The sequence below is a fragment of the Pantherophis guttatus genome, chromosome 1, assembly GCF_059756535.1.
Source record: "Pantherophis guttatus breed Tessera chromosome 1, ASM5975653v1, whole genome shotgun sequence".
Taxonomy (NCBI): domain Eukaryota; kingdom Metazoa; phylum Chordata; class Lepidosauria; order Squamata; family Colubridae; genus Pantherophis; species Pantherophis guttatus.
Window position 1 is genome coordinate 309,114,219 of NC_142063.1, and position 138,371 is coordinate 309,252,589.

General features: G+C 38.6%; 1 protein-coding gene across 1 annotated transcript; it reads left to right on the forward strand.

The window, feature by feature from the left end:
• Nucleotides 1-785: 785 nt before the first annotated feature.
• On the forward strand, nucleotides 786-75,831 carry MSH2 (mutS homolog 2). The gene is made up of 16 exons (XM_034427445.3): nucleotides 786-1,112; nucleotides 2,801-2,955; nucleotides 5,337-5,615; nucleotides 10,563-10,709; nucleotides 11,615-11,764; nucleotides 13,563-13,696; nucleotides 38,447-38,643; nucleotides 43,949-44,058; nucleotides 52,379-52,502; nucleotides 55,345-55,495; nucleotides 57,569-57,666; nucleotides 62,927-63,172; nucleotides 65,526-65,730; nucleotides 66,557-66,804; nucleotides 69,079-69,251; nucleotides 74,811-75,831. Exons 1-16 carry the CDS (start codon nucleotides 881-883, stop codon nucleotides 74,979-74,981), a joined length of 2,820 nt encoding a protein of 939 aa, XP_034283336.1. The 5' UTR covers nucleotides 786-880; the 3' UTR covers nucleotides 74,982-75,831.
• Nucleotides 75,832-138,371: the final 62,540 nt, after the last annotated feature.

The following is a 138,371-nucleotide window of genomic DNA, read 5'->3' on the forward strand; positions in this document are numbered from 1 at the left end:
ACTTAATGCAAAGGTGAAGCAACACAAGGTGGCTTATTTTTTAATAGCCAAAACAAACCATGAGTTATATGTGTTCTTAGTCACTGAATTACATTGGACTTTGTCCCAAATCTATCTAGTTATTTTGAAGGCTATTATTGTCTGTAAAGGTAATTCACTGAAGCTGCTCTGAAACAGTTCTGTCTGAGTAAGCACGCTGATTAGGGTGGGGGGAAAGTAGCAGGAAATGGCGCGTATTTTAAATACGTTACAACCTGCGAGGTCTTATTTTGAAATGTCTTGATGATAAACGTCTGCCAAGCAAATACGCATTTACTTGACTCCCAAAACGCTTGAAAGACGTTTTAGCTATTCTTTGATTTTTACCACCTCCGTCCACGTCCTCGGATCAGAATTCCTAGAATTCACAGCCTGCATTAGAAAGGCTGCTGAAAAAAGTGCTGGCAGAATTTATTTATTTAATTTGTCAAGCATATATAAGATTATAGATTAAAAAAAGTATAAACATAATTTGAATACATGAAAAGTATACGAGTAAAAAGGGACATTGCATGCGAATATTTAAAATACAGCCCTGTGCATATTTAGTAGAACGCTCTAATAATGCACTTAAAGTTTCTTCACGAAATGGGGAGAGGGAGCATATTTTTCAACGAAAAAGGTGTAAAAAAGAGAGTACATCATCTCCGCTCACTTCCCGATAGCGACGCATCTTCGAACTGTAGCACAGACGGTGTCCCAAAAGGCCTATTTTGCCCAGAACGCGTTGCGATGAGGGCGGGACTATTACGGTGGCCGAAATAGGCCTCGCTCTTCCGGATTGGTGGCGGGAGAATAGTTATTATTTGCTAGCGGCATCGAAGTGGCGGGTGATTTCAGCATGGCGGCCTCCATAGACGCTTGTGTTTCTGCTCCACGGGAGGGATGCTGGCCCGAAGGCTCGGGTGCCGAAAGCGGCTTTATTCGCGCCGTCTTAGCGTTGCCTGACAAACCGAATACTACTGTGAGGTTCTTTGAGCGCGGCGACTACTACACGGTGCATGGCGAAGATGCAAAGCTGGCGGCGGCGGAGGTCTTCAAAACACAAGCGATCATTCGGATCCTGGGCTCAGGTTGAACTGAGGGGCTTTCGCGACTTCTCCTTGGCGGGCTTATAGTAGCAGGGTTGGGTTGCTCAGTTGCAACTGCGCTCCCGGAGTTCGCTATTTATTTCACCTTAGAGCTGCAGTAGACGCCATGCTTTGTGCTCCTGCCGGCGAACCGCTCGGTCTCTTGACAATTGCAGGTAGCGCTGGAAAAGCCTTCTGGAAAGTCGTTGTAGTCCGTGTAGGCTGACCTTCCCAATTACAATGCCCATCTGCCTCGTCCAGCAAGCCGGAGGAATTTCTAGTTCCACGGGTCTGGATGAATATCAGACTGACGAAAGTTAAACTGAAAAGACCCCTCAAATCCACTTGCTGGAAAGGAAGAGTAAGCAGGTGCCTTGTGTTCCAGAGTGGGTGGATCCACTCTGGAAGTGATCTGGTGATCCAGCACTGATTTTAAGCTTGCTGACTTCGGGTTTTCCAGAAGAAGATTTTGCCTGCCTTGTTTATGGTTGATGATAATGATCATATAGTGATCTAGAATCTAAACTTTACTTTTCATATATAGTATAACCTCCCTATATTTTTCCATTATTGCTCCATCTTTTTCTTTTTCAGATTATCAATTAAAGATTGAAGTATAAAGTAACTACACAGAGTAATATTTAGACTAGGCTAGGCTAGAAGCAGATTGTTTATAAGTCCTTGCTTCCTTCAATCATAGGGGTTTGAAATTCTGAAAGCTGCTACTCAGATTTTAGTATTTATAAAAATATATCAGTTGCCCACACAATGGATGCAATGTAAACATAGAATAAAATAAAGCTGTATGAAAAGGAACAAAACCAAATTTCTGTATCAACCCATTCAACTATCTCAAATCAAATTTATCTCACCTTTGTTTTGCATAACTTAGCATGGCAAGTCAATGGCTTCCTCTTGATTTTCCCACCACAGCCCTCCTAGACTTAGAGTGTGGGAAACTTTCCCACAAAGTCAACCAGCTGGCATCTGTGCCTAAGGGAGGACTTGAACATCTGGTCTCATGGTTTCTAATACAGCACTTTAAGCAGTCAATTGGTACTAAGAAATGATACAAATTTTAACTGTAATAGCATCCAGATATAACCAGCCTTTTTACAGTCAATGTTCTGATCTGTGTCTGACTAAGTACCTTACTTCTGTATCAGAAGAAAGTTTTGTTGACTTTTGCACATCAAACTTTTATCAAAGAAAGGAGAGTAAAACAGAATGCATGTGTTCTTTCTGGATATTTGGCATACCTTCAGATAAGTGCTTTGGGAAGACTTCAAATACTACTAGAACTGCAAAATAAATATCGAACTGCCTGTAAAACATGTTAAAAATAATATAGGAACAGTTAACTTGATTAGTCTTGTATTAACTGAATAGGGAATCAAAGCATTATAATAATTGGAGAGGAGAAACTTATTCAGGTTTATCCCTAATTAAATAGTTAATTATTGTTAATGAGCATGCAACACTTCTACAAATGACCTCATCTTGTCTAACTGAGCTGTAATCTGACATCCTGTAGTTTAAGTATGTTTAGCAGAGGTTATTTGTGTTTTTACCGTACTTCCCAATCAGAAACAATAGCATTTACCGGTAATAATTCTTATTTTAACCAAATTGTAACTTTTTAATTGTAGTGTGTCAATGATATTTCTTCATTTTTTTCCCTTACTTTTTAGGAACTCAGAAACTCGAGAGTGTTGCACTCAGCAGGATGAATTTTGAATATTTTGCGCGAAATCTTCTTCTGATTCGTCAGTACAGGGCTGAGGTATACAAGAACAAGGCAGGAAATAAATCTACCAAAGAGACTGAGTGGTATTTGGCCTATAAGGTATGAGATCATTGTGTTCAGAAATGTATATTGCTTTGATTATAGATCTGTGAGTACTTTTCATTTCATTGGCAATTAAATTCAAAACTTGTGCAATTGCAGATGTTTTTGTTAGGGCAGCCCATCTAATATTACATTCTATAGATCTGGTGAAATAAAACTCTTATGGATTATATCTAGAGATTGCCAGGTTGTGAAAAATTGCACAAAGGGAGTGTTCAGTTTTTTAATTGCTAGAGGTACATTTTTACATGTTAGCAATGTTATTTCAGAATATTATTCCAAATAAGAATAATAAATTATTCCAAATAAAACAAGATTTATTCATGCATTCTATTTAACATATGGCAAAGAAGTCAGGTTTCAAAATTTTGATTGCTTAGCTCTTTTTGTTGGATAGAAAATTGTTTGTATTTGTCAGTCATGAGACTCCCCCTTCAGCAATTTTAACAGGTTCAGCCCAAATACAGATTTATGAGAAATCAAGCTTGGAATTGCAAGATTCATGATTTAAATCACTAGTAAAAAGGCTTGATTTAAATCAACTCAATTTAAATCATAATTTTTAAAGAACAACCGTCATTTGTCCCGCAGTGGCTCCTCCTCTGACCTGCTGTTGACTCACCGACAGTCTCATTCACTTTAATGAGATGGCTGGTGATGCGGCAGTGACACAACAAGGTGAGGGACGTGGCAGGCAGCAGGTGAGTGGATGCCCACTACAGGCACTGCCACGATGGATCTGAAATGACAGGTGCTCTTTAATATTATATTTATAAGCTGCTTAGAAGGTTTCACTTTCATTTTTACTGCTTGCCCTTCCTCCTCACACTTAAAGCCTGGTGGTACAGATATATTTCTCTTCAAACAATCATAGTTTGTAGTGTACATACCGTATATACTCGAGTATAAGACGACCTGAATATAAGCTGAGGCACCTAATTTTACCACAAAAAAACGGGAAAACTTATTGACTTGAGTATAAGCCTAGGGTGGGAAATGCAGCAGCTACTGGTAAATTTCAAAATAAAAATAGATACCAATAAAATTACATTAATTGAGGCATCCGTAGGTTAAATATTTTTGAACATTTATTTCAAAGAAAAACAGTAAACTAGCTCTGTAAGTGCATAGTGTAAACTACACTATAACTAAATTACACAAGAGAATGTAGTATATATACCAAAAATAATTCAATAACAATTTAATCTGATACATTGGGTTAAGTGATGTAGGGCTTGATCTAATTTCAGGCAAGTTCAAGCCTGAAATACCTGCATTCTTTCTCCCTCCCTCTCTCTCTCTCTCTCTCTCTCTCTCTCTCTCCCTCCCTCCCTCCCTCTCTCTCTCTCTCTCTTCCTTTTTCTTTTTTTTCTCTTTCTTTCTTTGTCTCTTCTCTCTCTTTCTTTCTTTCTCCCTCCCGTTCTCCTTTCTTCCTTTCTGTGAAGAACCCCAGAAGGTCTTTGGTAGGAGGAAGAAAAGCCAGACGTTTTGAAATGTTTTGTAGCTTACCCTGAGCAAGGATAGTTAGTGCAAGCAGTTACAATAAGCTCTCAACTCAAGCTCAGTACACGTAGGGATCCCCAAACAGTGAGGATGAAGTGTGAGTAAAAGGGTTTACCCTTCCCTCCCTCCCCATCCTCTCTGTTTCTTTCTCCCTCCCTTTCTCCTTCTCATCTGGCATTCTTAGAGCTCTACTATTGATTAGCTTAGCCTGAGCAAGGATAGCTAGCAGCCAGCCTATTACAATAAGCTCTCAACTCAAGCTCAGTGCACCTGGGGATCTCGCTAAACATTTGGCCCATTTTGGCCTTAGCAAGCCTCCCTGCAGCCCCTGAAAGCCAAAACGGGTTGCAGGAAAAAAGGCATTTTTTTCCTCACTCGAGTATAAGCCAAGGGGGCTTTTTTCAGCATAAAAAATGTGCTGAAAAACTCGGCTTATACTCAAGTATATATGGTAGATTTGCAAAACAATGGGATAAAGAAATATTCCTGAACTTTGTTTTATGATTTATCTCCTGGTTACTGTGATATTGTGTGAATGCATCAGTGCAGTGCATGTTATCTCAGCTTGCAGAACTTGGATTCATTGAATGTTTATCAAAAATGTAAATATTGCAGAATATACAGCCTCATGCTATATAAGCTCCATTTAATGCTGAATAAACTAAATTATTAATGCATCTTAAATAGAAAACTATCTTTGGATAGATTTTTACTCCAAAAGCATTTTATTAAAATAAATTTGATAAAAATAAAAAAAAATCTGATTTTTTTGATTTTTTTTAAAAAATGATTTTTATCCACCCTGATCTTTTGATAGTTTTATTGCTGTATTTGTATGGAAATTAATATTCCTGTGTTATTCTTTCCTTAAATAGGGCTCTCCAGGTAACCTTGTTCAATTTGAGGATGTTCTTTTTAGTAACCATGATATGTCCTCTTCAGCTGGTGTTGTAGCCATTAAGCTGTCCTCAATTGATGGACAGAAAGTTGTTGGCGTAGGATATGTGGATTCACTGGCAAGAAAACTAGAAGTATCTGAATTTGCAGATAATGATCAGTTTTCCAACCTTGAAGCACTGTTGATACAAATGGGGCCAAAGGAATGTTTGCTGCCAGTTGGGGAGACTGCTGGAGATATGGTGAAACTGAGGCAGGTAAGCCATGGAAATTCTGAAACCACACACATTGTTTACATGAACTTAAATCTGAAAAACCCTCTAGGAAATGAACTTAAAATGGACATAAAATGGAGCAGCTCATTCAGTTGTGGAGTTCTTGGTGCTCCCTTAATAAACATTAATAATTATTTTGTGTAGGTTTGCATCTGCACACTCTAATTAGGTTAACTAATGGGTACATTAAAGCTTCAATTGGTGACTATAATCACTTATAATGTTAAGCTATGGCTTAGTTACCTATGCTTTATGGAATAAAGTGCACCTTTCAGAGTTTGCACAACATGTGAAGTCAAAATGAATCTGTAGCATAGCAGTGTATAACCAAGCCATTGGCTACTCTTCTGCTTATTGGGCATGCTATTTACTGGGGGAAAAACACTCTTCAGGGGCTGTTTAGAATTAACCACTTTGAAGGCCTTCCAAACAGACAGGAGTATTTCAGCACCAGGAGTCAAAAATGCAAAATGAATCCTAGTCACAAAACCCCAAAAGACAACATAAGCACATTTATAGATATCAAAGAAGAATTGAAAATCCCTTCACTGTGTTAAATATTGTGTTGGGGTGTGTGTGCACTGAGGGAGCTCAACCAATCTCATTGTACATATGTTGTGCACTGACAATAAAGATTTGAAATTTGAAGGCATCTGGTTCAATGAAGATATAAAAGCTGAACAACAGAATCAAGGCATTGGTTGTCTGTAATAACAGTTAACTGAAAAGGCAAATATTTAAATTAATATTGACTCTTAAGGGTATCTCCAAATTGTACAATTTGGAAGAAAAATCCTCTAGGAAAAATATTTGGCCCCAAGCATGATAGCTTGAACAAGTAGGTCTTATTTAGCAATTGCCCTGTTTAGCAGCTGTTCAAATTTATGACCTGTCGTTCCACTTAACGACTATTGCAGCATCCCCACAATACATGTGATTGAGATTCAGGCCCTTTACAACTGGTGTGCATTTACAACTATTGCAGTGTCCCGTGGTCAAATGTTTGCCATGTATGCGTATCACAGCCAGCTTCTAGCCAGCAGAGTTTGAGGGTTGTTTGCTCTCCAAAGACTGGTCACAACACAGTGCAGTAAACTTGTACACAATGCTTTATTACAGTACATACTTTCCTCAACAACAGGCTATTGCTCTGGGTGAACTCCGCCCAGAGTTTTCAGGGCGATGTTGCCACATAACTTCGTTTTTAATGCTCGCTCAGTCCTTTATGCTCTGTCTCTTAAGACACCATTCAGACAAAAGTCTCAAAGTCCTTAAAGAAGTATATAACCTTTGCCTTTTCCAAACATTCTTAAACTAGTTGTGGTGTTTCAGTGTGGTTGCTCTTTTTTCAACTTGCTGCTGAGTTCCAGACGAAGTTTCAAGCTCCAGGCAGGACTCTCACTAGGATATGCTACTTATTGTGGTCCTGGCAGTTGAGTCATAGTCTCCTTGTTTGTTTGTAATAGCTATCAATCTTAGATATCATTTTTGCTTTTGCTTATTACCTTTCCTGCTACATTGCTTCCTTCTCCACTCTGTCATAGCATTTGTTTTTGTAAGCTTAAAAGACTGGATGAGGTGATGCTGCCTCTGGATGTCAGCATGTTCTTGAAAATATCAGGGTCAAGTTAACCAGGCAACAGGACTACCAGCTTGAATGCCTATGAATACAGTTCTAAGGAATGAATGAAAGCCTGAGGGAAGGAGTGGTGGAAAGTTTGTTTGCGTGACTACAGGTTCTTTTGAGAAGAGCAGATAGCAGCTCTTGCCTTCACACACTGACAGAATCAGTGGAGAAACCAGCACTGCCTTGTTTAATGACCACAGGTGTTTCTCTTAATGACTGTGGCAGAAATGACATAAATCCACTGCAGCCATGTGATTTTTTGATTAGTGATGGAATTGCCTATCCCAACTGTGGTATAGGTTAGTCCTCAATTTAGGACCATAATTGGGTCTGAAATCTTTGGTCATTGAATGAAATGGTTGTTGAGACATCCTATGACCGCTTCATTGAACAACTGCAATCCCAGGTCTCCCAGTTGCAGTCATAAAATGATTGCATATGTAATTAAGGAGAGCATGGGGGTTCCTCAGGTCGGGGAAGCTCTGAGCAGATTACAGGGCCCACTGGTATGCAGAAATCTGCCATGGACCAGGAGGCCTGGCTAGCCAAGAGATCACATGAACTTTAAAAACCTGCTGTGGCCCTCAAGCCCTCAGGCTGTTCCTCAGCCCACCAGGCAAGAGAGCCGTTGAACAGATGCCGGGCACACTGGCTACAGAAACCTGCTCAAAGGCTGGGAGGCTCAGGCCTGTTCCCCTCTCCCTCCCACACCCAGGAGGCCTCAGCTGGTTACAGGGCCCAGCAGCACATGGCAATTGTTCCACTTGCGTTTGTATTTGCAGCAACTGACAGCCATGCCCAGCCCATGCAAGGCATGGGCTGCCTACAGAGGCTGGCTTGTACCATTCTACAAGTGGTATCATATTCACAATCTCTAGGAAGGCTTCCAGACTAGAAAGGCTAGAAAACTAACATGATTGCTAGAAGGAATCAAGGAAGGCTAGGAAGAGCCTTCTGGTCATTCTAGCTATCTTTCAGAAGGCTCCATCTTCAAATCGTGTCATTTGGAAAAGGAGCCTTCCATGAGAATGGTGCCTGTTTGCAGAATGGTGCGAGGAGGTCTCTGTAGGAGGGCTGTGTCTCACATAGGCTGGGTGACAGACAGATCCATCTGTTAGCAGCTGCAAAAAAGAAAAAAAGGTAAGTGGAGCAATTTATTTATTGTATTTATTTATGTATTGGTTCAATTTATATGCCACCCTTTTCCGGAGACTCAGGACGGCTTACAATGTGTTAAGCAGTAGCCTTCATACTTTTGTATATACCTGCTTAGTAGGGCTTTTGCCCCCCCCTCCCCCCCCCCCCAAAAAAAAAGCGGTGTTCTTTTTTATACAAAGTCAGCTCCTCATTTTACCTACCTGGAAAGGATGGAAGGCTGAGTCAACCTTGAGCCTGGTGAGATTTGAACTTGCAGTAATTGCAGGCAGCTGGTGTTACTTAACAGTGCTTTAGTCTGCTGCGCCACCAAGGCTCTTTATTTATGCATACTGCTGGGCCCTGTAATTGGTTGAGGCCTCCCAGGTGTGCTGGGGAGCAGGCCTGGTCCTCCAGAGCCACAGTAGTTTTCCCTTACTGGTGGGCCAGGTGGGTAGTTGAGATGGGGAGAGAGAGAGGTGGCTGGAGGCAGCTGCAGTGCTGCTGTATTCAGTTGTAATGGTGGGCAGACTGCTAACTGCCTGAATTTCCATAATTACAGGTTTGCTCAGTACCATTTGAATTTTGAACAGTTGCTCCATGAACACTTAACTAAGTGAGGACTACCTATAGTTAAGCGAGGATTCTTTGTATGTGGTGCATTGCCATGGCTTTTTATTGGTGCAAAAATGATGTAATGCTTCAATGCCACTCATTAAATTTATTGAGTGATCAAAGAGCTCTAGTCCTTACCAATGCTGTTTGCATCTCTCTTTTGTACCTTAGAAGTTCTTTCCTTTTGTGGGTCAGTTAGGTATGAAAGTAACTCATAGCGTACTTTGATAATGGGCTTCTATTGTGATTTACTATTTTCTGCCTTCTGTGCATCAGGCTTTCCAGTCTGATGCTCTTCTGATAAATATAGTACAAAGTGTCAGACACATAATTTATTAATGGAGACATCATCAATTCACTGAAATAATATCAAGCTACTCTTTCTGCATGTAGCATCGCCTCACAATTAAATTTAGATCTGCAGTTATACTGCTGACAATATTTCAATGTACAATCTTATTCAGCTTGAAATAATGTGTAGATGGGCAAGTATGTAGCTTCTCATTAGGTCATTAGGCAAGTTTGATCTGAACCAAGCTTCGAGTGTATTATATTGAAATAATAATATGTCTGAATAAATGTGACCTGTTCCTTTTTTATCCCTTCAGTGTTAAAAGTTACATCTGATTAGTAGTTGGTAGTTTCATTAGGTAACAGCATGATTATATATGACAGTGTTTGATTATGCATCATCAAATTGGTGTTGACTCTTAGCCATAATCTAGATTTTGTCCGGGACACTCTGAATAAGTGACAGTGAAAATCCTTAAAATAAAAGTAATAAAACTTCATTTAAGAAAATACTGAATTTTATAGTAGAGATGGAGAAGGAGCTGGATCAATCGTATCAACAGCATAGAGTCTGGTAGCACCTTTAGGACAAGCAATTTTATGGGGGCATTCTTTTTATAAGCAGCAACTTACCTAGATTTGCTATCATAGGACTTTAAATGAGTTTAAAAGGACTTTAAAGAGTTAAAAGGAGAAGATGGAGGAAAAAAGAGTGGGAAGTTAATGAGTTTCTGTGAGAGCAGAAACTGAGAAAAGAGGTTGTTACATTATCAGTTGTAAATGAGACATTTCATTCTTTCAAGTCAATCCATCACCAGTCATACAGATCTCAGCAATGGTGATACAAGTGAAATTTTGTCAATACAATAGAATTAAAGTACATTAGAAAAGTCTAATCTATTACAGAAATCTTGAATAAGGACAATGACTTCTTAAGTCACTACATTTGCTAACTGATAAGATAATTCCTCTACCTTCCTCTTTGAGAGCTTTTTTCACTCTGCTTTTATAAATCCAATTTCTTCTCACCTTATTTTCCCCCCTTCTCTCCCTTATAAGTCTACTTTTAAGATTTTATAATACTGAATCCATTCTTTGTTTCTGATGAAGTGAGCTCCTGCTCACAAAAGCCTGTGCCTCAATAAAGTTGACAAGTTTGTAAGGTGCTATCGTATTCTGTGCTTATTTTGTTGAATACAGTTAAGAGTGTTTTAAACCTATAGCCTGAAGTAAAATTATTCCTAATTATTTTATTTGTAAAGGTGGTTCAAAGGGGAGGAATCCTGATCACGGATAGGAAAAAGACTGAATTTTCAACAAAAGATGCTGTTCAAGATCTCAACCGTTTGCTACAATCAGGAAAGAAGGACCGTGTGTCTAGTGCAGCATTACCGGAAATGGATAAGCAGGTAAGTGAGTTGGGTATGGACATGTGCCATAAATCAAAGAAGTGTGTGTCAGTTTTAAACAGATAACAGTGTCTGTTTGTGTGTCCCTCCCTCCTTCCCTCCCTCCCTCCCTCCCTTGGCTCTGCGGGTCCTGTTTTTGGCCGCCTCAGCCTCCAGAAGGCAGGTGGGGGCCAGTGGATAGGTGGGGCGATGTGGGCGGGGCAGCCTTGTGGTCCCGCCCAGGCCAGGTTAATGGCTTCGGTGGGCCGTATTCCTTCAGGCAAGTTCCTAATGTTTGCTACAGTTTTAAAATTATGCATATCTCTAATATTTATTGCTATAAGCTTTATTAGAAGTTTCTAAATAGAGGTAGTAATGGCAAAGCAGCCACACAGTTTCATATAGAATGATATTCATGTGGTTTTTTAACATCAACCTTCCCCAATTAGATAGTCTTCAGTTGTGCTGGTGCATGACTCCCAACATTTTGAGCTAGTAGAAACTGTCCATAATGTCTGGCAATGATGGGGACTATACCACAGCAAATTAGGGATTATGGAAAGCTGCCCTAGAAAAAATTCATCTATGTTTTGTAGGTAAAATACAAAAGCACTTCTTGTTGAATGCCATGGAAGCGTCTTCCCTCTTTATAGAAAGTTTTTCTCTCTTCATAGAATAATATTTAATAATGGTTGTATGATATTTGTCTGATCCTCCTTCTGTTATTTCTCCAAACTTTTTCAAAAACCTCTAGTGAAACATTTGCAAACTACTTATGCCTTTGAGCAATAATTTAATTTTGAAAAACTGCTGTTCAAGAACAAACGATATTATCCACATTGCTTCCAATTTAGTCCCACCATTGCCCCAGTGACCAATTGTCAGGCTCAGTACATATGTGATTCTGCTAAACTTTTATTCCCCAGGTTGCCATCTCTTCTCTGTCTGTAGTGATTAAATACTTAGAGCTGTTAAACGACGAGTCTAACTTTGGACAATTTGAACTTACCACATTTGACCTTAATCAGTATATGACCCTGGATCATGCTGCTGTTAGAGCCCTTAACCTTTTTCAGGTAAGATGTATAACTTGCCCTTATATTTGATTTCTATCACTACATTGAGTAATTTATGAAATCTTAACTAATTCTCCAAGGCTTAAGGGGACCAGCAAGGTAGGATATGGGGGGGGGGGAAGGAAGATAGGCGGAGTGGGGTGGGGGCTGCTGCAGTGTCCCTGAGGTTGATTGTAAGGGTTGGTGAATTACCAAGTTCCTGAATAGCTTTTTGAGGGTCGTAACTTCAAATGGTCACTAAGTGACCGTTCATAAGTTGAGAACTATCTGAACTTACCTTCAGTTAAGCAGAGGCTAATGATAGAAGTCAATCATGAAATTATAAGATATGTTTTAGAGCAGGGGTGTCAAGCTTTATTTCATTGAGGGCTGCATCAGAGTTGTGTTTGACCTCGGGCCTGGGATGGGCATGGCCAGGTTGGGCATGGCCAAGTTGACGTCACTCATCAAGGCTCCATTTTCGGCCATGACTGCCTCCTGCAGCCCTCTGCCAGTGAAAAAAGAGCTCGGGGAAGCTATGTATAGCCTGCCTGGGCTATATTTGCAGCTGCGACGGCCTCCCCAGGCTCTGTTTTCACTGGCAGAGGGCTGCAGGAGACTGTTGCGGCTGAAAGCGGAGCCTGGGAGAGCTGCACATGACTCTCTCATGCTTTGTTTTCGCTGGCGGAGGCACCGCGCCAGATCTAAGCACCCCATGGGCCGGATGCCTGGGAAGCCTAATGTTTATTTCAAAGCTTTAAGTGATTTTGTTCATTTAAAAAATTGATTATTTTTTGACTTCCATTAAGGTGGCTTCTGATTTCTCTTTTAAAATAGTATATTTGTTCAAATAAGCATGGAAAGGAAAGTTTTACCCTTTGTCTTTTTCTCTCCTGGAATGCTATATTTAATCTTTGTTCTGTTTATCTATTCTTGCTATGCCTTAAATGGGTAGGCTACAATTTATGAAATTGTTGACAAATGTAATTTGTCTACTGTACTTAAAAGAAAAAACATTGAAATACAAAATATATGACATTATCTTCTGTTGCCATTCTTCCTATTATTTTCTGAAGGGCTTAAACAAGCTCAGCAAATTTTGTTCTGAGCTTAGAAAAAGCCAATTTAGAATAGTGTATTAGACATTTTTGTTTGTTGTTTTGTCTTGAAATAAGTTCAAACATTTGAGGTTTTCAGGCATACGAAAAAATAGAATCCTAGAACTATTTTCTTATTTTCTCCTTTTTTATGAAATGGCCAGAAAAGCACTTGTTTTTAATTCTTCTTAATCTGAATAATAAACCACTTAAAACAGCAGAGAAAAAATTCAGTTAAGGCAGAACTCTGGGGCATGGATTGCTTTGTTCTAAGATCAGAATGTGAGTTTGAAACATTTTGTAGACAGCAATGTCAGGGTTTATAAAGGAATTTTCTTTTTATTAATCAATGAACAATTCCTAGAATGAACCATTGTGCCTTGATCTTCTTAAACTGAAGAAAACGATGGAAGAAAAAGAAGGAGGAGGAGGCAAAATGACACCCAGTGTTATGGTTAGAGATTTGAGTTAAAACTGCAGACTGTCTATAGAAATTGCAAAGAGAATTAATTGGTAACCAGCATGTGTTAAGGAATCAGATTTCACATGTATCATCTTGGAACAAAGAAGCAATGCTTTGATCACCATTTCTGAAAACACAAAAGACTAGCAATAACTCAGCTTCCTCTCTTCCTTTAGTTTGAAGTAAAGACTTCTTTGTTTTTTATGACACAAAAGTGCCTTCTTTCACAACATACATCCTTATCTCTTTTTTTCCTCAGGATTCTTCAGAATTTACCCAAGGAACACATTCACTGGCTGGATTGTTAAATAAATGCAGAACACCTCAAGGACAAAGGCTAGTCAACCAGTGGATCAAACAACCATTGATGGATAAGAACAAAATAGAAGAAAGGTAGTAAATAAATAATGCATTCCTTCTCAGTGCTCAATTGCTTGTGCTGGCTAGAAATTCTGGGAAGTGTAGTATTAAAATATCAATGGGAACCAGGTTGGGGAAAGCTGTTCTGGAAAGTGCATTGCCTTATTGGCACCATTTTGGAGTTATAACCTTTAGCATTTAACATTTGTGCTTCAAGTCACAGTTATAAAATATATATTGTATAGTACTTGGAGGAGACATATACTTAAATTCTGCAGCATTTGCATTCTGAATAATTTGGTGATCAGGCTGGGGTGTTAATGAGGGCGTTTGTCAGGGTTCAAACACCAAGAAAGACTTGGGAGAGTTACTAAAAAGCAGTTTCCTTCATTGTTCCTCATCTGTAGACAGAAGTCTTGCCAAATTAAAGCAACTATTTGTATCATTATTTTATTTATTTTATTTTTATTTTATTTTATTAAATTTCTATACCGCCCTTCTCCCGAAGGACTCAGGGCGGTGTACAGCCAGAAATAAAACCATGACAATAGAAAAATTAAAAACAAGTTAAAACAATTAAATCAATTGGCCGAAAATTCTAATAAAACAACCCATTAAAATAGTAAAAATATTATTATTATTTAAGCCAGCCCTGCTTGTTGGAATAGTAATGTTTTTAGGGCACGGCGAAAGGTACGCAGGTCGGTAATCCTACGAATCTCCGGGGGTAGCTCATTCCAGAGGGTAGGGGCCCCCACAGAGAATGCTCTCCCCCTGGGGGTCGTCAGCCAGCATTGTCTAGCTGACGGCATCCGGAGTCATTTATAGATACACCCTGGGAATAGCTGGGGAGGAGCCTTCTTAACTCTTTTCCTCTTGACCAAACTTTCTATGTTTCATTGTCTCTTTGCCCTCCTGGGAATTCATATTATATCCCACTACATCTTTTTGTGGAGAAGTGGCTTTTACTTAGTGGTCCAGCAAAACAAAGTTTTACTTTCTCTTTCCCTTTGCTTGGAAGCAGATTAGTTGACAAAGACAAGATGTATGTTAACAGAACAGAGTAGATGGCATTTACTTGGGGTCTTAGTTTTCTCTACATTGGCTGGTTGTCGGGTCATAAGTTATGATAGAAATAATTTGGAACAAGGCAGGGGTGAAATCTACTTACCTTCCTTACTGGTTCGGAAGTGCTTGTGCCCATGCATGCGTCACATGCACGCGCAGACTCTGCGCATGCGCAAAACTTGCGCATGCGTAGAGGGTAAAAAATATTACTTCCTGGTTAAAATCAGGAAGTAATGACACCTGGGCGGGTGGGCGGAGCCTCGTGCCACCATCACTACCGGATCTCTGGACCACCTGCCACAATCGCTACTGGATCACCTGATCCAGTCTGAACCGGGAGCATTTCACCCCTGGAACAAAGCCTTTCACTGATTGTTGAAGTAAATGTTCAAAGTACTTCTTGATTATGAAAAAAGGAACTAGTTCAAGGTACTCTCACTCTTGGAAATCTTGAAATGACACAAGACTAGGCAATGTCTGAGAGTTCAACTTTTAAAACTTTAATATCTCTATTTAATTTTGGTGTTCTACAGCAATCGTCTGATATCTTGAATAAAACACTACAATGTTCTGTCTTTTGTGATGATGAAAATATTTCTAGTATTAAATCCATGTTTTAAGACTAAGAATCTCATTATTTAAGCATTGCATTATTATGTAGACCAAATTTATTTTGTGTTTAGTTTAGCTCTAACCCATTGCCTTTTACAGTAAATTGGGGTCATTGAGTTTTAAAAGCAATTAATAGTCTGGATTCAAACGCCCATATAGTTAGCTGGTTGTACTATTATAAAGTATATATTATACCGTTACTTTTCTAGGAACTCAGTTCTTTGATACAATTAAAAAAATGAAATGACTGGCTTCTTAATAAGAAATGGAACAAATACATTGAGGATAATAATTAGGAAAACAGGAATAACAAGAATTAAATTGAGTTACCTGTATATGTCCATGTCCATGTGTGATATGTATGTGTATTTGATTTACAAACCCAGTCTTAAAATTGACTATCTGAATTAATTTAAAGGTATGTCATTATTTATGGGAACGACAATCAGTTTGATAATAGCAATCAATGCCTTTGCTGTATAGGAAAAACCAAAATAGTCTTATGTACTGAGATATATTGTGTGATTCTAGCTTGGGAGAAGGGACAAGAAAAATTCGTGACCCTATTCTGAACGTATCATTCCTGAAATTATGCCTGATTGATCTAGCTGCTGATACGGACCTGCTTTTATTATTGCTTTGATAGCATTTTATTATGTTTTGTGCTCATTTGTTAATCTTGTATTGCATTTTTAATGAAGTGTGTTGCTTGGAGGTGCCAGGCCAGGTCTGTGAAAGAGAATAATTTAGTTAAGCAAGTATGAAAGAATTGATGTTATGCAGTTTTCTTGCTCCTAGCTAATTTCATTAAAAATGTAGCTCAGCCTATAATTTTTTGAGCAAGTATGTGGGGATCCATATGGTAGTGCTGTTTTGCTTCATAGTAGGAAATTTAATCTTACTTTCCAGTTTCAAAAAGGCTGTTAAGTTTTATTGAAACTAAAATATTATTTAAAAATAACAGCAGATAAACAATATTCTGGGTACCATAAACAAATGAAAAGGTCACGTCATCTGTCTTTGCCTTTTATTTATTTATAAAATTTATTGGCTGCCCATCTTACCGCAGGGTAGCTCTGAGTGACTTAAAATCTTTCACTCACTCACTCATTCACTCACACACACATTAAAACCAACCATTAACCATTTGCATATTTCTTGGTTTCTGTAATTTTCCTATCCCTCTTTGATTGTTATCTTCCGTTTATTTGAATATTCATCTATAATTCCTTGTCTTTTCTTGGGGCTCTGGAATTCAAGATTTAGCTAGACACATTTCCCTCTTGTTTTTTTTTTTTTTCCTTCTGTCAGTTTCATTTTATCAGTAAATATGTGATTTTTGCTTTTTGCATTTTAGGATATTTTTTTGCTTTGTGATTGATATCAAGCCATATTTTTGCAAGAGTTCATTATTTGAGTCAGAGTTAGCACAAAGTCCCGTTTTTGATTTGTGAATAGAGCTTTCCCATTTATGTTTAAAGAAAATATAGTCAGATTTTGCTGTTGTCCATTTATTAATGTCCATGTATAGAATTTATTTTGTATTGGTGAAAGCAAGTCTATGCTGTAAAGCTTTATTTTCTTAGAATTCTACCAGTCTATTTTCCACTTTAAAAGTAAAAAACTGAATGCTTGGAAATGAATAATTGCAGCTATTATATGGGAATAACTTGGAGTAATATTTTATACATATTTTAATAGATATAAGCAGACATGATATTTAAGGAAAAGTCCAGTCATTCTGATTTTTAATATAGCAAGTTCAGCCTATTCTTTATGTTTAACTGTACAATATCTATGGAGATTTTCAATCATCTGGGTCATGGTTGTCCCAAAGATACTTTTTTTCCCTTCAAAAGGCAACTAGATTACAGTACTTCTTAATATGGTAAGAAAGGCATTTGTTTCCTTTTTCTCGTAAAAACATATTGCAAAACTGATGGAAGGAAGATGGAAAGTTATAGTATTATCCTGCTAAAAACTAACAAGTTCTTATTCTAAAGATATTTTCCTTTGAAACATAACAATATGGCTTAAAGTCCTACATAGATAGCATGTGGGCGTAAAAGAAGACCTTATGTGGGAAGTTTATAAATATCTTTTAAACCCTATGAAAAAATATATTGCATCAAGATTTGTTAAAAGCATATATTTGCTTGTGTTTAAAGAGGTTGCTTTACTCCAGAATCTGATAAGAAAAAGTTTGTAAAGTTTAGAATTGATTGGTCCAGGACAGGGGCAGGTTTCAAAACCCGTCGCCACCGGTTTGCACTGGTCTAGGAACTTAATTCCATCTGTGTACATTTTAGGTAGCTGTCATAACTTAATGCTGCTTCCTTTAAAAACTACAATCTTTCCCAACATCACGGTTTTTTTCCAATGACTCCTCTCTTCTCCTTTGGTGGCCAGAGTTTTGAATCAGTAATTCTGTGTGATGCTCTATGGAAACTAAAGTTGGACTTTAAACAAGCAGGATAGCAAAAGTGTTGACGCCCTTGTTATATGTATTAAGAAAGGGCAGAATAAAAATCTAATAATAATCTAATAATTATTAAGTAATAAGAAATTTTTAAATAAATAGCAATAATAATTTAATAATAATTTAATTCCATAGCAGATAACATTTGGAAGGGGCTCAAACAGATATTTCCTAATTTACTAACTAATTAGTAGTAGTAGGTAATATGTAATATGATATGCAAGATTTTGTTATTATAGTAAATCTGAATAAAGCAACTTCTTGTGGAGTTGATTTCTTCATCTGTTTCTATGTAGTAGGACTTTGTGGTCATACTTTTAAGAAATTTGCTAGTTTTCAGATGCCAGGCTAAAGCTTGAGAATTCAAGAGGGCTTTTATTCTCACATTATATCTAGGAAAATAGATTGCTGTTGACTGAAATTTTAGGTAAACATTGTTAATTTGGCCTGCTTGATGTGTTTTTGTTTCATTTAGTACATTTCATCAGCTGCTATGGGAATGGTTGTTAAATATATAAATGAATAAATAAATATCACTCTAGTCTTTCTAGAGTACACCACTTCTGAATAGTGAGACGGCTCCTTTGTCAAGTGTACTGTGCAGACTAGAAAACTAAGTGCTTATTCTAGTTAATTGAAAAAGCTTCCCCTGATATATTTTGTAAAACTGCTCCTGCTTCTCATTTTTATCACAGTGTGAATGCTAAAAAACAGTTCATTAGGTGATTGAATTATGGTGCCCATATCTCAAGTTTGATTACTGTAATTCAGTAAAGTAAGATTATGGACAACAAGTAACATTTTGATACTTCTTGCAGCAACAAGAATTTTTTATATAAAACGGACGTTGCTTACCTGAACGTCCCTTCTCGACGCGCAGCTGGAGAATATGTAATTTCTAGCAAGTATTAAACTGCCAATGCCAGCCCATTAAATATGCTTCTTGAAATGAATGTAAAATTGAATGATTCTGCCTAAGGTATCTTTTAATAGATAAACAACAGGCCAGTTGTGTGATTTCTCTGTTTGTGTTTACCTAAACAGCAGAACAATTTAAAAACTTAGAAATAGAGGTTAGGGACCATACCAAATTAGAGCAACACACAATCAGCTTTTCTATAGCATGTGGCACACCTTTGCCTTTAAGTAGTAACTGCCCACTAAAATGGAGCACTTTCCTTCAGTATTGCTTACACTGTCAGGCATCAGCATCTGGCAAATGTTATCCTTGGCCTTGAGTGGTATGTGGGAAGTTTCTCTCCAGAAGGAAGGTGGGACCTGAATGAAATATTTCATTTCCTATTCATCTAGTGATGTGGAGTATAATTATTACATTTAACTCCCCCACTCATACAGTGTTTCCCCGAAAATAAGGCCCATTCCGAAAATAAATCCTGATTTTTTTTGGGGTGGACCTAATATAAGCCCTACCCCAAAAATAAACTGGGGTGATGGGTGTGGCCAGCACAAGAGGCAGCGAGCGCATGGGGGCCAATGGTGTCTGGTAGGTGCCGCAGCCCGCCTGCCCCTTGGTGCAGCACAGATAAGTCAGAGCGCGGAGTCCGAGTGCGGAGGCAGAGAAGGAGGGGAAACAGGTGATCCAGATGTGCTATGTTGCTGCCTGGCTTATGGGAGGCTCACACAGCGGCACCAGCAGCAAGTGAAGGCAGAGGCATGGAGGGGGGGAGGCACGTGATCTGCGTGGTGCCTGGCTCATAGGAGGCTCACACAGCGGCATCAACAGCAAGCGGAGGCAGAGGCATGGGGGGAGGAAGGTGATCCTGATGTCCCACGTAAGCGCCTGCCCTGGCATGGCCGAGGACAAGCTGAGAGACGGTGGGACGGAGTGGGAGGCACGTTGGTATCATCTGCCTCCCCCTGTGCCTCTGGCTTCACCGCACACTTTTCACCCAGTGGGAGACAGCTTTGTCTGTTTGCAAATGGGGCTTTGAAATGGAGTTAATCATTCTGTTTCAAAGCGCCCCATTTGCAAGCAGACGAAGCTTCCAGTCTCTGTCATTTCTTCGTCCAGGCGAAAAGTATGTCTGCCCTAGGAAGCCCTGTAAGCTCTTGTGGCCGCAGGCAAGCAAATGGTTGGAGGGGATAGGCGTGAGGCAGCAAAATAAGACATCCCTGAAAATAAGACCTAATGGGTTTTTTGGTCTCCCCCCCCCTCAATATAAGACCTGGTTTTATTTTCAGGGAAACATGGTACTTTAATAGTTTTTTTAATCATATTGAAAGTTATAATTTGGCAGAATTCCCCTCATGTACTCAAGAAGTAAATCACCACTTACTTTTATGGCCTTGTTGGTCAGGTGTAATTTATGACTTAGGGTTGACATGATAACAGTATTCCAGTATTTGAGAGGCTGCCACAAAGGTGTGGCGGTCAAATTATTCTCCAAAGCACTAGAATGGTTGGGAACCAATCAAAGAGAAAAGGAACCTAGAATTAAGGAGAAACTTCCTAACAGTGAGGACAGTTAACTAGTGAAACAACTTGCCTTCAGAAATCTTGGGTGCTCCGTCGCTGTAGGTTGTTAAGAAGAGACTAGATAGTCGCTTATCTGAAATGGTATAGGTTCTCCTGCTTGAACAGGGGGCTAGAGTAGAAGACCTCCAAAGTCCCTTCCAGCTCTGTTATTCTATTCTATTCTATTCCATTCCATTCCATTCCATTCCATTCCATTCCATTCCATTCCATTCCATTCCATTCCATTCCATTCCATCCCATCCCATCCCATCCCATCCCATCCCATCCCATCCCATCCCATCCCATCCTATCCCATCTCACAAGTCTCTGGCAAACTCAGGGACAAGATATAGTATCGCTACAACTTCAGGTGAAGTGTTGAAGCCATTCTATGTTTTCTGAACTGTAGTGTTAAATAGAGACTAAGCACTTGCTCATAAAAAAGGGACAGTCAGATGATGAATTTAAAGTAGCCATATAGAGCTCAGCCCAATATAAAATTGCATAGTGCTACTTCTGAAGGTTGCCATAACTTCTAGTACATTCTGGTACAATTATAAAGTGCAGATACACAACCTTTTTCAGGCTGAAGTTGCACTAGGTCTTTTAATGGCTTGCCTAGCGCCACATATAAAAAAGCAGGGGAGACGGACAGGACATTAAAGGTAATAAAATATATGTGACCTAGAGTAAATATGATTAATTCCCTATATTTAATATTTGCTTTCTTACACTCTATTTATTTATTTACATGATATAGGGATGACCTGATTCTAAACGACTAGACACTTATACTTTAAAAGCAAGAAACAATAAAAACAGGTGATACGTACACAAAAGGGAAAAAAGGCATACAAACAAGTTCAAAATCTGACAGGAACTCAACAGCTTTTTTACCCCAAGACCTGGGAGAAAAACCAATTTTCTGATATTTTCCTGAATATCATCAAGATGGGAGCCATATGGATCTGGGGGAATGCTGTTCCAGAGGGGAGAGGCCATGCCAAAAATGGGATGCTTCCAAAGTCCCACTGTGTAATTTTATTTGATTAAAGAGACTTGGAGTACACCCACTCTGCTGGATTTTATCACAAGGGCAATTTTATAACAGTAAAATACCATTCAATTTCATAAAAAGAACTTCGCTGCAATTACTACTCCATAGTAATTTTATTAATTTTTAAATGAATTGCATATTCCTAATTGTTTCTAATTAGATAACAATTATATTTCTTATTATGCAATTAGATATTATAACATAGTGGCAGTCTTTGGAAGAGCTCAAAGAACTGTACTAAGAGCTTTAATGATACAACAAATTATGTACCTTCTTAAAGGGAAACGTGAGAGCTGAAATTGGGCTGCTGTAATTATCAGAATCTTCAGGTGTGTAAAGAACTAAATGACAATCAAAGGCCTTAATATTAAAACAATAGGCAACTGATAGATCACGGGTGCCAAACTCGCCGTGTCACATTGTTGTCATGTGATGTATCATGATGTTTTTTCCCTTCACAGAGCTGGGGTGGGCATGGCCTGAACATGACACATCTGGCCTGTGGGCTGCCAGTTTGATACCCCTGTTATATATTCCAGGTCATGGAAGTTTCTTTCTTACCCAAATTTGAAGATATTTACGGGGCTTGATACAATTCCCTTATTATAGCAGTTGTAACTCAGGGGTGAAATACTCCTGGTTCAGACCGGATCATCCAATCCGGTAGCGATTGTGGCGGGTGGTTCGGAGAACCGGTAGCAAAAATCCCTGTTCCCCCCCCCCGCCCAGCTGAGCCACGCGATCATCAGAGACTGTTTTTTTTACTTTTAAAAGCATTTTTTCTACAACCTCTTCGGCCGAAAAAATGCTTTTAAAAGTTAAAAAAAAAAAAAAGCCTCTGATGCTCGCGCGGCTCAGCTGGGATCGTTAGAGGCTTTTCAAAGCATTTTTTTCTGCAACCCCTTTGGCCGAAGATGTTGTAGGAAAAAAAATGGCTTTAAAAGCCTCTGGCGATCCCAGCTGACTTGCCTGATCATCAGAAGCTTCTAAAAGCATTTTTTTCTGCAACCTCTTAAGGTTGTAGAAAAAATGCTTTTAAAAGTAAAAAAAAAAAGTTGGCCACACCCACCCAGTCACATTATCCCACCCCCCCACCAAGCCACACCCACAGAACCGGTAGTAACATTTTAGATTTCACCCCTGTTGTAACTATTATTTTGCACTGGAACTAACAGGAAAGGATAGCTAAAGCCCTTTTTTTATGAATTTGATGGCATTTTACCTTTTTGCAACTGCTTAGATCTGCTTATAGGTTATGAGATCATTTGTTTTTATAATTACAGTGCTAACAAGCCACTGCAGGCAAATTGGCAAGACAGTTTTCTGACTAGTTGCAGATGTTAGAGCACTACAAAGTAGATTATATTTTAGGGCATATAGACATATTTAGATTTCTGAGGATGTGTTAAGACTCTCCTGGCTGCTGAAAGGGATGATTATTCAAAAACTATAGACCAGTGATGGCTAACTTTTTCCAGCCCGAGTGCCAAGAACGCATGCGCGCACCCCCAAAATGCAATGTGCGCATGGCCCCCTGCGCATGTTCCCTGCCTGTTGTGGCCCGTCAGCGGCCTGTGCAGCTAGTAGCTGATTCCGACAGGAAGGAGACTGGTGTGGTGATGTGCCAGCAACCTGTGCAGCTGGCACTTGAGTTAGATAATGAGGAGGCTGGAGAAGATGTGGTGCAAGAGGCGGGGATTCAGCCAGGGCCTTCAGAAGCTCCCATAAGTGAAGAGGAAGAAGAGGAGGAGCCTCTTCTTAATGCATGAGCGCGCAGAGCTGCCAAAAGGCAGGAGTGGCTCCTCAGGAGGAGGTCTCCTTGAGAGTAAGGCTTGGGGCTAATTGGCCACTCCCCTAGCCTATTTAAGGAAGGACGACGACTGCGGCAATTTGCAGGAAACAACTTCGTTCATATTCCTTTGCGTCTTGATTCCAGAAACGTCTGATCGGCTGTTGCTCCTTTCTTGTCAGTTTTCCTGCAAATTGCTTCTGGGCATTCTTCCAACCACAGTAAGATGGTTATCTGAAATACTGTGCTTCAGAATTGAGTTATTATTCTTTGGATTCTTGTCGGTTGTTAATGAAGTTAAATTAACAGCCCTTGTTCAGAAAAGATTTAAACTGTACTTCTGTTCGAACAACTACTAAGAAAACTCATTAGTAGTCCTTAATTAGTAAACTAAGGTTTGTACGGACTTTGTGTGTGCTGCGTTCTTTGGGGTCCGTAGCTGGGGCAGAACACTTTGGGGTCCGTAGCTGGGGCATGCGCCTTCCCCCCTGCATGCTCACGCGGCCTGTATGCGCCTGTGCATGTGCAGCAAAGATCTGAAGACCAGCTGGCTGGTGGGAGGTGCACGTGCATGCGCAGCAGAGCTGAACTGGGGCGATGGCTCACGTGCCCACAGAGCGCTGCATGCCACCTCTGGCACGCGTGCCATAGATTCGCTATCACGGCTATAGACCTACCATATATCTAAGTTGCAAAAAACAGACCGTCAGTAAATGGCAGCAAAGAATCAGAGTTTTCTGCATCTTTTTGCTCATGCCTAGTAGTTGTCTGAACGTTGCAGCCCGAATATGTTAGGCCTAACAAAATGCTTCCTTATTAAAGCAGCAGAAGAAAAGTTATGAAATGGTAGCTAGTCAGGAAAACATTAATAAAGCATTACTCATTAATAAAGTCCATGGTTTGTATTCAAAAGGCACTATTTTTAAAGCCTGGCATCTTCAGGTAAAAGTCCCAAGTGTAACTCTGCCTTGCTGTTGCCATCCACAGAACATTGGTAATATTGAGCTCAGCAGTGCAGCAGTCTGATTTGATGCTAGGCAGCCTTTGTATGGCATTGAGCTTTCAGTTCAAGTGAGTTTAGTCCTGTCTAGTTATATCAGCAGCTATTGAATAGTGCAGTGGCTTTACATTGAAGAAGTGAATCAGCTGGAGCACTGATTCCTTTATCTTTTTTTCCCCTATTGCTTGCTCTTTTCCTCTTGCATCTCTATTTTCAGATAAAATGTAGGTCAAAATAATAGAATCTTGAATAGTTGTGCATTTGTTTTGAACAGTGTATGTAATTATTCTGAAAATAATATTTGAATTATGTTGAGTTGCTCAAATTATAAGTAATGTGAAACTCTAAATAGGATAATTTGACAACAAAAATCCCTGCATTGTACTAAGAACATTGTTGATGTAAATGGAATGTACTGATATTCTTTCTTAACAGAATGAATCCATATTTTGAATTTGGATTTTGTCTTGATGTTGGAAATGTCTTAAATTGTGGTTGCTTCAGAGAAAAAAACTAATTGCAGCTTTTCAGTTTTTAATAATTCTGGTGCGCAGATCTCAGATTTTGAAAGAACAGTTGTAAGAAATCAAAGCTCTGTTTCCTAGCAGATCCAGGAAGTTCTAGGGCAGGTTTTGATTGTTCTGATTAATTGAGCTATATATGTACATTCTTATAATCAGCTTTTTAATAAGGCCTGCTGGTTAGGAAATGTTCGTACTGCTCCTGTTACAAAAGTAATACAGATGAATGTTTCAGTTAATTGGAGAAATGTGTTAAAAATGAATACTGAACCAATATATTTTCTTCGTTGTAATAGGAAAGTGAATATGATATTCCCCGTGGCTATTGCTTCAATGTTTAATAATTTGCAGTATTGAATTTGCATCTTAATTTGGACTAAAAAAATGGCATTCAGAAATCTATGGGACAATTTTCTACTTTCCTCAGTCACTGCTGCTAAGAAAGTTTACAGAAAGACTTCAGCATATCATTGCTGAATGACTTGCAATCAGAACTCTGATTAGTTCCTTCCTTATGGATTCTATGGAATCTCATCATTACAAAATATGGTGGCATCAGAAATTGAGGAATCTGAACCATAGATTGATTTGGACAAATTATGGAGATGTTCAAATCGAGTCATAATTATCATCATTGATTCACTTTATAAATCCACCTAATAATGGTTGTAGAATACAAAAATTATAAAACAAAAAAACAAAATACAGTAACAGGGTAATGTTGGGGAAATGCCACAGAAAAGAAAAATCCCAGGGACCATTCAGGCAGAATAACAATGCTTTTCTGAAGGATGGAAGATTCTAACCCATTGGACTCTCTCTCTCTGTGAATTTTTATCTAGATGGCAGGGTGATAACAGAGAAGGCAACCAGCCTTTGGTTCCCAGCCAGATAGTATTGATTGCCGTAACCCCAAGAATGCCCACATTTTCAGAGTTATAGTATGGACAAAGACAATTACTTCCAGGCTGCCCATCATCTTGGTTCTTAACTTTTAATCTTTTTATTCTAATTTTTGGGGTTTTTTTTAGCACTTTAAGACTTTTTATTATATTGTAAGCCACCTAGAGTCACTGTATTAGTGAGATGGGCAGTATGGTAATTTAGTAAATAAATAAGAGTAAATAAGAAATTAGAGAACAGTCCGGCAAATAACAGACCTCTGGCCACGAAAAGCTTTATATACAACGAAATTGGTTTTAACCTCACTGGTGCAATCCATGACAAAAAATACAAACAACATAAATAGTATAAAGAACAATCTCTATGCAAGTAATTAGGAGGAAAAAAGAAAAAGAAAGAAAAAGAAAAACTAGTCATATGTTTCTGCGTGTGTGTGGAGTGATTGTGGTTGTGTTTAAGAGTCTGACAGCCCAAGGATACCTTGTATCTTGAGTTGAAAAATTAAAGCCAACTGGTAACCAGTGCAACTTGGGGAATTCTAGTAGTACATAGGCATTTTGAGGTGTTTCCATATTTTCTTACACAGCTGCATTCTGAACCAGCCATAGTATCTGAATTATATTCAAGGGCAACTCAATGTAAAGGGCATTCAGTAGTCCATTCAAGAGACCCTGAGAGTCTGTCAATCCAGGAAAAAATGCAACTGTTGCATATGAGGGATCTGTAAAATCTTTCCTGACCACATCTACTACTTGCTTTCAACTTGTTTTGTCTGAGGAAGTATAACTCCATCAAGAACCAAGGATGGAAACTACCCATTCACAACCAATCCATGACTCCAAGGCTACTTGGTCTTATTATGGTTGAGCCTGTTAATCCCCATGCAGACCTCAACAGACTTCAGAAACTGGTACAACCCTTTAGCAACTTCAATTGGCAAGGGTTGAGATATACAAGTAGATATTATTATCATACTGCTGATATTTGACCCATGCTGTCATGTGTTTTCCTCCAGAGGTCTCATACAGATATTAAATAGAATAAGGAAAAGTGTCAAGCTCTGAGAAACCCTGTTGAGCAAGCTCCTAGAATTCAATTCTCTTCCCCATCAACATTGCCTGGAACTATCTTGAAAAAAAGGAGACAAAACAGCAGCCTCCATTCTTAAACCATAAAGGGTCTAGAATGATTAATGGTACTGAAAGCCACTGTGAACTCAAGAAAGATCAAAAGAGTTGCCACAAGTGCAATCAATGCTGTCTCAAAACTATTTGAAATCTAATTAAAAAGGATCCAGATAATTCATTTCTCCTAAAACTCCGTGGAATTGCATCCTAAACACTAAAAAGAAGAACTTGGAGACCAGATTAAAATTATTGGGTCCAGCAATTGTTCCTTGAGGAAGGGATGCATCATCTACAGGTTGCTAAACTAACAGTTCTGAGAACTTTGCATACTTCTAGAGATTTATAATCTCAATGCATAGAGGTAGTGAACTAATCTGACAGATTCTTCTGTAGCTTCTGAGTTTTAATATGCTTCTCAAATATTTGCATTCTTGGGTTTAAAATCAGTAATTGATTAAGAGTTCCAGGAAAAGTACCAATGTATGAAAGGCGTTTTCTAAAAGGAAATATTTTTATTTACTTAACAAATTTATATAGCCACCCAACTCACGCATAGATGACTCTGAGAGGCTTTCAATATTTTAAAAAGTTAAAGAAATCCACCATATAATAAAAACATTAAAAACCTTTATCCCACCCACATAGTATCAGGTAGAAACTATATATAGTCAAGACAAGAACATGTTTCATTCAGTTTTTCATTTTCTAAAAAATTAATATAATTTCTAAAGAGGAAGAATGGATATTTCAGTAGATCATCTTGCTAATAAAGATGAATAAAATCCTTAGGTATTGGAGGGAGGGTAGATACCTCATGAGCCCTCTTTTTGTGGCTCTTTTTAGCGCAATTTCCTGACATTTTGAAATGGTAAGTAAACAAATGCTGTATTTAGATTTAAATTTAATGTTGTGAATCCCATTGTGAATCCCACAGCCTTGGAAAACAGCTCAGAAATACAGTACAGTACATTGAAAAAGGACAGGTGGGGAGATGTTGCTCATGGTAGAAAAACAGGAAGAAAATGGACAGTTACAATTGTGTGACCTTTAGCAGTTCAGTGTCTTTACATAACTTACCACACGATATTTGTATATACGTTTCCATAGAAGTCTTGAATATATTTTGGTTTATTGTTTATGACGTTCTATATAGTTTTAAGGGACGCGGTGGCTCAGTGGCTAAGACACTGAGCTTGTCGATCGAAAGGTCGGCAGTTCAGCGGTTTGAATCCCTAGTGCCGCGTAACAGGGTGAGCTCCCATTACTTGTCCCAGCTTCTGCCAACCTAGCAGTTCGAAAGCACGTAAAAAATGCAAGTAGAAAAATAGGGACTACCTTTGGTGGGAAGGTAACAGCGTTCTGTGTGCCTTTGGTGTTTAGTCATGCCGGCCACATGACCATGGAGACATCTTCAGACAGTGCTGGCTCTTCGGCTTTGAAACGGAGATGAGCACTGCCCCCTAGAGTCGGGAACGACTAGTACATATGTGCAAGGGGGAACCTTTACCTTTACCTTTACCTTTATATAGTTATAAACAGTAACACTGAGGCTGAGCAAGAGATTATTGGGATCAGATTCTCTCCCCCCCCCACCCCCAGTGTTTCATAATTAACCATGTGGCAGTCAGTAATGGATATCCAGGCAACTAATTAAAAATTCTGGGTTTGAGAGTTGGAGTTATAAAAGTTCAGATGTTAATGAGCTGTCTTTGAATGGAGAAATTAGCTTGTAATAATACAAGTTCAATGACAGAGGAGTTTTTAGATTTAGCAAGGATAATTTTTGGATGAGGTTGCAACTAGGTCAACTGAGCATTGCATGGAGGAGAGGGGGATTTTCTTATAGGGTTGTATGAATCTGTTTGATTTTACAGCAGTTTCCTAGAGGATACTTAAGACTATTCGCACGTGTACAGTATGCATGTTTGTATCTACCTAGGTGCTTATGGAATCTATGTAAATATGTATACAAGTGTGCATAGCACATAAAGCAAGAGAGCACTAAAGTACTAAAGAATCTGTGCAAAATAAATGTTGCTAAATATAAAACACTAAGATGTAATGTATATTCCATCCCCCCTTTTTCTTTTTTTTTTGTTTGATGTGAAGAAGTTTCATAGAACATGGAAATATTCTTTTCAAAGTATTAGTGTAGTGTTTAAATAGGGCAGTACAGTATTTAAGAGAATGAGGTGTCCTTGTAAAATCAAGAGTCTCAATTTGCTGTATTATAGGAGGCAGATGCTAGATCCCATTACTAATGCCACCAGTTGCTTTATGGAAGGATAAGGCAAGAAATAGAGATAAATATATCATTTTATATTTTTATTATTTTTATTTTTGTTGTTTGTTGTTAGTTGCGAAGTTGTGTCCAACCCATCGCAACCCCATGGACAACGTTCCTCCAGGCCTTCCTGCCCTCTACCATCCTCTGGAGTCCATTTAAACTCAAGCCTACTGCTTTAGTGATTCCATCCAGCCACCTCGTTCTCTGTCGTCCCCTTCTTTTGCCCTCAATCTTTCCCAGCATTAGGCTCTTCTCCAGTGATTCCTTCCTTCTCATTAGGTGGCCAAAGTATTTGAGTTTCATCTTCAAGATCTGGCCTTCTAAAGAGCAGTCAGGGTTGATCTGTTATTTTTATTATTATTTATTAAATTAATAAATGTGTCTGGGAATTAAGTAAAGGTGTGTGGAAAAACTCTGTAGTAGAGATAATCCTCCAGTTACGACAGTTCACTTAGTGATTGTTTGAAGTTATGCAATAACCCCCCAAGAATTTATGACACAATCCCAAAATTACAAATGTTGCAGCACAAGGCAATCGTTAACGAACGATCGCAGAGGCACTAAAACATTCACCCTGCCATTCCCCCCTTGTCAGGTCTCTACAATTGCTTCCCCGTTCCCATCCTGCCACACTGGACTCAAAGATCTGTCTCTTCTTTGCTGTGGTTTCTTTGAGAGCAGGATGATTTTGCTTCAAAAATCCAATTGGCTTGCAAAGTTTTGCGTGGAGACTGAAAGCTGGGGGGCGTAATTTCGCACAAAACATTTGCAAGCTGACGGTATGCTTTGAGAGAGCGAAATCACGCTGCCTCAAAGTGTCCCATCAACTTACAAACATTTTTCGTGGCGACTAGAAGCTTGTGGGGACTGTGATATTGCGCAGCAGAGAAGCTGGAGGGGAGACTGCTTGCTAGATCTTTGCAAGGTAAGTGAGCCTGCGTGGCAGGATGAGGGGGAAGCAATTCCCCATGAGATACCTGAGTTATCTCAGTGAGTCAGGGGAAGCCTTGTGTGGTCTTAACCTGGTGGCCTATTCCATCACTAGGCTCCTCATAGCCTTCCCCACCCTGAGATACCCATGTACACTTAACAACTTACGCATTTGATTAGTGAATATGTGGGCAAAAGCAAGGGGTTTTCACCTTCATTTTATGTGATTCACTCCAACAAATCCTCGAGTTACGAATGTAATTGGCAGGCTCCATTACATTCGTACAGTAACTCGAGGATTACCTGTACTACACTTTGGGTTCAGTACAATTTTTCCAATGATGATTTACATCTGCATCAAACATTGTAACAAAGTTGTTAATTGTCTCTGCTTTTCATTGAATTTAAAAACCAAAAATCCTTACTGAGATACTGTTTTGATTCTATAAATATCATAGAATGCTGAAATAATTGTAATGCTTATTTTTAGGACTCCTGAGAAGAGATTTCTGAAATAATGCCTGTCAAATGTTTTAACCCCTGGAATATAGCTTATAAATATCGATAATTTTCAAAACAAACTCCTTATATATCAAGTTCTTGTTTTCCTTAAGTTCCAGTCACCTCCTTGTTTCCTTTTATATCTTGTTAGATTTCTCTCTAAAAGTAAAGAATCCATAGTTGCTAAGATCTGACTGTTGCCTAACAACTATTGGGCAAATCTTAGAATAAGATGGTTTTTTGAGGCAACCAAAATAATCTTTTTCTTTTTTTAGCAATTAGTGCTGCATTTAGTTGTGATTCATGAATGCCTCTTGGATCTTGTCCATCATTCTTAGGAATATTGATGTATAGTTTTATTTTCTTGTCTCACTTTTCTCCTCCTTATTCTTTGTGATGTTCCTGTAGTTAATACAGCTTTGTGATTAAATATTATCAGATTGTTAACTTTCATTTGCTGACAAGAAGAGGGAATCTTCTTTTCATTTCTAAGTTTTCAGGAAGTGTAGAGAGGAAAGAGCGATAGTAAACAAGCCAGAAAAAAGCAAGGATACTTTTTGAGGTCAGATTTGTTTGGCCTCACAGTTGTAGATCTTCCATGTTTCAAAAGCCTAGACTGAATCTATGGCAAAGACAATTATAGCACTTTCTATGCTCCATTGGCTCTAAACAAACCAAACTTAATAATTTGTACTGCATACTGCAAACATTTATCAGTCTGCCAGTCTTAAAAACTGCTTTACACGCAAGCACATTTTATCAAGACAATTGCACTGAACTGAAGCAATAAAAGCACAGAGGGCTGAGAGGCACCATCAAAGCATACATTAATTTGCTTTCCTTATTAAAAACAAAACAAATGTTGAACCTAACAAAGTAAGGTATAGACATAATTCTTTTTATTGGAGGAGAAGCAATAAAAGGCAAACACGTTCTACTTCTCTGCCAGAGCAGGAAGAAATAAAATTTTAATGTTTGCAGCAATGAAAGACAAATTTTCTAAAGGAAGCTGCAGAAAATACTGTTCTGTTTTAGACAAAATGTAATCCACTATGTGTAAGATTTGCTTGTCATCCAGCAGTGGAAAGACTTTGCTTTGTGGTGCTCTTTTAAGATATTTTTTAAAAAATGTAAGTTGCTTCATGAAGATAAAAATGGGAAGGAAAGAGAATTACAATGGATTTCTAGAATTCATCCTCTCTCATTCAACTTATTTGTGTTTTTTTCATATTTTCCTTAAAGTTAAAAACCTTTTTTGGTTTCTTGTTAATGGTTTCTCTTTGATTTCATAATAGGTTCTCAAATTATTACATGTCATTTTGAATTGCTTTGCAATTTGGGTTGTTTACAAATCCTGTAAATAAATAAAGAAGAATAGCATGTTTTACCTCCAGCATCTCTGCAGGCAGCTGATCTGAAAACCAGAAACATTCTCAACCTCCTTTGCAATCTCCCTCCCTATCTTTCTCTTACTGTCATTTCTCACTTTGGCTATGTTCCTTTCAAAGAGCCACTTACAAAATGGCAAAAAAGCAGCAATAAAAATGATGATTGCAGTAAGTATTAATGAAGAAGAATGGGATGGAAATACAAATCAAGGTAAAAGGACAATAAAAAAGTCAGCTTCAGAAGAGATGTGGTTTTTCTCTAGACTTACAACTTCTCAGTTTATTCTTTCTTCCTCAATTTTCTCATTGCAAATTCAGACCTGAATTCACGCATTACAAAGAAGGTTATAATTTACTTGCAATAGATAGGAGTGAACCCTTTCTCCGTGAAGACATGTGAGGTCTAATTGAAAAAGCATCCATGCATTCATTCCCTGGTTTGAACTTTCCTGTTTGCATTTCTGCGTGCATATGTAGGAAGACTTCCATGGCACAGATATCCTTGCTGAACACATGAATGCTTTTTACAAAAGAGATGTAATCCACATGGCCTTGACTAGTGAGGTGTTTTAATTCCTTTCTAGAATGTCTGAATATAACTTTATTGGAGGCTGAGATTTATATATTTCTGTTGTTTAGACAGAGTGGGGTGAGTTCTTATGTCCTACATAAAGCTTTGTGAACGCTATTCGGAATGGTTATTGAATGCTTCACTTTGCTTATTCTTTTATGCAGATCTGTTGCCACTTGTTGAACCCCACTTCTACCAAAATGCCTGTGCCCAGCAGGTATTAGCCCCCCCCCACCATTTGAATTGCTTCTTAAATATAGGTAGTCTTTGTTAAATGACTATTCATTCAGCAACTGTTTAAAGTTACGAACAAGCTGAATGATGATACTTAAGACTGAAGCTTGAGCAGTGGTGGTGCAGTGGTTAGAATCCAGTACTGCAGGCTACTTCTGCTGACTGACTGCTGCCAGCAGTTCGGCAGTTCGATTCTCACCGGCTCAAGGTTGACCCAGTCTTTTATCCTTCCAAGGTCGGTAAAATGAAGACCCAGATTGTTGTTGGGGGTAATATGCTGACTCTGTAAACCTCTTAGAGCGGGCTATAAATCACAGTGAAGTCTAATGCTCTTGCTATTGAAGTTCCAGCCATCCTAGCACTCCTAGTCCCGTGATAGCGATCTGAGCCCTTGGCAACTGTCTTGCATTATGATATTTATAATACGCAGTTACATGATCACCATTTGCAACCTTCCCTGCCAGATTCCAACAAGCAAAATCAATGGGGAAGCTGAGAGGGAAGGTCTCAAAATCATTCCAGTAAGTTGTTTGCACCCTTCCTGCTCAGCAGCAAACAACACACACACACACACACACACACACACACCATGTGCAGCTACCGACATATTAACTCTGCCTGGCAGCACTACTAACATGTCCATGCCATGCCTCACAGGTCACTTGTGCATCTCCCACCACCACAACAACCACACCCAGCTGCAGTGCTTTTCATGACCCCTCTGTACATCCCTCCCTACTCAGCAAAAGCTATCCCACTGTGTTCACATCACACCTTACCTGCCTGTTAGTCTGTTTGCAATCCACCAGGGACTTGCTTAATGACCCATCATCCTTGCTTAATGACAGCAGGGACTGCTGATATCGTGATCACTAGCGATGTGATCACATGATTAACACTTTACAACTGCATTATTTAGTAATGAAAATTCCTGTCCCAATTACCATAGTTAACCAAAGACTACCTATAAAGCTTGCTCCTGGGGAGGAAAGCTATGGCAAATCTAGACAGCATACTAAAAAGCAGAGACATCACCCTGCCAACAAAAGTGCGTATAGTCAAGGCTATGGTTTTCCCAGTTGCAATGCATGGCTGTGAAAGTTGGACCATAAGAAAGGCTGAGCGCCAAAAAATTGAGGCCTTTGAACTATGGTGCTGGAGAAGACTCCTGTGAGTCCCTTGGACTACAAGGTGATCAAACCGGTCAGTCCTAGAGGAGATCCACCCTGACTGCTCTTTAGAAGGCCAGATCCTGAAGATGAAGCTTAAATACTTTGGCCACCTAATGAGAAGGAAGGACTCACTGGAGAAGAGCCTAATGCTGGGAAAGATTGAGGGCAAAAGAAGAGGGGGACGACAGAGAACGAGGTGGCTGGATGGAGTCACTGAAGCAGTAGGTGTGAGCTTAAATGGACTCCAGAGGATGGTAGAGGACAGGAAGGACTGGAGGAACGTTGTCCATGGGGTCGTGATGGGTCGGACACGACTTCGCAATTAACAACAACAACCTATAAAGTCATAAACTGGATTTTTCTAGTGATTAATACAGTTCCTATTAATTCTTTATTCTCTGAATGCCTGAGTCTTCCTCCCAAACAAGAAATATTTGACTTGCCTTAAGCCTTACTAGTTATTGTTGACCCATATTGATGAGCAAATGTTCTGTCTTTTTAATGACCTGAATGAATCAGGAATACATAGTAACATGTTGTTCCACTGTGGAGAGTTTGGTGGGCATTAACACTCCACCCCCCCACCCCCCATTTTTTGGCTAGAAATAGAATACTACTCGTGAAGATTGTAGTCATTGCTGTTGAATATATGTTAATCATATGTCGTTTGTCCCATTATATACTTCCATTTTGCAAATAGAAAACTATAGTGTATATGTTCAAATTAAAAATGAAAGCAGCAGCATCACTGTAATGTAGTATTGAATCATTGCATTAGATTAGTTAGATAAATATTGCTAATGCATTGCCCACAAAAAATGTTGCTTTAGAAGTTAATTCAGTGCTTTGCACATGAAAAGTTTTGGCTTCAATCCTTGACATTTTGAGTAATAAATTTTGAAATTTATGGTCAGTAAAAATAAGCAATCCTGGCTAAAAGTCCTAATATCTGTGTAAAATAGTTTGATATGTTTATAAATTTACACTCTCCAGTCTAAAATTTGTTTGAGATGTTCCTATTTTTGAATTATTTTTTATAGTCCAAAGAATAATTCTAAGTACCGTATTTTTCGGATTATAAGACGCACCGGACTGTAAGGCGCACCTACCTTTTTTGGTGAGAAAAACAAGAAAAAGAAATCTGCCTCTGGCTCTGCCTCCCAGCAATTTTGCCTTGTTGCAGCAAACAGCAAACAGCCTGCTTTACTTTCATTATTGTTTTCAGCATAGCTTGATTAGCACAAGGAAAAAAAAATCTGCTCCAGCAATTTACTTCCTTGCAGCAAGCAGCTTCTTGCCCTGCCTTCAGGTGCTTTGGAGAATAGGTTGACCCCCTCTTCTTTGTGGCAGCCCCTCAGATAACTGCTATCATGTCACCCCTAGTCCTTCTTTTCATTAAAATAGACATATTCAATTCCTGCAACAGTTCTTCGTATGTTTCAGTTTCCATTCCCCTAATAAACTTTGTTGCTCTTCTCTGCACACTTTTAGCGTCTCAACATCTTTTTTTTAAATAACGTGACCAAAATAGTATTCCAAGTGTGGTCTTACCAAGGCATTATAAAGTGACACCAACACTGCATGCGATCTTGATTCTATACCTCTTTTAATGCAGTCTAGAACTATGTAGGCTATTTTGGCCAGTACAGTTTTTGAACTAAGATACCTCAAATGGTCTAATTTACAGAATGTGTCCAAAATTTGGGGAGATTGTGACTGTTTCAGTGCTACTGACTGCTGCTGCAGTCACATGCCTTTCATTTTCAAAGTTCTGTGACAGTTTCCCAGCCAGTCTTGCAATCACTCACTTCCCCTACCCACCCAGTAGCAGCCACTTACCTGACTACTGGGAAGGGAAGGGAAAGGGAGGGAGGGAGATTTCCAGTGCTCCCTGCCAAATTACCACAACAAAACTCAATGGGGGAGTTGGCAGGATGTCAGAAGTTGCTCCTGCTCCACTGCTTTTTTGCCCATTCATTTTGTTTCTCTGTTTAGGTAAGGAAATGTATCTGAAAAACTGGTCCAAAGGGGCACAGGTTGTCTAATAACAGCTAAAAATAACCATAAATAATATACATGTCTGAAACTCTCAGCATATACAGAAGAACCTGTTATAGTTTAGAAGCAATTATAAAATGAGCACTTTCCTTGGGTACTTGTAACAACTCTTTATGTGGTCCTTTCTAGGGTGGAACTTTTAGGTTGCCTGAACATGGAATCAACAAAAAAACATTTTATTATAGCAAGGGGTCAGGATGATTTATAGCTATATGATCATCCATTAGGATGGTGGACCTAAAGGCCTGTCCTTTAATGATTAATGTATGTGGATGACTGACCATATTATATTTTTACACATTTCTGCCAAGGTAATCCTGCTTACAGGTCTAGTGTGGTGGCAGTTCCACTGAGCAAGTGAGCTATGATACCCTGAGGTAATTGTTGCTAGCCAAATAGGTCATATTTGGCAACCAGAACAGCATTGCTTTGAAAAAAATGACACTAACTTCATCACTCTTTTTTCCCAAACAGGCGCTTTACAATTAACATCATTTGTTGCAGAATTAGAATTATGTTTCTTAGAAGCTGAGATTTCTATTTAGCTTTGAATTATTTTTGCGTTTTTAATTATGGATTTAACATTTAAATTCTAGTCTGGCTCATTTTAGCACTTGTTTTTGGTGGTAAAATGCAGTAATTAAAGACAAATATTCTTTGAACCTCATTAAACATACTGAAAATGATAATTGAAGATTATAATTTCTTTATAATTAGAGAATTATTGAGAATTATTATATGTAAATTGAGAAATTTTATAATCGCAGGTTACTGAGGATTGGGCAGCATATACATTTAGTAAAGTCATTTGATTATTGTTACTGGACTATGATTTTGGGAATTCTGTAGCTGAATCTTTGGTAGCCAGAAAATTTTGGATACAAATACATGTACTAATTCAGAAGATTTTAAACACTAATGTACAATGAAACCAGAGGATTTATTTTTTGGGAATGATGGATAAACAGCTGGAAAAAAGTCATGGAATTTTGCTTTAATATATAACTGTAGCAAGATTTGTTATATGCTTCGAAGTGGAAAGATTTGATACTGTCCACAATGGAGGAATGACGAAGATGATGGAATTTCCTGAGATGGCTAAATTGACTTCTTTGGTTAGAGAAAAGACAACATCTATATTTGGTGCTTACTGGAAACCCCGTATATACTTTTTGTAGGAAATAAAAAAAATGAACTTTTGATTTATAGTTTTGATGATAAAACATTAGATAATAGAAAAAGAGCCTATTTTGTAACTATAGAGTAAGATAATTTTCTAATCATACTTCTATTTGCTGCAAAGGAAATTGGAAGCCTCTTTCTCTTTTTATCTTTTTACACTTTTATCTTTTTCTTCTTTTCCCTTTTCTTCTCTTTCTTTCTTGTATTAATTTTTGTTAGTTTTTATCTTTTTTAAAAAACTCATAATAAAATTTATACAAAAAAAGTATTTCTGATGGTGAAATGATTTATGGTTATGGTCATTGACATCTTAGAACAGTTATCCCCAGCCTAGCACTCTGATTAATTTTAAGCTCCCATTTTAAAAGTTAGATTTAGGTTTAGATTTAGATTTATTAGATTTCTATACCACCTTTCTCCCGAAGGACTCAGGGCGGTGTACAGCCATATTAAAACATATAAATTTACAAAATTTAAAAACAATTTAAAACTGAATATATAAAAATTTGGCCCACAAAATTAAAAAACTAACATACACCCCTTATAAAATTTATATTAGGCCAGCCCGGCTTGTTGGAACAAAAGGGTCTTCAGGGCGCAGCGAAAGGTACGCAGGTCGGGGATAAGACAAACCTCTAGGGGCAGTTCATTCCAGAGACTGGTGCCCCCACAGAGAAGGCTCTTCCCCTGGGTGTCACCAGTCGGCATTGTTTGGCCGACGGCACCCTGAGGAGCCCCTCTCTGTGGGAGCGTATTGGCCGGTGGGAGGCTGTCGGTGTCAGAAGGCGGTCTCGTATATACCCTGGTCCTAAGCCATGGAGCGCTTTAAAGGTTGTAAGCAACACCTTGAATTGTACCCAGAAGACCATCGGGAGCCAGTGCAGCTCGTACAGAAGAGGTGTTACATGGGTGCGCCAAGTCGCACCCATAATCACCCGTGCAGACACATTCTGGACCAGTTGGAGCCTCCGAGTGCTCTTCAATGGGAGCCCCATGTAGAGAGTGTTACAGTAGTCCAGACGTGACGTGACGAGGGCATGAGTGACTGTGTGCAGGGCATCCTGGTCCAGAAAGGGATGCAACTGGCGTATCAGGCAAACCTGATAAAAAGCTCCCCTGGCCACGGCTGTCATATGATCTTCCAAAGACAGCCGTGCATCCAGGAGAACACCCAAGTTGCGAGCCCTCTCTGAGGGGGCCAAGATCTCGCCCCCAATAGTCAGCGATAGAGCCAGCTGACTATACCGGGACGCCGGGAACCACAGCAACTCGGTCTTGGAAGGGTTGAGTCTAAGCCTGTTCCTCCCCATCCAGATCTTTGATTAACTTTCAAAGTTAATTTGAAAATGTGTCACGGTTTTCAAAATCATGACAGTCCCATATGCTAAACTTTTTTTCCTGTCTATTTTAAACTTATTTTATACTTAGGTTAGATATGGTGGAGGCCTTCATGGAAGATGGAGAACTAAGACAAATTCTTCAAGAAGATCTCCTCCGCCGCTTCCCAGACTTCAATCGGATAGGAAAAAAATTTCAGAAGAAAGCTACTCTACAGGACTGTTACAAAATGTATCAGGCAATTAATCAGCTACCTAATGTGATACAGGCACTGGAAAAAAATAATGGTAATTTTTTTTCCTATTTTCTAAATATGTTTAGAAATTTTCTAATTTTTTAAAAAAATTAGATGTTTTACTTCTAAAAATGTTAGAAATGTTTAGAAATAGAAATTTAGATATTTAGAAAATAGATATTTTCTAAATATTGTGCTTGTAGTTCATAAACTCTATTCAGCTGCCAAGACGATTTTTACAGCATCCAGGAGAACTGTTTTACTGCCAGTGTTACTGGCAGTAAGTTTTACATGTGTAAAAAGCTAAGCATTCTGGTTTGGAATGCCTTGTCATCTGACATTTGTATTCCTTTGTTCATTTTTCATATAAGAAGAAAACAATTAGTGTAGGCAATATGGGGGAAAACCCCCAATTCTGATTATTAAATTGACTTGAAATCAGTATTTTGGTATTAGGAATATAGCCTCAATCTCTTAAGTACAGAACAACCAAAGAACTTAATCAATAAAAATTTAAAAACATAATCAATGGAAAGAGAAAATAGCAATTAAAATATGCTAATTGATACAGTGAAACAGTGCAGCAATTAGAAATTTCTAAACTGGGCAATAATCAAAAAAGTTATAGCTAGGGTATTTTTTATTCAGAGCACAAGTCAAGATTGCTCACTTCACTTCTGAAGTAAGAAATGCTTGGATATAACCAAGTTGTTTACAACAAAGCAGGATTAGATACACTTTTGTGTCAGTCATGACTCTTATTACATGAACTTATTTACATATGTACATGAAGTTACCTGTATGTCCAGTGAACGTATAATTTACAGCTTTCTCAGAGTTGCATTAAGTATGTCTTTTTCCAAATTATTAAAGAGTTTTTCTTTAAAAGAGTCAGTCAAGTTTTCCATGTGCTGAATAAAAAAACCATTCAGTTTGTGTGATAATCCTACTATGTGGCTCGGCATGCTATTCCGAATTGTAGTAAGAGAAAAAGAAGAAGACGGAGAAATGTAATTTGCTAAATAAAAAAAGAATTTTAGAATAGTAACAAAGCAGGTTTGGGATGCTAATCTTTAGAAATATTTGTAACTCAGGATTGATCAAGTGTAAACAAGGAAAGATGAATAGAAATAGGAGGGGAAAAAGAGTAAGATATAAATTGGTATGTTGGCTTTAGAATAAGTTGAAGCCAAAATATAACATTCCTTGGTTGATCATAACAAGCATTAGTTACCTTTTGTTCAAAATGTAGTCCTAACACTGTTTGTCTAGAAACCTCTATATAGCACGTTGTCCATAAAGAACTAGCAATATGGCTGAGAAATCTTGAAGGGGTTGATATAGATAGACTCCTGTTCATAGAGAAATAGCCAATGAAGCCCTGACTGATTAAAGTATATACGGGGAGCAGATCTAATTTAGTTGTGAAAGTAGAAACATTTGTTTGTGACTAAGAGAGTATGAGACTAAAAACATCCCAAATTTCCAGCTTGTCCATCAAATAAATGAATAAGCCATAGTGTCAACAGCTATTAAGAAGTGTCACAGTCACCTGCAAATTAACACACACACACACTGTCAGAAGTACTAGTACTTAGTGAGCCATGATGGTGCAGTGGTTAGAGTGCAGTATTGCAGGCTACTTCTGCTGACTGCCAGCTGACTGCAATTTGGTAGTTCACATCTCACCAGTCTCAAGGTTGACTCAGCCTTCCATCCTTCTGAGGTGGGTAAAATGAGGACCCAAATTGTTGGGGACAATATGCTGACTCTAAACCGCATATAAGACGTGGTATATAAGTGCTATTGTGTTGTAGAGTTAGACATAAGAAAGCAAAGTGGTTTTTGGCTAAAGGTAACTGACATTCTGGCTCTGGAAAAATCTTTCCCAAATTTAACACTAGGTGCGTAGTGTTCAACTCATAGAACTCCCCAGCCATCATGGCCATTACTGAGAACTCGGAGTTGAAGTCTGTACACGTAGACATGGTCCAAATATTTATAGTAATAAGCTTCCATGGTGAATATTCTATTATACAAGGGAACTCTGAGAAATTTTGAAATTGATTGTTGTGGGATATTGAAAAGAAAACAGATTATTCAAACTTGATACGTTTCAAACAAATCTTAATAACATTCAATGTCTATAGGATGTGTCAAAAATATATTAACTTTCTCCAGGAATGAATCAGAATCTGATGGAAATTCCTGGCTATTAAGTTGAATGAAAACAAATTGCTTTTTAAAAAGACTATGTACAAGAGCTATTGCTTTATTGTATGAATAGTCCAAGTGCACTACAGTCCCTAATCTTTTGGACATTTCTCTAGCAGCTTGAATTGAGTGATCAGGCTGTTCCTTTTCAGTACAATAAATGTCAATTTGTATCTGACATCAAATGGCAAATATAAAGATCTGACTGTTCATTAAGTTAACAAAAGGTAAACCTTCTAACTTCTGCAAAAATAACCCATCTGATTTAAATATGCCAGTACTGTAGCTGAGAAAATTAAATGGCATTTTAGTAAAGATCTTTAAGTTGGCAGCATGAAAAATGCCAGATTTGTTATCTATTAAAACCTTTATAACATGCTTGCTGCCTGACTGCTACTATACATTTGAAGTTTTTTTAAAAAAAAATAATAATACCACAACGAAGCAAACTCCGCGTTCGGAATCGTAAAACCAGAAATGTATTAGCTTCTAAAATAGGGTCTGGAACAGAAATTTATACTGTGAAAGTAAGTTGAAGGTGTCAGCCAATCAGTCATACTTTCTTCAAGGGGCTCTGTTATATTTATCTTGTTGCTCAGAATTTGTCAAAATTTTGTAGCTACTGAATATACTTTGTATATTACTTATTTACGGATTGATTTTAAAAGTCTCTCTCCTCTGGATTTTATTCTCTTAATTTTTCTTCGTTCCTCTGCAAATCTTAGAGTAGTATTGACTTCTAGCCTGTTGTTGCCTCCATCATTTATGTGCTTAATTTTAGGGGGTTATATTAGTAATTGGCAAAATGTGTTTAATCCAGGCAAACAGTACAGATAGTCTTCTACTTACAACAGTTCATTTAGTGACTATTCAAAATTACAATAGCACTGAAAAAAGTGATTTATGACTGTTTTTCACAATTACAACCGTTGCAGCATTCCTAAGGTCATGTGATCAAAATTCAGATGATTGGCAACTGATTCATATTTATGACGGTTGCAGTGTCCCAGGATCAAGTGATCACCTTTTTACAAGCAAAGTCAATGGGGAAGCCAGTTTCGCTTAACAATGGTGTCACTAATTTAACAACTGCAGTGATTCACTTAAGGTCATAACATGGGCCAAAATTCACTTAACAAACATTTCACTTAGCAACAAAAATTTTGGGCTGAATTGTGATCATAAGTGTATTTATTTTACAGCATTAGAGAAATTACTAAGGTTGAACAGAAATAGAAATTGCTTTATAAAATTGATCAACCCTACCAGATAGATCAGACCAGAGAATCGGAGAAGCATTTGCTTCAGCTGTGTTTCCCAGGACTTAAAGAATGTTTCAGCCCCTTTACCTAGATAATGGTTATTGCATATTTCTGCAAAAGGTTACCTCCCTTTCTTATGCAACTTGTGTTGTTTGTATTGAGAGTCATATGGAAGGACCCCAAAATCTTGCCTGTACATACCTATTAGAAAGTCTGACTTGGTGCAGGTAACATAGGCAAGCTTCTTTAGGAGCTAACCTTGAAGACAGGAGAATGCCAGGGAGAGTATGTACTCCATCATGTACTTGGCAGGGTAGATAAAAATTGATGATTTTTTAATTAAAAAATCAGATTTTTTTAATTGGATTTTTAAAAAATCAAATTTATTTTAATAAAATGCTTTTGGAGTAAAAATCTATCTAATTATAGCTTTCTATTTAAGATACATTCATAATTTAGTTTATTCAGCATGAAATGAAGCTTAGTTATATAGCATGAGGCTGTATATTCTTCAATATTGGGACTGTCGGTGAGTCAACAGCAAGTCAGAGGAGGAGCTACAGGACAGAGATGACAGTTGCTCTTTAAAAAATATGATTTAAATTGAGTTGATTTAAATCAAGCCTTTTTTTCTAATGGTTTAAATCATGATTTAAATTGACTTGATTTAAATCAAATCCACCCTGGTTCCTGGTATCCAAATAAATGGTACAAAAGAGCCTTTTGCACTTCTTTGGAGCAGAAGGATTCCTGCCTCCCCATCTTATAGCTATATGGATAATAATGTTGCACACACATGTTCAGGAAACCACTAGGAGTCAAACTGAACTCACTTGGGCTCACCATTCGATATTTTTCTGACATTGGAAGATTGATAGATTGGCTTCTTAAATGCAACCATTGGTCTTGCAGGGAGTACTATAAACCTAGGAAATATTACTATACTAACTCTCTTTCTGTGGTCTCGGTTACTGCTGTGATAAATAATAGCAAAGGAGAGTTTCCCTCTAAGGGCAGAGAAAGAAAAATTCTTTCTGACCCAGCTTCTCACCTGAATAGGAGTTATCCCTTCTCTGTTGTTCCCTGCGAGGCAGAACAATATTTTGCAGTAAGTCAGGATTTATACCTATTCCATTAATGGCAAGCAAGTAATTTGCAGTATTGTGCTACATTGTGGGAACAAATGATGAACAAATTTAGGTTTTGTTCAGAATTGCGAAGTAGACTCCTTAAGCAATAATAATTTAAAAAATAATTTGCACTTTTCTACCCTTTCTATTCAGGATACAATGAAAGCAGTCCAAAATATTTACATGATACATATATATATGGCATTTCATGTTGAGTAGGGTTACATTCCAAATGACTGGATTAAAGAGTCTGACTGTTCTCATGTTAGAAATAGTTTGATTTGATTCAGGATTCCTTATGAAAGGAGAAAAATGCTAAGCTGATCAAGACTCTGGGAATCCACGAAAGTGTTAAAATTCTCTCTACTACCGACCATATAGTTAAATGTATAATTCTTTAAATTACTAAATTTTTTCCCTTTCAGATTATTGTTGATTCTTGAAGATTGCCTGGGTTTTCTCTGTAGTTCTTCTGGCAAGACTCAAAAGTAGTTTGCCCTTGTCTTCTTCCCTGGGCTGAGAGAGAGAGTTGGCTCAAAGTTACTCAACTGCCTTCAAGCCTGAGACAAGACTAAAACTCATGGTCCCCTAGTTCTAGCCTGACCACTGCACCAAACTGGTTCTCAAATTACTATTTAATAAGTTGCTATACAGCTGCTAACCTATTTAAACATAACTGATAAATTCAAGTAGGATTGTCAGTCAATTTATTTATTGGCGATTCTTTTCTATGTGTTTTATCTTTTGACAGGAAACTGCAATATGCTACTAGATGCGATATTCACGAAACCTCTTAAAGAGCTAAATTGTGATTTCTCCAATTTCCAAAAGATGATCGATGAAACTTTGGACATGAATACGGTAATCTATGAAAGTAGAATGATTTATAGTCCTATCATATATATTCTATGCCAGGATGCTTTGGTTATTTGCATTAATAGTAAGAATATTGAATAAAAACAATAATAAGATTTTCAGTAGTAGATTTCCCTATCCATGGGTACATGCATACTACATCCTCATTTTTGCCGTTATCTTTCAAGTAAGCAATGTTATGCTTACCCTCTCCATCATTAGGGATAATGATGACTGCTCTCACATTCATTTTTTTCAACCATCACTACTTACATTTCCTCAAGCTACTCCATACTCCAGTGGTACTTAGTGATATAGTTGTTTTCCATCATTTCCAGGAAGCTTTTATATTAGCAATAGTGATAGTACTTAGACTTATACAATAGCAATAAGACTTATACACCTCTCCATAGTGCTTTACAGCATTCTTTGAGCAATAAGAGACATCTACAAATGTCAGCATATTGCCCCCAACAATCCGAGTCCTCATTTTACTGATCTCGGAAGGATGGAAGGCTGAGTCAACTTTGAGCTGGTCAGGATCAAATTCCTGGCAGTGGACAGAGTTAGTCTGCAACGCTGCATTCTAACCACTACGTCACAACGTCTTCCCTTTCTTTTAATATCCACTTTGTATTTATCTAGTTGGGAAGATAACCCAACTGGATAATACCAGTTGGGTTATCTTTTGTAATATCTTTTCATAATTGCTTTCTCTTCCTGAAGTAAGCTTTATTTTCACACTTCTTCAATGTCTGTATTTCCCAATATACACTCTTGACTGGCCAAAATGGCATATTTCATATTCAGAACCTCTTATCACTTTGTATCCTTCACTAATATTATCTATCTTTCTTCCTAACCATTCAATTTAAATCAGTTCAGTTCTTTTTTTTTAATCCATGTGTATGCATGAATAGATTTATGCATAAACCATTTATTTGAAACAACTTTTTCTAATGAAATACTCACAAAGGAATTGTTATTCACATTCATTTTTGTGACTAAATGGTCCAGTAGTATTTTTCATAGTCTCTTATTTCTACTCATCTATTAATATCATATAGTAAAGCTTTTCCCCCCTGGATTGCATGTTACAGTCTTGCATATTTTATTTTTATCACCTGGTGGGCCCATAAATTAATGTCTGCTGCCCATCATGGCTTTGATCAACCACAGTTTCACATAATGCTTTGTAATATAATAAAATTACTAGGCTTAGTCATACCAATGTTACATGCAGCATTGCCTTTTAATAATAAGGTCAGTACTCTCAGTATTGGCACATTTTGGTCAATATGCTACAAGAACATTTTTTCCCCAAACATGATCACACACTTCTCTGGAAGTTAGGATTTATCATTTAGAAATTACGGTACAACTGAGTATTGTATCAGTATCAATAAAAAGGTAGTGATAGACATTCAGAAAAATGGATCAAATTGGTAACTCAAGACCTATGTATACCAAATATATTGCAATTCCTGTGTTCAGATTAATAGTAGTTACATGTTATGGAAAGAGTTTATGTATTTGTGAGTGTGTATGTGTTAGCAATGAACATTTTTGCAGAACTCTTTGAATAAGCAATCCTTTTTTTCTGGGAAGATCCACTCAAAAAAATGATAAAGACAAAATCAGAGAAAAATTGAGTGTTCTTTGTCTCCACTCTCATCAAATGCTTACATTAGCTTTCTCCAACTTCATGCCTCAAGTATTGGATTTCAACTCCTATCCATAATACAATGAAACGATATCTTATTTCAGAAATATAAAGGCTGATATACAATAGAGGATTGAAAATTTCAAAAATGATCTAAAGGATACTTGTTGCCCTTTTAAAAAATGATTCATTAAGATTTTGCTGTGTAATGCCAGTAAAATTATAAATAAATTATTATAAATTAGAACTCAACTCTTGAATTACTTAGTACTCTCTGTACTTGCTCTTGCAGTTAATGTTTCCTTTTGTCCTTCTATTCCTTCCAGCTAAGCTGTTTTTTCTTTAAAACCAAACAACAAAATTGCGATTTGTAAAATGAAACTCCTACACACAGTGATGTGAAATGGTTGAGCAGGGCATACATCTAAATAAATAAATAGAGCATTCTGTGCCAGGCTTTGTTAGTATTTTTACATTCATGAACAGTTCAAATTTGGTTACTGGGATAGTAAACTTTCTGGAGTATAAAAAGCTAGACTCTTGTGATTGGAGATTTTATGGCCTTCAGTTTGACATGAAAACCTTTATGAATTGTTTAATTCTCCTCTTTGCACAGTGCATGGTGAAGTTACAAGTCATCATAGCAAACAAATTATTAACCTTTGCTGAAGAAACTGTTTGTGTATAGATAGAAGTTTTAGAACCCACCAACATATTACCTTGTGAAAGGTACATTATATAGAGCCCTCCCCTCTTTTTGATCCTTTCAAGACATTCCCTCCACCTGCCCTCTTTTAAATTCCTGGCAACTGCCTGGATTAGTTCCAGTAGTTTTCTTGACAAGGTTTTTCAGAAGTGGTTTGCCATTGCCTCCTTGTTCTGTCCCCAACCCCACGCACACACACCAACAGACGTTCAGGAGTTAAAGACCAAACCAGCCGGCAAAATCCTTTTCCTTATGATAACGGAACTTGGCAACAACCTAGTGCTTGCCTGCCAAAAGTTTATTATTTACAAAGAGGAGAGATAACTTCTCCCCACTTCTAATACATCAAAGGAAAGCAGTTCAATAATTACGGAATTAAATCAAGTCCAGAGATACTTCCAGCAAAGTCTTAAAGCAAAAGTCCGGCAATGCAGAATGGCGTGGAAGCTTTCAGCTTTGTTCGTCACAAGGTTTGACTGGCCACCACGCTCCCTTTTATATCCTGTGAGGTGTGGTCCAGTGACTCAGCCTAATCTTGGGCATGCCCTTTCTTCTGTTGCGCGCGCTTATCTCTGCGACGCTGGCGTGGGTCCAGCCAAGACTTATTACCCTCATCACTGTCCATCTGTGGCTGCGTGGACGTGCTTGGCCCCGGCCCTATCTCTTGCTCTTCGGCGGACACCGAAGGCATTGCCAGAGAGGAGGGTCCTGGAGAGGGAGGCCTTGCCAACTCCTCTCCTTCACTCTCAGAGTCCTCTCCTGCCGATGACACAGGCTTAGGTAACGGAGCCACAACACTCCTTTCTAGTGCTGAGACAGCTACTGGCCCAAGCTGACTTAAAGGCAGGACTAGAAGTCAATTTCTAGCTTGTTGCCTTAACCACTACACCAAACTAGCTCTCCTATAGAATCATTGTTTTGAATTATATTTTATATTATTTTAATTTTAAATTCAAGAAAAAAAATCAATATAATGATTAATTAAAGTAGTCAGTTAAAAACTGTGATAAACCATAGCCCTATTAGCCATTCAATCAGCTTTGACTGGAGTTCTCTGAAAATGGTGCACTGAGCGGCAGGGCAGTTTTTTCCTTCTGCAGACAAACAGCTGATTTTGCTGCCAAAGAGCCAGCTTTAGTGGTGCTCTCGCCAGATTTGAACAGGAGCAACTAGGAATGACCCAAGATGATCCTCGGATATTCTGGACCTACCGGGGAAGAAGAATCTCGATGGTTGCAATTTTCAGTAAGAGCGACTGGACAGTTGGATCTTCATCTTTTCCTTTCAGCTGTTTGTTCTTTTGAAGTGCACTTCAGTTTTTAACTGCAGTTCTTGAAGTTCTCTTTTCATTTTGACTTTTATCTTTAACTGTTAATTGATTGATTGAATGCTGACTTATTCTAAACCTTTGCAGGACTTTAATTTGAATTCTTTGTGGATTTTTAATGCTTCATTTCTAACATGAGAACAGTTGCGAATCACTTACATTTTTGCTGTATGGAAGTTGATGGAAATCTCTTGAGTAGTGAAAGTGAAAGGTTTAATTTACATTTATGTCAGATTTTCACTACAAAGATTTTGTATGCTATTAATTTTTAAAAGCTCTGGTCTTATTTTCTTTAACTTCTGATGTTTCCCTTTTTCTCTATTCATTTTTTATTATGGAAAATATCTCAATTCTTTCTGTGATTATTCTGTTATGGTACATCTATTTCTCCTGTCCAAACTCTTTGTTTGGTTGTGAAATCTCAACTACAGGAGAGTTTTGTACTGTATTCAGTACAAAATTCACCTTCTTTCAACTTTCAATAAATAAAATGGTTCAGCTTTCCATATAATAAAATACATATTGTCAATCAGTAGATCCATAGTTATAAGTGGAGCATTTTAGTTTTTCAGTATTTTGGGTATAGCTATAGTTCAGACCCTGTATTTAGATATCTTGCAACACACTGATCAGGCTATCTTGTAAACTGCTAAATGCAAGCAGGTTTTTAAACTTTTCACTTGACTTGGCTCATCTTCCGTGCTTCTCTCAAGGCAATGCTGATGTTTAGAATGAATCATCTCTGCGGTCTCACTACTCTACATAGAATAAAATAGAATTCTTTATTGGCCAAATGTGATTGGACACACAAAGAATTTGTCTCTGGTGCATAAGCTCTCAGCGTACAAACAAGCAAAAAGTGATAAATCATGATCATAATCATAAAATACAATCATCATAAATCATAAGATACAACACTCAGTGATAGTCATAGGATACTAAATAATCAACATAAATCATAATAGGGTACTGATAAAAACAATCAACATAAATCATGAGATACAAACAACAAAGTTATAGTCATAAGAAGCTAAGGAAATAAGAAAAATGAAAAGATGAGAAGGATAATACAGCCCCCCTACTAGGTGGTTTGACATTCCAGGGCATAAGACAGTGTTGTGGGAATTAATTGTTTAACAGAGTGATAGCATTGGGGGGGGGGACACACGACACAACTGTATTTGTGTCTGGTTGTTTTGGCGTGCAGTGTCCTATAATATCCTGAGGGAAGGAGTTGAAACAGTTTATATCCAGGATATGAGGGGTCTGTAGATACTTTCACAGCCTCTTTCTGGCTTCTGCAGTATGTACAGGTCCTCCATGGAAGGTAGGCTGGTTGCAATTATTTTTTCTGCAGTCCTAACTGTTGAAGTCTGTGTCTGTCCTGTTTGGTTGCTGTGCTAAACCCGACAGTTATAGAAGTTCAAATGACAAATACAATAATTCTCCAGTTCTGATACACCTGTGCATCTGTAGTCTCTTCCTCCTCCTTGCTAAACTGAACCCTGCTGGGTAAATATGACATCACTCTGGCAAGATGATCAGACAGGCAACTGCACCCTTTCCTACATATTCAGAGTAGAAGAAAGAGCACTGTACCAGGTTTGTTTTGTATTGACTCTATGTGACTAATAGAAAGGCAAGATGAGTTCTCATGTTGACATTTTCCAAGGATTACCCAGTTGCGTTGGAGCCTTAAGAATCCTTGTAAGCTATGTATGTTAGCAATAGCCATTCTTTACTATTGCTCTTCAGCAGCTAGGATCGGTGATAGTGTTGTACCTTTGCAGTTAATAGCCACAAAAAGATCTGTAACTTTGTTCTCTCTTTCTTTTAGAGTCATCTGTATTAGTAATCATTAGTGCATTTTATTGATTTATGTAATCATATTTATATGTTTACCCATCTTAAGAAAAGTGACTTGAGGCAGTATACAGTCCAGTCATAAAAACAGTTTTAAAATAATTCAAGTACAGAACATGCTATTATTTTTTTATTAAAAGGCTAGGAGAGAACATCAGATATTTCAAACTCTGGAACTATTTTGTAACAGTGAATTCCATAAATCAAAGTCGAACAATCCATGGTCATACTTCTTGTCTCTTCTTCTTGTTCTTCTTGTTCTTCTTCTCCTTCTTCTCCTTCTCCTTCTCCTTCTCCTTCTCCTTCTCCTTCTCCTTCTCCTTCTCCTTCTCCTTCTTCTTCTTCTTCTTCTTCTTCTTCTTCTTCTTCTTCTTCTTGACAATTCTTCTTTTCCTCCATAAGATTTTCTTACAGAGTTTAAGTCTTAGTCATTTTTCTTTCCATCAAAATTATGCTTTTTAAGACTTGAGTGTTGCTTCTTTAACTGCTGTGTTTTTCTCTGTGATGCATCACATCACTTTTCCCATGAGAGAGGCATGGTGGATTTGAAGCCTGTCTGGCTGATCCACCCACTTCTGTTGTCAAGGGAAGAAATTTGCATTACAGGTAGTTCTAAACTCAAGGACCTTTTGTTTCACAACCGTTTGAAGTTACCACAGTGCTGGAAAAAATGACTTACGACCGGTAGTTGCACTTAATGACCGTTGCAGGGCAACTGGGATGCATTTATGATGGTTGCAATGTCCCAGGTCAAGTGCAAACTTCTGACAAGCAAAGTCAGTGGGGAAGCCAGATTCATTTAACAACTAACTTAACAACTGTGTTACTAACTTAACAACTCTGGCAAGAAAGATCATAAAATGGGGCAAAACTCTCTTTAACTGTCTTGCATAGCAATGGAAATTTTGTGTCAATTGTGGTCGTAAATCGAGGACTACCTGTAATATTGGGCTTCTTGAGCTTTGGCTAATTGACACAGCTGTTTTAAGCTTTTCATCATATAATAGATCTCTGGTTGTGCTTACAAGGGGTTAGTGGATACTAAAAATTAAACTGGGAGGAAGGAGATATATGATAAATCCTGCTTCTTCGTATAGGAATAAGAACGTATTGTTCTAAAGGGGCAAATTAAATAAGATTTCTCTCACTACAGGAAGAAAAAAAATGACATTGTTAGGAGACCCATAAATCATGATATTTATAGCTTTTCCTCCTTTTTTTCGGCCCCAGCAAGAAACCCATTCACTACTTATTTGGTATGCTAGAATATAGTCTTCGCTCTAATCAGCTCCCTTGCCAATTTTCCAGACATGGACTACAAATAGCCACTTCTAGGTCAGTTACCCTCAAAATGTCAGTCCCACACATCCACTCCTCCCTCACCCTCCTTTCTTCTTTACTTCTTCCCTTCGTCTTGTGTACAAATTATCGTCCTGCTTTAGTTATAATCTGATAAGGTCATTCAGTTGAAAAATAAACAGTGCATGCTTTTCCTTCTGTAATATATCATATTCCTATCTCTGCTTTGTCTGATATTCCATGCTTAAAGACAATGTATTTTTAACAAGAGAACCAGTTTAATGTAGTGTTTAAGGGCCTGGGTTGGAAAATGGGAGCTCATGAGTTCTAGCACTGCTTTAAACACAAAACGAGCTGTGTGACCTTGAGCTACTCATTGTCTCTCAGCCCTAGGAAGAAGGCAGTGGCAAACCTCTTCAGAAACTCTGGTCCAAAAAACTTCAAAAACTTGTCCAGGTTGTATCAAGAGTCAACACTGATTCAAAGGCAAAAAAATATATAAATAAAATCTTGAACTATTAGCTAGTAGAAATATAAGGAAAAGATTATTTTGCGTTCAAATTCTACTTAGAGAGATTTCTGACTTGTTGAATGAAATAGTCCTTTTATATTTTAGCCCTTTGATAGCTATTTTTTTCCATGTTCTTCAGATTAATATAGACTGTCTTTATTGTCTAGCTCTTGCCTTAACTTTCAGTTTTAATAATCACTAGGAAGAGCTGGGCACAATTCCTAAATTACCTCTGATTTTCTCCACACTAATAACCTGAGGATTTTCATTAATACTATATTAGTATTAGTATTAGTAGAGCAAATTTGCTCTTGATGTTAAGGCACGAGGCTAGAAAGCAAGTTCAAGTTCCACTTTAGCCATGAAAGCCAGTTAGATGACCTTGGACAAGTCACTCTCTCTTAGTCCAACTCATCTCATAGGGTTGTTGTGAGGAAAATAGGAGGAGAAAGATTGTGGGATATGTTCACCACCTTGACTTTTTTTGTGAAAATAATAAAGGACAGATAGACAGACAGACAGATAATCAATCAGGTCTGGCCCCTAAACAGTACTACCAGCTGTATCCTCAGCATTTGATATTTTTGAGCATTATGCCAGCCATTGAGCCCTGCCCTGGATTCCTTCTTCAGATTCCTCACAGTTGCTATGTTGACATAAAAGAAGAAATGGCCACTTGTCACTGATCAGAGTGGTCCTCCTGCGCCATAGCAGGGCTGCCCATGAAATCCTTATAGGATTTCTTTAAAAACCAAACCAACCAAACAAGATTCCAGCACATGTTTTGTAGTGGTACAGTTAAACATATCATCATTTTTGCTGAAAGGTCTGATTAGCCCTTTGGCCGCAAAATTAAATGATTTTTGTGATTGATTTTCCAAACACTTTTGAAAGTTTTAATCACTATACCTTATTTGTAAACTAAGTTTGTAATAAGAGTGCAAATTTGTTTCCTAGGTGGAAAGTCACGAATACCTTGTCAAACCTTCCATTGACCCCAATCTTGCTGAATTGAGAAAAAGTATGGATAAACTGGAAGAAAAAATGCAGGGTGTCCTGAAAATTGCAGCCAAGGAATTAAGTATGTTGAAGGGTGGAAATTATTTTACCAAGAAGTACTTTTAAGTTTGTTGAGTTTTTTCTTTCTCCTTTCAAATCACCATCAATATTGACTTGCTTAAGAAGCATTCTCCAGCCTGGGGATTTCTGGGAGTTGTAACCCAGAACATCTGGAGTCACCAGGTTAGGTAAAACTGCAGCATATTGCTCTTTTAATCCCTTCTTGGAAACTTATTAGGGTTTCTTCAATAAGAAAGTCAGATAAGTTTTCCCATTACTACTGATATTTACTTTGAACTTTCTAGGTTCTGCTAGCACCCTGCTTTTATTCACTGTATGCATTCAGGGTCTTCAATGAATACATACAATTTTTATGTTTATCTTTGGGGTTTATCTTCAGGGGTCCTTGATGTGGAAAAGACACTCTGAAGCAGGGGTCACCAACCTTTCGGACCTCAGGGACCACTAAATTCATAATTTTAAATCCCGTGGACCACTAATATCATCTGCCTAATGACTGGCTGTGTGGGCATGGCTAGGTGGTCATGTGACTGGGTGGGCGTGGTCAACTTGATGTCACTCACGTCGAGCGCCTCACCGCCCTCTTTTCACCCCTTCCCTCACAGCCACTCCTTGCCTGCCCACCCGGGCTCCTTAGAGCCCCAACAGGAAAAGGTTGTTGGAGCTAAGCAGCCACCATGAGAAAGAGTTGGCAAAACAGCTGGCTCAGTTCAAATTGGATCTGACCGAGAAGGAGGCTCAGCAGAAGCACTGTTCTGTCCCTGTCTCACACACGCACACCAGCAGTTGACCAAGAGTTAAAATAAACCAGCAGACAAGAATTTCCTTTGATAACAGAATTGGCAACAACCCAGTGGCTGCTTGCCAACAGTTTTTTACTTACAAAGGGAAGTTATCTCTTCCGACCGAAAACATCAAAGTCCACAAAAGCCAAAGAATAGTCAAGTCCAGTCTAAAAAATCAGTCCAAGCAGAGTATATAACAAAGTTCCAGAAATGCAGAATGACTTGCTAGCTTTCAGTTTTGTCTGTCACAAAGCCTGAATGGTCACCACATCCCCTTTTATCCCCTGTGGGGTGTGGTCCAGTGACTCAGCTTAATCTCTGGCATGCCTCCTTCTCTGCTGCGTGCGCTTGTCTTTCCAACGCTGTCGGGGATCCAGCCAAGACTTATCTCTGTTGCTGTCTAACTGCGGCTGCTCGGAAATGCCTGGCTCCTGGCCTATCTCTTCTCCTTCAGAAGACACCTGAGGCATTGCCAGAGAGGAGGGTCCTGGAGAGGGAGGCCTTGCCAACTCCTCTCCTTCACTTTCGGAATCTTCTCCCTCCGATAAGACGGGCTCGGGGTTCGGAGTCACAATAAGCACCTCAGTGAGGACTATGAGTATAGGCTTTCCAAGCAGAGGGAAGACCTGCAGGAGTGCAAGGTCAGGTACCAGCGCCTGGAGGCTCACCGGGCTGAGATGGTCAGCCAGTTCCAGGCCATGATACAGTCCCACTGGAACAAGGCCCTCTGGCTCTTCGCCACCAGCTGCGCTTCCCTCCAGCCTTTGCCCAAAGCCCTGCACCAGGAGGCTGAAGCAGACCCCAAGTTGGAATTTCTGCCCCCCTCTGACCCACACAAAAAGACCCCAAAGGGGAAACTCTCTGCAGTAACACAAGTGTTCATTGCATGTATCCAGCCCAGGGGCCGTAGTTTGAGGATCCTGATTTAGTGCAATATAAAAAATGCAAATAATTTTTCTGCGGACCACCAAAATTTTCCCACGGACCACCAGTTGGTGACCGCTGCTCTGAAGGAAGAATTCTGGAAAATTATTTCAGTATTCAAGGATGCCCAGTCAATGATGTTGTAGCTCCCCCCCCCCAATTAGTTGCTTGTCATTTCACTTCTACTGAAAATGTTAAAAACTGCAAAAGCTGTGGAGTCAGAGGCACCATACTTCTGAACTGCATCTCTCCTTAGGCTTTCTGTATATGTCAGTACATTGAGGAGATCCACCTAATGCAACTTTGACTGCTAAATTGATAATGCCATAATGGGAATTATTATATAAAGAATAAATAGGCTGTAGAAAACGGCTATTGCTAATCCTAGAATGTTTGTAACTTTGAAATGAAAGTAAGATTACCTTGTTGACAGATTAATTATAATTTTATTTGATAATGCTGTCCAAAGCAATTCAATACATGGTCTTATTTAAACACCTACATTTTATTTGTCTCAACAAATGGCAGCATCTACTTGTCTGAATTTGAAACTAAAGAAAATTGGCCCTAAATTGTTACTTCTATGGGAAGTTGAAAAACATCCCACAAGAAGCTAGTGACAAATTACTTCTGTAATCCCCCCACCCCCAATTATCATTGTAGTCAAGTTCAATTCTGGGTTAACTTTATTCTTACCTTAACTTTACCTTGTGTTTACCAAGTTGCACTGTAGATTGAGGTGGGCATTTTTAAAACTGAAACTCTCAAACTTCTTGATGGTAGACTATGGCTTATGGGGCTTTCTGAAACAAAATATTTAATAAGGGCCTGATTCTTTTACCCACTACTTTAGGTAACGTGATGATGTTACAAATTAGATATACCTCTATTGTTTGGAGATCCATTAATGAAAATTTCTTGGATGCTTTTATCTGGCCAGCTGGATGATATGACTTTCTCCAAGTCCTATGACTGGTCAGTTGACTTTTCAGTAAGGGACCTGGTACACTGTTAATCAGCAAAATCAGAGTGAAGATAATGAAGGTGTGATTTGTGTGCTTTTATGATGCTTTTATGGTGCCATAATCAGTCATATATGCTATTTCCTCTTTCCTTCCCAAATGAAAAAAAAAGGTTTGGAACCTGGCAAGAGTATCAAATTAGAATGCAATGCACAGTTTGGACATTTTTTCAGAATTACCTACAGAGAAGAGAAGGTTCTACGGAATAATGCGAAATATAAGATCTTGGAAACCCAGAAAAATGGGGTGAAATTCTCTAACAGGTAATGTCAACATCACAAGTGAGTTCTGTTCCTGCTTTTAGCCCTGAATAGCGGTGGTGGGATTCAAAATGTTTTCGTACTGGTTCTGTGAGCGTGGCTTGGTTGGGAGGGGGTCATGTGACTGAGTGGGTGTGTCCAACTTGATGTCACTCATGCCCAAGCCCACTCAGTCATATGACACCCCCCCCCCCAACTAAGCCATGCCCACAGAACCTGGTAGGAAAAAATTTTGAACTTATAGCTATTCTTTCTACCTGTTTTCTGCCCAGGCCTGGCCTAATCTGTCAAAGGCCTGGCCTAATCTTGCATGCCGCCCACTCTCTCTTTGCAAGTCGCACTTATGGCCCCACTTCCCTTTCTTTAGAGGCCCTGGCCCTATCCCCGCTTTCTCCACCATGACTGCCTCTTTCTTCAGGCTTACCTTTCTCCCACAGTGGTGTTCTGTCCCCGTCCCACACACGCACCCCCACAGACGGCCCGGAGTTAATAAGCCACACGACAAAATCTTTGAAGATAAAGCTGGCAGCAACCCAGTGGCTAGCTGCCAATTCAGACTTTACTCACAGAAAACAAAGATTAAACTGCAAGCATTCTGATAAAGCAGGCAAAGTTTCAGCAATACAAGGATTAGTCCAAATGCAGTGCGACAAGGCAGGCAGAAGTCCAGTAACACAGAGATCATGGATTATTTCTAGTTTTTGCTTGTCACAAACTGAACCGGCGACCACACCCACATTTATACCCTGTGGGGTATGGTCCAGTGACTCAGCTAATCTCTGGCACGCTTTCCCCTCTGCTGTGCACGCTTCTCCCTGCGCCTCTACCGAGGATCCAGCCAGCACTTATCTCCTTCGTCGCTGTCCACCTGTGGCTGTGGGGATGTGCTTGGCTCTGGGCCTATCTCTTGGCCTTCGGTGTCCTCCGGAGGCATTGCAAGAGAGGAGGGTCCTGGAGAGGGAGGCCTTGCCAACTCCTCTCCCTCACTCTCAGAGTCTGCATCTGTCGATAGCCCAGGCTCAGACAACGGAGCCACAACAGGTGGCTGGTGGCAGAGGGGAAGGCAAGCTTTCTTTTTTGGTGTGAAAGTAAGAAGCTTCCCAGCAGCGGAGGCCACCGAAAACTATCAGAGGTCTCAAACATTCCAAAAAAGCCGTTGCCATTGCCACCCTGTTCTTCACGCCAGCCACCCAGGTGCATCCCATTGCCTGCTGCGCTGGAGGGACTTGCCTGGGAAATTCCCTCCGGCGCAGTGGCAGCAGGCAATGGGGTGCGCCTGCGCGGCAGGCTCATAGAACAGGGCGCTGGCGGCATGTTCAAGAAGCGGAGTGGAGCCGGAGGTCGGTAATTTTCACTGCAAGAAGCCTGCAGCCGCCACCTCTTTTTTTCGTGTGGCTGGAGTGCAGCCACACCGAAAAAAAGATGCGGCAGCTGCAGGCATCTCGCGACAAGGGGGGCAAGATGCGGGCTGGCAGGGAGCCCAGTGGCAATGGCTCAGCCTTGGCTTGCCTTCCCGGGCAGCCAGCTGTGGGAGGAGAGTAAGGTTCTGGCACGGAATGACGAAAGGGGTGGTCGTGGGGAGGAAGTGGGGAGATTAAGGGCTGGGGCCTCTAAAAGAGGGGAAAGGCGGAGATGCGTCATGCTTAAGGAGGGTGGGTGATGAGCAGGCGGAGGCTCCAGGGCAAGACTGGAGCTGGAAAATGGTGCATTCCCTGACCCGGTTGAGGTGGATGGCAAGCGGGTGGCAGCTCTGGGGCAAGGCCGGACCCGGGGAGTAGCTGGGTTGCATGATGAAGTGAAGGCAACATACATAGGGCTGGGATGGGCAGGGTAAGTGTTGAGCAGGCGAGTGACCGGGTAGGGGGCAGGGCCAGCCATAGGTCGTTACCAGTTCAGCGACCCAGGCCAAATTTCCCTTACCGGTTCACTCAAACCAGTGCGAACCTGCTGAATACCACCTCTGCTGAACAGCCTCTTAAGTATGCTGCTTGGAAAATGATTGTGTTCCTGGGAAAACAGTGGAATATTACAATGTGAAATGTTGCAAACATTTCTGGATTTTTTATTTATGTCCAGTGCATTGAAAGATATTAATGAAGACTATATGAAGAACAGAAAAGAATATGAAGAAATGCAAGATGCTGTAGTTAAAGAAATAATCAATGTTGCATCAGGTAAGACTACATGCTTGCTTCTGAAATTGCCATGTATGTTAAAAGAATAAATAATTCAATAGAAAGGGCAAACCAGATTAAAGAATTGAGCAGTTCAGTAGAACTTCCAAAACATTTTGACTTGATATAGGATATAATTATAGGATATAATTATCCTTTTGGAAATTTTCAAAAGTGCCATGGGAAGTATCAATTTGTACATTTTTTTCTAAATTCTATCATGAGGATTTATCGATACGTTAATATCCATTCTCAATCAGAATTTCATTTGGTTCATCATTTGGTATAATAAACAATAATACCAATTCTAAAGGCAAAAAATGGTGTTGAATAAACAGAAAGCATATAGAAACTTCACACAACTAATTTCTGCTAAAACATATTGTTATTCTCACTTAGTCTTCACTCCCATCAAATTGTATCCACTTTCTTTTTAAACCAAAATGGATGGATGGATGGATGGATGGATGATAAATAGATAGATAGATAGATAGATAGATAGATAGATAGATAGATAGATAGATAGATAGATTTAAATTTGTTATGGGTGCTCACTCCACTAGACTGGTTGGCTTACAAAATTTAATACATAATTAAAAGTGTTAAAAACATAAAGCAATAGAAGACAGCCTGATCTAAAAACAACCGCAACAATAAAAGCCGAAAAGGATCTTGACAAATATTGAACCCCAGGCCTGGGAGCAGAGCCAGGTTTTAAGGACTTTCTGGAATCCCAGGAAAATGTCTGCTGTCAGTTTCAGTGATGTTCCATTTTGTCATGGAAATTGAAGTAGTTGATCTTGTTTAGTATGGTATATATATCTACTATAGTGTGTATTGTATATTTGTATAGCATTGCATAGTAGATTATCTTGTTTCAAGAAAGGGAATGCAGGAACTCTGAATTTCTGTCTCTTTTACAGTCACAACTTTGGCAAAATGGGATTCTAGCTTTAACAGGAATTAACAGTTTGTGAGTTTTAAATACTAATTTTGCCATTTTAAAAACAAACTAGCATCATGCTTGTCATTTACACAGATGAATTTTGGTAAATATTCTTGGCTATCTATATCTTTGCCCTAGTATACACAAATGATAAACCAAAGTACCCTTTTTTATCACTTCTTGCAGAGCAGAAAAAGCTTTTCCTTGGGAGGTAGGGAAGTGATGAATAGATAACATAAACATGAGTAAGTTTATGATACAGGCAAATGGACTAGCTTGTAGCTTTCTGTTGCATAAACTGTTCCAGATTGCATGAGAGCTCATGACTAGTGACTGCCTAAACATTTGGTACATAATGTTCCAAGCAATAAGTAATACTTTGCATTCATTGGTCTAAATAGTAATTTCTGATTCTAGACATTTAATATATGTCAGAATAGGTTTGTGGGCATTTAACAAAATAGATTCAATCCACAATCTACCTTCAATCCAAATGCTTTGAATAAAGCAAGCTATTTTTATGCTGGATTTTTCCGTGTCTCTAAATGTACTGGATAGTATAAGCTTCTAGGGATTTTTCTTTCTTTAAAGAAGATTTAAGGTTCATTTACACAGTCTTTAGCCTCTTTGCTTGCTGAATCTTGCATTCACTATAGAATGAAATAAAACATAATTAGATGCCATGAGGCCCATTTATCAATTTGTCCACTAAATGCTGGAAGCCTTCAAATAACTGTCTCTAATTTATTAATGTACACATAGTCCTTGATTTATGAATATTCATTCAGTGACTGTTGAAAATTATGATGGTGCTGAATGAATGGTGGTTGCAACTGGTCCTCAGAGTTACAGTTGTCCCAGCACCTCCATGGTAATGTGATTGCGATCTATGTGCTTGGCAGCCCATTCACACTTAGGACCTCTTGCCAAGCATCCTGTAATCACTTGATTACTACTTGCAACCTTCTCTGCTGGCTTCCCCAAAAAGTCAGTGGAGAAGCGGAAGGAAGGTCACAAGTTGTGGGTATGTCTCCACCTGCATACCCTCCCTGGCTCTTCTGTGCTCTTGCTGGCCACTTGTGCACTCTTAGCATATCGTCCTCAACCCATATGGCACCTTTCCCACACTTTTCTCTAACCCACATGGCACCTCTCCTGCACTACCATAAATCCTCTCCAATCCTTCCCCCCCATCTCTCCTGCACCGTCACTTCCTCCCCCACTTGGCAGCAGCTACTTGCTTGCCAGACAGCTTAGGACGTTGCAACTTCAATGCTGATTTCGGTTGTGGGAAGTCGGCAGGAAGTTGCCTCTCCTAATGACCGTGGGATTCAGTTAATGATGATAACTGGGACTGCAGGGATTGCAATGGCTTTCGGATGCAATTACACTTTATGAGTGCATCGCTGTGCTGTTTTGATTGCAAGTCCAGGACCATCTGCATTAACAAGTTGCTTATTTGCTGAATACAGATGTTCAGAGCAGGTCCCATTGAAAGGAAATAAAGAAATGATTGTTCCTTTAAAATCAAAGCACCTAATTATAAAAATTATAGATGGGATTTTTGGTCCTTTCTTGCCTACATTGCTGCATTTTGAATTTGATAGAACATACTTATTATTTAGCATATCATACCAAATGTGGCTAAATGATAGAAAGCATTTTACCTTGACTTGATCAAAGCAATAGTCACTGGTGTATGTAACCATGTTTGTAACTCTATGTGATTTGTAGATACGTTTTCCTAATCAGTATGGGATTCATCAGTATCTGATTGCAAAAATTAGAGCAAAAGTTATTACTTTGTATTGTTTTGTGTAATTAAATAGTAATATTTTATCCTTATAACTGAATTTCTTTTAATCGTTTCTCTATTATGGTTAGCTGACAAAAAGGCCCATGTATTAGATGATTACAGTAGTATCTTTACTGCCTTCATTCCTAGTCTTTAGTGGTTAAAGCCAGTGGATCTCAGACTTCGATATGGACTGGGGGAGGGGAAAAACCAAAGGCTCATTGATCCCCTCTGCTCTGTTTTTGTCTGAATATGATTGAGTCTAAGTATAGCAAGGATCTGCTTTCGCTCATATAGAAATCTGTTTATTGAATATTTTTTTCTTATCCAGAAAAAGAAAACTGTACAAAACACAAAAAATGAATAATAAAAAATAATAACATGGTTCATTAGCATGTCAGAAGAACTATGTTTATATGTATTTGGCATGCTTTTTACATAACTATCAAGTTGCATTTTCTGCTTAAACAGTAATATCCAAAGTGTGCTTACAAACACTAAAAAAAATAGTTCTCAACATTTTTGAAAGCAAAGAAAGTAAACCGAAACAAAAATTGATTGTGTGTCATCAGGTCAGTCGATTCTTGGCAGATAGATACATACAGGTAGTCCTCAACAACCAATTGCTTAGCAACCATTTGAAGTTATGACAGACAACTCAAAAGGTATTTACGACCCAGTACTAAAGTTCCAATAACTCTTCCCCCCACCCCCAAAATCCAGTCATATAACTGAATTTTGGGTGCTCAGCCACCGGCTTACATTTATGGCTGTTTGTAGCATCCTTAATGACGTGACTATGATGTATAACTTTTTCTCCCAAAAACTGGTCTTTACTTCTGATTTTCGGCAAAAATAGGATATAACAAACAATAGCTTCACTTAATGACCCTGGCGGTCACTTTAGAACCATGGCTTTTGCTTAATGACTGCTGCAACAAAGTTAAAAACAACTTTACAACTGTCTTGATTTATGACCATAATGTACCAGGTCTTCACTTCTTGCTTAACAAGAACTGTCAGATGAATCTTATTGGGAAGACCATTCCATTGTATCGATGTCTTCACACAGAGCCCAAGCTGCATGTTCTTATCTGAGAGGGAAGGTAGAAGAGACTCCTTCAAGATACTCAGGCTTGACATGTCACTGGAAGAAGCATGATGCCCTTGAAGTTGTCTTGAGAGTATGTTGTCTGCAACTTCCTCTTTGAGAAAAAGAACTGAAATATTCTGTACTAGCTGCTACTTATGAGTATTCTCCAAAGACAACCCTATGTAAAACAGTCTGAGTTTTATATATATAAGAAGTGATGACCGAATGAAGACCTTACTTAGAAGGAGATCTAAGTCCTCAAAAATACACATGGCACGGAAAACAGCTTCATTATTCCTTCACATAGTAGGAAGAACCAGCTTTGTTTTAATTATAGTATGAAGAGGCTGGAGCTTTTGCAAGTATTCGCAGACCTGGCCCAGAACTTGTCTCATACATCTTATATTTCAGGAAATGAAAGTATAGTGCCACCACTGCCATACTTTCCCTGTCTGCTGGCTTGTTAATCCTTTAATTTGCTATTCCTCAACAAACTCATAGTTACATTCAAACATACCCTTAGGCAATCCACTACCAGATATAACAACAAAACTTACTGCTTCTGACATGCTGTTTTTCAGGCTCATTTAAGGCAGCATGAATTTGGCTAAAGTTTCTCAGACCCTTGAAACAACATAAATAGAAACTAAATATTGTAACTCAAGAACTCACTTTACTGAGGGATATGAGTCTAATGTAGAAGTTGTATCTCATCTTGATTCAAACTCTTTTCCCATGATTCCTTTTGTGTAGTGGACTTTCTGTCTTCCATTTTTCATTCTCAGTCGTGAGTGCCAGGGTTGTCTGTTGGCATTTTTTATATCCTGTTCTGAGAATCTCTTGCATTAATGGGCTTTTGATACCTGTTGACGGCATTAGTATATAAAACACTAAGTTAGAGAAGAAGGACTAATTGAGTCAGCTGGATTCAGCAGCCTAAGCCCCATTGGTTGCTGGAACTTAACTTTGACTGAATTTGAATCTAATATCTGAAGGGATTTTAAAACTGAGACATACAAAGCTGAGACGTTCAAACTGGGACTTTTTTCTCTTTAGCTATAAAAAATCAATTAGATTCCTGATGATTTCATAAATGGAACAATGATGTGGAAGCTGCTTCCTGTTATATTCTGGGTTTTTTTTTTTCTTTTTAGTTTAGCCCACGGCCTTGATCTTTTTTGTTGATTTCCCATCCAAGTTACTAAGTAGGACTAATTTGATTTGCTAAAGATCAGTCTATGTCCCCCAGTTATAAAATTACAATGAAATAAAAATCCAACTCTAAATGAAAAGAATATATTGGGTGAAATTCTATGTCAAACTGACCACAGTTGGTTAAAGAGAATGGTACTAAAATAACATTAGGAATTCCCTTTGGTTTTCTGTATAGTGAAAAAAATATCTGAACATTCTTTCTTTTCAATAGGGTATAAAGAACCCATTCAAATTCTCAATGATGTCATTGCCCAGCTAGATGCCGTTGTCAGTTTTGCTCATGCATCAAATGCAGCACCAATACCATATGTGCGCCCAGTTATTCTAGAAAAAGGGCAAGGGAGAATTATCTTGAAAGCTTCCAGGCACCCTTGCATTGAAGTTCAAGATGATGTTGCCTTCATCCCAAATGATGTTACTTTTGAAAAGGACAAACAGATGTTCCACATCATTACTGGTGAGACTTCATTTTTATATCATGTTTATGGTCTTCCCCCTCTGACCCAGTTTGAACTGCAATTTTTTTATGTGGATGCTTTAAAAGGCTTGAAGCTTTGCCTTTAAACAGACAGAAAAAGATGGCATAACAGTTGTTCCAAAAGAGTATTTTGTGTTTAGGTGTGCAGTCAATTTTAGACTCTAGAGGGAGGCATTTTCAAGTAAGCCTCATTCACCCAAATTTCACTTTTAAAGAGGGAATTGATGCACTGCTGCTTTCCAAATTAGTGGGGATGATTTTCATGATATGCAAATAAAGCAATAAACTTGGAACAGCTGTGGCTGCCTGGGTGGGGATTGGGCTTTCTGTGGAAAAAGTCTGGAGCAAACCCACACCCTCAGTTTGCTCCCTGTTCTTGTTTTTTTTTATTTATTTATTTATTTTTTATTATTTTATTTTATTTTAATTTTATATATATATATATATATATATGTCTTTTTCTTTTTCGTAGGCTTTTATGTGCATATTCTTTCTAGCCAGGTTTTACCTACGTAAACTAAGTTGTTATATGCATGCCGCTCCTTCTCCGGAGACTCAGGGCGGCTTACAATGCATTAAGCAATAGCCTTCATACTTGTGTATATATCTGCTTAGTAGGGCTTTGCCCCCCCCCCTCCCAGCGGTGTTCTTTTTTTATACAAAGTCAGCTTATTGCCCCCACAATCCGAGTCCTCATTTTACCTACCTCGAAAGGATGGAAGGCTGAGTCAACCTTGAGCCTGGTGAGATTTGAATTTGCAGTAATTGCAGGCAGCTGGTGCTACTTAATGGCACTTTAGTCTGCTGCGCCACCAAGGCTCTTCCTCCTCCTCCTCATTTCCTCTTCCGGGAAGTCCCAGATAAAAGTAACCTTTCCCCCCTCCACCCCCAGCTCAGTTGTAAATCAGTGGGGTTTTTTTTAAACTTATTGTTTTCGATAGCAGTTCTTCAGATTGAATGACTCATACCTTGAAAACAATTGATCTGCAGCACTTTAATCTGTAAAATACTTTAGAGTTTTTAAGTGAGGTCTCTGCAAGTGAGGGCACAGATGATCAGTTTGGCCTTTGAATGTTCTGTTCAATTCTGATGTATCTCTGTGTATTTGAAACATCCACTCTCCTTTTTTTTCCCTGTAATAAAACCAGACTTTTCCACTCTCCTGTAGAATGTTATCTCAACAAAATGCCCAAGTAATTTTATGGTGCTTTCATCTACACCAAAGATTTTCATTCCCTCCCTTATAAATAAACATGTAGGAGTCTGAAGGATGCATCCATGGTTATCTTACTCTCAGTTCTAGACATTTCCCAGCCTCTCTTTTCCCACAACACCTTTGGTGAAACAGTTTTGCTGTGATTTTATGGTTGCTGGGAAGAGCTTTTCTTTTCCCCCCTAACTGGACATACCTACACTTTCCTAGTATTTACAGACTTGGTAAATATATGATGATTTCTTGGCAACAATGTAGAAATGATTTGGCACTGCTGCCTTCTGAGACGCTATTTTAGTTTTCCAGTATAATCTACAGTAATTTCTTTTGTCTTTAGTTTTATTTTTAAAAGAAACTGACCATTTCTAATTTTGATATTTCTTAAATTTAAGCTTATTTTTTTCTGGGTGGAAAAGAGGATTACATTAGCCTAAGGCTAATTTTTTTTAGTACTCATTAGTTTCATGGAGTTTGCTGTACATTCTGTACTTAAAAAGAAAAATCCCTCCCTTTTTTAAAGAAAAAAACCCATAGAACTAAAAATGCCGAATCCCATTTGTCACGGTTCTCCCAAGCTAGGCCATGGACGAGAGACCTTTCACCTCTGGTTAACCTTGGCAGAGCTATCTCCCTCCATTCATCAGTTAGTCATGAACCATGAGGAGGCAAATGGGCGTGAGCAGCAGAGGCTTATAATAAGAGGAAGGGTGATCCCAAAGGCTCTGTTGCTTTCATTGCTGGGAAAATAAGTCCTTTTGCTACTGTCTGCATTTGGGTCATGAATGTGAGTCACCAGGAGAATCCTGGTATTCAAGCTTTGCTTATTCAGATGTGTTGCCTTGCCTGTTTTAAAATCCAGTTGTCTGTTAGACCCTTGGGCAAGAGCGAAACACACTTGGTCCTTCAGACGTTCCTGAGCTGTGGCTCCCAGCATCCTTTATTGCTGCCCATACAGTTGGGGTTCTGGGAGCTCTAGATTGTGGGTGGAGACATAGGCTTTCTATTGCCTAAACTTAACAGGAAATCATTACTGCAGTGAAAATTCTAGTTAAAGACTGTAAAAACATGGTAAATATGAAGTTTGTTTTATTTAACATTTGAGGAATACTTGCTCTGCAGGGCCAAACATGGGAGGAAAATCAACTTATATACGGCAGACTGGGGTGATTGTTCTTATGGCCCAAATTGGATGTTTTGTGCCGTGTGACTCTGCAGAAGTGACTGTCGTTGATTGCATCCTGGCTCGAGTTGGAGCTGGAGATAGTCAACTGAAAGGGGTATCTACCTTCATGGCAGAAATGCTGGAGACTTCCTCCATCCTTAGGTAAGAGCAGTGACAACATTTGTTCAGCAGAAGTGTGAATGGTAAAGACTGTTTCTCCAGGCTTACTGATCTGCCCCTTCTAAAGAACATACAGATGACTGTAAGATCTATTCTGCCTTCACTTACCTATTGCTACAGCTATCTTTCATTCCCCCGTTTTTTCTCCTAGCTACGTTGCTTCAATGAAAAGTTGCTGTTTCCTTCTGCTCTTGCTCCTAAAGAAATCAATAGCTTTTTTCTATACGTACCCTCAGGGAGTTATTCTTTTCTATCTCAAATTAATTGCTTGCATAACTGATCGCTTGCACAAGAACTGCCCTTGTACAAAAGGAAATTTTTGGGGGCAGAATCTCAAGAGGAATCACAAAATCTTGAAAACCTCTAGTTCAAACAGCCCAGTAAGCACAGAATACTGATATTTGGGGTGATGGATGGAAATTGTAGGAATTGAACAAGGGCTGCAGCATTCTGCAAACTAGACTTCTTTACAGATTTCCCTTGTCCTGAATATGTCCTTCTAAGGTCTGCTTGTACAAACCCATCTGTAAGTTTAGATCCAGTGTATAGAGAAATATAGAGATGAGGATAAATTCTTCAGGTCACATTTTAGTACAATCTTAAAATGTGTATTTCCAAACTGGCATGTGAACTGCACTGTAAATTTCTTGTGCACACACAGAGAGAAATTTGTAAGCAAGTGCAAATAAAAAGTACAAACAAAAGTGCAAATATTAGTGGATATAAAGCACACAAATGTGTTACGAAAAACTGTTTTGAATTGTTCTACTTTAAAAGTAGAGTCTAATATCTTTTTTTTTCCTTTTAGGACTGCAACTGAGCATTCTTTGATAATCATTGATGAGTTAGGGAGAGGAACATCAACATATGATGGATTTGGATTGGCTTGGGCAATTTCTGAATATATTGCCAGCAAAATGAAAGCTTTTGCTATGTTTGCTACTCATTTTCATGAATTGACAGCACTGGCTGATCAAATACCCACTGTAAATAACTTGCATGTTACAGCATTAACCACAAAGGAAACACTGACAATGTTGTACCGTGTGAAAAAAGGTGAAATGCATTACTCAACTGGGACAGAGAAAATCTGCTTTATTTTATTGTAGAATGAGTGACTGTTTCTTTGCAAAGTTGAAAAATTGTCTCAGATATTTCTCTCTATTATAGATTGTAAAATATACTTTCCTATATTTCTACTTTCTTTGATTTTATGAAAATATAGCTCTTATTTATTTTAACAATATCTCTATCAGAAATGCCAGCTGAGTTGTTTAGTGGGACTGATTTCAGCAGATTCAAATAAAGAATGCTGTGTTTCCCTGAAAATAAGACCTCCTTGGATAATAAGGCCTCCCCTGAAAATAAACCCTCCCTGAAAATAAGCCCTCCCCAAAAATATTTAACTGCATGCGCAGCCAGTCCCCACCGTTTCCTCTGGTTAGGGTTAGGGAGACAGAGCTGGAAATCAGGTAAGATGGCAAGAGGAGTCCCGTCTTGCTCCATGCGCCCCAAAAATAATAAGACCTCCTCAAAAATAAGGCCAAACGCTTATTTCGGGGTTCAGAAAAATATAAGACAGGGTCTTATTTTTGGGGAAACACGGTAGTTGATGAGATGATCTAAGCCAGTGATGGCTAACCCTTTTGCCGTCGCGTGCCAAAAGCAGGGGGAGTGGGGGGGTCGCGAGTGTGTGTGCCCGCATCCATAATTCAATGCGCCCCGCCCTCCCGTGCATGTGCACATGACCTCCCCACACTTTCCCTGCTTTTGGCACGTGATGGCCCGGTGGGCCCTGTAGGCCCGTTTTTCGACCTCCCCGGGCTCCAGAGGATTTCTAGGTGCCTGGGGAGGGCAAAAACAGCCTTCCTCATCCCCCAATAGGCCCTCTGGAGGCCAGAAACAGCCAGTTTCCCTACTTCCGGTGGGACCGGGAGGCTTGAAAATCAGTTGGCCGGTGTGCACATATGTGCTGGAGCTGAGCTAGGGCAACACTCTCGTACCCACCAATATGGCTCCGTGTGCCACCTGTGTCATGCGTGCCATAGGTTTGCCATCATGGATCTAAGTAAACAGTTGTTAGAAATGGAGAATGAGGTATTAGAGCACGGGGTCAAACTTGATTGCGTCACGTGACATACCGTGACATATTGTGACTTTTTTGCCTTTGTGGAGCTGGGGTGGGCGTGGCCTGTGTGTGATGCATCCAGCCCACAGGCTGTCAGTTTGACACCCCTTTATTAGAGGATAGTGATACAGAAATGGTTTCATTGATTACAACTTTTAAAATATGTACTTAAAATTAAGAACATATATTAGGAGAGTTAAAAATGTCATAGAAAATTAAAATTGTCAATCTTCAATTTGTCCCATTTTAATATTCAATTTTTTGTAAGGAAGGACTTAAATTCATAACAACTGATACAATGCATATCAGCTTGAATATTTACATTGGAATAGCCAATCAAGACAATAATAATTTGAAAGTTAGTATTTATGCAGGATTATAACAGAATAACAGAGTTGGAAGGGACCTTGGAGGTCTTCTAGTCCAACCCTCTGCTCAAAATATAATTTATCTTGGCTATGTATGTAGAATTGTATATGCATTTATTATTTATTTATAATTCTTGTCACTACATTTTGAAATTATTAGATGATATTTCAGTGTAGAATAATACATGGAAAATGTATTAAAATGGTTAAAGATTGGCATGGAAATTACATTGCACTTTATACATTGTACAAAAATAGAAAAATTTCAAATGCATTTGTTATCAATTGGGAATGCATTTTTTAACTATAAGAAATCTGGGGAATGTAGTCTTATCCAACTTCAAAGGGTTGATTGCAGGTAGTCCTCGACGTACGACCACAATTGAGCCCAAAATTTATGTTGTTAAGTGAGATAGTTAAGTGAGTTTTCCCCCATTTTATGGCCTTTCTTGCCATATTGTTAAGTGAATCACTGCATTTATTAAGTTAGTAACATAGTTGTTAAGTGAATCTGGTTTCCCCATTGACTTTTCTTGTCAGAAGGTCGGAAAAGGTGATCCCATGACTCTGGGACACTGCAACCATCATAAATATGAACCAGTTGCCAAGCATTTAAATTATGATCACGTGACCAGGGGATGCTGCAATAGTTCTAGGTGAGAAGAACATTGTAACTTTGAAAACAAATGGTTGTAAGTAGAGGATTATCTGTATTGTTGCTATTGACCAATACTTGCAAATATTTTGTTTTGGGTGCATATTCTGCTCTTGTGTGGTCTAAAGTTATTAAGTTAACATTCAAATTAAAATGACTTCCTCATGATCCTTCTTCAGGGGCCTGTGACCAGAGTTTTGGTATCCATGTAGCAGAATTAGCTGCCTTTCCCAAACATGTGATTGAGTGTGCCAAGGCCAAAGCCCTGGAACTGGAGGACTTCCAGAACATTGGAAAATCTCAGGAGGCGGATGAAGAACCAGCTGCCAAAAGATGCTACAGGGAGAAGCAGGTTTGTTGGATTTTACTGTTTATTTATTAAAATAACGATATTCTGCTTTGCATAATTCTTTGGAAAATATTTGCCAAGTTCATATATCATTTCATGTCATTTTGGCTTTTTGTGATGTGTCAACACAACCATTGAGACTTGACAACAGATGTTGTCTGAGAGCATATGCACCAAGACAAATATCTTTATTTATTTATTAGTCGCATTTTTATGCCCCCCAACTCCCGAGGGACTTTGGGCGGCTAACAACAGAGAATAAAACAATGCGAACAATATCCCATACAAAAGTTTAAAAGAAAACATTAAAACCCATACGCTCCAATTCGTGGCCGGGTCTCGCAAGATCACCGTAGCGAGATCAACGGCCCCAGGCCTGCCGGAAGAGCCAGGTCTTTACCGCTTTCCGGAAGGCCAGTAGGGTGGGGGCAGTCCGGACCTCAGGGGGCAATTGGTTCCAGAGAGCCGGGGCAGCCACAGAGAAGGCCCTTCCCCGCGGGCCCATCAACTGACATTGTTTAGCTGATGGGACCCAGAGGAGACCGACTCTGTGGGATCTTACCGGTCGCTGGGACCTATGCGGTAGAAGGTGGTCTCGAAGATAGCCTGGCCCTGAGCCATATAGGACTTTAAAGGTAATAACCAACACCTTGAATTGTGCCCAGAGACTGATAGGGAGCCAGTGCAGCTCGCGGAGAATTGGTGTAATGTGGGTGTATCTAGGTGTACCCACAATAGCTCGCGTGGCTGCATTCTGGACCAACTGTAGTTTCCGAACACTTTTCAAGGGTAGGCCCATGTAAAGCGCATTGCAATAATCCAACCGTGAGGTGACAAGGGCATGAGTGACTGTGAGGAGAGCCTCCTGATTCAAGTAGGGTCACAATCACACTTGGCCAATAACTTGTTGTCCAATCACACTTGGCCAATAAAGAATTCTATTCTATTCTATTCATGCTTTTAAGATGAGCAGCCATACAAATCTCTTGAATTAAAAAAATGTACTCTGTTTCCCCCAAAATAAGACATCCCCTGATAATAAGCCCAATCAGGCTTGTGAGCGCATGGCAATAAGGTCAAGCACTTATTTCAGGGTTCAAAAAAATATAAGACAGGGTCTCATATTTGGGGAAACATGGTAGCTCATATAGTCAATCAATAATCTTGTCTTTTATCATTTTTTTTTTTAAAAAAAATGCAATCCTGAAAATAAACATAGATTATCATTGTGAATTAAAAATAGTTGGACCTAGAAAGATGACGAATATGAGAGGAACATTTTGAAACAGAGAACATTGCTAAACGGAGATCTGGCTTCAGGTTGTAAGATATTTTTATGAGACAAATCTTAGGGAATCAGCAGCAAGTCATTTCAAGCAGCCTTTTCAACGTATGCTATTTCTGGTGCTCATCCCTTATTGAAGAAATTATTAATTTGTTTGTTTGTTTTGGCATGAATGGCTTTGTAAAATCAATCTAAGGTTCATTTTAATCCAGCATTTTCTCTCTTACCACGTCCAGTCAGATACTTCTGAGCTGTTTGTAAGCAGGAAAAGGCATTTCCTCCTGTTGTACCCCTGCAGTAGTAATTGGAGACAACATTGAATCTTAAAACTAATAGCTTTTGATAGACTTGTTCTACACAAAGCTTTAAGGTTCTCCTTTAAAGCTAATGGCCATCACCTCAACTTGTGATAGAGAAATGATTGAGCCCCCTGATTATTTTGGTTGCTCTCTTTTGCACTTTTTGCACTTCTCTCATAGCCTTTTTTAGATGTGACACCAGAAATGTTCACAGTTATGGTGGAAAAGCTCATGTCAGAACATGTCAACAATTAGAGATGATCCAGCTATTGTTTCATTAAAGCTAACACGTTATACTGAGTCATTGGTCTCCTGCTGTTAAGAACAAAGAACATTGGAGATTAGTCAACCAATTTTTTATATAAGGTTATAAAGATTAAAGTTGAGCTGATGGATTCATTTGACCATTGTCAAAGAATCTCTTTGCAACTGATAATAAAAACATATAGGCCATTCATAGGAATCGAGATATCTCCGTTTTAGGAAAGAGAGCACTTTGCAATGGAGGTATGTATCAGTTAGTCACTATGGCGTTAATCATATGCCTTTTTCAGCTATTACAGATATGAATAACATTTGCTATCTGAGCAAGTATGAGAGTGCATCTTTTCTCCTCACTTCTTTTGTCAGCTCAATTTGGAATTAGCCTATTGTTCCAAGGGCTTATTAAATAAAATGGATGTGTTTTTTAATACCATTTCTAGTCAAATTTATTTTTTTCCAGAGGTGGTAATTAGGGCTGTTACAAGTGAACATTCTTGGAGAGCTTGTGGGTGGCAGAAATAGAGTGAACAGGGGCCGGTTTTAGGACCTTCTCCACCTGGCAGGTGGGTGGAGTAAAACTTAATCAATGAGCCAGTTCAGTAAACGGCTGTTGCTATTTCCACAGTATTTGTGCTCATATGCCTTTGTTGAAGTATAAGGGAAAGGGGATGCAATCTTAATTGTGTACCAGGTTCTTTAAGTAAATGTGTATCTTCTAAATCAGGGTCCCCAACTCCTGGTCCGTGGATCGGCACCAGTCCACAGCATGCCAGAAACTGGGCCTCGCAAACAAGTGAAGCCCCATCCGCAGGATGCAGGCAGCATGCAAAAACCATACCCTCTCCGGTCCATAGAAAAACCTCTCTCCACGGAACTGGTCCCTGATGCCCAAAAGGCTGGGGACCACTGTTCTAAATAAATGTTTTCCTTTTTTCTTTTATTGCAGTAGTCATTCTTGTTTAAATAGCCATAGGAAAAAGATTGAAGAGTTATAGATGAACATAAAAGACACTTTATAGTCTCTCTCTATTTTTCTTTATAGTTGTCCTGATGGAAAATATTAAACCCTAACTAGGGTCAATAAATATTGAACTACAGGTTCATTTAATGACCATTTGTTCAGTGGTTGTCTGATGGACCCTTTGGCTTCTGACTTGGAAGAGGAGGATGAATCGGAACCAGGGCCATCAGAAACAAGGATCCAGGGTCCCCAGGAGCGCTCAGAGAGCCTAGGGGTGGAAGAGTCCTGGGTCCATCAGGCATTGGGGGGCACAATTGATGGATGGACGGCCACCTGCTCAAGAAAAGGGAGGAGAGGCAGAGCTGCCATCAGTTAACACTGACAATCGACAACAATCTGCCTCTGATGAGGAACAGCTGCCTCCCTTGCCTGATCCGCAGATGCAAAAAGAGGAGAGACAGGAAGCTCAGTGGAGGTCGGTGAGGCTGCTCATGAAGAAACAGCCTCGCCGTTCCTAATGAGGAAGACTGGGTTGTGCATTACATAGTAAGGCATCTGGCAGGGAGCGGTTGGTGAAGATAGCCATTTGGTTTCATGTGTGTCTTCAGCTCTGCTCCTTGTATACTGATTTTGTGTTGTGATCTTTGTCTGGTTGGCTATTCCTGAACCTGGATTTGGATCTGGATTTGGACTTGGATCATTTATTCTGGACTTGCCTCAGGGAGTTTCCTCGTGGGGTGCGTTTGCTTGGGAACTTGCTGCATCAGGTTCATGTGTTTGCTTGGATTTACTCATTGAACTGTTTGTGAGGGGAGTTTGTGACTTGAGGGAATTTTTGGGGATATTGCTATAACAAGTAGAGTGGTGCAATAAACATAATCTACTCACACCTATTGCCGTGTATGACTTGGTTCAGAACAGACTGTTCAAATGGTATTTATGCCTGGTCTTTGAAGTTATGTCTGTTGCGGTGCTCCTGAAGTCTTTGATAAAAATGGGGGTAACTGGCAGCGCTCCCAAATTCTTGACAACAGGGTGCACTTCAGTTCCCTACATCCACATATCTCCCTCCATCACTCTGCTTTTGGCTGTCCTCTGTTCCGGTGCCCATGCCTCTCTGTGCCCTGTCCTGCACCTCCACTGCTCTACACTCTGCCTTGACATCTGCCACTCTGCACTCAGGAAGTCTGTGCAAAGCTAAACTGCCTCATGAAGGGCCAGGCTGGACATACCTTGTCAGCATCAGGAAGAAGAAGACACTGAAGTTCATCTGGGAGCAGCAAGGGTAGCAGTGGCTGCAGAACGCAGAGGTGTAGGACAGAGGGGTAGTGGGGAATGAAGGGTGAAGTGCAGGGCAGTAGGGACAGCAGAGTGGCAGGTGCATGGGCAGGGCAATAGAGGTGGAAGGGGTGCAGTGTGAAGCACAGGGCAGCAAGGTGGTAGAGTGGATTCACAAAGTAGCGTATTTTTTGGACTAATAAGATGCACCGGTGTATAAGACGCACCAAGATTTTGAACAGGTAAGTAGGGAAAAAAGTTTTTGCTCTCCCCGGCCCCCAGGAGCACTCTGCAGGCCTTCCAAACCCTCTCTGCGCCCTGTTTTTGCAAAAAACAGGATGTGCAGAGAGTTTGGGAGGCGTGCAGAGTGCTCCTGGGGGCTGGGGAGGGCAAAAACGCAACATGTGGGGGTTTGGGAGGCCAAAAATGGGCCTGTTTTTCTCAAAAACTGTGTTTTTGCCCTCCCCAGCCCACAGGAACACACTGCAGCTTCCCAAAGCCTCTGTGTGCCCCAGTTATGCAAAAACGGGCCCGATTTTTGAAAAAATGTGACGTGCGGGGCTTCGGGAAGCAAAAAATGGCTGTTTTTGGTGTATAAGACGCACCAACATTTCCACCCTCTTTTAGGGGGGGAAAAAGTGCATCTTATACTCCAAAAAGTATGGTAGATACTTCCTTTAAACTTTAAAGAAATAATTACAGTGCAACCATAGGAAGAGTAATGGAAAAAAACAGTAACATTTATACCAAGATGCATTTTGATGTAAAATATTTTGAGCTGGTCAATAATTACCAAGACAGACGAATCATATAACAATATTATAAGTTACTAGACAATCAGTGACCATTAGGTCATCATTTCAGACATATTTCATTGCCAGTTTCCTTAATGTCTCCAACAATGGCAGTGCTTCTAATGTACTGCCTTGACTGGAAAAAAATGTTTTTTAAATTCAGGGAGATATTCAGAAATGTATCTGCCTTGAAAATAGCCCATGTTGAACCATATAGCACAGTCAAACATCAGCAGTTGACCCCAAAAATATTTTATGACATTTTGTATTATGTCATAAAATGTTTAACAAAATTTGTCAAATTTCAATCCTATTGGAGTCTTGGGTCCTGGATTTTGGGTACATTCTTTAAATTAGCTCATTTTAGGTACCTTGGTCAAAAATGTTTTGCCCTATGATATACCGTTTCATCCAGTTAAAGGATACATGCACAATGGGTTTACTAGTATATAGATGTTAGTTAATTGCCACATAGTTGACAAAATTTGTCAGGACCTGGGTAAAAACAGTTCAATTGTGCTTATATATTTTTATTTATGTTTATTTGCCTACTTTAGGCTTAATAGTTTTATCTCATTATTCTGCTTTGTTATTCTAGTCCGGTCAATGATGAAATAAAGGACTTTTGTTTTTAAAGTTGATATTAAGTATTTGACAAGTACTTTTTCCCCCCTTTTTCAGGAGGGTGAACAAATAATTCAAGATTTCCTTTCTCAAGTGAAAGCAATGCCATTGACAGAAATGTCTGAAGAAGAAATCCGGACCAAACTAAAGGAGTTAAAGGACTACGTTTTGAAGAAAAATAATCCTTTTGTAAATGGAATCATTTCCCGCATCAACGGTACCTCATGATACACAACTAAAACCACTTGAACTTGTGATTCTTTTTTGGTCATAATCTCTGAATTGACACCACAACTACTTTGTCCCCTCTCACTCCAATGCAATAGTAAAGAAGAAGCCTCAGGAATCATTGTGTTCCACTTTCTCATCCACATACATAAAGTGAGTCAGAACAGTAGAGTTGGGAAATCTATAACAATGATACAAATACCTAGTCGGACTGCCCTGAAGTGGGCAGAAAAGCTTCAGAACTGACATATGCATCTTCTTATTTGGTGTTCTGTCAGTTGTATTTTTTCCGTGCCAGATCCAAGGTTCCTTTAACCACTTTGGATCTGGATGCTACAGACTTCTTTACATTACTAAATATTATAACCATGAAGCTATGCTTTTGGTGCTGTTTATGTATATATATGCTGTATCTTGTTGGGTTGTATTTTCCTGCAATCACTGAAGAAATCTTGTTTCAATCTTACTTTTGAAAAATATACATTTGTGGTATCCTCTGAAATACTTTCAGGCATTTGACAGCCTTGGAATAAAACACACTTCTCTGTCATTAAGAGGTATGTTAATATCACAGAAACAAAAAGAGGCATGGCATTTTGCTATTATTTGTGAGAGGCCCATAGCTTATGCCAATATATTTAACCCTGAAGTCTAGAACAAAAAAAGCATTTACTAAGGGTTGTGTTTAGTTTGCGTGCTGGTAAAGGTAGTCGTTATATGACTTCCATGGGATTCCAAACTTAAAATTGTTATCCTTAATGCAGTGTAAAGTTTTACTATATATTTTATTCATGTTTTATTCAAAACATTTCAAACGACTTGAAGAAAATAAAAATAGTTTGTCTTCCAATTATTTTGTCTTCCACTATCGCTTAGTGGCATATTATACCCATATTTCTTCAGTGGATCTTTGTGGAATTTCTTACATGTCTGTGTTACTGTATTACACATATTACACATATTACTCTCTTTCTTTTTTGAACAAATCATAAAAATAAGAATATTTGCTTCTAATATTTTATAAGTAATTATTATGCCACTAATGAGACAGAGAATTAAGAAAATACTTTACTTTCTAGAGGAGATGGATGGCATATAAGTTTAATTTTGAAAAGTTTAAAGTTTTCCCCTGTCCAGTCATGACTGACTTAAAAAGGTGATGCTCATCTCCAATTCTCGGCCTAGGGAGCCTGCGATGTCTGAGAGACGCTTCCGTCATCATGTGACCATCAGCATGAAAATACAGAAAACAGTAACTTTTCCCACCAAAGTGGTACCTCTTTATCTACTCACATTTGCATGCTTTCCAACTACTAGGTTGGCAGAGCTGGGACAAGAACGGGAGTTCACCCAGTTGCACAGCACTGAGATTCGAACATCACCTGTCAGCTTTCCAGCTGACAAACCCAGCATCTTAACCTTTGAGCCATTGTGCCACTCTAAGTTAGATAGATAGATAGATAGATAGATAGATAGATAGATAGATAGATAGATAGATAATCTAAATGAACAGAAACCATAGCTTTGTTCTAATGGAAACTGTTCTTACTAGTATACTAATTTATGTATTAACCATTTATTAATATGTTTAAATTATGATTGATAATAATACTCCCAGATAAATGTCGGGGTCCTCCAGGGGCTATATAGCACTGCTCAATTTTCTAAGAAATCCTCTAAAGCTAAGTAAACGAATTCATTAAAACTCAAGTACTTTTCTTCAAAAAATATTTTTCTTTCTCTTCTTTTTCTGAAGTACATGGCAGCTGAAAAAGAAGCTGTGATAGGAATGCAGTAACAGTGACAGTTTTGGGATGTAAATTGTGCTACTGTTGAGAGAGTTAAAGTGCCATTTAACTCAATTTTTTTGTACAAATGATTTTCTTTCTGCTTAGTTCTAACAGGACTGAGTGTTGTGGTACAGGCAATATGTGTGGTAGCTTTTCAGTTAAGGGGAGAACAGCCTTTAGAATTAATGAATGGGCCTGAAAAATATGGTTCATATTGTCTTTATTTGGAGGTCCCCTTTCAAATCAGCACATAGTGTTTTGGGATATATTGTAGAGCAGTGTATAACATGCAAGCATGTTTATTGTCAAGGCAGAAATTATTGTCTAAAGCACTTCCTGGCCTCAACATTGTTCATTAATAGAATTGGCAAAACAGTAGCTGGGGTCACGCATTGCACTAAGCTATAATGTGGTTAGATTGTTTATGGCTTAGTATTATTGTGCAAATGAGGTTATTTGAGTTTGTTCAGCATTTACAATTAGCACATGATTTATGTTCACTCCATTAGCTAAAAAGCCGTTAAGTATAAGGATATTGGTATACATACCGTGTTTCCCCGAAAAAAAATATATTTTTTTGAACCCTGAAATAAGCGCTTGGCCTTATTGCCATGCGCCCAAAAGCCTCCTTGGGCTTATTATCAGAGGATTATCTTATTTTGGGGGAAATAGGGTATTAATATACATATTGGTGGCCATAATGATCTCTCTTGTATGTTCTGTGACTGCTGTTGTGTATTTTGGCAGGGATCTTTACTTTTAGTTTCTTCATATTTTTGAATTGGAGATGCCAGCAAACAAACCTGGCAGTTTTTGAATACACTTACTGTTGGGGTCATGTTCTCTGAAGGTCATCTGGTGGAAAACTAGTGGACTTCCTAGTGCAGTTGATTGGCCATTGTGAAAACAAACTGCTGGATTAGATAGCAAAAGCAATAGCACTTAGATTTATATACCGCTTCACAGTGCTTTGCAGCCCTCTTTAGGTAGTTTACAGAGTCAGCATATTGTCCCCAATAATTTGGGTCCTGATAGGTCTTATAGATCTTATAGGCCTTATCCAGCAGGGCATATATGCTCTTGCTGTATTGTATTCAAGTCTTTGCTTTATATCGAGACTGAAATTGCTATGGTCATGACTTTGACAGGTTGCAGTTAGACTATTGCATGACTTCCTAAGTCAAGAGTCCCTAATCTTTTGGATCAGTAAGTATATTTTCAATATTGCAGGGTTGTAATGGGCACTCTAAAAATTGCTGTGTGAAAGAGGACAAAACATCCATTTATTAGACTAGTTGGTTTGCTCCCAGCTATCTCCTCTAGTCTTCTACATTCCAGCTTATATCTGTCTTTTCTTCAGATCAGGTAGGCATACTCTGATTCAGAAAACTAGACTGAAGATCCCCATTATTTATATTTCTAAAGATCCCTCCAAGAGGTATACAGAGTCCATAAGCAGTCTTAGAAATAAATATTATGTTTGAGTTGATAATTGGCTTTATAGCATGCTTTCTTTTTTTTTCAGTTAAAAGAATTCAAATAAAATAACATTTGATAAGGCATGATGCCTGTCAGGCACTGTCGGAGATGTGAAAAATGTCATGTTGGGACCCAGCTTGGTTAAGAATGTACAAATTATTGATTTTTTGCTAACTCTTCCTGATGAAGCCCCATGGACAGTCAAGAAAATAAACAAATGGATCATCAAACAAATCAGTCCAGAGTTCTAACTTGAGACATACATGACCGGCCGCAAATTATCCTACTACAATCACCTAATGTGAAGAACTAATTCTCTGGAGAAGGCTCTAATGACAGGAAAGGTGGAAGGAAACGGAAGCAGCAAGGCAGATGGACACAGTTACAGTGGTGATTATTGCACCATTGGGCCTGAAAAGCTGAGCTAGGGATAGATCATTATAAAGAAAATCTATGTGGTTGCTAAGAGTCCTTAAAGCTCTTGATACAAACTTTCTCACAGTTAATGTTAAATGGAAGCCCCGTAAAATTTACCCCAGTAAATCATATAAAATAAAGCATAATGTGAAATATGACCATTTGATTTTGCTTTGATTTGGTTGAGAATCTTGAGTGTTGTATCAATTTGTTAAAGGCATCATGTTGGAGGAATGTTACATTGGCATTTCTAGGGATGTTGCTGTTTTCTCTGATTGGATTGTTCAGGGTAAGCAAATTGTGTTCTTCCTTTATACTGAATGCCATTGGGTCTCTTCAGACCTGTGGAATAGTCTAAAGAAGCATAAATATCACCATATTGCTCCAAATTAAGTCAGTGGAATAATATTGTGGAGTTCTCTATCTGCTACTGGAAACTCCTTGCTTATATTGTACAGTAAAGCAGCATTTGATACTCTTGCTATTGTTGATGATCGAGAGATTATAACATAATTAGGCTTTGTTTCTGAAAACAATAGTACATCCCTTCCTCTTATATTTTTTCTCTGTTCCCTCACTTCACCCAGCATTTTTTAAAAACTCCATTTTAATGTCCAATTTCTAAATATACGGTATTCTCCCATGCATGTGTTTCAATTTGGTAATTATTTTCATTGGGAGACCTTCATTCCTACTGTGAGAGTCAGTAGGAATACATTCTGACAAGTCATTATACTGATGAAAATAAAATGACATTTACATTTCTCATTGTGTTGGGGTGCAGACTAAGTCACTAGAAAGAATATAGAAAGTATATGTTCCAGCCCACTGGCATAACCATTTTGAAGATTAGAATTTAACATTGTCAACTTCACAAAATTATTTTTTCCCACATTTTCTGCTTGCTTCTTTCTTACACAGTAAACATTTCCAGGAGTGTAGGTGTATTGTGGGTGATACAAAGCAACTCATTATGTATGCAGGGGAAAAAAAACCTCTTTAGAGTTTTTTTTTCGGTGATCATAGAATCTTTTTATATAAATTCATGTTTTATTGCATTTACAATATTAAAGGGTGATAGTCCAAAAAAGAATCCCACTGTAGCATATAGTTTTACTACATATTAAATTAGCCATTACTAAAGCATTCATGACAGCCCTTCACATGTTGCTCTATTTCTTTTCTGAATAGTAGCTACTTTGGAGATGAAATGGAAAGTGTTCTAGATCAGCGCTGTGGCATTCTGATCCCAACTTAGACTAATGTTCTCTTCAGTAGGTCAATGGGAAAGAAAAAGATGCAGTGACTAATTTAGCATTCTATATATCCTGTTTTCCCCAAAATAAGACATCCCCAGTTGGGCTTTTGAGCTCATGGCAATAAGGCCAAGCGCTTATTTCAGGGTTCAAAAAAATATAAGACAGGGTCTTATTTTTGGGGAAACACTGTTTGGTTCTTAATGGTCATTCATAATGTATTTGAAAGGTTTCTGGCTACTGAGTGGAAGACAGGTATGCTTTCAGGAAGCTATTCCAGTTCCGTCAAGTATAATGAACAGAAAGGCACTTTTATTGGAGTGACCTGATATTTGCTAGCTCTCCATAGCAGTAGTTGTGTATTCTCCTTGGCTTTAGTAAGATGATGCACTGGAAGAAACAGAAATCCAATTTCTTTTGTGATAGTTTCAGAGTTACTACCACTTTGATGAGAAATCTATGAATCAAACAAGCCTATAGTCAGCCATTCTAGCGTTTGCAACTAATAGCTCTGGTTATTTTTTCAAAGTCAACCTCTCTAATGAGAACTGTTTGATAAGACTGTTCTATTCTTGCAGCGTGTCCCCTATTTTTGATGGGTTTCCAGTGCCAACAAGCTGCTTTAATGATGCCAAAGAAATCTTGCAGGAAATATAAGTTACATAATTAAAAATTCTGTTGCCTCAAATGCTTTTGGTTTTGCGTGCCATGCATGAAAGAAATGAATTAGCAAAATCTGTACTGAGAGTGAATTCAAAGCAAGTCTTGTGTAGACTGTTCTCAGAACTATAACCTAAAAGCAAAGAAAACAACAATCTCTCAGTTGGTTTGAAAATCTAAGGATGAAAACATTACCTTCCCACTTCTAAGAGCATTTTCTTCTTTTCATTTGGTGATTTATATTCTTTTTGGGTTTGAACAGGTACATTTGAATCAACATGACCAAGTTTATACTTCCTTGTTCTATTATTCTGATCACTCTTATGCTAGATACCAATCCTGATTTTTATTTGCTTAATTTTAAAAATGGCAAAGTTGATAATTACAATAACAAATTAGATGTGGAGGCTATCATGCACAAATGCCTTTTGGCAGCAGCCTTGCATAGAGAAACAAAACAAAAATAATTTTATCACTAATAAGGCAGCTTGCCCAAATTGAACAAACTTGTCTCCCACATACAGAAGATACCCAACCTGGTGACAGAACATCTAATGACATTGGGGAATTAACAATGTTAATTGTTGTTTTTTCCTCTAGAGAAGAACACCTATTAAGTAATACCATGTTTCTCATAACAGTAATCAGCAGTCCTTTAGCCTATGAAAAGTAAGTTCTGTTCTAAACTCCTGAACATTTGCTCCTTTCCAAAAGGAAGGTCCATTTTTCCCATACTGTACAGGTAGTCCTCAATTTACAATGGTTCACTTAGTGACCTTTCAAAATTACAACATCACTAAAAAAGTGACTTATGACCATTTTTCACACTTACAACCGTTGCAGCATCCTCATGGTCAGATGAACGAAATTCAGAGAGTTGGCAACTCATTTATGATGGTTGCAGTGTCCCAGAGTCATGTGATTCCCTTTTGTAACCTTCCAACAAGCAAAGTCAATGGGGAAGGCAGATTCACTTAACAACCAAGTTAGTAATTTAACAACTGGAGTGATTCACATAACAACTGGCAAGATAGGTTGTAAAATGGGACAAAACTCATTTAACAAATGTTTAGTTTAGCAACATAAATTTTGGGCCTAATTGTGATCATAAGTCAAGGACTACCTGTATTGAACAAATGAGACACTTATCTTTGGTGCTGTTCTAAAACTTTTTCAACTCAAGTCAATGGCCTTCAACCCAAATCAGTCTTGCACTTCAAAACTGCACTTCAGTATGCTGGCTGGGAAATTCCTTGAACTGAAGCCCACATATCTTAAAGTTGCCAAGGTTGAAAAACACTGTTTTAGAAGGACATTCCAAATATAAGGTAACCAGACGTCCCGCTTTTGGCGGGACAGTCCCGATTTTTAGCAATTTGTCCCGCGTCCCGCGGCGTTTTAAAAAAGTCCCGATTTTTCATTCTGCCTCCTGAGTCCCAGCTGATGGCTAGAGGGAAAAAAACTGTTTAAACTCTTGCCGGGGGGCTTCAAAGGGCCGCCCTACAGCTGTTCTGTGTTAAAAGAAAACAAATGAGTAGACCAATGCCTGCAAAAATAGAAAAAACAGCCCCCTACAGCTTCCGCATAGGTTAATTAGCACGTTGATTAGCTCGGCTTCCCCACTCTCAGCTGATTTGCTCTCAGCTGTTTTGCGCAGGGCTCTTGCTGCTTGCTAAATTGCTCGAGCAGATTTTTTTTTTTCTCTTTGTGCAAACCAAGCTCAAAACGAAACTGAAAGTAAGCAGGCTGTTGGCTTTGCTGTTTTCTCCAACGTTGGAAAATTAGGCAGCAGATTTCTTTTCTTTTTCCTCACCAAAAAAGGTAGGTACAAACAATGGGAAATTTAGGGGAAAAGAGGAGAGTTCAAGATTTTAAAACACAAAAGAAAAAAAGCTCTATTTAACTAGGGAATTGTAATAATTGAGATAGTATTAATTGTATATTGTGTTGAAAGCAGAAATGGTTAAGTTGTGGTTTGGAGGAATATATGGGGGAAATTATTTGGTTTATTATTATTGATAAATATAATTAATTGATTTGTAAGAAATTGGATTGCATGGAAATAATTGGAATATTCATGTTCATATTGATTAATATACAAAAAAGATAGTTATAACTAATTGATTTATATTAAAATGTTGAATTTGTATTAAACAACTGTATTACATAATTACATAATTAACCAATGTGAGGATGGATATAAAAATAGATGACAATGGGAAGGGGTATAATATAGAATAGAAGGGAAAAATTGAATTTGATTAAGATTAGAGATGAGGATGAAGGGTAATATTGTTTTTTAAAAAAAATAGATGAGGAATAAATATGGCAAAAAGGAAATATAGAAATTGTAAATTTAATTGAAATGACTAAACACTGTTTAAATTTGTGAACCAGCCAAATACTCTGTTCAAAGAAAATACATTGTATGTTTGTATGTGTGTTTCTAATTATTGTTATTTATTCATATTTGTTCTCTTTTATTCTTTAAAGTTTAACAATTCATTCTTTATCTTAATATCTTTATATTTGTTTGGGGTTGGCTTTCTTCCCTTTCATCTTTTTTATTGTACAGCAATCTTTCTCCTCAAACCTACCACCTCTCTCTTTTCTTTCCTTCTTACTTTCTCTTCCCCCCACCCTCTTCTTTTCCTCCCTACTTCCTCTTCCTTTCTCCTTCTCCTCTCTTCCTCCCTCTCTTACCCTCACTCCTACTCTAATTTCCCTTCCCTTCCTTCATCCCTCTCTATTGCTGTATCCTTTTATGCATATGGATTACTTAGAGGGCTGAAAAAGTTATTTTTGATTGGTCCTCGCACTTTTGACCAGTCCTCGAACTTACGACTGTCCTCATATTTTACGTTTTTTGCCCTATCTTATCACCATGGTGAAAAGAAGCAGTTGTGAAATGAGTGACATGGTTGTTAAGAATGCTGCACGGGCATAAATGTGAGGATGGTCATAAGTGTGAGCACCAGTCAAAAGTGCGAGGACCTGTCAGAAATGACTTTTTTCAGCCCTCTGAGTAGTCCCTATACACATAGCCATGGCCACCCGGTCACATGACCAGCTAGCCACGCCCACCCAGTCACATGACCTCCAAGCCATGCCCACAAAATAAGCCACACCCACAATGGTGTCCCTCTTTACCAATGTTAAAATCTGGTCACCTTATCCAAATAGCTACTCCCAGAGAACTTCTACTGATGTTGTACTATCCTATCAGATTGTTGTTTCTGTTATATATAGTATTGTTTGATATTAGCAGACTTAACTGTTCAGAAGCTCTGTGATCTACAGAGATAAAAATCAGGTGGGCTTTCAATTCTCAGTTTAGTTTACCATCCGGGTTTGAGTAGAACTCTTTAGCAATTTTGTGGCCTAGCACACAAAACTTTTTCTTTTTTCTTTTTTTTTTAAATACTTTATTGAGTTTTCCAAAACAAAAAAGAAAATATACAATCTATCTCTCCTTTCGGAGGTGCAGTGTTTATACAATATAGTGAAACAAAAGTTAAAAAAAAGACTTCATCCTTAACTATACATTATTTTATACAATACAACTATAATACATGTGCCAGGTCAAATTCTAAGGTCATGTTTTCGTCTTATTGTTCAACCAGTGATACCAAATACCCCATACGTCATAATATTTTGAGTTGTCCTCGTTTTTTAACTCACTTGTCAGTTTCGCCATTTCTGCGCACTCTAGGATCTTACTTATTAGAGTTTCTTCTGAGGGCATAAGTTTGTTTTTCCAACATTTTGCGAAAGCTAATCTAGCCGCAGTTATAATCTGGATTATCAGTTGGGTTTTATTGTTGTTGAAGCCTTCTTCGGTTATGCCTAGGAGGAAAAGCTCTGGGGCTAGGTCTACCTCCTGTCCCGTTATTTCACAGAGCCAGTGTCGGATTTTGGACCAGAACTTTTTAGTCTCAGGGCAGGTCCACCATAGGTGGTAGAAGGTGCCGACCGTTTTTCCACATTTCCAACATGTGGGAGAGAGATTTGGAAACATCTTAGCTAGCCTCGCTGGGGCTAGATACCACCTGTGTAACAATTTGTAATGATTTTCCCTAAACGTTGTCGATTTAGTTATTTTGTAGTTTCTATTCCAAGCTATCTCCCAATCATTAAAATTTAGTCTATGTCCTAAATTTTTTTCCCAGATGTTCAGTTGATTTCTTGCTATGGACTCTGCCCTATCTTCATCTAATAGAAAGTTATAGATTTTTGATAACATTTTCTTATCTGTTCCCCAAATAATTTTGTCAAAGTTCCCAAATTTCGCTGCTATACCAAATTTGTCTCTGTCTTTTTGGAATCTTGAGTTAATCTGAAAATAGTTCCACCAATCCAAATTTAGGCCCTGATCTCTCAATAGATCCAAAGCTTTTTCAGCTCACTGCTTCTTAGTTGCCTTATCTAAAAACTCTGGAAATCTTTCAGCACATACTAAATCTTGGCATTTTAGCAGCCTTTGATCTAATACTGGATTGGCATTCCAGCTTTTCTCATTTGCTCAAACAAGCCTCAAAAGAAGGAGCTACAGGGAATTTTTCCAGCCCCAATTTTCTACATTGTTATGTGAGAATAAGGCAGTACCAGTCAAACTGGGATAAACAACATGTTGGGCTAAACATGTCCCTGCAGCAGCTGCTCCCATTGCATGAAGACATCATGCTCTCCTGATTGGCTTGCTGCCCTTTGGCTAGTATAGCTGCAGCCTGAGATGAGAGGGCAGTTGGTTTGCTGCTAATTTCACAATGTCCTTCTCAGCTTTTTCTTGGTAGTACCAGCACCATTTAATCTCCAGCCAGCAGCCCATCCTTGTATACATATCATTGAGGGGATTTTCAGAGTGACAGTCCTAGGATATTACACTTCTCAATGCCATGTTGAGGGCTTTAGAGCCTCTGGCCCTTAGTGGATGAATATTAAGGTTGCCAGAGAAGGAATGCACAATATGAAACATACATCCCAGCAATAGGATAGTCATGTAGGGAGGCCCTAAATCAGACTGGGGCATTTTATGGCTCATGGACCACATCCAGCTCTTTGACTGTCCCTGTTCGGCCTGCGGTGGCAGCAACATGGGTGATGGTGGCAGTGGGGGGAGGGGTAGTGGTGGCCCTCCACAACAGTCCCCGTTTCTCCTGTGGATCCTTGGGAAAATTAATTGCTCACCCCTGCACTAGATCATCCTTCTACTTAAACATCGGGCCAATTTCCAGCTACTCGCTCTAATTGCTTGCTGTCCTGGCCCTTCAGAAAGAAGAGAGAAAAAGAATATATATTCTCTGTCTCCATCTGCCTAACAGCCACCAGTTGCTGTCACACAAAAACACCAGCAAGGATATATTAACCAGATCAAATTAGAAATAACCCTCCTTTTATATAGCTCAGTATTTTATTCTCTCTTTTTTTGATCCTAAACTTGATGGAGATTCATCCCCCGTGGTTGTAAGTTGCTGTGGGAGACAATCATCTGAAAACTGAAATAAGAACATAGCAATTAAACAAATTATTAACATGTCAAGCCACAATAATTGCCAGAAAATTGGGATAAAACATGCTAATTAAAGAAATAATTAACAAGTTTAATGTTCAGCAACTGCTTAACTTACCCACTTATAACTTAAGCTTGTTACAACCAATCCTATCACTTGAGGAAGGAGAAAATGAGTGATTCTGGGATAAATAGGCATGGTTTTGTTGTTCCCTTATATTTCCAGAAATGGAAAAACTTAAGAGAATGATGCCCGTTTCTTCTTGACAAATTTGGGAGTGCCACTAGTACAACTCTGTTCTCAATGGGACCCAATTTGGATGTCTGAAATTTCACTATCATTCTGTGGAGGAATACTATCATCCATCTCTGTTGTGTTTTTTATAGTTTTTCTACTTATCTTTCCTTATTAGAAAAAATTTCAACAATCTTGTAAACCTTGTATTGGCATAATAAATAGTCTTTAATGGAGTTGAATACAGGTAGTCCTCAACTTACGACAGTTCGTTTAATGACCAAAGTTACAACAGCATTGAAAAAAGTGACTTATGACCTGCTTTTCACACTTATGATCATTGCAGCATCCCCATGGTCATGTGATCAAAATTAGACACTTGGCAACTGGTTCATATTTATGACAGTTGCAGTGCCCCAAGGTCAGGTGATCAACTTTTGCTATCTTCTGACAAGGAACGTCAATGGGGAAGCCAGGTTCACTTAACTGGGTTACTAAGTTAACAGCTGCAATGATTCACTTAACAACTGTGACAAGAAAAGTCATAAAATGGGGCAAAACTCACTTAAGAAATGTCTCATTTAGCAACATAAATTTTGGGCTCAATTGTAGTCGAGGACTACCTGTATTTTAAAGACTTTTCCCATTGGATGAATGTTCAGATTAAATGCATCTAAATTTTCCAACTTTCTACATGGAATTTATTTTCCATAGCACTGGTCATCCTCAATGAGCTCCTGGAATAAAGCTGCAAGTATGTTATGCCCCAATATATAGAAATTGTGGGAGGCATGGCTTGGAGATAGCGAAGTAAGCATTTCAAAGAAAATGAATTATCTTACCCAGCCCATATCTTGAAGTAGATCTGATTTAGGGTGGCAGCACCAACTCTGAGTTCTTCACAATTATTGTCCAGTTTCAAAATTGGAAAAGTATCTAGTTTAGCATTAAAGTGACAACATTTTGAGCTAGTGGGTGGGCCTTTGGTTTCAGAAAAAGGAAACATGGAGTCTTCCAGATATAATTGGACTCTAGCTGTCAACAGTTCCTGAGCTTCAATTATGCACTTTTGTCTACAGTGAACAGTTCTGGAGGAATGGTGTTGTTAGCTCTTCAGTTTTTTAAAATGAGAAAAATGATTTAAAAATTATATGAGCCTGAATATAAACATTCATAGGAAGCAGTGAATGGTATGGATTGTCTAGTGCCCTAGACAACCAACTGATTGCCAATTGCTTTCCTTCCTATGGGCAGGTCCTGCTGGCCATATCAATAGATACTGTAGATATAAAATTAAACTGAGTTTATATATAAAATCAAAGCATTACAATGTGCAGGTGCAGGTACAACAAGCAGCTTTTAAAAATATCCTTATTATGGTGCTTTTTTTAAATGTCTTAGAGTAGACCCATCTTTATCACTAATACTGTAATAACACAAGGTCTATAATTTTTCTCTCATAAACAGAACACTGCTGGCTTGAAACCCAGTAGGTTTCTTTTTCTTTTCCTGAACTCCCTACATTTCACCTTGTTTTATTCTTTTTCCACTCATTGGAATATTTCGACCCAGATTTCAAACCAGCAAATTTTGATAACATGACAAGAGCTAAAACCATTGCATTATTAGAGCACTTATAATAAAAAGGTAGCCTTATAGAAGCACTGACTCTGTTGAAAAAGCATCTCTTCCTTTGCAAGGTAGCCAAGGAACTGCTTGGGTTAACAAATGTGTTTTCCAAAATTGAGAGCAGCTTTGAGCCAACATAACATAAAAAGGGAACTTTGGAACTTGTCCTGAAGTTACTTTGATGGTGAGTCAGAAGATTAACAGAAGTCAACATCATCTGTTTCTGTCCTCCATAGAAGGTTGTCTGCCTATTCTGGCTATTGGGTGGTGGAGATAAACCCCATGTACCCTCATAGTCATATTTAAGATTTCGGTTTCACTAAATTCTTATACAAAAATGTTTCAGTCTATTTAATAAACTTTTAGGTTAAATCTTAAGCAAAAATTCTGCTTTGGAGGGAGATTTTAGAGAGACAAGAATAAGGCAAAAAAGAATCAAACCTCTGTAGTAATAAAATAACATAGAATCAAGCCAGCTGTCCATTGACTGCAGATTTTATTTTTTGTCCATTGAAAGACTGTAGAAACTGTTTAGGAAGGCACAATTCTTCGATTGTTATTTCTTTTCTCTTATTCCACCCCAAATAATCAGTTGTCAGTAGCACTTGTTCCTACTTGGGAATTAAAAGGATACCACCAACTACTCTCTATGGGTTCTGTTCCCTTTTAAGGTCATCTCAACATGTATCTAGCACTACATCCTACAACAGTCCCTAGTATTAAGTGTGTAATAGATGGTAAATGAAATTATTTCTTTTGCCTGTCTTCCAATCCTGCCAATCAGTTTAATTGGTTGAGCTGGAGTTCTATATTATGAGCAGCAAGGAAGGTAGGTCACTGCCAAGAACTTTGAAAAATTGAAACATTTCTTCTTTTTCTTTAATGAATGCCTGCCATTCAGCTGCCTCTCTTCCTAAAATCTTTCTAAGTCTATTGAAAAATTATTGCCCCTCAAGTAGTAACATAAATATTTATTTTTTTTATGGGTTAAATTCAAACATAATGCCTAGGGGTTTTTTAAAAGTTATGATTTAACCTTGTAAGCAAAGAGCTTATTGCTTTGATCATAATTAAATTATAAATCGGTCCTTCTGACCCTTTTCCCCTGTAGGGAATACATCACTATCCTGCCAAGCGGTTTTTTAAAAATGCATCTTACTAGAGGTAAAAATATGCTTTTGATGCTTTTAGAGGTGAATCTCAGGACACCAAAAAGAACAAGAGTTCCTTAACTCTCATGCTTTGCATTAAAGATCCTATTAACTATGAAAAGCTGTACTTGCTTCTGAATATAACTGTTCTCTTGGGCCTCAATTAATATTGAATTTTTCTTAGAGAAGTCAAACTGTGGTCAAAAAGGTGGTTGAATCTGTATATACATGCTTACACAACCCATATTTCCTTTTAATTTGAATTTTCAAGTTCTAATAAGGAAAGGAAAACTAGGGTTTTTGCATTATGTAGACTTAACAATATGTGGGGTGAATTATAAAAATGAGTTTTATGTGTTATTAAAAAGAAATCCACATTCATCCAGGTGTGGGGATTAAAACCTGCATTTGAACAAAATTTCTTCAGCATTCTCAAAAGCCTGAGCAAAACTCTGCAATCTCTTTTCCAGCATTTTCCTTGGTTTTAGTGAAGTGAAAAAGACAAGTTAAAGCCCAAGAAGAATCTTTTTCATTGCATGCCATGATCCCTTTATTTTCTTTTCCTTTTTCTTTGCACTTTTAAAAAGAAAAATAAATGGTAATTATGTAAATCATTATCACCTACTACAACCATGATTTTCAAAGAAATTTCTGAGCCCAATAGAAGTTCCAGATCCGTTTTTGGAAATAACTGTAATGGGTGGCTGCGTATCCTACTGCTGTGTTTGCAAGCATATCATCTACATTAGGAAGATGAGATAGTAGAGAGCAATCTGGCTAAAGAAGATGGTAGCCTGTAGAAATGTGCACCTTTTCAGATCCAAACGGAAAAGGTATTTTGCTGGACCTTTTAGCATCTCCTTAAAGAAGTTGTGACTTTTCCTGCATTCATAGGTTAGCCACATGGTCCCATGAAAATGTGTGTGTGAGTTCAGAAGGCCTCAGGGAGGAAAAAATGGTCTTAAAGATAAGGTAAAGATTCCCCTGCACATGATGCTAGTCGTTTCCGGCTCTAGGGGGTGGTGCTCATCTCCATTTCAAAGCCGAAGAGCCAGCGCTGTCCGAAGACATCTCCGTGGTCATGTGGCCGGCATGACTAAATGCCCAAGGCGCACAGAGCGCTGTTACCTTCCCACCAAAGGTGGTCCCTATTTTTCTATTTGCATTTTTTACGTGCTTTCGAACTGTTAGGTTGGCAGAAGCTGGGACAAGTAATGGGAGCTCACCCCGTTATGCGGCACTAGGGATTTGAACTGCTAAACTGCCGACCTTCTGATCGACAAACTCAGCGTCTTAGCCACTGAGCCACCGCATCCCCTGATAAAATAGTCTTACAGCCTGTCAAATGCTCCTTAATTCAAATACTTATTTTCTAGGATTGTGCAGCTTCTACTCGATTTACAACAGTTCATTTAATGACCATTCAAAGTTACCATGGCACTGAAAAATGTGACTGTTTTTCATAGTCTCAACTTTTGCAACATCGCCATGATCATGTGATTAAAATTCAGATGCTTGGCAACTGGTTCATACTTATGACCTTTTCTGTGTCTCAAGGGTCATGCGATCTGCTTTTGAGGCCTTCTGACAAGCAAAGTCAATGGGGAATCCAAATTTATCTAATCAACTGCAGGGATTCACTTAACAACTGTGGCAAGGAAAGTCATAAAATGTGGGGCAAAACTCACTTAACAACAGCAGAGATTTGGGGCTCAATTGTGCACATAAATCGCGGACTTCATGTATTCAAGATGCTAAAAGTTGGAGCAAGTGCACCTGCCATTTTCTCCAAAATACTATTTTGGCTTTGGATCTGAGGAACAGCATGTAATCAGCACTGAGCAGTCTTACCAAGCTTGTTTTCAGATAAGTGGGGTTTTTTTTTATATGTGTGAGTGGCTACGGGCAGCATTTTATGAGTAGGCAATTCTTTTACTGCTCCCTGTGGCAACCAATTTTCTCTCAACACTCCAGATATGCCTGCCAGTCCCAAACGATATCCTTAACATTCTGATATTGCCTGTGGATTGCTATATTTTTATGAGCTATGTATAGCCGGACTTGCATGTTGCGGTGCTGGTGCATTGAGCTCACCAACAAAGAGCCCCAGCAATCGAGTAACAATACCTTCTGAGCATAATAATACATAGAAAAAGAACAGTTGTAATTTTGGCAATTGCTGCTGGCTGACAGATGCAGCTGTAGCACAGACACAGGCTTATGTGCCACATTGTTCATGATTGCAATTTTGAATATGCAAGAAAATTTGACAAGGTGGACTAGATCAGAATTGGAGGGTTGGTGGAATATAAATTTGACCATCTGAAAGCTTCGTTATCCTTTGGTGGTGGGGGTCAATTTCTGAAAAGTTAGAGGAGCCTCTGCTTGGATTGGAGCATCATAGGCAAGGAAGTATGCAAATGATCAATAGCTACTACTGTTTCCACACTCTTCTGTCGCTTTCCCGCCTTGCCTTAATACATGATACTGTAGGCAAAGCAATGGCAGAGTCTTGGCGAAGAGTCAAAAGGGGAATCAGCCTAGAGCAGTGATGCCAAACCGAGTGCCAAAGTATGCGTGCACCCCCAAAATGCAATGCGCACATGGCCCCCATGCATGTTCCCCACCCCTGCACATGCACACGTGGCCCCTCGCATGCGCCACGCCCCCTGCACATGCACAGCAGGGACCTGAAGACCAACTGGCTGGTGGGAGGTGCTCACGCATGCGCAGCGGAGCTGAACTGGGGTGACGGCTTGCATGCCCACAGAGAGGTCACTGTGTGCCACCTCTGGCATGCATGCCATAGGTTCGCCATCCCGGGCCTAGAGTGTCTACATAGTGGGTTTCACTTACCTTTGCTACCAGTTCACTTTGCTACTCGCTGTGCTCACACACGCACCACTTCTGCACATGCGCAGAGCGTATTTGATGATGTCAGGGCAGCTGGGTGGAGCCTCCCACTGCCGCTACTATCGGTTTGTCTGAACCGAGGGGAACCAGTAGCAACCCACCACTGCTCTACATAGCCAGGAACAGACTAAGCCTAACCCTTCTTGAATTCTGTTGACCCTTATCCAGCACCAACTAGTGCTAACCATTACTTGAGTAGATTCCTGTGCATAGGCATGAATAATAATAAATCAGTTTAATTGGAACTTCATGTTGTTCTGCTCTTTTGCACCTGACAGATAACTGTGTTTCATGGTATTCCTTTACGGTTAATGGGTGGGATACACAATTTGGTCATGCACACTATTGAATAATGCTGTCACTTAATTACATTTAAAAAAAATCTATGGGCTACATTTCTGTCTTGAATACAAAAATAGCCAGCAAATAAAATTTTGTTACAGGTTGAGAGATGAAACCGTGTGTGTAACTACATGAAGAATGCATGACACCCACAGTGCCCATTTCGAGGGGATGCAATGGCTCAGCGGTTAAAGCCTTGGTTTGAAACCCGAGGGCCGCTCAATGGGGTGACCCACCTAGCAGTTTGAAAGCATGCAAATGTGAGTAGATTAATAGGTACCACTTTGATAAGAAGGTAATGGCATTCCATGTGCCTTTGACTTACAGCCATGCTGTCCATATGACCATGGAAAATGTCTTCAGACAACGCTGGTACCCTTGGCCAAGAAACAGAGATGAGCACCATGCCACAGAGTCAGACATGACCAGAGAGGGAAACCTTTACCTGCATTATATAGATAGCTATGGAGACCATAAACTCTAAAGAAACAAGCTGACTAAAGAATGATAGATAATTATCTCTCATTCTGTACTCCTTTCTAGAGCAGGGAGGAGGGACACTTTCTTGTGTGTCTTTTGAATATTTTCATATAGGTTAAAGTTGCCATGTATTATATATAATTATTTGTGCTTTACATATTAATTTACATATTAATCTTGGATCCTACCCAATTGACTTATTAAGTGATCTTCACGCATGGAAATGTAGACTGACCAGAAAGGCAATAGCCAAATGGCAGAAAGCTCTATGAACACATCAAGTTTTTATTGCCTCTTAAAATGAGATACCACAATAGCCAGTGTGATATAGTAGTTAATGTGTTCTACCACACACTAACCTTCGTGTAAATCCTATTCAGTACATCACTATTGCAGGCTAATCTGCTTTACAAGATTAATATGGTGCAGACAGAAGCCATCACAGGAAGGGTTGTATAAAAATATAGCAAGATAAAAATAAAATCATATATAGCATCTGATAATGCTTGCATTGGAGTCCGTGGAATTTACTTTCAGTAAATCTATGTAGTATCGATTAGAGTTTCTCATCAAATTGGCTCACAAGAAGCTTTGCTGGATGTTTTCAAAGAAGCTCAGATAGAATTAGCAGTGACTACTTTCAGTAGGTTTTATTTTTACCTTTTATCTTATTTTTATCTTAAACTGGACTTTGTTCAAGGAAATGATATTGCTGGAAGAGTGAAAATATTTTTCTTCTTAAAAGTCTCGTTAGGGTGGCAGGAAAAAAAATTGTATTGTGATTGGTCATCTGGTCTTCCAACAGTCTTGCAAGTTGCTCCTCCTTCACAGGACTGATTTCGTAGCAAGGGAGATTTTTTTCGGTTGCAATTGAAAAGACAATTCCAGTCAGATTTAACTTATGTTTTCCTATTACATTTCTAATACCTTAAATTATTGCAAGGATTTTGAGTCACAATCAAGAGGTTTGCCTTTCAAGAAACCAAGAACAAAGAGCAGATTATGAAGTAGATATTCAGCCTCCATAGGTAGACCAGACCAAGAAATCAACCCCACAGGTTGGTTAAAACATTTTTTAAATTGAAACTGGGTGTTATAATAGAGTTTTGCAATTCTGATTGTTCTGTGCAATGATATCCAAAAATACTTATTAGGATGGGATAAATTGCAACTATCTTTATTGGGTAGAATCTCTAGAAATTAAGATGTTTTAATGTTATTTCTATTTCAAACTTTACTAATACTTATAATTGATACTCCATTTAAACAATGGCACATGGAAACTTTCCAAGTTCATATGGCAAAAGAAAAAAAAGCTAAGAATTAATTATAATTAGTGGATGATAATAGAAAGAGAGAGAAGGTTTGGGTTCACTAAATTCAAAATTATACTTTGATGCTTGTGGTTTGGTCTGACTTAAAGAGGGTGTGACTCTCCAAAACAAGAACTTACATGATCTGGAGGGCTGTAATTTCAGATTTAGATGGCATGCCTACTTATGGTATGATAAAGTGAAAATAAATGTGAATTTCAACACCCATTTTGTTAGATGTGTCATCCTAACGGTTTGGAATAAATATAAAGCAAGGTTCTCTGCAGAGATGCCTCTTTGAATACCATCCTAGGAAGCTTTCTTTAGAAAAGAAATGGTGGCAGGGCAGGCACGTAATATTTTTATATTACGGTGGACTTCAAATAATATTTTTTAATTATAGTAAACCTATCCTCAAATCCAAAAAGGAGTTGGAATTAGAAGGATGACTGTGTCACTGGTTTACATATGTACAATTGAAAGAAAGATTTAAATTAGATTGTAAAGGTTATGGAATCGACTTTGTAAAAAATGAATTGGAAACTATTATGTGGTAAAGATAAACATATTATTGCTAAGTTTTATAAATTGTTATTGAAATTGAATTTGGAGAATGAGTATGTGAAGCATTGTATGATCCAATGGACGAAGAATTATGGATATAATATAATGCATGAACAATGAGAAAACATGTGGATGAAGGGTTTAAAATGTATATTAAATTATCATTTAAAGGATTTTTTAATAAAATGATGTAATGTTGGTATCTAACAGCAGATAAAGGGTCAAAAATGTATAAAGGAACTTCAAATGTATGCTGAAAATGTAAATGTAAAGAAGGAACTTTTTACCATCTTTGGTGCACTGCAACAAAGCAAAGAAATATTGGAGTAGGAGTCATATCTTAACAGAGAGGATTCTTAAAGTGAATATAAAGATAAAACCAGAGATTTTTCTTTTAGGCCTAATAGACAAAGAACTTGAATTGTTTTGGCGAAATTTGATGTTATATATGCTGACAGCAGCAAGAATAGTCTATGCACACAAAAATGGAAAGATATTTTAACTCCCACAATAGATGACAAAACTGATGGAGTTAGCAGAGATGGCTAAATTGACTGTTTTAATAAAAGAAAAGAATACAATTAATTTTGTTTTTACTTGGGAACCACTTCTGGACTTTGTGCTTCAGGTGGAAAAAAATGAGACTTGATGCTGATTTTGCTGATTAGATAGGTTTGTTGTAAAAGTTGTGGCTGTTTATTATTACCCTATTTTATTGTGCTAAAACTGTTGGAAGTCAATGCTTTCCTTTTTCTTTTCCTTTTTACCCTACACCTTTTCCTCTTCCCTTTTTCCTCCCCTACTTTCCAATTATTCTAATTTTTCTTTGTGTTTTACATTTCAATAAATTTATAAAATTATATCTGCAAGTCTGATTGTGTTGAATCTCCTCCTCCGCATAGTTCCATGAATTAGGGAGGTTTCTGTCTGAGTCACTTCCAAACATTATCTAGACATTCTAGACTTAAAAAAGAACCTTTTGCCTAGAACCTTTTGTCTAGGTGAAACTTGTACTATTGGCAAAACAAACACTAAGCATAAATAAGGAGCAATTTTGCTTAAAACAAACAGTACAATTAACATTATATAAACCTACATAATTTTAACATGTTTTATTCATTTTCATATTCCTGAGGCATGCACCTGATATAATCCTTATATCACACCTGACACAATTCTTATATCTTATGTTTAATGCATTATGCTGAAGTAATTAATAGTCGCTGGCGGTTTTTCTTTGATATAATTCCGGAGCCATTTTCTTGGTCTTTCCTGCCTTAGGCATGAAAACCAGCTAAGTGTGTTACTCTCAGATACAATCATACACATGCTATGATGTCAGCCAGAGGCTTGTCCATGTCCTGTTTTGTAAGATGATACAGAATCGGTCTTGATATTTCAATGTGTAATACCTCTTTGGGCATCATGCATACACATAGGCAACTTTTTAAAAGATTCCCTCAGTTTTTCCTCATAAAACTTATTTTCCAGTGTCCTAATCATCCTCATTGTTCCATTCCTGTTCTAGAATTTTCTTTTAAATCTAGTGCCCAGAACTGGATATGGTTCTTGGAGTCTAATATTCAATTGCTTTTATAGTAGAGCTATTGTGGAAGATTCTTGTAATTGATGTCAAAACAACAGGAAGTCTATTACATGATTAGGTAAAGTTGGGATAAACCAATTTTTTCTCTGGAAATGGAAGTTAAAGTAGGGGCTCCATCAGAAAATCCTAATTATTTTAGTACTCATACCGGATGTTCCTTGAGATACAAATTGGGTCTGAACTATTCAAGATTTTCAAGAATAGAAACAGCAATTTGATGATATCCAAAATGGCAGGTTGTATAAAGTTGAGAGATCATGATGGGGATTTATCCCAATTCCATTATAATCCAACAGTACAGGAACTATTCTTGCTATAACCTCTGCATATCAAGAACCAGTAGGAAATTGGCTTCACTGAGAATATGTCTGACTTTTTAACACTTTGTTGAAACTGGGAATGGTGTCTTTCACTCTTCTTTTATTTAGTGGCTTTTCCCTGTTCCAATAACTTAGAATTAGTTTTATAATTTTGTGTTGTTGGGATTTGCAAAGTTCACATAGTATTCAACTGATCTTTTTAAAAAAAGAATTCAGGCTCCCTGCTTGTTTTTCTATGTTATCATATGTGCTTTTACTTGTTACTATTTTTCCCCTTTTTTCTACTCTTCTGTTATCAACTTTCAGTTATTTGTATAGTTTCTGAGGGACTCTGAAGACCCTAATTCTCAGTTAAACAAAGAAGCAGCAACTTCCCAGAGCTTATCTAGCTGGTTGTTATATCACAGTAACACAAGGTATATCCCAGTGATGGCGAACCTATGGCACGCGTGGCGGAGGTGGCACGCAGCACTCTCTCTGTGGGCACGTGAGCCGTCTACCCAGTTCAGCTCCGCTGCATGTGCGCGCATGCCTTCCACTGGCCAGCTGATCTTCAAGTCTCTGCTGCGCATGTGTGAGGGCGGGGCATGTGTGTGTGGGGCATGTGTGCATGTGCGGGGGCCAGGGCGCATGCGGGGGTGGCAGGGTGCATGCACAGTGCCCACATGCGCATTGCATTTTGGGGGTTCAGGCGCGCGAGTGCATTTGCGCGTGCACACACTGGTATATCCCATGAAATTCCAGATCTCGCTTCGTTCTTTTGTGAATATGCTTTACATCACGGGTGTCAAACTTGCGGCATCACATTGCCGTCATGTGATGTATTGCGATGTTTTTCCCCTTTGCGGAGCTGGGGTGGGTGTGGCCTGTATGTGATGCATCCAGCCCGTGGGCCACCAGTTTGACACCTTACATCCATCTACTCTGAAATCAACAAATAGTTTTCCAGGAAGGATAGATTGGTTTCAGGTAAAATTCACAGAGCTGACTCTCAGTGGAATAAAGATTGCCATTTTTGCCTATCAAAAAAGGACATTTAAATGGATGGAGATGTCAGATACATTCTTCTTGAGATCATAGTAATTTCACCAATAAAAGTTATTTTTTATTTGTTTTCAGGTAAAAAAGCCTGAATTCCAAGTTTCTGCGTAGAATGGAATATCTTTTTTTTTTTAAATCAAAGTTTCTTGGGTGAGTCTGCTGTGGGAGCATGTTTTTTAAAAAGATTTTCAAATGGCAGGAACAGAACATATAATTGAGAATTCTCCCTTTTCTTCTTACTACATCTTAATGTATGTTTGTTTTTTGCCACTCAAAGCGAGTGTGTAGGGAATCCAAACACTAAAATAACACTTGAGATTACATTTAACAGATGGATTTTACTGAAGTGAATGAAAAGTATTGATCCATTTCATCATATCGGCTTTTAAGGCCTCTGGCTGCAATAAAAGTAAAAATGATGACATATTGGAAAAAGAACTGAGGGTGTGTAGGGTCTATGTGAATAATGTTTAATTAAAACAAATGAAGTGCCTAAATGTGAGGTTTAAGGATTAGGATCTGCTTCACAGTTATCCCTGCTTGGCCATGACTTCCACTGACCCAACTTTGCAAACCCTCTTTTCCTATCTTTTTGTTTTGCTGTCTTCAGTAAAGCTTTTTTTTTTAACTTAGAAACTCTTTGGGGCAGTGAGATAAAATATGAGGAAGATACAAGATAGGATTGATGGTTGATTTACTGAAAGAAAGGAACAGATGGATTTTTATTAAATAACCAACAAAATTACCTATAAGCAGGTTCACTTTTACAAATTTTCTAGATCATATAAATACTTGCCTACTTAGTATTAAAAACATTCCTAGCCCTGGTATCTTTCCAGAAAAAATTAGTAAGGAAAATGTATATTTGATCATACATGTAATAACAGCTGCAAGAATTGTGTATGCTCAAAATTGGCAATCAGAGAAAATACCTTTAGAAGAAGAAGTAATAAAAAAAAATTAGATTGTGCAGAAATGAATAGATTAATTTTGATGATTAAGGATAAGGAGCAATCAGAATATTTTAAAACATGGAATCATTTTTATAGTTGGTTGGAAAAGAGATATAAATGACAGATATTATAACTATGTACAAATGATGATTACAATATTGTTTTAGCAATGAAATGTTAGAATGGTTTGGATGAAGATGAAGATAGAAGAAACTTATGGAAGATGGAGAAGAAGCCTAGAAAATAACACCGAGATGTCACAGGGAAGGGAAGATTGATGTATTAAATGTTTGTTTGTCTTAAACAATAAAAAAAAATATTCAAAAAAAATATTCCTAGCCCTATTTCCTTGATGGGGTGAGGTTTGACCAGGTTTCAACTCTCAGCCTCCCTTAAACAAGTCCTTGCAAATATACTTTCCAAATCCTTCTTCTCCAGTTCCTTCTTCTTATTGGATGATAACTCCGGAGGAGATGCTCTTTATTGCTCTCCCGACTAGCAGTTCATCTCTAATCATCATATGGAGAAGATGTTATCTGAGAACACGATGGTTGATCTTATTCAGCACTGGAATAAGCCAAAGTCAAAAGTAGGTGGGATCAGTTTCTTGCTTTTTCTCATTTAATTAGTGGCCAGTGGAAGGAACAGATCTGACTTCACTCAAACAGGAATTTTTGAAATGAGGTTTGAGGCACAGGATGGAAAATCCAGCAAGATAGTTTCTGCCCACTGAGTGTAAATTGGCTTTTTTGCTAGTGTACTTTGGCCAGGGCTGGGCAATGATGCCTAATCTGATTAGCCACTTGGCACCTTTCAACTGTTCAGATCCTGAAATCAATAAATAAATCAAGCTTGTGCTCCATTGCTCCTTTCTCCTTCCCAGCAAACGTCAACCAACCAAAGTAGAATAGATTAGCCCCACTTCCCCTGGCAGTATCATTTCCACGCAAGCTAATTCAATTGGTTACATGTCTTGGGAATATGAGCATGATCTCCCACTCACAGCACTAGAACTAGCCAAGATAAACTTGGATAACCTACCTGATTTCTTCTCATAACCATAAAAGGGTGGAATTATTTGAGGTATTCTTCAAGAATGTAGGAAACCTCAGATATGACCTTCGAGAAAGCATCCAGAAAATGTTTAAGGAGAAAAACAGGTGCAGATGAAGCGTATGTGTTGAGCCCAGACAGTGGGTGGGAAAGTATTAGAAAAAAAACCTCAGACAGGCTTCTCCTTGATTTTCTGGGTTATAAGAGGGAGGAAAGAGAAAACACAGGCGAAATGTGCAAGATTTTGTTACTATAGCCTGTCTCAGTAGAGTCTAATTCTGGCTGTACCTTGGAAGCAGTTTCCTGATCTGGTCTCATAGGGCTGAAAAGAAATCTCTCTCCCATCTCAGTACACTATGTAGTTAAGTAGCTTCAGCAACACAAATTACTCTTATTTTGAGCTAGTCTGTATATTTCAAATATCCCCTGGATCAATAATACCGGTACATAGTACCATTTCTTTCTGCAAAAGACATTTGATAAATGGTTCAGCTCTTTTAGACCTGTCCTTTTACCAACACAAAGAAAATGCTTTGTCTATGCCAATGTGTCTCTCTAGACTGCATGCACTGTTGAGCTGCCAAGACTATTAGTTTTGGCACCAGCAGAGCTAGATTTTGCTTGTTGTTTTGTAGTGTTTATTTCGTTATGGCAAAATATTGATCTAAGAAAATTTATATTACTCTGTTTGTATTTATGAAGATCCATTAAGTTTGATACTTGCAATAAATGAAAGAAAAGTTCTTTGAAAACAACAAAACCAACAGTTACCTTAAAATATAAAGGTAGTAAGCAGTATAATAGCGATTAAAGAAACACAGCAAAAAATAAATGTACCACAAATTTACTCTCTTAAAATATTTTATTCTATTTGTATTATTATTGTTATTATTATTCCCATTTTAAATGAAACTTTGCAACTCCTTTACAAGAAAAAGAATATGGAAATGTTGGCAATCAATCATGCCACTTAGGAAGAATTGGTAACATCAAACGTAAGGGATTAGAGTTTACTTTTTCAGAATTTTCCCAATATGTGATTTTTATACTTTTTGGGTTCAAACAGGAAAAAGGGAATTGTGAGTACCAGTATTTTCATGTTGGTGCTTTGTTTGAATGATGGTTTTGGTTGCAACAGTGATTTCTTCCTCATCCCACTTATGAATTAATATTTGCAATTTATTACAATTTATCAGTCATGAGGATCCTATGTATAATACTGTAGCAATGTTTCTTCTGTATGTAATATCAATGAGTCCTTTTTGCTGGCATGAAGGATATTAAACATATTTTTGTAAATTAGCTCTATATATTACCCAAGAGAAGAATATTCCATTACTTGAATAGACTGCCCTCTCTTGCCTCCAGATTTCTACGTTTTCCTTAAGTTTACAATAGCTGATTCTACACAGTATTAAATATGACTGGAAAGCTTGTCAGGCAATGGAATTCATATCCAATTATGGCTATTATGTGCCTCTACCTTAGATGCTAAAAGGATTTTATCAGGCTAATTGTTGAACTTTTTAAAACACTGCTGAAATGATTGAAGTATCTTTTTACTAGATGTGGAATTTATTTCCATCTTATTTTTTAATCCTTTACAAACTAAGTTGGATAATGCCAATGGGTTGTTTAAAGTTGAGGTAAAAAGACTCATTAAAGCATGCTATTGCTGTCAATATTGGATTTAGACATAAAGCAGCCTCATGTTATGAGCAATCTCTCAACATATAAGAGATAATTGAGAAGACTGCTTTCTCTTAAATAATCTTTCATATAACCTCCACTACCTACATTTTGAAACTTGAACTCCTGTTTGTGGTCTAAAATCAATCCTTACAGTTTCCTTATATTTCCCTAGCTACTAGATTGCTAAATGCTTGCTTGACCCTAAAAATATGTTCAGCTCTGTCTTCCCCACTGCATCTATAACTTGAATATAATAAATAGTATAGTTTTTACCAGGATTATTTTCAACTGTAACCACAAGTTATGTCTGCATTTTCACTGCATATTCCAGCCTTATATGAATCATGTGAGCCTGGAATAAGCTGCAAGAAAAACTGCATCTTATTCATTAAACATAATAAATTTTATAGCTCATCACTAGATGAATCAATAGTGATTATGTTTCTTTAAAATCATGATGTTCCAAATCCATTATGTTCTAATAAAATGCAGTGAATTAAGATTAATATTTTATAATGAAAGAAGAATGAGATGGCACAACAAAAAGTCAGCCACCGCAGTGCTGCTTTGTTTTTCAAATTTACTTCACAGATATTATTCATCCATCAAGGTAAAACCTGTGCCAATCTGCCAATCATTCAGTGATCTGTCCTTCTTGGCGAGTTTAAGATATTTGGACTCCAACTCCCAGAATTCTTGAGCCATCATGTTGGCTGGGGAATTCTATGTGTTGAAATCCAAACATCTTAAAGATGCTCAAGTTGAGAAACACTACTCTAGATGATCCTATATACTTGCTGATTAGAGTAGTTCCTCAGAACATGGAACTATTAATATTAATAAAAGACTAATGAGATGGGGGAATCTAATTTTCAGGACACTTTAGGCAAATTTAGGCAGCTCTTTTGGATATTATGGATGATGGATACTAATGATCTGAAGCAATTATCAGCTTAATTATTAAGCTAAAGTTTTCAGAATTCTTTGGGGGAAGCAATAACAATAAAATGTGTATAATACCAATGGAAGCATGTAATGTAGAAGAAAAGATATTTCAGATCTAAGCTTCAGTCTTTATGGTGCTAAAATAGAGATGTTGCTATAAACCTTTTTGTACAGTCTTTGAAGACCAAAATTCAACCTTTTGGACACTTTCAAATACAGATCACCCTTAAGCTTAGGGTGCAAAAGGTACCTGGAAGAAGTGCAGGAAGATATCAAGTTTTCCAAAAGTTTTATCTCTTTTTCCATTGGAGGTTTTCAAACAGTAGAACACTACTTTATCAGGGATGGTGTAGAGCAGGAGTGTCAAACTCACATTGTCATGGTGGCGTCACGTGATGTATTGGGACTCCCCCCCTTTGCAAAACTGGGTGTGGGTGTGGCCAGCACATGATGCATTGGGCCCGCAGGCTGCGAGTTTGATAGCCCTGGTGTAGAGAATCCTGCAGGGTACTGTGGATTACATTTGATGATTTCTTAGGACTCTTCCAAGTTTATGATTCTTGAATCCATGGACTAATTCTGACACTGATTCACTTTTTGCACTGGAACGAATACAACATATTTCTGGGTCTGGATGGGGAGAAACAGGCTTCGACTCAACCCTTCCAAGACCGAGTGGCTGTGGCTGCCGGCGTCCCGGTATAGCCAGCTGACGCCATCGCTGGTTATTGGGGGCGAATCATTGGCCCCCACGGAGAGGGCCCGCAACTTGGGTGTCCTCCTGGATGTGCGGCTGTCTTTAGAAGGGCATATGACAGCCGTGGCCAGGGGGGCTTTTTGTCAGGTTCGCCTGATACGCCAGTTGCGCCCCTTTCTGGACCGGGACTCCCTACGCACGGTCACTCAAGCACTTGTCACTTCTCGTCTGGACTATTGTAACACTCTCTACATGGGGCTCCCCTTGGGGTACACCCGGAGGCTCCAACTGGTGCAGAATGCGGCCGCGCGGGGGATTATGGGAGCGACGGGGCGCTCCCATGTGACTCCTCTCCTGCGCGAGCTGCATTGGCTTCCGGTGGACTTCCGGGTGCGCTTCAAGGTGTTGGTGATCACCTTTAAAGCGCTCCATGGCTTAGGGCCAGGGTACTTACGGGACTGCCTTCTGCCACCAATAGCCTCCCACCGGCCGGTTCGCTCCCACAGAGAGGGCCTCCTCAGGGTGCCGTCAGCCAGACAATGCCGGCTGGCGACCCCCAGGAGGAGAGCCTTCTCTGTGGTGGCACCTACCCTATGGAACAATCTACCCCCAGAGATACGAGTGATCTCCGACCTCCGGACTTTTCGTCGGGCCCTAAAAACTTATTTTTTTCAGTTAGCCGGTCTGTCTTGATTTTAGGGTTAGTTTTAAAATGTTAATATTGATTTTAAATTGACAAGTTTTAAATTACGGGCCAAATTTATAAATTATTTTAACTTTATTTTTAACTGTGATGTTATGTATAGATGTTTTTATTTTGGCTGTTCACTGCCCTGAGTCCGAAAGGAGAAGGGCGGTATAGAAATTTGAATAATAAATAAATAAATAAATAAATATTTCTGAAGGCTTCTTTTACAATATAGCTAAAGGACATTTCTCCTGTTCTTACATCTGCAGGAGTCTTCTCCAATACAATCTGTGTAGATGATTCAACTACAACTGCCATTATCCACAGAGAAAATAATCACATTTGCTGCAGATGATATTTGGCATGAACCAAGTTGAGAAAGATTTATATCAATACAATGGGCCAAGTTTTCTTTTCAAATTAGACATGCATAGTAGATCAGATACATGAGGGTTTGTTTTAAGGTTGTTGACACTGTTTAATGCAGGGAGGGTACAGCATGGAACTATCTTAATTTTATTTCAAAAGCATTCTGCAAATAATTGCTCCAGACATTTGCCAAAAAGCAATTGTCTGAATTTGCTGTGGGGAACAAGGAGGGAGAGAGATAAAAATCACTTTCTCATAGAAATGTAACTATATTGAAAATGGATCCTCGCAAGGCTATGGACTTGAAGAAAACCTGAGAACTTGAGCAAATGAATTAGCTAATTGACTATCAGCTCAGCTCCTCCTCCAGAGTACATGATGCAAAAAAGATTTTGCAGCATTTCATCTGCAGTTGCAGTGTTTCCCTTGTTCTTGAAGTCAAGGCTTTGTACTATTTGTCATCAACCTTAAACCCCCCCCCAATTCCTTCTGTGCATGAAAAAGGTTGACTCTTGTGACTCTTCCTGCATAGTTGTGGATTGTTAGTGTATGAAACATGTAACAAAAATACTTCCTTTCCTCCCCCCCCAAAAGCACCCTGAAGCAAGCAATCCACTCTCTATTTGCCATCAGACAGCTCTTGCAATCTTCCCCTTCAAGTTTCAGAGACCACCATTGAGGACATTTGTGTAATGGTTTAAAGCTGCTACTGACAATAGCTTGACCAAGGTTAGTGGCTGTTGCCCAAAAGGAAAGGAAGAAGGAAATCCCAGAAAAAGATATAATGTCTGATTTATTGTTTCCTTAAGCCCAGCCATGTGCAGGTGACTTTCAAGGAAATGCAGTTATAAGGCATGGAAAGTAGCCCAACTGTGCTGCAGTGCTTTGTTTCAGTGGGAATGAAGGGAAATTGAAAAAATGAGGATGCTGAAATGTCTACCGAGAAAAATAGGAGGGTTTTTTTTGGGGGGGGGGGTTGGTGTTTAAAGAAAAGGCATGAAGCAATGTTTAGGTAAGCATAGCATCAGGAGTTTATGGAAGACCTTGCTGTGTCTCTTGTCCCATAGCAGATCCAGAGTCCCTGTGATTGAAATTTTACTCAGGGATGTTTTTCCTTACAAATTAATTTTTGTTGATTTCCTTTTTTTCCTTGTAGCTCTCTAGCTACCCACTCTTCCTGCCCCCCCCTGTTCTGGCATTGAAAAGTTTAGGGATGGTGGTGAGAAATGCGAATCAGTGAAAACTGCAATCCTCAGCAGAAAGTCTCAAGGGGAATCACATACTTTCCTTCATATAAGTTTTATTAGCACTTTTAAACAAGAAGATGAAAACTGACAAAAACTAATATAAAGTAAGGAAGCAAAAATAAAAAGAAATAAATAAAACAAATAGTAAAAAGTGCCAGAAAAGGAAAAAATTGAAGAAAAACAGAAAAAAAGAAAAGACATAAATAAGTGGCTTCCAATGTTCTTCATAGGAATTCTAAGTAAATTATATTTTAACTTCTCTCTGTAGAGTCCCATCATATTACTCTTCTATTCTTTCCATAATATACCTTGTCTAATTATCAAAACCATAAATCACATTTCCCTTCCCCCATTTTTATACAAAAAACTCCATAAGAAGCTTCCAGTCACCACATGTTGAGTTACATATGTTCCCCTGAATGGAAGGGATACACAATCTTCTCTGGGCACAGAGGAAACAGCTCAAGATTCAAGGCCATATTTTATTTATCAGTAAAATATAAATTTTGATGGGAAAAACTCTCTGTCTATATAACACAGCTAGAATATATTGCCAAGAGAGCTGGGAATAGGGATGGTTGCTATAAACCTGTTCTGCACACAAAGCTACATTGCAGTGTACTGTAAGATTTACATAGGAAGAACTTAACTATTCAGAGAAAGGAAATTAAAGGCAGAAGTGCAATTAAGCCTTTTCCATGTGGGTGAACTGCAAACAGTCACACAGATGGGAGAAAGTTAGGGGGAAAGCTTGTGGGAGAGGGGAGATGAATTTGTCTTGAGTGGCCCAGTAACTGTACCTTGTGGCCACCGAGTAGAAGAAAGCACAGCACTATCATGCATTGAGTCTCATGAACACATCTCATTTGTGATAGAATCTTGGAAGCGGGATTTTATGCAAAGTGTCATGGTTACTGCTTGAAATCAGCAAAGAGCTGCAGTTTCTCCCTATCCTTTCTTATTCCAGTCTCTCCCATTATTGCCTGGCTTTCTCCTTCTGTCCTACCCGCTAGCTCTTGAATTGCATCTCCTAGCACCTCCTAAATTTGTGCCTGCCACAGCCTCTTGTCTCTAGGGGATGCCTCAATTAGTTTAAGCTTGCCATCTTATAAAGATGGCACACAAGAGACTGTAGTGGTTGTACTCTGACAAAGGAGGCACATTTCTGTTATTCTGTTCTCCTGGCAAAGGAGAGTGCAATGCCAGAGATTAAATGGGAGTTTATCACTGGATATAATCAATTCTCTTCTACAATTTCCCAACTAAACTGTGTAAGAACTGATATTCATTGAGAAGTCTGGGAATAAAATTTGGTTAGCAAAAGGAAAAGGAAGAGATGAGAAAGAGGGATTATGACCCCAATGGCCATTAATGACTAGTGATGGACAGTGATTACTGAAAGAAATCTGTTTGATTTGCTATAAGTATTACTTCCAGACTGAGACTGAGCAGTATTCTTAATTTTGAACATTTTATAACAGAGAAAATCATTTATTTGTTTACTTATCAAATTTGTCAGAAGAAATGACTAAGGCAGCATACAGCAAAAAAATATAAAAACAATAAACATACCAAACAGTCATATTAGTATGTGCGCACGGGCCCACACACACGAGATTCAATAAACAAAAGAGCCACCTTATCATCTCACAGGTCCCTTGAGGGACTTCTGGAAAATAAGGAGGGTTGGAGCTGACCTCATTTTGGGGCGGGAGAAGAATGTTCCACAAGGCAGGCACCATGTCAGAGAAAATCCAACTCTTTGGACACATCAAGTATAGTTCCCTGAGAGACAGGGCCTACAGCATGCCCCTCATGCAGGACTTGATGGGACAAGTATGATAATTAAGGACAGATGGTTTCTCCAATAATCTGGTTCTATGCCATGAAGGACTATACAAGTCAAAACCAGCTCTTTGAATTAGACCTGGAAACAGTCTGGCAGCCAATGAGCAGACTCAGGGAAGAGACATGCAACGTGCTGTTTATAAGCATCCATTTTGCACCAGCTGAAAGTATTCTTCAAGGGCAGCTCCATGTAGAACACAATTCCAATTGGAAGATGACTTGGGCATGAGTAACTGTGGAGCCCACTGACCCACGAATGGGCATAACTAGTACACAACATGAAGCTGTGCAAAGGCCCAGCTTTATGAAGCTAGTGAGAGAGAAACAAGTCCAAAGCTTGCAGCTGATTACAGAAAAGAATCTGTGAGGGCTCCAAGTAGATGCTGCCAAACCAGAATGCTTTCTGCTTCACCATGCTTAAATATATATATATAGTTTGTGTCATTAGTATTTGTGCAACCAAAAGGAGCTAAACTGTTATGTGCTATCCCAGAATTTTCTTATTATGGTAGATAAATAGACAGACAAACAGTGTGCAATATTTGGGTTGCTAAATAAAATATTGTTAAAAGAAAAGAAAACAAACAGAAGGATATTGTTTCAGACACAAAGCGTGCCAGAACAGCAACAACATTAAAATAAAACAACCCCCATCATTTTCTTATTAATGTAAAATAACTTTAATAATATTATTTAATATTTTAGAAGGGAATTTATCATTTAATATTTTAGAAGGAAGGAAGAGATGGGAAAGTGAATATTTGTGTATGCTTGTGTTTTTCTTCTAAAATATCATTGGACATCTTTCCAGGGCAAGGACAATAGCTACATATAAACAATTTCTTAGACAAAGATTGAGCAGAGTTATAAACAAAGAGGGACACAGAATAAATCTTTAGTTCTCTATCTAAATCCTACTAAATCCCCTTTGTGATCATGAAGTGCTAGAAATGAAGTGGTAGAAAGTCAGTGCCATTGGATTTGGGCCTACAAAGTTTAACAGTTATATCACATTGTTTTCTCATGTGGATAATGAGGAGATCCAGATCCTTTTCACATGTACTACTGCCGTGGTATCCTCCATCCTATACTCCTATACTTCTCCATTTCTCCATTCAAATGCAAAACTTAACATTTCTCCCTGTTAAATATCTAAAACATTAGCTACCACACCAGCTTTGGGCACTTACAAATATTATATGTATCATCTCAAATCCCTTAGTGAAGTAATTGATAAAAATGTTGAACAGCACATGGCCCAGAGTCCAGGCCTGACTCTTTTCAGTTGGTCTTCCCCTGCACGTCACAAATTTAAAGATAACACGACAATTTCATCATACATTATCAATCATCTTCAGTTCTTCAACTAATTCTTCCCTGTAGGTGAGGATTAGACACATAATGGTGGAGACCCTTTTGTTTTTGTTTTTCAACTTTAGACAAATTCAGTTTCAGCAAGAGAAGGCAAGAATTTTTGACTATCTGACTCTTTAATGTCTCCGCACACAAGGGTACATAAAATGTCCTGTTTTTGCTGTTATATATCTCTGTGAAAGATTGGTTATCTAACCCCAAAAGGCTACTTCATCCATATCTTTTGTCTACCCAGGATCAGTGGTGGGATTCAAGTAATTTAACAACCGGTTCTCTGCCCTAATGATTTCTTCCAACAACCAGTTTGCCAAACTGCTCAGAAAGTTAACAACCGGTTCTCCCGAAGTGGTGTGAACTGTCTGAATCCCACCACTGCCCAGGATCCATAATAAACTCCCATGGCGGTTCTGTATGACTATTGGTTCCCTCCCCCAAAATATTATTTAACTTTATTTTTAATACAAGGATTTCTGTGTTTTGATTCCTGAATTTCTATACATGTATTTTACATATAAGGCAACATAAACATCCTGCACATTTTCTAATTGTACATTTGATAGTGCTAATTATTAATTAAATTATCAATGCTAAAGCATTGAGCTTCAGTGATGCTGGTTATATGAATCTTTAGGCTCTCTGATTCTCCTTGTTTATTTCCCATATGCTCATTAATTAATTATAGATTAATTAATATTATCCAAGTTGTAATCAGCTTTCTTTTCATTCAGTCCAAATACTACTAGACCCATAGAATAATTAAATCCAGGATCGAAGAGTTAGAAAGGGCCAGTTGCACCACCAATTTCAATCAGTTTGTCTATGAAAGTATACATGCTTTTGAAGGGGAGTTCATAATCCCCCTTGATAATTGATTCTATTGTTGTCACTGCTTATTTTATTGCAGAGTTTTCCCTAACTGTCAACTATAATTTTCCTTCCTGATTTTAAGAACACTATGCTGTGTGCACCACTCTGTGATGATAGACAACAATTTGTACCTTTCCTCTGCATAACAATAATTTCAAATATTTGAAAAATGCTGCCTTTGAAATTCCAAGCTATTTGAATGTACTGTTTCTTGATAGCATATAATTTTTTATGCAGTCACATTGGTTTCTTCTGCAACCTTCATTTTTTTCTCATTACAATGATTTCCATTTTAAAAAATATTTTACCTTCCATCTTTCTTAGGCAGCTCTGAGATTATTAAAACACATTTGTTTGTAATCCAAAAGTATGCATTTTATTAGATTTAGCCTTGTACTCCTTGTACTCCTTCAAATATAATACTTACTTGGGCAAGAAAACAGAAAAAATGGAAGCAGGAGTTAAATGGAAAAGATACTTTTTGTCAGGAAAGTTGGACAATTACTGTGGGTAATTTCCAGTTTAGTTTGCACCAGCATACTCCCAGTCAATCCTGATATCCAGATCAGAGCAAGTACCCACACCATACAGTTATGCCAGTAAATAAAACAACAACCCCTTCATATTTAATTATTAAATATCAGCAAGCATCAAAACAAGCATGCTGGCTGGTGAATCCTTGGAGTTAAAGTCCACACATCTTGAAATTGTCAAAGTTGGGGGGGGGGGAAAAGGTCCACACTAACTATATTTACAAGCACAGAATTTCCAAAAGTCCCAACTGCAACAACTGTGTAGGTAATTACCATAAATAGCCTCCAAGTAAATGGTTATTCTAGGTTTAAACTTTTAATGTACATAACAGCAGTAGAAGACAGGTGGAAATTAGGCAACTAGGTAATCCCTCCTCTATTCTGCATCATAGTAAAAATTATTTGGTGATGGGGATGATGTATACAATAAAGAGAAGCAGAAGCAGAATTGCAGACATAATATAAAGTGTTATTGTAAATAAATTAAATTACTGTTGTTCAGCTGAAAGACTCGGGACAATTTATGCAAAGCAAACATGATTTCAGAATTCAGCAGTTTTCAGATAGCCATCTGAAACCTGAAATTCTGCATTTGGGAACTCTACTACTATCAAACCTCCTTCTCATCAGAAATGTTAGTAGGTCTACTGGATAGCTTAATTAGAAGCAATGATTCTCTCACCACTGAACTGTTACCAAATTGAATGTAGAAGAAGAAATCCAGCTTTGATTGGGCCACAGGCAAAGCACATTTTGAAATCTTTCACTTTTTGCTTTTGATGCTGTGCTTAAGGAGGAAGTGGTTTTCCTGGTTTTTAGAAAATAAAATGTTTTTGTGCCCCCCAAAAATCTCATCCACTGAAAATCTTGCTTTCACCAAAGGACGCAAAAACTTGAGGAATCTGCTGAAGCTCATGCATGATTGTTATATGAGAAGTACATGACTATGAGCATGGAGGCAGTTTCAATGAAACAATAGGTCACTTGGGTTGTGGGCATTTTGGACAAGGCTTTACCCAAGGTTTTTGAGGAAATTTTAAAAGATGCTGTGCAAAAGATAAGAAATTAATTGATCAAGAATCCTCAGTAAGACTGCAGAAGTTGGTAAAGGCCTTCTACACAACCAAAACAACTGAGGGAGGAGAAACAAATAAAAAAAATAGGGTAGACAAGCTTTGCCCACAGTATGACAATCTGCACTATTGCCCCGGAAAGGCTGTAGATCTACTTGCTGTATGATTAACCAAATGAGTTTTTGGACCAATTGTATGCCCTGACAATTGCCAAATTATAGGGAGAATCTTCAGAAATAATAGCTATATATTGTCCTCTAATAATTAATGATGTATTAACACAATTGTGATTTCAGAATTTGCCTGCAGAAGCTTCCAGAGCCTGCAATAACTCAGCACACTACTACGTTTTGTAGGCACTGGGGAATATAAATTAAAATACTCCATATTCAGATAAACAATCTTCTGGGCCAAGAGACATCTGCTGTAATTAACCGTGTGTAAGAACTCTTCACAGAGCATTAAAAAAATAGGAACCTTAACTATTTGTCCAATGAAGATAAGGCTCAAGGAAGGAGCTGTTTCTGAGGGGGGCATATAAAATTAGGGAAGATGAGTCAATTTAGAGGGATTACTGAACTAGCAGACATCTGTCTACCAATAAGTCAAGTACCCAGGAGAAATGGCATCAGTGATTGCATATTTATAGATCTAAAGCTGCTGAACAAAGGTATGAAAAGACAGAGAAACTTTCTCCTGTCCTTCTATCACAACAATTGGTTTCTGGAATATTCACACAGCTTAAAGCAAGAGTCCTTGTTTATATTCAGTTAGATCCAGATTGCGACAACTTTTGTCATACAGATGCAGATGCAACCTAACACTCTTCAGAACCCAACACTATAAAGGTTTGTTTTTCTGAGTAAGTTCCAACAGAGGTGCTGCAGGTCAGTTGCACTTGTGTACAAACATCTAACCCAGTGGTGAAATCCAAATTTTTTTACTACCAGTTCTGTGGGCGTAGCTTGGTGGGCATGGCAGGGGAAGGATACTTCAAAATCCTCATTCCCTCCCCACTTCTGGGGGAAGGATATTGCAAAATCTCCATTCCCACCCCACTCTAGGGCCAGCCAGAGGTGGTATTTGCCGGTTCTCTGAACTACTCAAAATTTCTGCTACCAGTTCTCCAGAACCTGTCAGAATCTGCTGGATTTCACCCCTGATCTAACCCCAAGAATGATTGCACCTCCTTTTTCTTTATAGGAATATGGCATTGCTAGATATCCATTATGCTTTCAGAGGGGAGATAATCACATAGTCTGCTTGATGTCCAAAGTAGACTACATGATTCAGCCACTAGACATTTTTTGGTCTTGAATCCGGCCTCCCTGATGCATTAGAAAACCACTTCCAGATGCTGTTCACAGATAGTTGAAAAAATGTATTTGGTCTCATGAGAGGTCTAGGGCCGTGATGGCGAACCTATGGCATGTGTGCTGGAAGTGGCACACAGAGCCATCTCTCTGGGCATGCAAGCCGTCGTCCGTTGCTCTTCCAGGTTCCGGCGTGCCGGCCAGCTGATTTTCACGTGTGCAGGAGCACCGGAAACTGGAAGAGCAGCCACCCGGTGTGCATGCATGCACCAGGTGGCTGGTCTTCCAGTTTCCAGTGCATGCATGCACAATCCAGTGCCTTTGCACGCACATGCATGCCAGAAACTGGAAGACCAGATGGCCGGAGCACATGTGTGCGCCGGAAATTGGAAGATCATCTTCCCAGCGTGCACATGCACACTGGGCAGCTGCTCTTCCGGTTTCCGGCTCACACTTGCGCACCCACCAGCTGGTCCTCTCATGTCCATGTGCGCCAGAAACCAGAAGACCAGGTGGCCGGTGCGCATGTGCACACCAGAAACCAGAAAAGCAGCTGTCCGGTGCATGCATGGGCACTGGGCTGCTGCTCTTCTGGTTTCCAGCATGGGGGTGCGTGCTCCCCTTTTGACACTCAGTGCCCAAAAGGTTCGCCAACACTGGTCTAGGGTATTACCAGACCAGTGCCTCACATGTGAAAAGGGTTCCAGTATCTCTTGCTCCAGATTTATTTCTAGAAAGGTTGCCTGAACTGAGTTTTACAGTGATTTTGTTCACACTTACACTTTATTGGTCATTTTCTTCATGCAGATTTCAACTTAAATCCCTGACATTTATCCTTTGGACTGTATATTCTTCTATTTCACCAATATCCACAGAATATTACTGAATGAAATGACTCAAATATTTAGAGGGCAGTACCATGACTACATGGAAAATGCCATCTGCTTTAAGCACTGTCTTTGCCAGTCTAAGTTCCCATTTAACTGTGGAGCACAGGGGTAAGCCATTCTTCTTAATCAGGAGGGATGCATAATTTCCTTATCCTGTCAGTTTCTGTGATAGCCAGCGCTTTCGTCAATACTAGAAAAAATCTCCCACAAATGTATGGGAGCATATGATTAGTTGTATGGATACAAAAATTGGATACAATATACTGTATATATTCATATTTATGTACCCATACATACCGCAGACAATGGCAACATTTCACAAAAGAGCAGAACCAAGGTGAAAAATAAATCACATAATTAATCATTATTGATTAAAATTGATTGGCTGCAAAATAAAGTCTTCCCTTATTCATAATCTATTTATCTACCAACTGTATGTACACATGTCAATTCATATATAAATTATTCTCTCAACACACACACACACTCACACACACACACACATACACACAGCTGTGTAAATCTGGGCTCGGGAAACATAAAGCACTAGATGTTTACTTTACATCAAGTCCCAGGAGCTCAGTGATATTCCTGGGAAGGATGCACTTGGTTGTTGCTATATTTAGCTGAACTGTTGAGCTCAGCTTATTCCACATAAACTGCATTGCAAATTGGGGAAATGAAGTAGTGAACTATTTTTTCCCTCTTTTGTTTGCAAAGAGGAAATGGGACATGGAAATCTCTGCACTGCGCTATAAGGACTCAGAAACCTATAAATGCTTATTCTGTAGTAAGTTTTTTCTTTCACTCTCAGTTATATTTGGGATTTAGGATTCAGTCAGCATGCTACCATCATTCTCCTCTCATTCCACTTCATACGTGGAAGATGAATGCCTGCAATTGAAAGCATCTTTATCCATATACACTTTCCATTGATTGAGAATCCTAATTTTCCAGGGTGCTCATTCACCTGAAGAACCTTTATGAGACCCCTCACATCCTGGACATAAACTGTTTCAACTCCTACCCTCAAAACAACGCTATACAGCACTGCAGACCAGAACAACTAGACACAATGCCATTACTCTGCTAAACAAATAATTCCCTCAACACTGTCAAACTATTCACTAAATCTGCATTACTATTACTATTAATCTTCTCAACATTCCTATCACCCATCTCCTCCCACTTATGACTGAATGACTGTAACTTTGTTGCTTGTATCCTAACAATTTATATTGATTGTTTCCTAATATGATTTGATTCCTTATTTGTACCCTATGACTATCACTAAGCGTTGTGCCTTGTGATTCTTGACCAATGTATCTTGTCTTTTTATGTACACTGAGAGCATATGCACCAAAGACAAATTCCTTGTGTGTCCAATCACACTTGGCCAATAAAGAATTCTAATCTAATCTAATCTAATTCTAATATACATTCTCTAGAACAGCTGTTTCAAATTCGCAATGACACGTTGTCTTCATGTGACATATCACAACCTTTTTGCTAAAATGGGTGTGGGTGTGGCCAGAGCGTGATGCATCCGGCCCGCGGGTCGCAAGTTTGACACACCTGCTCTCGAGGTAGATGGTTTAAGAGAGTTGGGCTCCCTGATACTTCTTGTAGTAATGCCAGTGGCTTCTTTTTGCCTTCACTTTAGCTATTTGCTTTCATTATTTACATCTATAACCCATTCATTATTTTGCTTAATAGTATATTGCTATATCCTTAGCAAAAATGTTTTGTCTGATTCACATGTATTTAGGAAAAAACCTTGCACTCTTTCTGGGACATATGATATTACATTTATCAGAATATGATAAATGTATCATATTATCAGTGCTTATTAGAGTATACTGCAGTATTTTCACTACATTTGACTGATGTATTTCTATACTGACTTTCTAAACAAGAATTTTCCCCTATGAATAAAAGATATTAAGTTAGTGATAATCATTTCCTATTTTAAATTCCCACTAAAACTATCAGAAATAGGAAACAGAAATATTGTTTATATTTCTAAAATTATAGAAATGTCAACATTTACTGATATTTATGACTTATGGAATAAATTGTTGGAATATCTGATAATGAACATTAATAGATCCAAGTTTTAAATTTGTTTCTTTGGCTTTAAAGCTGAAATTAATCCATCAAAAGATTTTATTCCAAGTTAATTGGACTCTTCAAATTATATATCAGAATGGCTAGACTGTTGATGATGTCAGAAAAGCTAATCCAAGAAATGTGTAATTTAACCATTTTTAAAAAGGCTGTTCACATTTTTATTTAGCACAGATTTAATAATATTTCACAAAAATAAACATTTGAATGTATAATTTAATATATTTTATAATATAATATATTATATCACATATTATATATATATATATATATAATATTAATAGCAATTAGTATATTACTTTTTAAGATTTTTTATGTTTGTTTATTTTATTTTATTTTATTTTATTTTTTTAATTTGATTTATATGCCGCCCTTCTCCGGAGACTCAGGGCGGCTTACAGTGCGTTAAGCAATAGCTTTCATACTTTTGTATATTTATACAAAGTCAGCTTATTGCCCCCACAAACTGGGTCCTCATTTAACCTACCTTAGAAAGGATGGAAGGCTGAGTCAACCTTGAGCCTTGGAGAGATTCGAACCAGCAGTAAATTGCAGGCAGCTGTGTTAATAACAGGGTGCTTTAAACCACTGTAGTACCAAGGCTCTTACTGTACCAAGGCTCTTATTGTATTGTTTGCTTTGGTATTCATAACTAATCAATGTATTGGAGTTTTGTATATGACTGTTTTTCTTCTAATGTGTATATTGATTTATCTGCATTTCTTTTTTTAAATTGCAATAACTTTTTTAAAAATTAGTTTTTTTTGTTTTGTGTGATAACTACTAACTTGACTAATTTGTCCATTAATTGCAATTCATTGACTACAATAAATGACATGATTAATGCTTGCATTGTTGAAACACAAGTTCATCAAGCAATCTACAAAGAAGATGAGACAATATTTGAAGGCTATTTTGCCACTTTTAAAAATTGGGGAAAAAATTCCTAGACTCTTAGACATTTTACTGTTCAAGTTAATATTTTGTTTTGCTAGAATTTTTTTTTCTTCCAGTTGGGCAAGTGCCTTCAGTCTCCTTGGCAAGGTTTTTTAGAAATTATTTTGCCACAGCCTTTTTGTTAGGGCTGAGAGACAATGATTGGCTCAAGGTCACCTAAGGGCACAGCCTAGAACTACAGTCTCCTGGTTTCTAGCCTGATGCCTTAACCCAAGTTTTCTCAACCTTGGCTCCTTGAAGATAGGTGGACTTCAAATTCCAGAATTCTGAGTGTTGAAGTCCACCTGAATGGGGGGTTCTAGGAACTGAAGTCCACTCATCTTTAAGGGGCCAAAGCTGAGAAACACTGCTTTAACCACTGTATCAAACTGGCTCTCTTTTTTTACATATTTCTTTTTTTAATTCGTTAGAATAGCATATATTTCTAGACCTTGAATAGTGTTTTATGTTTCTCAGAATCATTAAACATTATTTACAATTTTATATGGTATCAAATTTAATCTACATATATCAGCAAAATTTAGAAAAAAACCCATTCCTTCACATATAGATTCCTTTAAAAGCCCATATCTTTTAAAGCATTATCCTTGGAATTGATTCAATACTGGATAACAGGGAAATGTATAGAAAAGTGACTGTACAATGTGAGCTATTTTGTTCAGATTTTGTTGCAAAATGCATGCAATTGTAGTTGTGATCTTCTCACCAGTCATCTTTTAAGGAGAGAAGAACAAGCAGGGCTTCTTGCTGTGTGGTAGAGTGGGATGCAATCTCAGGCAACATGCCTCCACAGACACAATGAAACAGATGGGTCAATTTTGATTTTCTTTCTGTGATATTCCCATTTACTTTCCATTGTGAAAACCCCACACACGTCTTCTAGGTGAATCATAACACAACCACCCCGAAGTCTTCCCTTTTGCTTGTCTCTGTGCACGTGTTTTATAGGAAGCTATGAAATCCATCATGGTATTAACATAATAAATCAATGGTTGCTTTTCTATTTTTTGGGATGCCCTCTTGGAGTGAAGTTTTGGGAGTCCTTTAGATAACTGAAGTAGGAGAGAAAAACTAAGCAGTGCATGACCTGAACTATGAATGAAAAAAAAAAAAAAGTAATATCTGAGAATTAAGGATTTTTGCTTTGCTATGGGAACATCTTACATAACCACTTTCTACATCATGAATGTTTTATGTTAATCGAAGCAAAACAAACAGGAACGTCTTCATGGCCTGAATGCAGTGCTGTAGAAATTTACAGTTCCTTCATATGCATTCTTAGAACTGTTGCCCATCTTACAACGTCAGTTTATTTAGAGGGCTGAGTCAAGGTTATTTTGACTTTGCACCAATTTATCTGAAATGAGAGCAAAGTTGGACATTTTGGCAGTCTGGGCCTTGCACCAGATTTCTTCTTCAGTTTGCTTCATAAAGCCTCCCTGGGTGAAAATGATTTTTTTCCTCAGCCTCTACTGTATTTCACTTAGGCTAAGGAAGAAATGTAGGCAACTTTTTCAATGAGCCGACTTCTAATATTTTCAGGAGTGTTGTCAGAATACAGAACTATATACTTTTTTGCTAACATCTAATGAGGACCCAAACTTTTGCAGGTCATCAGATATGCTAACTTCAATTTTTCTGATCAGTTTTGCAACATGTAAAAAATTTCCTTAGCTTGATGTTTCTTTTTTATATAAGCAGCATGAATTTAATTCTTGCCAGATTTCACTTGATGGAAATCTCTTACCAATCCAGGCGGGTTTGCATACTTTTTGAATTGCTTTTGAAAATTCCTTATTAACTGTTTTTCAAGTTTAAAGACATTTGGATCGATAGGTTTTACAGCACTGGGTTAGTTTCCTTCAATCCTTAGCAAAAGAAGTTCTATATGTGGAGTCCTTGGTCTTTCAGAGCTTGGCTGCTTGCTTGTTGATGTTTCATTATCCAACTATGGCATCGGGCCTAGCTATCTTCGAGACCGCCTGCTGCTACCGACGACCTCCCATTGTCTCGTGCGCTCCCACAGAGAGGGCCTCCTCAGGGTGCCATCAGCCAATCAATGTAGGCTGGTGACCCCCAGGGGGAGGGCCTTCTCTGTGGGGGCACCTACCCTCTGGAATCAGTTGCCCCCAGAGATAAGGAGAATCCAAGACCTTAGTGCCTTCCGCCGTGCCCTTAAAACCCACTTTTTCCAGCAAGCCGGGCTGGCTTAAGAAGAAATTTTAAATGTTTTAATTGGTTTGTATTTTTAATTTTGGGCCAAATTTATATATATTTTAATTGTTTTTTAATATTTGTATTTTATGTTTTTTAATTCTGGCTGTACACTACCCTGAGTCCTCAGGGAGAAGGGCGGTATATAAATTTAAAATAAAAAATAAAAAAAATAAACTAGGTGATATCATCTGAGTTTGGGGTTTGCTCGCTGCTTATATAAAATAGAATAGTTTTACCTGCTGGTATTGGTGATGGTGTGGTTTTCTTCTTGGTAGTTCCTTGATTAGGCTTGGCTTTCATACCTAAATTATGATTAGGTTACAGTCTGGTTGAGAATTCTTTTAAAAAATACGTGATAGGATGGGACTTTGAAGGTTGAACACAGGGAGAACTAGAAGGAACTAAAGATTACAATTAAAGAAGAACACTTAAATTTGACTTACTAATATAAAATACAACATAATATTTTAACATTGGACATATTGAAGGATTATTTATGGATCCAGAAATTAATTTTAAGATGCTGTAACATTAGAGATAAAGTGTGTTATGGAAAAGGAATGAGTTTTACTGTATGAGATTTAAAATTGACTTAAAAATGAAAGGCTACAGGCCAGTGGTGGGTTGCCACCGGTTTGGACCAGTTTACAAGAACTGGTAGTAAAACCGGTGAGAGGCCCCACCCACTGCCCCGGATGTCAACATCGGCGATCTGCGCATGCACAGAAGCAATGTGTGTGCGCGAGCGAAGCAAGCATGGATGCACGATCCCGTTGCGAACTGGTAGTAAAGGTAAGTAGAACCCACCCCTGCTAAAGGCAGTGGTGGATTTTAACTGATGTAACAACTGGTTCTCTTCGTGCACATGCTTTGCACTCCACGAAAGAGTGTTGCATTTCAGAACAGGTGAGGCATGGCAATCTGCTCTGCTGTGCCTATCAGCTGGGCTAAAAATGAATGAATATAGGTAGGTATAGTGCAAGGGTGGGAGGGAGGGCCCAGCTGATGGTCGAAGCAAACCAGCTCGCTCTCAGTTCACCATCACTGCTACCGGCTCACCCGAACCGGAGCGAACCAGTAGAAACCCACCACTGGCTAGAGGAAAGATATGAAAAAGATGTTATACTGGTTATACAAATGAAACCTGCTGATGTCTTAATAATTAAAAGGGATATACAAATAAATCAAAAGAGTGATCTGGATAACTTTTCCATATTGGATTTACAAATGAGACTTGTTAATGTTTTGAAGAATTTTATGAGATGGGACAAGGAAAAAAATAAAAAGAAATCAAGTTCTAGGTGTCAGGTACCAGATATTTCTACAGGGATGCTTTGGGAGGGGTTTGGTTAGCATTGCTTTAAATAGCTTGTTTTAAATGAGATGCTTCAGTTCTTGCCTAGATCTCTTGTTATCACAAACCTTTTAACAAAAGCTCCTTTTGGAACAACTGCAGTTTCTTGGGAAGATTGGCAAGACCTTACACTAGGTCATCATTTGAAGGGTTTAAAAAATCAAGATTATTAAAAGTAAAAGGATAAAGTAGGCTTATTTAATTGAGTTTAAAATAAGAGTTAAAGTAGTTATCTTTGCAACTTTAGCTGATTAGGACTGAATGATGAGGCTTTACACATTTGTTTATAGGGGAAAAATGGGATATGAGACAAAGAACTCATTTGCTGCATTTTTAAAAAAGGTGATAAATTACTAAAATGGTTTATATTATTGTGATAAAGTCCTTTCTTTATGTATGTATTTTCTTTATTATATTTTTATTTTTTCATTCTTTTCATTCTTTTCTATTTTTCTTCTTTTCTGCACTTTCTAGCTTTGCTTTATTCTTTAATTTTATATTGCATTAGTTTTTATCTTTGTTTTATAAAATTGCTATATTAAAAAAAAGAAATGAGGAAGCAAGAATGCCTACCACAGGAAAACAAATTCACCCACAAATTCTGCAAAGATTTAGCAGAATCAGAAATAAAATCGCTCAGATACTGAATGCAGACAATGGCATGAGATCACATTGCTATTCTGGAATTGTGCAAAGGCTTCATTAAAACTACCCCACATAAACTCAGTGGCTGGGTTGATGCAACATAATAAATCCTAAAGTTGGTTTATAAAGCACAGTTGCTATACTCACATAAAATGCTCTGCCTGAACAAATAAATCATATCATGCTCATTTGAGATGCTATAATGTGGTACATAGAGATGTTAGTACAGTGACTGCTGTGGTTTTACAATATACTAAATGACAACCAACCCAGCCACATTTAATCTAGTGAAACTATATTTTATAGTAAAAGTAAAGCTTATAGTACTGGTTGAAAATGTGTTCTCAGAAAAAAAGGTAAACCAAAGTGGAAGAAATGCCAGAGGAAAGCTATGGTAAAATAGATGTTCTATACTTAGTTACACTCACCCTAATCACTCTTTTGTTGGAGTTCTTGTAACATATTTTCCATAAATTGGGATCACTATTTAGGAGAACACCTTGAGTCCCTTAACTGGAATAATAAGTGTGAATTGATTTCTCTCTGTAGTTGTGGAGTATGGAGTCAAATATGCTAAGGCACACTGAGGTTTTCAAAGTGGATGAACAGAAACTCTGCTGAAGTTTTCTCATCTTTGGGAATGTTTCCAGATTTAATCCATACTGGTGGAGAATGATGGGAATGTGAGGTCCAACACATCTGGAAGTTGCCAGATTGGGGAATGATAGCCTTATATGCTACATTCTTGGGCTCATTAATATAGAAGCCTTCTGGTGTTACCAATCAAAAGACTTTATTCATCCGTTTAATCCAGAGGTTTTCAAACTTGGCAGTTTTAAGACTTGTGGACTTCAACTCCCAGAATTCTCCAGCCAGCTATGGCAGCTTTAAGTCCACAAGTCTTAAAGCTGCCAAGTTTGAAGACCTCTGGTTTAATCTTTTCTTTCTCAATAGATTTTTTAAGGGATGAAAAGTAGAAGCAGGAATGTGGCTCAATAAAAGCCTGAAAAAGTCCTCAACTGGCACTTATTCTCAAAAACAAGAATGTAGAACATTTATTTTATTTATTTATTTGTTTATTTGTCAAACACGTATAAGATAACAGATAGAAGCATAAACACGATTATGAATACAGGAAATGGATACAAATAAATGGGGACAGTAGGACAGGGACGGTAGGCACATTGGTGTGCTTATGCATGCCCCTTACAGACCTCTTAGAAATGGGGTGAGGTCAACAGTAGACAGTCTAAGGTTAAAGTTTTGGGGGTTTGGGGAAGAAACCAGAATCAGGTAGTGCATTCCAGGCATTGACCACTCTGTTGCTGAAGTCGTATTTTCTGCAATTGAGTTTGGAGCGGTTTACCTTAAGTTTGTATCTATTGTATGCTCATGCATTATTGCAGTTGAAGCTGAAGTATGTAGGTGTTATCAAGCTAAAGAGCATTTGGTACAATACTTAATATTTGTTATGGGGGAGGGGGATTCGTATCCACAAATATCCACAATAACTTGGAGACAGTAGTAGATTGTGTTGGCATCATAAAAAAAAAAGATAGAAAGAACTCTAAATGAATCTCCTTCCAAAATATCAGGCTTCAAATAGCTCAGATTTATAGAAAATATATTACTAATTTGCAAGTATAGTACCTTCTATTTCACTGTATTTTTTAATTCAGTTATCTACATTAAAACGAACACATAATTGCAAAAAGTTTCTACCAGGCAGCTTTACTTTCTGTGGTTCATTAAGTTTACACAGTCAGTTGAAATGATAAGTATACAAAGCACTTAAATATATTCTTATTATGCAACTGGGATTCCTGCAATGGACAAATTCAAGGCTGCACAACTAGTGAAAAAGGAATGCTGATTCTGTTAAAAAAACACACATAAACAAGTATCTCCAGTGAGATCTGATCAAATGGAAGATTTAATGCAATCTCTCTTGGTGGGAGACTTCTAACAATGGAGATATTTTACACAAGATAGACCTCAGTAAAGGAAGCATATCCTGTCTACTCTATACTGTTGGCCTGCATGGAACCAAGATCTGAATTTACGGAGGAAATAGCCAAAAGGAAGAAACTTCCTTAAGAGATTTGCAGCCACGGAGGAACCTATTAGTAACCAACTGGTCATCTTTCTGTAGAACAATATAACAGGGACCAGAGGTCACTCCTAAATGCAGCAAGCTAAATATCAATTTCCCTTTAGTACCGCTCAAATGCAGTAATAGCTTTGTACCAGGTTAGCCTTGCAATCAGATAGAGGAAAAGCAATTTATGCTTGACTTGGAGGAGTATATAGAAGAGGTCTAACATGTTATGCATTTTATAGTGTGCTGCTACAATAGACCTGCCCTGCTCTGCCCTCCTCTCTTATAGTGTGAGAAGTCTCAGTTTAAAATGGCTTCTGTGATAGCATTGAGCCTTTTATTGGTACCTTACAAAATTTGTCAGATTCTTCCATCTCTGAAACCAGTCCCTTTGCTAGAAGGCCAATGATGAGCTTTAAAAGAGCAAATTTCAAGAGGTTATAGGACTAATACGGAAACAGATTTTCAACCTGTGGACAAAATTGTGCACCATTTTAGAAAGGAAAAATGATAAATTCCAAGTGGTATTAATATTGCAGGTTGTGGAGCTGTCTTCCTGGATTTATCATGTAGGCATCTTTTAAGGTAGGATGTGGGATGTGGGCAACAACAATGATAACTAAGTCCCATAATTCCCTTTCATAGTGGATTAATTTTTATGGAAAATCAATCAGAAATTTTTATTTTAAAATAGTGATGCCTATGCTTCCAAGATTAGGAAGGAAAACAAACCCCTTTACACAGAGATGGGATTCAGTCAGTTCGGACCGGTTCGTGCAAAGCGGTTGTTAAGATTCTGCGCAGTTCGGCGAACCAGTAAATCCCACCACTGGCTGGCCCTGCGTACTCCACCCTATATCGCCTCGCCCGTCTTGGTCAGTAGCTAGAGTCACGCCTATGCCCAGCTACTCACTGACTCCTTCAGACCATGCAGCCAGCTGATCTCCACGCTCTGCTCACCATGGCTGCCTGTGAAGGTAAGGCGCTCGGCTGAAGGGCTGTCTTGGGATGGGCAGGGTGAGGCTCGACTGCCTGTTGGCTCTCACCATCTTTCTGTCCACTCGCCCTTCACCTCGAGTCGGGAAAAGCACCAGTCCCTGGCTCTGGCCTTTCCCAGGGCGTCCACCCACATGCCACTTGTTCGCCCTCTGCCTCAGGTCAGGGGACGCGCCAGTCCCTGGCCCTGGCCTTTCCTCCATCCACATGCCATCCACTCACTCTTTGCCTTGGGTCAGGCCACTGCTGTGAGAATGGTGCAAGCCCCATGGGCTGGAAGGTAAGGCTGATGGTGCGGAAGGATGATCCACACCAGGCTTGCTGCACTCAGCTGAAGGACCACCACAGTGGGGTGGGGAGACATGGCGAGGCTCAGCTGCCTTTTGGGCCCAGCTTTGGCTTCTACAGGGCCTTTCCGGTTGGGAGGCCTGAAAGAAAATGCCTCCCTCAAGGGCAGCCTGATTGCCCATCTGCCGGCCGGGCTGGCCTGGAAACAGCATGTACCCTAGTCACAGGCTATATGCGGGACCCAAGGTGGAGTGGAGGTCGAGCAGGCAGAAGCCTAGAACAGGGCCCGAAAGGAGGCCGAGCCTCGCCGTGATGCCCCACACTGAGAAGCTTGCAGCTGCCTTCTCTTTGCTGCTGCAAGAAGCCTCCAACTGCTGGTCTTTTTTGACATGGGAAGCCCCTAGCTGCCACTCTTTGCCAGCATGAGAATCCTCCAGCTGCCGCTCTTTGCTGGTGTGGGAATCCTCCAGCCACCGTGGCCGGCTTGGTTCCAGCCAGCAAAGAGGAGGTGGATGGAGGCTGCTCATGCTGGCAAAGAGGCAGCTGGAGGCCCTTCATGCCGGCAAAGGGGTGGCAGCTGGAGGCCCCTCACACCAGCAAAGAAGCTGGTGGACTGGAAGCTTCTTGTGCCAAAAAAGATAAGCGGTTGGAGGCTTCTCGCGCTGAAAAAGAATGGCAGCTGCAGGCTTCTCATGCCAAAAAAGAGCAGCAGCTGGAGGCCAGTGTCCCAGGGTGGGGTCGTGTGTCCAGTTGTACCAACAAAGGCCAGAAGTAGCTGCCTGCTGTTTCCTGCTGCAAAAACCTTTTTTAAAACCCTGATTGTTGGGCAACAAGACCCAGCAAGAGATGAGGCATCAGAGAATCACCTCTGCTGTTGCTACACAAAGGTAGATCTAAGGCTCTGGCCATTGCCACCACTGCTTCAGCCTGCCTACACCGCCCCATCTGACTGTGAGTGACATCGAGTTGGCCATGCCCACTCAGTCACATGACCCCCCCAGCCATGCCCACCCGGTCTTTAGGGTGAACAGGTTGTTAAATTAGTTGGATCCCACCACTGCCTTTACATAAACACTTATGCAAAAGATTTCAGTTACCTATATACCTGTGGCTCTCAGGAGAACTGGAAACTCTAAGGGTTGTCATAATAATATGGCTTTTTAATAATGTTTCATCTGGCAGACTAGTCTTAGCTCATCAGACTGTAGATACTTGAATATTTTTTAACAAATAGTGGCTGTTTCCATATAAGAAAGCAAGGATATTTCAAAATTCATGCTTGTATATTTTCGTCCCCATCCCCATTAAATTAATGCCTGTGTTGTGGGCATTAATTTAAATGATTTCACATGCAAGACCAAGTTGTGTTGATGGGTGACATATATAAGAAATAAATAATGTTCAAGATAGTAATTGTATTGCCTCTTTTATAAATTTCATGCACTGCAAGTCCCTTTTAAAATGGGAAGCATATAAATAAATATTTAATTGTAGCTAGCTGAATAAATAATTCATATTAAGTTACTAAGATCTCTGTGCAGTTATGGTGCACTTAATAAACCATCTTACATCATTTGAGCTGACTTTTTTCCTCCCAATATATGCACCTCACCAGGAAAAAATAACTTGAGAGACCTTAACGTCATGTTAAGTGGCTTATACAACATTGGTCTTTGGGGAACAAGAGTGGTGACCTCCTTAATCAACAGAGCCACAGCCAAAATATGCTTCAGGAACTGAAATAATTGGGTGCCTCTACATTTTTCACTTAGGGAAGTACAATAGTTCAATTAGGATATTATCTCATTTATTTTGACACTTATTGCTGTTTCCTGCACCACCATCATCAATGGACAGAAAAAATGGAGGAAAAAGATACATTGTCCTGGGATACAGGGATGAAGCCTCCAGGCCTCTCAGACTCTTGAAAATATGGTGCTACATACCTACATTGTACAGGTGCTAGAGCAGCAATTCAGCATCTCAGAAAAGGGAACCAATAGATCTAATTGGCTGGGTGGGAAAAGAGCTTAAGCAAACTATTTTTAGATCAGACTAGAAAGGAAGAATTTAAAAGACAAACCATACCCTCTAGATATTTGGGTGCCTTGAGCAAAAGGATATAATGAGAAATGAATTTACATGCAAGGTAGATAAATGTCTTAACCACTGAAGGGAAGAAAAGCAAAACATTTGCTTGTTAAAATCACCGAAGAATAGACTGGCACTAGTAAAAATGTATCTAAGGGTTGTGGCACCTACAGTCACTATGGTAACAATGAAGCTATTGTTGTGTTGTATTCCGTGTTTGACTGTGTTTCAAACAACTACCCAGATCATAGAAATCGCTCATTAGAAAACTGGATTGTAATAATGGTCTATCTGATTTTGCCCAGATTCTGAGAAGTTTAGTTTCCAAGCTACTAAATATAAACATTTTGGAGATCAGATCCAGACTGACGTTACATTAGGCACTATTTTAATTATCTTTCCAATCATACTATCCAAATTGGGCATCAGTGCTGATACTTTTGAGAGTCGTTATCCCCAATTTACATAGTTTAGGCCAAGGTGCCCAAGAATCACTCTGTGGATGATATAGATCCTGGGATAAATAGACATTTGACATTATCATATGCAATGCTTCAAACTCAGGGATAAACTTAGTGGTGCACCTAGCCCATTTCACACCCTCTTTTTTAACACCCCCTCCTTCATTGCTTGGTATAGTGGTTAAAATGTCAAGACTAAAACCCAGGAGACTGTGACTTCTAGTCCAGTCTTAGCCACAAAGCAGCTGGTTGACCCTGGACCAGTTACTCTCTCTCAGCCCTAAGAAGAAGGAATTGGCCAACCACTTCCAAAAAATATTGCCAAGGAAACTGCAGAGGGCAGTCACCAAGAATAAAAACTGACTTGAAGGGACAGTTTCTTTCCCTGTTGCTGCTCTGCTGCCTCCTGCCAAGCAGCTGTTTGGTGCACGACCAAATGGTGTAGCAACCCAGTTCCACAACCACTTGTGTCTTCAGCAGCCCACCCTCTGCTCCCCTGTCTCTTTATGCCACTGGAAAAAACAATTTGTGTGTAGCAGTTGTTCTGTTAAGAAGTATCAAGAAGCCTAAAATGGCTACCCAAATGTAAGACTGTTGAATATTGTGCATCTTGAATATCCAGGCTTATATTTGAAAGAGTGTTGATGATTCGAATGGGTGGTGAATGAGGGCTGCTCTTTCTTTTCCCTGATCTGTTAAGGCTGCCTTTATATCACAATGATATTCCTTCTTTCTCAGGTCTTTTGCATCACAGACTGTTGACCTTCAGGAAAGACCACCTGGGGATTCAGAGCATCTCAGGGTAAGAAGGGGACTTATACTCTCCCCTTTCAGAAGACCTCACTCACTGTGTCTTCAATGAGGTATTTCTTTAGGTTCCTGATAGCTGAAGGCTAGGAGCATGATGACTCAACGGTTAAAGATGCTGAGCTTGTCAGTTGGAAAGCTGACAACCTGTGTTCAACATCCAACCCCTGCACGACAGGGTGAGCTCCCGTTACTTGTTCCAGCTCCTGCCCACCTAGCAGTTTGAAAGCATGCAAAAGCAAGTAGATAAATAGGTATCACTTCAGTGGAAATATAACAGCATTCTGTGCTCCTTGGCATATATGCTGGCCACATGACTATGGAAATGTCTTCAGAGAACGCTGCCTCCCTTAACAAAGAAATAGAGATGAGCACTGCCCCCTAGAGTCAGACATGACTGGACAGGGGAAACCTTTACCTTTAGCTGAGGGCTGAATGGAATATGTTTTGCTATTAGAAAAAATGGCTTTCTTTTTATGAGTGGCCTCTGCATAGGGTCATCAGAGCAATAAAAAAATCCTCCTATTTTATTCTCACGGAAGCCCTGTGAAGGAGCTAGATCAGCAGAATTGAGATGCCACAGACTGATTTTATGAGACTTGAATCTAGACTTAGTCCAACTCTCTTCCCATTGTATAGCTTCGTCTTACTGCTTGTTGTTTGTGAAATATTTATAGGCTTGCTTATTCGATTAAAAGTACTACACTTAGTCTTCATGTTTAAACAACAACCAAAACAGAAGACAATATTGAATGACATTACAGTTTCAGGCCAGTTGGCAAGGAATACAGCAGACATTTCTTCTATAAAGTGCAAACTCCAAGGGAGAAGATTACAGTTTTAGCACAGACCTGGAGACCTGGATCTTCAGTTTGTTTGTGGAAACAATTCCCAGCATCCCAAATATCAGCTCAAATATTGCCACTCAGACTGGACTGCATTTCTTTTATGAGAGCTGCATTTATTTAAAGTAAAACTGGTTGTGGAAAGAGTCAGAGCCCAGTATGTTTAGCTACTCTTTCCCCCTGTGCTACTTCCTGTTCTCTTCCTTCTTCTTCCTGCCGTGTATACCGAGCAGTAATTCTCCAAGTCACCAAGCAGTTTCCCCCCCTGCATTTCTTGCAGATGCCTAGGACCTACTTTCTGATATACTGTAAAATATAATTGGCCATATTTTGTAATGTGTAGGGACTTCTTCAAAAATGTCTCTAATGGTTTCATTTATATGCTTTAGGTTTAGATTATAAATGTTGGCCTGCGATCAAAGCAAATTAAAAATGCTTACATAACTTTAAAAAAAATATTCATTTGGTGGTGTTTAAGAGCCTATTTAAATGGCTTTCATTTGGAGATATTCCAGTGCATACTTAAATGGTGCAAGGAACAAGCTGGCTTCCACCACAGAAGATCACGTTGTGAACAAATCTTTACAGTGCATTAATATTATTGAACAGAGCCTTGAATTCCAACTGATCAATTTCATCGACTTCAAAAAGTCTTTTGACAGCATACCGAGAATCATTATGGAACATTGTCAGGAGTTATAACATTCTGCAGAGATAAGTCAGTATTTTCCAGAGTCACTATCTGAATTCCAATTGCTGCATAAGAACCAATGGGGGCACCATGGATTTTTCAATATAAAAATACTGGAGTTCAACAAGGTTGTATTCTATTACCATTTTTGTTTGTTTTGGTTATGGACTTAAAGAGCCATGAGCCAGCCAAACTTTGGAATTCCATAGAAAAATACATTTTTCAGTTTTTGCTAAGGCCTCAATTTTGCCTGCAGGACCTGACTGATAAGCTGGAAACTGAGGTCTCCAGAATTGGGTTATAATAATTGGGTTATAGTACTTCCATAGCAAAGATATGCCAGAAATGGTAACAGGACCCACAATTCCTTGTCAGATGTAAGGATATTGAAGAAGCATAGTTCCCTGTCTGGGAAGCATACTTTGCAGTGATGGAGATGCTGAGGTAAACATCAAATGTAGGATTGGAAGAACTTTGGCAATATTTCAGTAATTGCATCCAATTTGGTCTATGTTAAGCTCTAATTTTATTACAGCATTGTTTTGCCAAATTTAACATATGCCAGTGAAAAATGGAAAATGACATGTCAAGTAGCACAAAAACTCAAGATGTCCCAAAAGTCCTACCTGTGAAAGATCTTTGGTATCATTAGTGTTACAATGCTGAGAACTTACAAAGAAGTGACTCACATCAGATTCAGGACAGTGTGGCAGAAAGCTGGGTGACTTTGGGCCAGGCTTAGGAAGAAAGCAAAAGCAAACCACCTCAGGAAATCATGCTAAGAAGACTACAGGCAATAAGAAGACTAATCCAGGTAATCACCAGGAGTCAATATTGACTTGAAGGTACCAGCCTCCACGCCAACTACCCCACCATCATTCAATTGGTTAAACTGAGGGATGCTGAATATAACAACATGAACAATAGCTTTTTGACTGAGTGAGGATTTGAACTTGGGTCTTGCCAGCTTTAATCCAACCCATGAACCACTATAACAAGGGTAGCCATGCAGCAGAATTCATGCAGTCCCCACTTTCCTGAAATTGAGCAGGAAAATGATTGAATTTCAGCAGAGTATAGAACATTTTTTCAGTTTTTGTCAAGGGTACTATTTAAGAGTGGATTTTTCACTTCTATTCTCACCCTTCAAATAAAAAAAAGTCAGACTTGAATAATTAATTAAATTGCTTTAATTTTCATTTGTGAAAAAAGAGCATGTCACTCCTCTAAAGTTTGCACTAAGTCACTGTGGTCTTCTAGAACAGGGGTCTCCAACCTTGGCAACTTTAAGACTTGTGGACTTCAACTCTCAGAATTCCTCAGCTGGCTTTGCTGAGTTGAAGTCCACAAGTCTTAAAGTTGCCAAGGTTGGAGACCCCTGTTTTAGAAGATTAAGAGCCTGAGTTATAGCCCCCATCTTTTCAACAACCAATATCATTAGACTGGGTTGTGAGTTAGTTGGCTAGTTAATGTGCCCTATTTTGGTTATTTTTTAAAAATTCTGAACTGGAGAAGGAAGATTCAAATTTGGAACCATAATGTTCTATAATAGCATTCTCTGCCTTTGGGATTTGTGCACTTAACAAATCTCAGTAAATGGATATTCTGTTATTCCAATATATGTTTTCAGATAAGAATTTTATTGTGCAATTGTCTTGTCTCATTCATCATCTTCAATTTGTAACCCTCTTTGGTTTTCCCATAAACATTTCACCAAGAAGAGAAAGATAGAATAGCTCCAATATGTTGTTTTTGATTTGCAATGCTAGGAAGTCTCTCTTAGAAGCTCAGCTATCGCTTTTGAAGGTTAGGTGATTGTTAAAAAGGCTGGATATTGTTCTGCTCGATTGCTATAGTGCTGGACTTTCTTTGGGAACTTGTTTATCTTCTGAAAAATGTGACAGCTGTCATTTTGGAGTAGTTTCTTTAGAAGCATAATGTTGTATTATAATTTTGTTATGCACTTAATCTAGTGCCTCATCTGTTTTGCAATTTTTCAATAGTTTTTTTCCCCTCTTGTGAGAGGATATTCTGTTTCTCAACTCTTTTTGTCTGGATAATTGAAAATAGTTACTTTCCAAATATCCCTTTTGTTTTTGACCTTATTTGGAGATATCTATTTATCTGTCTATCTATCTATCTATCTATCTATCTATCTATCTATCTATCTATCTATCTATCTATCTATCTATCTTCGTAGATTTTCACGGGTAGAGGTATGCAGGTTTTGGTGTATTCGGGTCTTTTCCCATGTAAGATTGAGAGTATCTTGGTGACGTTTTGATGAGGTCCCACTCGTCATCTTCAGGCTGGTGTCTTCGGCTTCGTGCTTGTGCGAGGAAAGTATGATCGGAGCTGCCGTCTCTCTATAATTACTGGTGGGGAGGTGTGGGGTGCTGGCTTTGTTCTGTGAGTGGGTTGGTTGCCTGTGTTGTTACATCTTGATGAGTTGATGTTTGCAGATTAGTCAGCTGTTTCGTAACATCTGTGTGGGTGAGGTCCTTGATGTGTGCCCATTAGTCTTTTGTGTTTTAATGACCTGGGTAATGGGCTGTGTGTTAACATCCTGAGTTCTAGTGTTGTGATATCCTGAGTTTTTTGATGTAATGTCCTGAGCAGATGGCTGTGATGCCACATCCCGGGCTTTGGTTTGGCTCCGTGTTTGAGGTCTTGCCATGTGTTCATGGCGTGTATCAGTTTGCTTTGTGTGGGGATCAGAGGGGGGTGCAGCAGCTGGTGATGCCGCTGTGGTCTGGCTTCTGGATGGTGGTTGTATTTCGTCTATGGGATGGGTTTGGGTTTGAAACTGCTGAGGATGATTGGTAGTGGTGTCATGTGTTATCTTGGGTCCGGTGCTAATCTTCGTGGCTGGGACTCTTCTGTTGACTAGGGCTAGTTTCCAGATGCCGGTAGGCGGGAGGTATCATCGCGTTTATTCATGTTATGGGGGTGTTTCTCTATTTTGATGGCTTCCATGATTATTCTCTTGTTGAAGTGTTCAGTTTTGGAGATTAATTTCGTTCCTTCAAAATCAATTTCGTGTCCTGATGTTTTAAGGTGCTGGAAAAGGGAGGAAGTTTTTTCTTCTTTTCTGATTGCGTTCTTGTGTTTTGCAATGCGTGCATTTATTCTCCTATTAGTTTGTCCAATGTATGTGGCTGGGCAGATTTTGCATGGTATTTCATAGACTCCTTGGTTTTCTAGCTGGATCTTGTCTTTGGGGTTTCTTAAGATGTTGGCTATTTTTTGGTCAATGCAGAAGGCTGTCTTGATATTGTGTTTATGGAGAATTTTGCTGATTTTATCTGTGGTGCCTTTGATGTAAGGGAGGAGGGCGATGCTATTGTCCTGTTCTGTGTCTCAGTTCTTGGGGGGTGTCTCCCTTTGGATTAGGTTGGTAATTGTGTTTCTTTGGAATCTGTTAGAGATTAATACGCTTGTGAGTGTGTGTAATTCAGTTTTCAGGTGGTCTTTGTCGGCTAGGTGTTTGGTTCTGGAGATGAGAGTCTTGGCTACGGAGTTGATCTGTGCAGGGTGGTGATGTGATTGTGTGTTTAGGTAGCGATTGGTGTGTGTTTTTTTTTTCTGATAGATGGTGTGTCCTAGGGAGCCGATGGGTTTTTTGTAGATTAGGACGTCCAGAAAGGGGAGTTGGTTGTTAGCTTCTATTTCTATAGTAAATTGTATTTTGGGGTGTAGGCTGTTGAGATGTGTGAGGAAGTTGTCCAGTTTTTCCTTTCCATGTAGCCAAATTATGAAAGTGTCATCTACATATCTAAGCCAGAGTTTGGGTTTGTGTTCAGATTTATCTAAAGCGTTGGTTTCAAAGTGTTCCATATATAGGTTTGCGATGATGGGTGCAATGAAGGGATCGTTATATATATATATAATGATGCCTTCCTTTGCAGTTAAAATATTTCATGTAAGAATGCATCCCATTTTATTTTTAAATTTATTTAATAGAGAAAATTTATTTATAATTCATCTTGGATTTTGTGCTGGAAAGAAGTAGTGAAAAGATAATTTTAACAAAAATGAATAATGTAACTCAGCCATCATTAATGAAAAACTGTCATATTAGCTACTGTATGGAGTCTATTCATACATTCAATGTTGTGTTACTAAATGATGAAAATATAATTGTGTATTTGTACATCAAAGAGACAGATAATAAGAACTGAGACTTAATCCAGTGCAACATGAATAGCTGAATACTTTCTTTCCAAATCCATTAGCTGACAATACTGTGGTGGAAAATATTTATTACAATTTATGCTAGTCAAGAGCTCATAAATGGTTCTGCTCTTTTACTGTTTATTGAACCTTTTGTTGTTCAGTGCTGGCTTTGTTTTGCTTTAGCCTCAGTACAAAGAACCAACATTCTAGAAGGAGATGTATTTAATATTTCCTTTTTACATAGTGGTCAAAGTGTAGGCTCCAACAATTTGTGCTTGCCTTACAACAAGCACACACACTTTTTTTTTTCTGGGTAAAGAGCCGCTTTTGGTTTCTCAGTGACATTAGTGTTGGAAGGAGCCTCAAGAAAGCTGCAGTATCAAAGTGGGCTAATTCACTTCATTTCACTTCATTGTACTTTACATCTTATGCCTATTTATCAGGGGACTGAATGTATTTATTAGCTGGTATGGGGTATGGACAACAGTACGTTGATTTGTTTGAATTAGAGATCCTAAAATGCATAGAAGTGTGCCTTTTAGGATCTTTATTTTTGAGATAAATACTTGGGACTGTTTGCACTTGTGGCATAATGGTTAAAATGTGCCCTAACATATTGGAATCACCATTATCATTAGCAGGGAACGATTTACATGGCAAGGGTACAACTAAGTTGGTAAGCGTGTCTACTTCTCTGCCTCACTAAAATGTGCTATTCAAAAGCCTCAGTTGATCAAAACCCAGATGGGTAATAGAGATCAGTATGGTGATGCAAGACTGCTAGATGGAATTAGGCTAGAAATATGTAAGTGTTGGAAGGAAAATCCATCTGGTTCAGTTCCAAGCTGGGAGAAAGACACTGGAAACAACATGGAGGCTGATTGGAAAGAAAGTTTATTGAACAGAAACATAAAAACAGTGTGCAGTTCTGGATCTTCTGAACCAGAACCACAAACCCTGGTGGTTCTGCTTCATCATTAAACTTTCTTTCCAATCAGGCTCCATGTTGTTTCCAGCATCTTTCCCCCAGCTTGGAACTGAACCAGATGGATTTTCCTTTCCATATATGGGAATGATAGTGATCAGATAAGAAGTGGATTGAATCAAATATTGGTGCCTGAGAAAAAAGTGGTGAAAAAGAGAACATTTTGAATGCAAAACAAAACAAGGCTACTGGTATAACTAGTGTAAAGGATGAAATGTTAATTAAATAATTAATTGTGAAATACAAACAAGTTTCTCATCAACAAAGAAAAAATAATAAGAAGAAAAAACAACAATTGAATACAGTATTAGTGATTAAAACTGAGTATATTTAACAAAAGATGAACTAGCCCTATCAGCAGGATGATAACTATATAAAATTAATGGAGAACAAGATTGATCTAGTTGTTAAGGTGTCAGGTTAGAAACCAGGAGACTATGAGTTCTAGTCCTGTATTAGGAGTGAAAGCCAGCAGGGTGACTTTGGGCCAGTCACACTCTCTCAGCCCATGAAGTCAGGTTCGGGAAACAAGCTGGTCAATCAATTGTTGTCAGAGCTAATGGATCAACGCTTGGTTGATTCAAAAAATGCAGACCCCGCACTTTTGGGGAAATGCTAAAAAGAAAAAAACCTATATAAAATTAATTAAACCATTAAATCTGTTATTAAATCTAAACTGGAGAAATGTTAAAATATAAATATAGTGTGCTTATAGAGTAGCTATGCAGCTTGTTTAATATGTATGTGAAGATTACTGCTGATGGGAAGAATCTGTTCCTCTGTAATAAGGGAGAGATAGATAAAGTGAATGCAAACTTTACAGAGGAATTAGTTTGTTAAATGTGCCTGCAGAATGTTTGACAGAATTCAGAATGAAATCTCATTGTTCATATTTTGAAGCAGCAGTAAACAAGTCTTGAAGGCATCTGTCACATCTCCCACTGAATGGATTGAGAATGGGTTCTGAAAAAGTGTGTAAAACAAGAAACAAGATGCATTGATGCTATATGAATGATTGAATGCAAAAGAAAGAAAGAAGGAAAGAAAGAAAGAAAAAGAAAGAAATATCAGCATGAAAAAGTACTTCAAGGTGTTTTGGTCATATAGAAAGAATGTTTTGTGATTCAGTAATGTTCCCTGTAAGACCAAAGAACCCTCTCTCTTACTTTTGTGAGTGAAAGTAAAGTGAATGAGTTGAGTGGAAGATGCAGACTGTAAATTTATGGTCAGAGAAGCGAAGATGAGATCCTTAAAAAGGGAGAGATGAAAAGTTTAAAAAACAAAAGGCAATCTTATGCCTTTTATTCCATTTTCTTTTATTATTTCTTACTCTTTTTTTGCTCTTCACATCATGTTGCTAAAACTCAAGAATGTAGAGTGATGATTTTATATTTATATGCATATATGTAGGTAATTTATCAAGATCTCTTACCATACTTTTCCCCTGGTGATTGAGACAAAGTTCTTCCGTAGAAGAACTACAGAATTTATTTAGAATTATTTTATTCTAAATAAATATGTAGAAATGTAAGAAGATAAAAGTTTGAACAATCTCTCTGGTTTGGGCAATCCTAATATGTAAAGAGGCTTTAGGGTCAAAGTCCTTGAATTGTGACACAAATAAAATTGTGATGGGATCTTAATACTGATGGTTGTAGCTATCATCTCAATAGTTTTGATGCCCTTGTATAGATAATATTATGCTGGATAGAGAAATAGCTGGAGCTGTTGCAAGGCAGCTGTCTGTGACAAACTATTGGTCACATGCCAATAACAATTTTCTAGATAAAATTACTAATATACTAGAACTTAATTGCATTACATGTCTGCTTAAATTCAAGTCAATGGGTTTTGTAATCTCAGCAAGATTTCTTGCATTCTTTAAATGTTGTCTGCTTATTTCAATTAATGCTGGATACAAGGCAGCCTTCTAAAAGAGCAGAAATGCAGCTCTTAACATACAGCAAGGCTGTGCAAACCCTGAAACAACAACTTCAAGACAATCCATCAAACAGATACTTCAGATATTCTGGAGGGAAAGAAACACGTCTTGTGTTATGTCAAGAAAATCAGTTTGAGTGAAATAATTTTGATTTCTGTTTTGTAGCAGGTTATTTTTTTAATGTCAATGTGCTTTATATTCAGTATGAAAGATTCCTCAGGCTGCTGGAGTTTTGTAGCTGTCAAAATGAAAAACATGGCCATCAATACTGGCAGTAGGAGTAGTTAATGAAGACAACAGGTGCTTGGAGCTGTCACCTTAGTGAGAAAATTTGTAGCCTGCATGTTTGTAACATACTGTATTAAAAGAGGAACAGTTGTTGCAGGCCAATCTACAAGGCATTTTGGAAAGATTCCTTATGTTATGGAAAGTTGTATAAGAAACGAAGGGACACTGTGACTCAGTGGTTAAGACGCTGGGCTTATCGATCAAAAGGTCGGCAGTTCAGCGGTTCGAATCCCTAGTGCTGTGTAACAGGGTGAGCTCGCGTTACTTGTCCCAGCTTCTGTCAACCTAGCAGTTCGAAAGCACGTAAAAAATGGAAGTAGAAAAATAGGGACCACCTTTGGTGGGAAGGTAACAGGGTTCCATGCACCTTTCACATTTAATCATGCCGGCCGCATGACCACGGAGACATCTTCAGACAGCGCTGGCTCTTCGGCTTTGGAACGGAGATGAGCACCGCCTCCTAGAGTTGAGAACGACTAGCATATATGTGCGAGGGGAATCTTTACCTTTACCTTATAAGAAATGAAATCCACACAATTTGGGATTATAGTAAGAAGCCAAAGGTCCCAGTCAGTTATTGAGCATCCTATGATGCTAGGGGCCCAGTACAAATCATTCTCTTATACCTGGAGTTTTATAAAGCCCTTCATGAAACAAAAGGCTGCTTGAATATCATTATCCCTGGTTTGTAATGGTAATATCCCTCATTTTGCTATATAGATTTTCTAACTCAATGGAAGCTCTGTGTAAATGCCAAACTGGGCCTTGGGTATTCATATATTGATAATTGGTTTTCATTTAAAAGCAACTAAGCTTCTAGCCCTTAAATTTATTAAGATTTAATAGACATGCATGTTGGGAATGGTCCTATTTCTGATTATTGTTTATGCTACTGCTTGGAGAAAAATTATATTGCAAAAGGTTCAAAAGGTATATTTTTTTAAATTCTACACCATTTAAAAACTGAAAGTAGGCCACAGGATATTAATTGTTCTCTTTGTTAGCTGATGAGAGATAAAGAAATTATAAGCAGTAGAAGTCTAGAGAATTTGCAAAAAAAAAAATTAAATGAAGGAAGCAGATACGTCTTGAGATGCCTGGGTGAGATGGCTTCCAATATGAACTTTATCATTGTTCTTATGCTAAAGAACCTGGGCAATTCATCCAGGATGGGCACAGACTGCTGAGCATGTATGGATCAATCCTGAGATGAGATATTGGATTAGGGCTGTGAACACTACTTCGGAGAAAAGGAGGCCCAAAGCTGCCAAGCAATAAACTAGAAAGTTGGAACTGTTAGTCTGGACACAGAGGAGATAAGAAGAATTGTATTTTGGTCAAAGAGGGGAGTTTTCTCTCATCAGTGCAGCAGTTTCAATACATATTCCCCTCTCAACGGCACCGGTTTCCTGTACCAACATTTTTCATTCAAGTCACTGGCCTAATCCTCAAGATACTGAGCCCCTCCTCGAGAAAGGGTTACTGTATCCAACTCTTCTGGACATCATCCTGGATTATAATGGATCCATCCAAATAATGGATTATCTGGACTCATTTCAGTCAGGTTTCAGACCAGAATACAGTAGGGAGATAACATTGGTCTTGCTTGTTGATGACTTTTGATGGAGCTGGATTGGTGGTTGTGTATTTATGGCCTGTCCCCTTTTGGAATACCTCAGGACTTGATGTACTTTCCCCATCAGTTTAATATCTATCTGAACCTGCTAAGTTAAGTCATCCATTAGTCTGAGGTCCAGTATCATCAGTATCATCCACATGACCCACATGATGTTGCTAACTTAGTTTAGAAAAATGCTCAGGTCTCACAGGTGGGTTCTGCACAAGAGGATGATCTACATACTCTAGATCTAGGGAAAGTAAATAGATCTAGGGAAAGTTAATCTACTGCCCCCCCCAAACTATATATAGAGACAAGCAGTATGGCTAAAAAATATTGGGAGATCTAATGTATCTGAAGAACATTAATTGGAAAAGATAGAATACATCATACTGGTTGATTGGCATGGGATACACAGTGCCTAGCAGTCAAAGACAATATCTTAAATACTATTCTGGAAAAATCTGATTTCCGTAACAGTTGTTTGGAATCGCAACAGCTTGAAATAGACAATGTGAAATGCATCCATCCTTAACAAGAGTATAGATTGGCTGCAT

Bases quoted from the DNA above. Each gene is read 5' to 3' on its own strand.
- MSH2 (XM_034427445.3), top strand. From the start codon at position 881: ATGGCGGCCTCCATAGACGCTTGTGTTTCTGCTCCACGGGAGGGATGC. The intron at 5,616-10,562 runs GTAAGCCATGGA...TTATTTGTAAAG, and splicing joins ATATGGTGAAACTGAGGCAG to GTGGTTCAAAGGGGAGGAAT. The intron at 57,667-62,926 runs GTAAGACTACAT...TCTTTTCAATAG, and splicing joins AATAATCAATGTTGCATCAG to GGTATAAAGAACCCATTCAA.